Genomic DNA, 144,179 nt, shown 5'->3' with positions numbered 1-144,179 from the left:
AAGGTGCTAAACAGAGGTAGGGGAGAGTAGAAGAGAGAACAAGGAACTGGGATAAGAAGGCTGCCTAGTTGGATTCTGAGCCTGAGTCAGAGATCTGTTAAATCAAAGGGTTTCATAAAGGATCTGTAGCTTCTCATCCAAGTCCATTGATCTTGTATTCCAAGTCAATATCAAAACATTACCAACCACATTTGGGGTTAGAGACTATAAAGAAGGGACAAGAGTAAGGAAACACCTGTTTTCATTAGATTAAGGCCATAGCTTTAGGTCATCTCAGCAATTTCTCTTTGTGACTAGTAGAAATTCCTAAGGGAGGTCCATTAGCACCCCTAACAAACTTCAGTTTTAGGTAGGAGTTTTAATATAGTTCAGGTTATAGCTCCATTTATATCCCAAAGATGCCATGAACTTTATCTAGTTCATATATTTATAGTCAGTATTCAAATTATAGAATGTATCTTGGCTTTTAAAATATTCCAGCAGCAACACTTCTAGAATTTGCTGTTTTGCAGTAGTTCCAGAGGCAGATTGTGTTGTGTAGATAATGTGTTTATTTTCTTGATTTACGGACCCCTTATTTCCCAAGTAAGGACACAGTTAAATAAGTAAAACATGAAATAAATCTTAAAAATTAGATCATGTAAGAAAACTTGGGAGACTAAATGTAAATCTCATTTGATTCTTATGTATATATACTTCAACAATTCATAGCAGTAATTAAAGTAATCTACCTCTTCCTGGCACTATCACGTGCCATTAATTTTTACATTAGAACCATTGCCCAGTGAACTGAGACAGATATACTTGAACACTGATGATGTATGTTTAAGTTCAGCCCTTGAAAAATTAGAGTTCAAAGCGAGGAAAGAATACAAATCAGAAGGAAAGTTAAAAACAATTAATAACTAGTGATTAGGGCCAAAATCAAATTAAAGAAGTTACCTTGGAACTGTATTTAGATCTTAAAAAGAAAAAAAAAAGCTTCTGGGGCGTTCTGTTTTTGCTGTTTTTCTAATTTGATTCTTTACTGCTTGAAATAAGTAAGGCATATGTGTTCTTATTCATGAATAAATTGTCACTAAAGGTCAAAAGTAGGAAGAGGTCAAGCCAAGGTTGGATTTAATTCTCTTAGCGTGCTAACTTTGGAATTTTTCATGGTAATAGTGAATTCACGCCCACATTAATGGGAGTGAGATGTGAGAAGTGATTCCTTTACAGAGGCATACAGCTACGTTCATTTGAATGCTTCAAGAAACAATATCATCAGCTCTGTGGGGAAACCAAGTTAGGAATTTAGGCAACTAAGTGATATAAATCATTGTCTCTTAATAATTCAGCAATAAAATTAAGTTTTTCTTTCCAAAATTCTTTGATATGATGGTTAGGAAGCCGAAGTTCCACTGACAGTAATTAGATGTCTTCTCTTTCTGATCATTGATCTAATGTACAGGGGGTTTGGTGACTAAACCTCAAGGGGGCAGAGGAGTCAGTGTGCCCCACTCTGCAGTCAGTAGACCTGGCCATAACTCTAGTTCAGCCACTCACCAATGGTGCAACCATAAGCAACTTATTTAACTCATTAAGCTTCGGTTTTTTCCTTTGTAAAATAAAGATCATAATAATCTATTTTGCAGAGTTATTGTGAAAACAAGAAGTAATGAATGTGAAACACTGATCTTAAATTATCTTGCTCATTTTGAGTTTTATGGACATGTATTTCCTCTTGACCTATGACCACCAAAAGCAAAATCAGCTGTAAAATCTAAAACAAAAAAACTTCTTTTGTTTAAATGGAAGTATTCCACACCCTTAGCCCCTCTTCCACCCCCCACCCCCCACAACCAGGTCAAAGGAATCATATGGAATGAGAATAAAGGGTGAAACAAACTGACCATAACTTATGTTGCATCATCTTCCCTTAAGCAAGTTGACTGAACAAGGACTCACATTTGCAATATTCTAAGGAAGGATAGAGAGGAGTCAAGTGAAGAGAGCAGAACAAACAGAAAGGAAGCGGATGAGATATATTGGAGATCCTAGGGAACCCAGTTTGAAAAAAAGCAATTTGTGAATGTGCATTCAATTCGTGTATGTAGCAAGCTACTTAGAGAGGACTTTTGCAGTATAAACTGGCAAAGCAGAGATATTGTTCTTTTGACATCCAGTCATACTTCTTAAAAGTATTCAGTATTCAACATATATTTTGCAAAGTAAGAATAGTTTTATATAAACTTGCCCCATAATTCAGTATACCACATTTCTTCAAGGATCTCTGTCTCTCTCTCTCTGTCTCTCTCTATATATAATATTCTCAATATATTATATATATTCTTTTGAAAGAAGCAGCTTAAATATCATCTGCTCAAGTCTCTTAATTTTAAAGAAAAAAGAAATCTAAGCCCAGGTTAACTATCATTTCCAAGTTCACAGAGCTAGTCAGAAAAAGGAGAAAACAAGTCCTCAGGTGTCCTGATTCTCCAGTGGAAAAGACCACACAGCAGCGAGCATGCCCTTATGGTCAGTCATAGTAGGAGCTTTGGTCCCACTCTCTCCAAACTCCTGATCCGTGGCCATAAAGCCATCAGGCAGGTCTCTTTTTATCTAGTTCCCTCCACATTTTTAAAATCTGATCATTCAAAATTTCCCCACATGTCCAGTTTCCTAAATTCTCTTCAAGATTCTTTAATAAAATAATTTGCTTAAAGTTTTCTAGTTAATGAAAAAACTCCACTCCAACCTCTAACAACTAGACTCCAGCCAAGATGAGTCATCAGATGAGACTGAGAAGCAAGAAAGGAACTTGTTAAGTCCCCAGTTGATCATTTCCTGAGGAGGGCAGTGGATCAGACGCCTTCGCTGGAAGAAGAGTGCCACACACTGGAAAAAGAGAATATTGTCTCTGAAACGCTTCTAAAATGGTATTTAAAGGAAAGTTTTCAAACTGATAACATGCAAATTTAATTCTCTCTCTTTCTTTTATTTTCATTTATTTTGCTGATATCAAGTGCAGAGAATTGGATTTTGGATTAGTTGTAATCCTAGTTCATGACATAGTCATCACTATCGCATTTAAGACGAGGGCTGCTTTTAATTAGTTAGCTCTTGAATTAATAATTTTTAATAACGTAATGAGCCTGGTGGACCCATCAACTCAAACAAAAAAAACAAAGCTCTTGACAATAACCTCCATGCAGCCATGTGGCCCATGCCACCCCATCTCCTTGCCTGCCCCCACCCGGAATAACCAAGCTCATGTGGTTCTGGACCAGATTTGAGACACTGTTGTCACAGGCAAGAACACTTCTGGATTTTTTGTTATATTGAACTAAGAATTATTTTTCTAAGTGTCACCACTGACCAATATCATGATTTTCATACAATCATTTAATCAAATTTCAGATTTAAAATCGGAGAAGCAGTAGAACAGTTTGGTTAACAGCTCAAATTCTGGAGTCAGACTGACCTTGGCTTAAGTTCAAGAGCCACCACTTATTACCATCACTTGATTTTACCCTGGGCAAGTTGCATAACTTCTCTAAGCTTCAATTTCCTCATAGCCAAGGACAACACTAGCTAGTGCTGTGAGAAAGTGATGATATAATCATGAAAACTATTTAGCAAAGTGCCTGGCAGAGAGAAAATGCTCGATATATGCAAGCTATTATCGTTTCTATCTATTATTCTCTGGGCAGTATTTTTTTAAGTATTATATTTAAAAATGTGTAGTTATAACATGCCATAAAACAAATTTCATGTCATTGTGACTCTTTAATTCCAAGGAGATGATTACTATTACTACATGTTAGAAATACAGAAGTGTAGAATTACTATGTGTAATAGTAATGATATACCATGTTTCATAAAATTACATGATTTTTAGAACACATTTACCTCATCTGATACATAAAAGAGTTCTATGAGGTATGTTTGAGCAGGCAACATTATTTCAAATTTATACAATTGAGAGTCAGTGCAACTAAGTAACTGGTAAAATGCATGACATTCATATGCCTGAAGTAATCTGACATTTGATAAATTATGCCTGTCTTCAATCTCTCCATTCTGCTCTGAGAATGTGGGCAGTGTTTTAAGGAGTCTCTCCTTTATGCTACCTGGTCATATTTTGTTAAACAGGACAAGGTAGACATCTTTTTCCCAGACAGAGAAATTTATCACTTAGTTTCCTATCATTAATGGCTTCTTTTGAAAATCAAACACACACCAAATCCTTTTTCTTAATTTCTTTTCGTTACTATTACCATTTATTACATCGTATTTGTTAGAGGAAAATATTTTCATTTCCTTGGAAGCTGACACATGTCCTTCGCCATTCCTCTTGCATTAATCAAGTCTTCCAAAGCATTTGAATGGCATTCAAATTCAGAAATAGCTTTGTAAACCTTTCTGAGCTAGAAGATATGTGGTCTAAACTGGCCTGCACTTCCGGACACATTTTAATTTCTAGGTTAATAAAGCCCCTTGTCTACTAAGAGTTATGAGTTTCATTATTTTATTTACATTATTTTATTTTTAAACTGAATTAACATGAGAAAACACCACTTTGTGAACAGGTCAATCTTCCTTTAGCTTGGCTAATATGAACAGACTTATTTTATAACAGTACTTCAAAAATGTCTAATTTTACATTTAAGCATTCCAGTCATTTATATTCCATTTTTCATATGACTATCAGAATTACCTTTTATAATATAAAGTGTCAGTCATCTACTAAAAACATTCTAATAGCTTTCATTGTTCTTAGAATAAAATTCAAATTCCTTTCCATGGGGTTCAAGGTTCTGTGTATTCTGGTTTTCCTCTACTTTTCTAACTTCCTTCCTACCATTATCCCCTCCCTCACTGCTCCACAGCCACCCTGATCTGTTTTCTATTCCTCCAAACCTTCAAGATCTTTCCTTCCGTAGAGCCTGTGCACTGGAAGTTCCAGATGGTGGGATACTTCTTGCCATTCAATTCTCTGCTTAAATAATACCTACTCACAAAGGCTGTCTACGTTATCTAGAGCACTCAATCTATATTTTCACCCTTCCAAATAACTCCCTGTTTTATTCTTTGCATACATTATCTAAAATCATCTTGTCATTGATGAGTGTATTTTTTCCTTTTCTGCGTACCTCCATCAGAACATAACCTCTGTGAGAGTAGTAAATTCACATATCTTGTTCACCATGGGCCCCCTGGCATCTCTAAGAGTTCCTGGAGTATAAGAAGTGCTCAATCAATACTTAGTGAAAAAACAAATGTTGGGATGAATTGATAGAATTTATGGACAATAGACAAATCCAAGTCTATCTCTCTCTAAACCCACTCTCTCTCCACTTGATCTTCCATTGCCTTTATGTTCCGGAAATTGCACAATAAGTTGTGGGTTGTTTCAGTCTATATTGGGTGACCCTTCTAGCATTCGAGAAAGCCAAGTCTTCTCTGTTGTGAATTATATAGTCACATCTCTCTTGCTTAACTGGCTTTCCCTATCAGGATAAATTGACAATGGAAGCGTGGAGGAAAATAAAATTGAAGGGATGGTGGAAGAAAGGTCTGTGAAAGAGGCTAAGAAATCATGGAGGATGATTAGGAAGAGATGTTTCAGGGGATTTATATTTATATAAATTTATTAATGATATTTATGTGGCTGAAGGAAAACTGCAATGGGTTAAACAGCAAAATGAAGCAACTAAAAAAAACCCTACCATATGGAAACTAAAATAAATAAAGAAAAAGTACATAAGTAAATAAGTAGAAAAACAAATACTTAGTAATCCGTGTGTAAAGGAGAAAGAAGTAAAGCAAATCAGAAAATACTTACAGATGAATGACGATGAACAGGTAATTTCAAAATTTCGAAATTGCAGCTTAGCAGTATTTCTACATGACAAATAGCTATAGTCATATCAGAAAACAAGAAAGACTGAAAACATATGAGTCAAGAATTCAAATCAAGAAATGAAAAAAAAAGAGCATCTGCCTTACTAAAAGAAGAACATTTCAAAAGGAAAGAATCAAGGATGTTTATTTTGCATTGTTGACCATTTTATCACTACATCCCAGACACTGACACATAGTGAATGCTCAATAAATATTTATTGAATGAATGAAGAGCAGTCAGTTTGCGATATCAATAGGAATGGAAAGCAGGATGCTGAGCCACATGAGGCAAATGGCCTCCCACTACAAGTTCTTGTGGAACTAAAGCAGCAAGGAATTGAGAGCATCTTCAGGAAAACAACACCAACATGTGCATATCAAAAATGAGGCCCATTAGAACTAGGAAAAACTAGTGGACAAGAAATCTCACAGAACCAATGGAAGAGAAGAGCTTGACCTTTTCCTTTGAAACCCTACAGCTGAGTGAATACCAACACAAGGAGAATGCAAGGGCCTTTCCGTAACACATTTTAATCCGGATCTAACCCAACCTTGTGGAGATCAGGAAACAAGCTGCAACTGAGATACATACTGGAGTGAACCACAATCTCCTCTCCCTCCTGCCTTCACCCTCAGTGAAAGGGCTGACTTCTGAGAAGTCCCCTGATCTATGAATAACTTAGAAATGTGCCAGACGTACCAGGGCTATCCAAATCAGAACAGACGTAGGGACTTTCCCAAGTCTAAATGAGCGTACATTTCTAAAGTAAAGCCAAAACTGACTCTTTTCTGAGGGAAAGTGGATGTTTCAGTTAGAATTCTGCTCTAAGGCAAGAAAATCTAAAATAATGACGTTCTTTCAAATCTACACATTGATTTCTCTCTCACTGAAAAGAAGCCTTGAACTTCACAAAATCATCATTGACCCAGGTTCCTTCCATCTTGCAACTCTGTCATCCTCAGGGCTTTCTCCTCATAGTCCAATACAGCTGCTGGAACTCCAGCCATCACGTCTGCATTTTAGCTAATAGGAAGAAGGGAATAAGAAGAGCACACCACCTCCCTTCCAGAACATTTCCCTAAAATTATACACAACACTTCTGTTTATATTTCATTAGCCAAACCTTAGTCACAAAGCCATAACCAGCTGCAAAAGGCTAAAATGAATATTTAATCTAGGCAGCCATGATTGCAGCTACAAATGAGAAGTTCTGGTGAAGGGCCGGTGCCATGGCTTAGCGGTTAAATGTGCGCACTCTGCTGCTGGCGGCCGAGTTCGGATCCTAGGCGCGCACCAACGCACCGCTTCTCCGGCCATGCTGAGGCCGCGTCCCACATACAGCAACTAGAAGGATGTGCAGCTATGACATACAACTATCCACTGGGGCTTTGGGGGAAAAAATAAATAAATAATTAAAAAAAAAAAAAAGAAGTTCTGGTGAAAATGAAGAAAGAGAACGTGGATATTTGGTCTAAACTAGGAGCTTCTGCCCACAGAGAGCAAAAATCGTCTTCTGGGATTTTGTGTCCACGGTACTGAGTCTTCTACTTGCCCCATTTAGGAATCTCAAAAAGAGAGCTGAACGGGAAGCCTTTGCAGCATGCTCTTTGGAGTAAAGCTGCTACAAGTCATTCTGCATCCAGCCACGGTTGTCAATGCTGGCTATTATGAATCTAGGTTTTACTTTATGAGAGCACATAGGACAACATCAATTATTAAAAATCTTTTCTAAAAACTTAATTTATCTGATGTCATTTTGTTATCACTGCACCTGGAATAGGAAACTGAGGCACAAGCCTTTAACAGACACAGAAGAGATTCCCTCTTGCTTATCTTTCCTTCCATCTCTGTATTCCCTTCCTTGATGAGTAAGCAGTGTTGGGGGTTCAGGAATCACCAAATACAGGGGTCGGCAAACTATGGTCTGCTGGCCAAATTTGGCCCACTGCTTGTTTTTATAAATAAAGTTTTATTAGAACATAGACAAATCCATTCATTTACATATTGTCCAAAGCTGCTTTCATGCTAGAATGGCAAAACTGAGTTGTTGTGACAGAGATTGTTTGGCCTAAAATACTTACTATGTGGCCTTTACAGAAAAAGCATGCCGACCTAGAATCCTGGAGCAGGAAACACTTTAGAGATGACCCAGTACGTGGCTCCCATCTTTGACCATTCAAAAAACACAGTACTTCTTTTTTCCCCCTAATGCCTTTTGCCTTAAAAGATTGTATCTACCAAATTATATTTATTAATCAAATAATTTAATGCACATAATGCCTTTTTATCAGAATAGCTACTCAGCACAAGACAACTTGTGAGGGCGCATTGAGCTGCTATTATTGCCATAAAAAGTAAAGCAGGTTTTATTCAGACCATGTGCCCTAATTGAGGAGGACATAATTGACTTCAGTTAAGCTTTATTTAAAATACAATAGTTTTCAGATTCCCCTGACATGCTAATAGATCTAGAGAGGTTTTGGGACCCCAGGTTGATAATGAGAATAGGTGAGGAAATCAGCCTAGAGAGGTTCTTGCTCAATGTCACCAAGTAAGATGTAACAGTGAGTAAGTCCCAGGTATTCAGACTCACCTTTCCATTTATTGCCTTGCCAACAGCGAGAGTGAATGAGAAAGCAGGAAATAAGTGAGCCTCCTACTGCCTTACTGAATATACACCAATAAACAACAAGGATTCCTTGGAAAGCTGGGGCTCTCACTGAAAGATTGGGTTAGGTCTGAACCTTGGAAACCAATAAATCTCTTGGAAGGGAATTTCAAAAAAAAAAACAAAGACAGGAACAATATAATGTTTTTAAATGTTAATGAATATTCAATCTGTTTCAACACCTGACTTTCTAAGGCACAACAAATTATAGCACTCTTAATCATTACCAAAGAGTAAAACAATTGCGGAGCCTTCTGCATTCTTTGAAGGAATTGAAGCAAATCTTTGAGATTGCTTTTTCTCCTTGTCAACATCGTGTTTTCTTTTTAACTTTACCCACTTGGCAAGAAGGGCATTCCTGTCACTGTGGTCTCCTTTCCCTCATAGGGTGAAAATTTGCAGAGTAGTTTGTTCAAGCTACCAGGAGTGATTCCAGAACTGTATGCTCCCCATTCACTCTCAACTTTGGAAGTGTTTTGCCTCGAAACAGGATTAAACTTTGTACAAGTTAGACTGAGAAAAGGCCACACAAAATCCTTGGCAAAGAAGTCTCAGAATCAAACTGTTCTATTTCTCATGTTAAATGTATTATGGATTTGTTGTTATCATTATTTTGTTGTTCATTTGTTTCATTCAGAAACAGTGTCATCAAGGTGACAATCAGCATCATTGAAGTGTCTTTTATCTATCCATATGTTGAAGTAAGCCCTATTTTAGTGTACCAGACATACGAATAGGAAATAAAAGCCAACAAAGAAAGAGATTTTTCCCCTTTAAATGATCTGAGAATTGTAATACTAAGAAAATCTGGTAATCACCTAATTCAACCTATTAGAGAAGGAGACATCCAGCTAGTGTAGTCAGGGACTTGGCCAAGATGTGGAAGGAAGAGCTCTGAGGAGGAAGCAAGGAGATCCAGGAATTAGTAGCTCTGGGATTGTGGATAAGTGAGGGCTACTTTCCTCATCCATAAAATGACAAAGAGAAGAATACCTTGGAAAACATCTCCATCTATGCAACTCCATGACTCACTTTGGCGGGATCCTAGGCCATTCTTGGACCCTAAGTCTCCTGATTCTTAGTGCAGTGATATTTCTGCTAAGCATACTATTATCTTCTCAGATTTGATCAAAGGAATAAAACTTAACTGACAACTGTCTCCATAATACATCCACATGTCTTCTTTGATAATACAATGGTATAATTATTTAATACTTATAATTTTTAATAATTTACACATCTAGTACCTCAATTCATCTCATTTGTGTATTAAACAATTAGACCAATTGTTTTTGAGTAACTGCCAGGGCCCAGTACTATAAAGTTGCTAGGAAAAAATTCTTGAAGGTGACAAGGTCCCTGCCCTCAAGGAATTTGTAATCTAAATGTAAGCGGGAGGATATTATTCTCTCCCTCTGATAGATGAGGTAACAGAAACACGGGGAGGTCAAATTATTTGCCACAGCCACACAAGGAGAATGAGGCAAACTTTAAACTAGAACTTAGAGGTCCTGGCTGCCATTCACATGTTTTCATCACCAAATTCAATTAGGTTTGCCAGATACATTTTTTTATAGCTTCCCTCCACCCACTATCACATGTAATGCAAAATAAAAACAATTTTTAACTCTAAAACAAAACTTTCACATATGCTGACATTAAAACTGCTTCAACACAGTACAACAATTCTGAGCTCAGGCTGGAATAGAACTGGAACAAAAAGGAGTGATGTGAAAACACATCACATGATCATAACTAAATTTGTTAACTGATACAAGTATGTGCTCTTCAGATTAAAAGAAAAGAACATTTTTCAGTTCAATACCACCATCTCATACCTATTTGTCCTAAACCAGTCCCAGGAAAAATGACTTAAAATCTAATTGAGTCTAGTGACGAATTTGGAAATTTTGCTTATTTGAAACTTTTCATTTAACTCTTCTATTTTTGATAGTTTTCTAAATCATTGTGTGAGCCCAGTGCTTCAGGAGCATTTAACTGTCTGAATTTCAAGAGCTTCTACAAACCCCTTATATCTGTGAAGTGCTGTTATCTAAAGGAAACCCCTTAAATCATTTAGTTTGTGGAGAAGAGGAAATATAACTTTATGCTTAAAGATTATCTCAGCATTTCAAAATATTGAAATAATTAGCTAAACATTTTATCTGTATACTGTCAAATATCTAGATATTGAAAACCTCCATAGTTTCTGAGTTATTCCATTTATTTTTTCATGTAACTTTTGTACGAAGTTATAGGTCTGCCTGATGTTAAATAGTCAAAGTCTTAATAAGGGAATACTTGCTACAACAATCAATTATGCTATAGCAGCAATGTGGGTTCTTTATAGACTTACTGACAATTCAAAAGAGAAACATACAAAGTACACTTATCATCATTAAATGACATCAATTTTTTCTAATTTGTTTCAGCTGCTTATGAAATCTAAAAAAAGAACAAAACCAGAAAACACCATTGAACTATTTTGTATGAGATGTATTCTCTAATAGTCTTAAACTAGAATTTAAAAACCCCACCCACACAGTAATAATTGGCTGAAAAACCCAATTATATTGATGTATTTCTGGCATCTTAGCCTGTTTCACATACCCTTAACAACAGCAAACATGTTTTTATGACTTTACTTTCATTACCACGTGTTTTAAAGTTCTATTCAAAATGCAAATGCTTCTGGTATTACAGAATTGAGGAAATACTGATTCAAAGACAAAAGTTTTCCATTTAAAGTTGTCCTTTAGCCATTGTCCTACAATCATTTTATGTGTGATTAAAAAAAAATACAAAAAAAGAAAGACCAAAAACATCTGTGTGCCTGTGAGACATTTTTGCCTATAATTTGTTGATGTCCCATGGAAACACTGCTTTCTATAGACTTTATTTCGACGAAAGCTACATTTTGGATACTTTTAGATTTTTGTGCTTTGAAGTTTGTGTAAGTAGACATATTTACATTTCTTTCTATACCCTTGGTGAAAAGAAAAATAAGATATTGTCCCTATCTAGGCCTATAGCTTTGAGGCATCATTCATATCAAAATCCAGTTCAGTCACTCAAAGTGGCAGTAAATTCCCCCTCCTCTTTCCTGTTTTCCTCCCCTTCCTACATTTTGGCTTCTCCCAAAGGAAGCCCACTTTATAACTTTAATTCAGCTAATCCAAAACGCTGCATTATCCCAGTGTTTCACTTAGAGTAAGTACTCCACAAACCTATGTATTTCCAGGAGATTTGAGCCTTCAAGGTAACCACTGTGGTACGTATTCAGGTAAAGGGAGAAGTAGCCATAAGATTTTCTTTTCAAACCATCCAATAGTGTTAAGCTTGATTCTCAGAGGATGCCTAGGGGTAAGTGGCACACACAAAAAGAGATTTTACAGACTATAACGAACAAACTCTATGTTTACACTATATGTATACATATTTCTCCGATTTTAAGATGAACTTCCATTCTCAAAATAAAAGAGACATGATTATTTATCAAGCTTTGTAGTATGAATTCTGCACAAATTACTTTGGAATTAGGTTCAGTGGTTCTCAATTCTCCCTCTTCATCTTCACCCCAAAGCTTCTAAAACCAGCAAAAGTCCTGGTTTCATCCTAAGATTCATTCTATTTGGTTTGGGTTGCAGTCTGGGTATCAATATTTTTTAAAAGTTCAGGGGATGAGTATAATATGCAGCCAGGCTTAAGAACCAATGAACTAGGATAAAAATAATTTTATTACATAGCATTTAATTCACCTCTTGAATCTCACCTAACCTCTATATATGTTGTCTTTGTCTCACTCGGCCAAATATTTTCTGTTGGAAAATTGATATCTCTACAAAATATTAAAGCATCCTTAAAAGCTCAACATTGCTTGTGAAATTATTTCATAATAATAATTCTTCCATTATTTCAGTGGAAGATCATGAGTCCCTCTGAAACCAGAAATATGATCCTCAGAGATAAGTGGGAACTGATTAAGTATGCACAAACATGCAAAGAAATACTGTGTGGTGATTAAAATTATGATATAGACCTATGTTTATTGATATCCATGAAATAATATTAACTGAAATACAGAGATAAAGATTAAAGAGTATTACACCAAAATGCTAATAATGTTTTTAATAATTAATGATATTTTTGGTTATATATATCTAGATTCCATAGTGTTTGATCTTTAAAGTTAGTATACATACTTTTAACAAGACGATAAACAAGAAAACTCACAATTTGGAAGGAAAGAGAAAGAAATAAGAACAAGAAAAAGAGATAAAGTGGGCAAAAAGTTGCTTGGATTACTTTGGAGCATCAAAATTACAGCAGGTCTTGAAAGATGAGTTTGTAAAAGCGTTGAGGTAAAATCAATTTCAATTTCCTCAGTGTGTTTGTATCAAGCTGTACAATTTCCTCGTCAACAATAATGCTGATAAAACCTTTTGAGGGTACCGGAACTCTTAAAAGAAATGTGTATTGTTTTGAGACATCTACAGTTTTATAGTTTCATCATTTACAACAGGAGATTCATGAGTGATGGATTGTTTACACAGTCTAGTCCTCCAACGAAAAGGGATGAAAAAATCTTTCTTCCTTAAGAATGTGAGAATTTACCACACTTGGAAAAAACCTAGACCATTCTTTCTAATATTTTTACCACATTCTTTCACTCATAGAACAAGTATTTATTGAGTATCAGCTAACTAATCATCTAGAAGTAAATTACAATGTATGTTTTTATCATTCCCCCACTTGATCCCGTAGAAACAAAAGGATACAACTTTGCAACCATTTTTCTTCCAAAGCTATAACATGTGATTCTTTAATCAAATCACTTTTAAATTATATTTTAGTTTCTATAAAGTTTTACGCTAGATACAAAGGGGATACAAAAGTGTGATGAGCAAGTCTCCAGGAGCTTGGAATGCAGTATAGAAAAGACACCACACACACACACACACACACACAAAAAAAATCTAATGTGAAGAAGATATAAACGGCACTGACAAGCAGGACTTTCAGGCTCAGATGATCAGGATTCTTGGAAGAGATCTGAACTGGGCCTTGAAGATTCTGCCAACTTTAATAGTCAGAGATTGCAGAGGAGAGGGAGAACATTCTAGTAGCAGGACCATGAAAAGTAACTTGGAGTCTGAGGAACAGACTAGTTGGGCTGATGTGAACAACTCAGGGAAGGGGGCTATAAAAGATCAAGTTGGAAGATGTCAAAGAAAATAGCCAGTGGGGAGTCTTGGTTACCAAATTAAAGGGTTTGAATTTATTCGTTAAAATAAGAAAAACAAGTTTGAACAACTTGGGGTGGGGGGGTTCTAATGACCTAGCCGTTTTGTATCTTCTCTGACCTTATCTCCTACCAATCATCACCTAACTTGCTCTGTTACAGCCACACTGATCTTCTTGCTCTTTGTCAAATACATCAAGATTATTCCTGCCTCAGGGCCTTTTCACTTACTGCTTAGTGCACTATTACTGCCGTACATTTCCCTCAGAAATTTGGTTAGCTGAGTCCCTCTCTTCATTGTTGTACCTGCTCAGCATGTTCCCCAAAGAGGGATAGATCAAAAATAGCACTTCCCACACCGTCATTCTATACTTTTATACTTAGCTTTGATTTTCTTCGTAGCATTATATAACATATATCTTTCTCACACAGAAGCACATACATTTTTTGGTTGTTTATTTGCCATGTGTCTCCTCCACAAGAAGGTGAAAAATAAACTTCATGCCGCATGGGAAGCACAACTCCAGAGCCTAGAACCTATGTAGAACAACAGGAATGTTCAGCAAGTATTTATTAAGTAAATTAATAGCATCTTAACTAAGTAATTAACTAACAAATAAGAAGAATTTTAGGAAGATTGGCATACCATATGGGAATCTAGACAATAATCTAGACAAGAGGTAATAGATTGACCTAGAATGATCACCAAGGGGATAAAAAGAAACAAAGAAATGGTTGTAAAAGCTGGAGTTCCCTCGCTGGGCTCAGGGTCCTTATCTGTAAAACAAGGATTGTTGAACTAGAATTACGATCTCTTATACTTTTCCAAAATGTGACTACAAAATATATGATTCTAAGTAGTATCAGGAAATGTTGATATCAGAATTGAAGGATAGGAAAAAGCCAAAGATGCCTCAGAATTCCACCACGGTGGCTTGGAAAATGTTGGTGTTGTCCACAGCTAGGGGGCAGAAAGGGGAAGAGAAAAAAGCCAGGGAGAAATGGAGAAGGTTCAGAGAGAAGGAGGCAAAGAAACCATATTGTGGATCATTTATACGAAAAAAGCCATTTCAAGAAGAGAGAAAGATAGTGAATAGAGTCACACTGGGGAGGATGAGGCCTGAGACGGTGCCAGAGAAGATTCCCTTTAAGAGGTCCTGGATGCCTTTGGGAAGAGACATTTCATTAGGGCCAGTGGGGAAAGCAAATGCCAGACCACAAAAGAAGTGAAGGTCGTGCCACCCAGTCTTACTCTGGAAAGGAAATGAGCCCAACATGCAAGGAGGGAAAACTGGTCAAGAGAATTCCCGGGTGCTGTGTGCTTTCTCTTTCATTTCTTATTATTTTCGTTTTCTTCAAGGAAAGAATTTGCATGTCTGAGGTCAGAAGGAAGAAACCATTTGAGAGATATAGACCCCAAATTCTTGATATTAGAAAACATATTTGTCTTCTAAGATGTTGCTTCAATCAGAGAAATGAATCCCAAATATGCTCAGCTTTGAAAATCCACCTCATTCTACACTCTTTCAGTTCCCCCAAAGCTGTCCTCCTTTTTAGCCTATTGCCCATTCCTTAGAAGTTATCACATAATTAAATCCTTCGCTAGAATTATTGCAGTATTCTAACTTTCCATGACTTCTGTTCTTGCCCCTCTCCAATGCATTCTCTAGAAAACAGCCGGAGATCTTTTTAAATTTTTCGTTGAATCATATTGTATCAACTGCTCAGAACACAGCTGTGGTTTCCCACTCAGTTGTAAAATAAAGGAGACTGCAGACTTCTACCTGCCTGACCTTGCCTCTCTCTCTAATGTGTCTTGTTCCATTCTCCCCCACTCTCATGTCCCCTACTTCCTATCCCCCCATTCTTTGAGCTCTAGCAACACTGTTCTATTTTATTTGCTGCATACAAAATTGCCAAAAATATATAGGCTTAAAACCACACATATGTATATTACCTCAAAATTTCTGTAGGCTGGGACTCCAAGCATGCCTTAGCTGGACCGTCTGCTCTAGGGTCTCACCAGGCTGCAGTTGAGGGGTCAGCTGGGCTGCATTTTCATCTACAGGACCAATTGTGCAAGAATCAATTTCCAACCTCGTTCACGTTGTTGGCAGAATTTATTTCCTTCCATCTGTGGCAAGGTCCCTGTTTTCTTGCTGGCTTTTCCTAAGAAGGACTCATAGTTCTTAGAGGCCACCTCCAGTTCCTAGCCACATGGCCCTCTCCAGAGGCCTCCTCACACCATGCCAGTTGCTTCTTCAAAGACAGCAATGGAGAGAAAATCTTTCTCTTCAGAGAGGGCCCAGTCCCTCTGTTATGAGTTTTCATTTAATTATGTCAGGCTCACTCAGAATAATCTCATTTTGATTAACTGAAATTAAGTGACCTGGTACTTTAATCACATCTGGAAAATCTCTTCACTTTTGCCGTTTCTATTGGCTGGAAGTAAACTGCAGGTCTCCCCTACACTCAAGAGGAGGCAATTATACAGGACACAAGTGTCAGGATGGAGATTATGGTGCCATCACGCATTCTGCCTACCTCAGTCTTTAAAACAAAAATATCTTTCCTACATCAGGCTTTGTCTACATTGTTGGCTCAATCTGTTAGCCTCTTCCTTTCCCTCTTCGCCTAGCTAATTCCTAAATATGTTTCAGAACTCAGATTACGTACTACTTCTTCACATTCTCCTTTTCTGACTATCCTATAAAAAGTACATGCTGTTATTTTTTTCTCATAGCATATTTTTTTTTTTTTTTTTTTTAAAGATTTTATTTATTTATTTTTCCCCCAAAGCCCCAGTACATAGTTGTCTGTCATAGCTGCACATCCTTCCAGTTGCTGTATGTGGGACGCGGCCTCAGCATGGCTGGAGGAGTGGTGCCTCAGTGCGCACCCGGGATCCGAACCCGGGCCGCCGGCAGCGGAGCGCACGCACTTAACCGCTAAGCCACGGGGCCGGCCCTATCTCATAGCATATTTTAATAGCTTTATTGAGATATAATTCACATATCATACAACTTACCTATTTAAAGTGTACAGTTACGTAGATTTTACTATTTTCACAGAGTTGTACAACCATTACCAAAATCTCATTTTAGAACATTTCATCAGCCCAAAAAGAAATCCTGTACCTGTTAGCATTCATTACCCATGCCTCAACCCTAGTCAAACACTAATCTACTTTCTGTCTCCATGTATTTGCCTATTCTGGACACTTCATATAAGGAGAATCAGACAATATGTCGTCTTTTGTGACTGGTTTCTTTAGTTGAGCATAATGTTTTTAAGGTTCATTCTTTTAGCATGTGTCAATACTTAATTTCTATTTATTGCTAAATACCATTCAATTGTATATGTATACCACATTTTGTTGATCCATTCATCAGTTGTAGACTTTTGGGTTGTTTCCAGTTTGAGGTTATTATGAATAATACTGTTGTGAACATTCATTCACAAGATTTTGTGTGGACATATGTTTTCAGTTCTCTTGGGAATGTCCCAAGGAGTGGAATTACTGAGTCATACGGCAATTTTATGTTTAACAGTTAGAGAAACTGCCAAACCATTTACCGAAGTGGCTGAACCATTTCGCACTGCCACCAGCCATGGATGAGGGTTTCGATTTCTCCACATCCTTGTCAACACTTCTAACTGTCCATCTTTTTTTTTTTCTTTTTGGCTTTATAGGTGAATTTTACCAAACATTTAAAAATTTTTAAAAAAAATCAATTTGACACAAACTTTCAGAAAATTGGGGAAGGAACACTTCCCAAGACATTTATGAGGCCAGTATTACCCTGATATGATACCAAAACAACAATGCATTACAAAAAAAGAAAATTATAGAACAATATCCCTCATGAAAATAGATGCAAAATTCTTAACAAATTATCAAATCAAATCCCACAATATATAAAAAGATGATGCATTACGACTAAATGGGGTTTATTGCAGGAATATGACATTGGTTTAACATTTTTATGAAAACTGATGTAACTTACCTCACTAACAATTAAAATAGAAAAATGATATCATCTCTAGAGATGCAGATAAAAACATCTGACAAAATGGAAGCCCCATTCATGGTAAAACTCTCAACAAAATAAGAATAGAAAGAAACTCTTCTACCTAGTAAAGGACAGTATGAAAAATATTTACAGTAATGTTATACTTAAGAGTAAGAGCCTGAACTCGATCCTGGTAAGACTGAGAACAAGGTAAGCATGTCCTTTCTCACCACTTTTATTCAAGATTGTACTGGAGGTTCTAGGCAGTGCACTTAGAAAAGAAAAATAAATAAGACACATAAATATCAAAAAGGAAGAAGGAAAAGCATCTTTATTCATAGGCAACATGATTGTGTAAATACAAAGAAAGTCCCCCCCACCTAAACTACTAGAGCTAATAAGTGAATTTAGCAAGGTCACCAGATACTGCCAGGAGATGTTCTTCCTGGGTCTCTCATGCTTCTGACTATCTTGCAAGCAGGGGCACTGACTGCCTGTGTTCTACGCTATCTTGTCAAGGAGGGATATGTATATGTATATGTGTATAGTGAACAGCCTTGGATGACAGTGATAGTTTCGCGCACCAGAGCAAAGGGTGGATTTATTTACTACTCACTATAATAAAGATGATGCCTCCCTCAGGGTCAAAGTTCAGGCAGGCTTATGGCTTGTTATAAAAATATCAGGTTCTTTAAGTTTAGGTTTCCCCTCCTGCAACACACCACTCTGCATGTGCAGGCATCACTTGGTCCTTCACTTAGCCCTGTAGGAATCGGGACTCGGGAAACCAAAGCAAAAGTGATGCTCTGATTACTGCTGTTGCTGTGAGTAATAAGCTATCCTTTGTCTCTGACCCAGGATTCTCATGCCTTCTGCGAGCATCCCTGAAACCTGTGAGTTTACAAGTAGGATAAAATCTCAGAGCCTTCAACATTCTTGATTGACAGAAGATACAATATGCAATATACAAACATCAGTTGTTTCAATATACTAGCAACAATTACAAAATAAATTAATAAACAATACCTTTAAAATAACATGAAAAGCATGATATAATGATAAATTTAACAAAATGTGTGTCAGATCTTTACACTGAAAACTGTAAAAACTATAAAAACAAAACTATAAAAACATTTTTTCTATTAAAAAAGTACAAAAACTAAAAACACTATAAAAGAGAAATTAAAGACCTAAATAAATGGAGGGAGATCCCATGCTCGTCGACAGGAAAATGTTAATTTTCTCCACTCTACCATTCGAATCTTGAACATAACAGAAGACAGAAACAGCCTATCCCTTCCATGGAAGGTACTATCCCTTCCATCCCAGGGACAGTGCCCTGACAAGACTGTCTGTTAGCTCCCATTGCAGAGATCCCAAGAGCATCTCTGGTCCCCTAAGCTCCCTTATCCTTCCAGTGAATTCCCTTTCTATTAGCTCTTGTCGATTTCTAAAGAAATTTGTCTGGTACAAAAAACATCGAAGAATCAGGATTTGTTGGTATGCTGCTTTTTGTTGATTTTTTTTAAAGGAAAATTATCCTGAAGAACAAGAACCACCAAACCTAGACCCAAGAGAGGGAGGATGGTCACAAACCCAAGTGACTGACCAAAGCCACCAAGTGGTGGTAAAAGCCCTTTCATCATCTAGAAAATAACTATAGTCCCTGCTCTGCCCATTGCACAGCATCAGTGCTCAGACTAAAGCTTAGATATGCAAGGGCTTTGCAAAGAAAGTCACAGGCGGTATGATTTGAACAGCTGAAAACACTAAAGATGAAAATGGAAGACCCCAAGCCTGTCACCAGAGATTCATTTTAAAAGCCTTTTGAAAAGAGGAGCGTGGAAAGAATTCATATTTGGAAGCAGGACCATCTGGAGTTATACCCCCACCCTGCCATTCAGCCACTCATGGGTAAGGTGGGTGTGATCTTGTCAGGGTCCTGTGTGACACTGCATCCAATGCCTAGAAAGTGCTCCATCAGTTAGGAATCACCTATTTCGTTCCTTTCTGTCTTGCCCCAGACAATATTCTTCACATGCAACCTGCCTTAGAATTTTAAAAAGGGCAAAAAATCATCTAGCTCCCAAAGGTGATTACGAAAAATGTGAACTAGAAATAGAACAGGACCAGAATTTAATAGAATACGGAATTTATTAGATATCTAATACAAAAATAAACCCATCTAAATAGTGACCCAGAGAGCCCTCTTTATTCCTCTAGGCTTCTCCACTGCCCATAAAAACATTTTACACACACACACAATGGCTAGCGAAGACTAAAAAGATGCAAAACTTCCAAAAATGACAGATGCTCAGCTTTTAAGGAGGTTGATGACTAGGTCAGATGAGCCCATTCCTGGAGGGAGTGCCAAAGCAGAAGCCAGAGATGCCAAAATCCTTACTGGTGCTCCAGATCACATGGGTCTTGGGGTCAGCAACCTTTCAGCTTAGAACACTGTGGAATATGACAAACTCATCAAACACAGATAGCATGTAAATCTCATCTATCGTCATATGTAGGTTATACCTTTTGGCAAATTCCAGGTATTCCTTCAGTGAGTCTTGGAAGTAGATGTCACCCAGAGGATTGAGGGTGAAGTAGCACGAGGTCTCTGACAGTTTTCCCCCTAAGCCTAGCCTTAAGCAGGATTAGCTCATGAGTTGGACAGGACAGGTGTTCAGATCAGTGGTCTCACTGTCCAGATGGGCAAGAGTCAGATCAGCTTTCACATGCAGGAGAGAGCTGAAGACCAAGCCGCCACAAAAGGGCCTGAGGACCAGAAAGGCCTCATCTGGATCATGCAGAAGCATGGCCAGCACAGAGAAGACAGAGCAGCAGCCATTTAGAACAATCAAGTTTTCTGGGTCAAGGTGGGAGGGTGCCGTGCTGTAATAGGTCAGGAACTGGGACACTTCTCCCCCCAGGAATGATTGCTCTCTCTAATCGAGATATTGCAGCACGACCTCCTCAGTGCAGTTCATGTCACTCCAACTCAACTGGAAATCATCAGATCAATGCAGAGCTTATTCTCACTGGCACCAAGGTTAATGAAGCCCAAGGTATTCTTATCCTCTTATTATCTTATCTAGGCATTTGTCTCCTTGGTAGGTCTTGTAGTCCTAGAAGCTGGAGTGGTATAAGGCAGAGATGTCAATGCCATGATTGGACAGGTCATTGTTGACAAATGCAGTTTCAAAATCACTCAGTTGGGGAACTAGCTGGTCGGGCTGCCTGGATGATGATTGAACCCACTGCCCACCACTGACATCACCCCTAGAGTCCTGGGAAGGGCAAAGCAGTTGGAGCCCCAGGCCACCTATGGCCCCAGACTGTAGGAGGTTGACCATCTGGCACATTAAGTGACCCAGAAATGCTTCCTGCTCCTGGGTGGCCTGACTGTGCCTCTGCCCTTCCAGCACCAGGTCCTCCTGCAGGAGCCTGGTCATCAGCTGTGTGATGTGCTCCTCTATGATCTGCTGCAAGTACAGCATCATCTCCATCAGCTGGGTACGAATGCTCTGGTTTCTGAGGCCCTGGCCCCTCATCTGGCCACAGGGCATGCAGAGGGTACCTGATTGGTGAATCATACTCTGGGTATTTGTATTGGCATCAACAGGCTGGCTGGAAATTTTGACTCTGTTTCCATTCATATCTCTCAGATCTAAAATCCTATGTCCAATGAAATCATCCTTGACCAGCAGGGCTCAGAGACCTTCCACCACCCTTCTCTGCTCACTAAGCTTGCTTACCCATGTTTTTGATTATAGTCATTCTAGTGAGTGTGAAGTGGTATCTCATTGTAGTTTTGGTTGGCATTTCCCTACTGACTAATGATGTTGAGCATCTTTTCATGTGTCCATTGGCCATTTGTATATCTTAGGATAAAAGTCTATTCAAATATTTGCCTACTTTTTAATTGGGCTCTTTGTCCTTATATTATTGAATTGTCAGAGTTCTTTACATATTCTGGATACAAGTCTCTTATTAGAAATATGATTTGCAAATATCTTCTCCCATTGTGTGGAATGTCTTGTCATTTTCTTGATGGTATCATTTGAAGTACAAAAATTTTTAGTTTTGATAAAATCCAATTTATCTATTTCTTTCTTTTTTCTCTTGTGCCTTTGGTGTGATATCAGAGGAACCATTGTCTAACTCAAAGTCACTAAGGTTTACTCCTATGTTTCCTTCTAAGAGTATTCTAGATGTAGCTCTTACGTTTAGGTCTATGATTCATTTTGAGAACATTTTTGTGTATGGTATGAGGTAGAGGTCCAATTTCACTCTTTTGTATGTGGATATTCCATTCTCCTAGTGCCATTTGTTTAAAAAAAGACCATTCTTTCTCCCATTGAATAGTCTCAGCATCTTTGTTGAAAATAAATTTCCATTAATGTAAGAGTTTATTTCTGGACTTTCAATTCTATTCCGTTGATCTATATGTCTTTCCTTATGCCAGTACCACACCATCTTGACTACTGTAGCTTTGTAATAAGTTTTAAAACCAGGAAGAATGAGTCCTTCAATTTTTTTCTTCTTTTTCAAGATTGTTTTTGCTATTATCAGTCCATCTCCATTACTTTAAGCCGTTGAGAACACATCCTCCCAGCTTGCATGGTTCCAGACTGAAATGTCTTTTTTTAGTTCTTCCTCAAATGCCAGACCATTCATCCCGTTTGTTTGGAAACACGTTGCATGCCTACTCAAATTATCACTGACGGTAATCAACAGTGAGCACACAGAGCAGCTGGAAACCAAGGACAGGATGGAAAACAGGGGCTGTTAAGAGAAAAATGACAGATTTAGGTCACCAGAAAGTCTTTGAATAGGATGTTGTGGGAACAAAGTGACTATCACAGTGAAAAATTAGATCATAAATCTTAGAATAAATTCCTGAAACAGTTCCCTTGTGTTTTTTTTTTCCTCATGTGGACTGAGTAGGTTGTGTTGACTAAGTTAGTTCATTTTCTCAGACTCCTTCAAAATGAAATAAAGCTGTGCTTTTTCTCATGTTCTTATTACAGATCCTGTTTTTTGGACTTTTGTGTCTAGTGTTCATGAGATTTTTCATACCTGTTAGAGATTAAGCACTTCATGCTTTAATTATGCTCAAAGGAAAAAAGTTATCATTTGGTGATGCACCTATATTCAGAGAGTTACAGTAAAGGTATCCATTTATGAGGGTTTTTGAGATCACATGTCCATGTGTTAACTCTTTATATAGTCACATCAGACCCTGTCAGCTGGCCAGAGAAAGTTATTGCTCTCATTTTACAGAAGCATAAACTGAAGTTCCAAGAGGTACATTGACTTGCTTAGATAGTTGAGAAGAGCAGGGACAGAGCCAGTATCAAAACGCAGTTCATCAGCCCCCTTGGGACACTGTTGTGGGTTGAATTGTGTCCTCCAAGAGGATGTGTTAAAGTCCTAACCCCTGGTACGTATGAATGTGACCTTATTTAGAAATAGGGTCTTTGTAGATGTAGTCAATTTAAGTTGAGATCATTAGAATGGGTCCTAATCAAATATGGCTGATGTCATTATGAGAAGAGGAACTCCATGTAACAACAGAGGCAAAGATTAGAGCGATGCAGCTGCAAGCCAAGGAATGGCAAGGGTTGATGTCAATCATCGGAAGCTATGAAAAGGCAAGGAAAAATTCTCCCCTGTAGGTTTCAGAGGGAACGTGGCCCTGCAAACACCTTGATTTTGGATATCTAGCCTCTAGAACTGTGAGACAATAAATTTCTGTTGTTCGATACCACCTAGTTTGTGGTACTTTGTTATGGCATACCCAGGAAATTAATATAGACACCATGCATTCCTTAGCACAACACTTTATAACAGGAAATTAGCCTTCTTAGAGCACCAAATGGTGCTTCGCAATTTAAAAACCATTCCCAGCTATTCACACTCCATTCCACAGCACTAGGACAAATTCATTCTTGGACAGTGGCTATGGTATAAATATTCTTCCCCTGCTTGAATATGGTTCATGAGGAAAAGCTTCCTAGGTCATGATTCAGAGAACTCCCCCTTTTGCACAACTCTGGCTGTTCAAAGTTTCTTCCTCGTAAACTATTTTGCCTTCCTCTCACATCCATCCTTTTGTACTAGTTTTTTTTCTTTTTTTTTTTTTGTGAGGAGGATCAGCCCTGAGCTAACATCTATTGCCAATCCTCCTCCTTTTCTTTTTTTTTCCCCCCAAAGCCCCAGTAGACAGTTGTATGTCGTAGTTGCACATCCCTCTAGTTGCTGTGTGTGGGACATGGCCTCAGCATGGCCGGAGAAGCGGTGTGGCGGTGCGCACCCTGGATCCTAACCCCGGGCCGCCAGTAGCAGAGCGCGCATACTTAACCGCTTAGCCACATACCGGCCCTAGTTTTGTTTTTTTGAGGGCACTCAGAATGAGTCTAATTCCTCTCTCATATGACAGGCGTTTAAACATTTAAAATCTGATAGATGACCCCCACATCCTTGTTCTGAAAATTTCAACTGTTCCATGTGGGTTATGCTTCAAATACCATTCACCTTCTTTATTGGACAGATATCAGTGAATCAGTGTCCCTCTAAGTGTAGCATCAAGAACTGATGCCAAATTCCCAATATCAACTCCTTAGAATAGATGAAAGCAGAGCCAGCTCTTTGCTGTCATAGACACTTCTTCTGCAACAGAAAAATACTACCCAGACTGCCTTTCAGTGAGATAAATCTTGAGAAATGGAAGAACCCTTTATTGTAATTAGCATCTTGATAGATTTGGGGTGGGGTAAATTTTGGAGTCCATCACTTTTTTCATGTGAAGACAGAGAGTCCTCAAAAAGTGTAGGGGCGTGGGATGTCAATACAACTATGTAAGTATCTACTCCACAGAATAAGAGCCCAAAGTATTGCCGCAAGTTAGCAAGATGCGCCAAATAAAACATCACATTGAATGTGGATAAATAAGAAATTCAGCACCTGGGATTTTAAAATACATGCCTGCTATGGTCTGACTTTTGCCCCCCCAAATTCGTATGCTGAATCTCTACCCCTCAGTATGATTGTATTCTGAGATAGGGCTTTTAGGAGATAATTAAGGTTAAATGAAGTCATAAGGATGGGATCCTAATAGGATAGGACTCTCGTGGCCTTGTAAAAAGGAAAAGAGTGCCCCCTCTCTATCTCTATCTCTTTATCTCTCTAGCTGTCTCTCTCTCTCTTCCCATTTGCACACATGGAGGAAAGGCCATGTGATAATACAGCAAGAAGGTGGCCTTCTGTAAAGCAGGAAGAGCGTTCTCACCAGGAACCAAATCAGCCGGGACCTTAATCTTGGAATTCTCAGCCTCCAGAACTTAGAAATAAATTTCTGTTGTTTAAGCCACCCAGACTATGATATTTTGTTATGGGGGCCCGATTTAACTAACACAATACTAATACAGGATGAAGAGATAAGATAAAAAGCAAAGGCTGACAAAGATTCAAGAGTTTCTCATCAAAAACTCTATATGAATTGCAAACATTTTAAAGCTATTCTAAAGGTAATCTGACCAAAGGCTGTCCTAATACAGGTGTGACCCAAAGGTCAGCTGGGACCTCTCTCTTCATCAGATTTAGAGGAATTTGCCATTTTCTAAACTGCTTACCTCTAAATGCTTCCCTGGATTTTTGTGCATCCCTGAAGCTCACGAGCTCATGTTCTATGACCCCCTCAGCCTCCCAGCTCCTGCATTCACACTTCAGTCTCTGCTTTGCTTTGAGACAACCAACTGTCTCCAGCCTGTTAGTGCCACATCTCAAAGATCATAAGCAGGGCTGGCTTCATGGGTGTGCAACCAGCACAGCCCTACAGGGTCCTGCACTCAGAAGGGCCTGAGTGTAGTGCCCTGTTGTAACAGTCTTGAAATTCTTAATCATTCTATCTTTGAATTTGTGTTTCTTAAGTGAAGTCTGTTGGCACAATGGAGAATGCACCTTCTAAATATCTCATCAGACGCACCCAGATTAATTGAGCTCCTGTAGCTACAATGATAACCAATTTGATTTCTTTTTTTATATATAATTTTTATTTAATTAACTTTCGAGGTAACATTGGTTTACAACATTATATAAATTTCAGGTGTACATCATTATATTTCGACTTTTGTGTAGACTACATTGTGTTCATTACCCACTCTAATTGCCGTCTGTCACCATACCCATGTACCCTATTACCCCTTTTACCCTCCCCCTTCCCCCCTTTGCCTCTGGTAACCACCAATCTATTCTCTGTTATTATGTGTTTGTTTGTTTTTGTTGTTCTTTTTCTTCCACAATGAGTAAAGTCATACAGTATTTGACTTTCTCCATCTGACTTATTTCTCTTAGCATAATGCCCTCAAGGTCCATCCATTTGCTGTCACAAATGGCAAGATTTTGTCTTCTTTATGGCTGAGTAGTATTCCATTGTGTGTTTGTGTGTGTGTGTGTGTATATATATATATATATATATATCACACCTTCTTTATCCATTCATCCATTGATGGGCACTTAGGTTGTTTCCAAGTCTTGGCTGTTGTGAATAATGCTGCAATGAACATAGGGGTACATATATCTTTTCAAATTAGTGTTTTCATGTTCTTTGGATAAGTACCCAGATGTAGAATAGCTGGATCATATGGTAGTTCTATTTTCAATTTTTTGAGGAATCTAGAAGACAACATGAGCAGTACACACCTTGACATCAGTCTTAGCAGTATCTTTTTGGGGGTTTTTTTGTTTTTTTTTAATTTCTTATTTATTGCAGCAACATTGGTTTATAACATTGTATAAATTTCAAGTGTACATCATTATACTTCTATTTCTGCATAGATTACATCATGTTCACCACCCAAATACTAATTACAACCCATCACCACACACATGTGCTGAATTATCCCTTTTGCCCTCCCTCCTGCCCCCTTCCCCTCTGGTAACCACCAATCCAATCTCTGTCTCTATGTGTTTGTTTATTGTTGTTATTATCTACTACTTAAAGAAGGAAATCATACGGTATTTGACCTTCTCCCTCTGACTTATTTCACTTTGCATAATACCCTCAATGTCCATCCATGTTGTCACAAATGGCTGGATTTCATCGTTTCTTATGGCTGAGTAGTATTCCATTGTGTATATATACCACATCTTCTTTATCCATTCATCCCTTGACAGCCATTTAGGTTGCTTCCAAGTCTTGGCTATTGTGAATAATAGCCAAGGGGTGCATGTATCTTTATGCATTGGTGTTTTCAAGTTCTTTGGATAAATACCCTGCAGTGGAATAGCTGGATCATATGGTGGTTCTATCCTTAATTTTTTGAGGAATCTCCATACTGTTTTCCATAGTGGCTGCACCAGTTTGCACTCCCACCAGCAGTGTATGAGAGTTCCCTTCTCTCCATATCCTCTCCAACACTTATTGTTTCCTGTCTTGTTAATTATAGCCATTCTGACGGGTGTGAGGTGATATCTCACTGTAGTTTTGATTTGCATTTCCCTGATAGTTAATGATTTTGAACATCTTTTCATGTGTCTGTTGACCATCTGTATATCTTCTTTGGAGAAATGTCTGTTCACGTCTTTTGCCCATTTTTTAATTGGGTTGTTGGTTTTTTTTGTTGTTGAGATGCATAAGTACTTCATATATTTTGGAGATTAACCCCTTATCCGATGTATGGTTTGCAAATATCTTCTCCCAGTTGTTAGGTTGTCTTTTCGTTTTGTTGATGGTTTCCTTTGCCGTGCAGAAGCTTTTTAGTTTGATGTAGTCCCATTTGTTTATTTTTTCTATTGTTTCTCTTGCCCCGTCAGACATGGTGCTTGAAAATATGTTGCTAAGACCGACTTCAAAGAGCGTACTGCCTATGTTTTCTTCTAGAAGTTTCACAGTTTCAGGTCTTACATTCAAGTCTTTAATCCATTTGGAGTTAATTTTTGTGTATTTTTGTGTAAAGTAAGGGTCTACTTTCATTTTTTTGCATGTGGCTATCCAGTTTTCCCAACACCATTTGTTGAAGAGATTTTCTTTTCTCCATTGTATGTTCTTGGCTCCTTTGTCAAAGATTAGCTGTCCATAGATGTGTGGGTTTATTTCTGGGCTTTCAAATCTATTCCATTGATCTGTGTGTCTGTTTTTGTGCCAGTACCATGTTGTTTTTGTTACTATAGCTTTGTAGTATATTTTGAAATCAGGGAGTGTGATACCTCCAGCTTTGTTCTTTTTTCTCAGGATTCCTTTAGCTATTCGGGGTCTTTTGTTGTTCCATATAAATTTTATGATTCTTTGCTCTATTTCTGTGAAAAATGTTGTTGGAACTTTGGTAGGGATTGCATTAAATCTATAGATTGCTTTAGGAAGTATGGGCATCTTAACTATGTTAATTCTTCCAATCCAAGAGCATGGAATATCTTTCCATATCTTTGTGTCTTCATTTTCTTTCAGCAATGTTTTATAGTTTTCTGTGTACAGCTCTTTCACCTCTTTGGTTAAGTTTATTCCTAGGTATTTTATTCTTTTTGTTGCAATTGTAAATGGGATGGTATTCTTAATTTCTCTTTCTGCTACTTCATTGTTAGTGTGTAGAAATGCAACTCATTTTTGTATGTTGATTTTGTATCCTGCAACTTTACCATATTCGTTTATTACTTCTAAAAGATTTCTGGTGGATTCTTTAGGGTTTTCTATATATAAAATCATGTCATCTGCAAATAGTGACAGTTTCACTTCTTCCTTTCCAATTTGGATCCCTTTTATTTCTTTCTCTTGCCTGATTGCTCTGGCTAGGACTTCCAGTACTATGTTAAATAGGACTGGTGACAGTGGGCATCCTTGTCTGGTTCCTGTTCTTAGAGCGATAGTTTTCAGTTTTTCACCATTGAGGATGATATTAGCTGTGGGTTTCTCATATATCGTCTTTATTATGTTGAGGTACTTTCCTTCTATACCCATTTTATTCAGAGTTTTTATCATAAATGGATGCTGTATCTTGTCAAATGCTTTCTCTGCATCTATTGAGATGATCATGTGATTTTTATTCTTCATTTTATTAATGTGGTGTATCACGTTGATTGATTTGCGAATGTTAAAGCATCCCTGCATACCTAGAATAAATCCCACTTGATCATGGTGTATAATCTTTTTAACGTATTGTTGTATGCGATTTGCTAGTATTTTGTTGAGGATTTTTGCATCAATGTTCATCAGTGATATTGGCCTGTAGTTTTCTTTTTTTGTGTTGTCCTTGTCTGGTTTTGGTATCAGGGTAACGTCGGCTTCGTAGAATGAGTCAGGGAGCTTACCCCCCTCCTCAATTTTTTGGAAGAGTTTGAGAAGGATAGGTATTAAGTCTTCTTTGAATGTTTGGTAGAATTCACCAGGGAAGCCGTCTGGTCCTGGACTTTTAGTTTTGGGGAGGTTTTTGATTACTGTTTCGATCTCCTTATTGGTGACTGGTCTATTCAAATTCTCTACTTCTTCTTGATCCAGTTTTGGAAGGTTGTATGATTCTAAGAATTTATCCATTTCTTCCAGATTGTCGAATTTGTTGGCATATAGCTTTTCATAGTATTCTCTTAGAATCTTTTGTATTTCTGAGGTGTCTGTTGTAATTTCTCCTCTTTCATTTCTGATTTCACTTATTTGTGCCTTCTCTCTTTTTTTCTTGGTGAGTCTAGCTAAAGGTTTGTCAATTTTGCTGATCTTTTCAAAGAACCAGCTCTTGGTTTTATTAGTTTTTTCTATTGTTTTTTTGGTCTCTATTTCATTTATTTCTGCTCTGATCTTTATTATTTCCCTTCGTCGACTGATTTTGGGCTTTGTTTGCTCTTCCTAGTCCAGATCCTTTAGGTGCATTGTTAGATTGTTTATTTGAGATTTTTCTTGTTTGTTGAGATAGGCCTGTATTGCTGTAAAGTTCCCACTTAGAACCGCTTTTGCTGTATCCCATGAATTCTGGCATGTCGTATTTTCATTTTCATTTGTCTCCAGGTATTTTTTTATTTCTTCTTTGATTTCTTCATTGACCCAGTCATTGTTCAGTAGCATTTTGTTTAGTTTCCACATATTTGTGGCTTTTCTGATTTTCTTCCTATAGTTGATTTCTAGTTTCATACCATTGTGGTCAGAAAAGATGCTTGGTATTATTTCAATCTTCTTAAATTTATGGAGACTTGTTTTGTGGCCTAATATGTGATCAGTCCTGTAGAATGTTCCATGTGCATTTGAAAACAACGTGTATTCTTCGGTTTTTGGATGGAACGCTCTGTATATATCTACTAGGTCCATCTGTTCTAGTGTGTCATTTAAGGCCAATGTTTCCTTATTAATCTTCTGTTTGGATGATCTATCCATTGATGTAAGTGGAGTGTTAAAGTCCCCTACTATTATTGTGTTACTGTCTATTTCTGTTTTTATGTCTGCTAATAATTGCTTTATATATTTAGGTGCACCTACATTGGGTGCGTAGATATTTACGAGTGTCATATCCTCTTGTTGGATTGTTCCCTTGATCATTATGTAATGCCCTTCTTTGCCTCTTTTTACAGTTTTTGTTTTAAAGTCTATTTTGTCTGATATGAGTACTGCTACCCCAGCTTTCTTTTCATGGCCATTTGCGTGGAGTATCTTTTTCCATCCCTTCACTTTCAGTTTGCGAGTGTCTTTAGGTCTGAAGTGTGTCTCTTGTATGCAGCATATATATGGGTCTTGTTGTTTTATCCAATCAGCCACCCTATGCCTTTTACTTGGATCATTTAGTCCATTGACGTTTAAAGTATCTATTGATAAGTATGTACTTACTGCCATTTTTTAACTTTTTTTTTCCTCAGTGTTTTGGTAGTCCTTCTCTGTTCCTTTCTTCTTCTATACAGAATTGATGGTCTCTTTAGTTTGACATCTGTCTGAAAGCTCTACTCTTTAATTCACCTCCTCCCTCCTTTTATGTTTTTGATAATCTATCTAACCTCTTTTTTGTGCATTTATATCCATTACGTTCTTATCATGGAAATAGGTAATTTTTCCTATTTGTGGTCTTCTCTTTTCCCCTTAAATCAGTCCCTTTAACATTTCTTGTAGCACTGGTTTCTTGTTGACGAACTCCTTTAATTTTTGCTTGTCTGGGAAATTTTTGATCTCTCCTTCCATTTTGAATGATAACCTTGCTGAGTAGAGTATTCTTGGCTGTAAGTTTTTTCCTTTTAGCACTTAAAATATATCGTGACACTCTCTTCTAGCCTGTAAGGTTTCTGCTGAGAAGTCAGCTGATAACCTTATGGGGTTTCCTTTGCATGTAACTTGTCTTTCTCTTGCGGCTTTTAGGATTCTCTCTTTATCTTTAATTCTGGACATTTTGATTATGATGTGTCTTGGTGTGGGCCTCTTTGGGTTTATCTTGTTTGCAGCTCTCTGTGCTTCCTGTACCTGGATGTCTGTTTCCTTCCTTAGGTTAGGGAAGTTTTCATCTATTATTTCTTGAAATAGATTCTCTGCCCCTTTGTCTCTCTCTTCTCCTTCTGGGACACCTATAACACGGATGTTAGTGTGCTTCATGTTGTCCCAGAGGTCCCTTAGACTGTCCTCACTCTTTTTAATTCTTTTCTCTTTTACCTGTTCAGCTTGGGTAATTTCTTCTAGTCTTTCATCCAGCTCACAGATCTGTTCTTCTGTATCCTCTACTCTGCTTTTGAGTCCCTCTAGTGAATTTTTCATTTCCAGTATTGTATTATTCATTTCTGATTGGTTCTTTTTTATATCTTCCATTTCTTTGTTGACATTCTCACTGAGTTCATCTATTCTTCTCCCCAGATCAGTGAGCATCCTGAACACTCTTTGTTTGAACTCTCTGTCAGGTAGGTTGCTCATTTCTGTTTCACTTAGTTCCTTTTCTGGGGTTTTGTCCTGTTCCCTTACTTGGAATGTATTCCTTTGCCTCCTCATTTTGCCTCTTTCCCTTGCTTGTGTCTACGTATTAGGTAGCTCAGCTACGTCTCCTGCTCTTGGAGAGGTGACCTTGTGTAAGTGACGGCTTAGGAGGACTGCAGTGTGCTTCCCTCAGTTCTCAATGTTCCAGGGGTCATCCTTATGTGGGCTACGTGTGTCCTTCTGTTGTGGCCTGTTTGCTCTCCCTGTAGGTGCCCAGGGAGGCCGAGTTATGCTCCTGGCCAGCTGTTGTAATGCTCAGCTGCTTGTAGTTGTTGTGGGCCCTTTAGTCTCTTTATTAGGTGTGGGGAGCCCCAGCACAGTTGGCTGCGAGTTCTAATAACACATTTGTGTTGCAGCATTTCTTTTAAGTGAGTAGGCCCCCAGGGTGGCAGGTTGTTAGGCTCAGGGCCTTACAATTGCTATAAGCCTCCAGCCTTTAGGTCTCTTGTCAGCTCTCTGAGGATTGCAGCTGGGTGGGGCTGGCCTCAGGCACAGGAGCACCCAATTGTTTCAGGCTTTGGAAGGTGGGGCAAACCCCCTATGTGGGTCTTTGAGATGCACAAGTCTTCTGCAGCTGACAAGCCCTGCCGCCCACAGGTCCACACACACAGTCAACACAGTCCTGCCCCATGTGCGCGCCCCAACCTCCCAAAGCAGACCCAGTCTCTCCACGGCGGGAGCCCCACACACTCCACCCCCCCCCACTCTCTCCACCCGCTCCTTGTGCATGCCCTGCCCCGCTGAAGCCAGCTCAGTTGCCAGGCTGCAGAGAATCCAGTCACCAATCTATGCAGGCCCACAAGTTGCCTGAGGGCTTGTTGTTGGGTGGGGCCAGTCTCTAGGGTGGGCTGCCTGCCCTGGCTGAGCTGGATTAAATCGGTGCTCTAGCGGGTGGGGCAGACCCTGGGCTAGCAGGCCCCAGGGAGAACTCCAATGGTGTCTGTGTCAGCACGCCCACACCAGGCCACAACAATGGCCGCCGCCAATGTCCCAGTCCCTGGAGAGGTCTCACCTCTCACCGAGATGCACTCAGGGCCTATTAGGTGAGTCTCTTTTCACCAAAGCACTGTGCACCTTTCTTTCTGGTGATTTTAGGATGCTTTCTGAAACGGGTGAGTTTGTACATGGGCCCTTTAAGAGCCGGTTTTAATTTCTTTGTGCACCAGCTTTTCTGGGGGTGCTCTCCAATGTTTTAGTAGCAGGCAAAGTCAGATATTATGCCGCTCGTCTCGATTGTGCTGGGTCCACAAAATGCCCCCAGCGGGGGCGCTCCCCGGCTCAGGGCCCCGCGCCTCCAGGGAGGGCTGTGGACCTGTGGGCTGCTCCCGGGCGGCCGTGAAGCTGGCGGCTTGTGAAGGCGGCGTTTTTCCTCTCCAGAAGGGAGTTTCGGCCTCTTCCACCTCAGTTAGGATTGTCCATTGTTGCAGGAGTTCCTCTTATCCAGTTTTCATTTCTGTCTCAGGGGTAATTTTTCCACAAGTAGTTGTAAATTGGCTGTGTCTGCGGGAGGAGGTGAGTTCAGAGTCTGCCTACGCCGCCATCTTGACTTCCCTCGCAGCAGTATGTTTTTGAATATCATGTCCCCTGAGGCAAGGGAAACAAAAAAATAAATAAATAAATGGGACTACATCAAACTAAAAAGCTTCTGCACAGCAAAGGAAACCATCAACGAAATGAAAAGACAACCTAACAATTGGGAGAATATATCTGCAAATCATATATCTGATAAGGGATTAATATCCAAAATATATAAAGAACTCATACAACTCCACAGCAAAAAAACAAATAACTCAATTATAAAATACGCAGAGGATCTGAGCAGAAATTTTTCCAAAGAAGATATATGGATGGCCAACAGGCACATGATAACTGAATTGATAAATTATTCCTATCATTCCTTTCCCTCTTTCCAGGTTACACTCCCTCAGTCCCCATTCCTGTTACCTACAGTTAGTTCCCAAATAAATTACCTACACACAAGCCCCTGTTTCAAGCTTTATTTTCCAAGGATGGGGAAACCAAGGCTAAGGCAGTTATGACATTAGACACTAGGGCTTAGTGTCCCTAAAATACAGAACCTCAGAAAGTAATAATAAAGTGAGGCCACTTGTGTGGCTTTCATGAGTTCCTGTCCAAGTACCCTTTCAAACAGTTAACATGGCTCATATATTTATTGATATATATTCAACAACATTACAGAATATGGTCTATTTATGCCGCGATAAAATGTGCAGATGGCAATGTAATTGATGCACCCATGAGCTTGTCAAATGTATATGTAAAGCCTGAATAACTGTAAACCATGACCTTAATGTATATGATTAATTATCATGGTAAGACTAAGAAAAAGAGAAAGGAAGAAAATTATATTTTTAAGAAAAATCAAATATTAAGAAATCTGTGAATAAAAAACAAAAAGTGGACCGAGAAGAGATATACTCCGAGTGAAAGAAGCAGATTTGTTAGAAGGAAAGAATCCATAAGTTAAACAGAACATTTATTTAATTACAGAATTAATAGAAGTTAGATAGTGTGTAGCAATGAAACAGTTTGAGGTTCAAATAGATTCCTTTTAAAATGTTAACTAGCAAAAAGGTTACTTCCGCTATGCATACCACTGCAGCAAGTCCAGAGCAAATCAACTAATTTCCTTTTTCTTGGATCTTTCTGGTCAAAACAGACAGATAGGGCTTTAAAATAGAGCAGTACACAACTACAAAACAGAAATGATCTCAGATTTGTGCAGGCCTTCCTGCAGTTTGGTAGCTTTACTTGAATCATTTTTATCAGATTAGGTCTGAGTTCATCTGATGGATAGGAAATTTGCAGAAATATAGTGCAATGAAAATGATTTTTAAAAGAAGGTTTTTCATGGATCCAAAAGAATATTTGACATTTGTTAGTCATTTGTTGTTGAATAATGAATCACCACAAAACTCAGTGACTTAAAACAACAGCAATAGTTTATTTAGCTTTCATACCTTCAATTTTGACAGGGGTCTGTGTGGAAGACTCACCTCTGCTCCACGTGGCATTAGCTCAGGTGGGGACTGCAGGATCACTTCCAAGATGATTCACTCAAGCGGCTGGCAAGTTGGTTCTGGCTGTTGGCCAAGAGTTCAGTCATGCACAGCTGATGACTGGAGCCTTGGATTCTCTCATACGGACCTCTAAGCAAGCTGCTTGGGCTTCCTAACAGTATGGTGACTGGACTGAGTGAGAGTCCCAAGACAACGAGGCAAAAAAATCGCCTTTTACGATTTAGCATTCGACGTCACAAAACGTCGCCACCACTGCCAACCAGATTCAAGTGGAGAGAACAAAGATCCCATTCTTCGATGGGAGCAGTGTGAATGTTAAGTTGTCAGAAGAGCATGTGGAACAGAACATACTTTTATAGCCATCACTATTACAAGAGTGAATAAGGGAAAGACTTTCTGTGGAGCTGGTTTCATGTGAAAATCCTTTTGACAACAATATTTGGCACATTATTCTGTAGGCCTAAATATACCAATAAAATAAAACAAATTACAGTCTCTGAATTCATGGGTTCTGCAAAAATCAGAAAAAATCAACTTAAGCAGTAGGTGAAAGGAGCACCAGCACTTACTAATTTGACCTTGGCCTAGCTTCTGAACATCTATAAACCCTAACTTCCTCATCTCTAAATTGAAATTAATAATATTATGACAGTTGGGAGAATAGGATAAAATATTTTATGTAATACACAAACCTAGCAAATGCATTCAAATAACATTATTTACCTTCTCCCTTAAGTACTGCATTTCATTGGCTGTTATCACCAACATTTGAGATCCACAATGTGATAAATTAAGTAACAAATATGAAAGGTGATCATTTCTGGAATTATATTTCATTGAGAAAATTCTAGATCCCAGCTTGTGGAGCGATGTATTATAAATTGAGTGATGTATTACAAATTGTCTTCATTACCCATTAACCAAATATTTCATCTTAAAAAAACCCATTGAACAAGTCAAGAACTATGTTGGTATATTTTAGTCATGGCTTAAATATTCAGAGGCAAGATGTCGCCTACCCAAGAAAAACACAATTAAGAAAGCCTTCGGGAAAAGTAAAATTAAAAAACAAAAATAGAAAACACCCTGCTTTGTTTCCAGCAAAAGCAGGAAATGGGTTGCGTAAAGGAAATCACCAACATGTGAGCATGGAAGACACTTAAAGTACTTCTACCAAATTAGAACTCACTAAATTAATGTGATCAGGATCAACATACATCCATTGAACCTTGCAAGCAGTAAAAATATTCAAAATATTTGTCTATAATTTTACTATTTAATCACAATCAAAGAAGTACAAATACGTTAAAAGCAAAAAGTTTAAGAAAAGAGCAAGAGAAATGATTGAAGTTTTGGAAAATGGTACGTAGGAGGGAAAGTCTGACGTGAAACTTATGCAATTTGATCAAAAGGAAAAGATAGCCAAGGACTTATTAATAATTGTGTACAAATATGCAAGAAATATCTAAAAGAATTCCTGCCTTTCTTTTACTTTCCCCAAAATGTTAAAAAAGGGACTTAATTAGTGACAAAGTTGTAAGTGCAATGGTTTTTAAGCACCTGAGACAAGCTATAGAATCAGATTTACAGTCTTTCTAAGAAGGAGCAACCATTTCGCTTCTTAGCTTTGATGTTTTTCTAACTAAAATCATGAACTTGATTCATAATGACTACCAGTAAACTTTATTCTAGAAACCAGAATCCTATGGGAAAAAATTTATCAGTCTAAGAAAAAATTACATATGGCCTGATCGTTTATGTAACAAAATGGATAAAATACGTTGTCTTAGCTGTCTCTGTGAGAATTCCTTTCATGGAGGGACACACATTTGTTAAAAGTCATTGGTAATCTTGGCTGTGGAAGAGAAAGGGGGATGGTGAGGGACACGGGGGTGAGTGAGGTGACAAGGGGCAGGAGGGATTTGTTTGCTGCTTCTGAGAGGAAGGAGAAAGAAGGATGGGGGTGGGGAGGGTCAGTCATGACACCAACAAGAGAATAAACTGTGTGAGCCTGCACTTAACACACCACATCATCAGTACATTTTTTAAAACTTGACAATGGGATATTATTCAGCCTTTAAAAAGAAGGATATCCTGTCATTTGCAATGACATGGATAAACCTGGAGGGCACTATGCTAAGTGAAATAAGCCAGACAGAGAAAGACAAATACCTCACGGTAACACTTATCTGTGGAATCTAAAAAATATGTCAAACTCATAGAAACAGAAACTAGAAAAGTGGTTGCCAGTGGCTGGGGGGTGGGAGAAACAGAGAGAGGTTGGTAAAAGGGTACAAACTTTCAGCTGTAAAACGAATAAGGTCTGAGGACCTAATGTATAGCATGGTGACTATGGTTGATAAAACTGTTGTTGTATAACTGAAATTTGCTAAGAGAGTAGGACTTAGATGTTCTCACGCTCCTCCAAAAAGGTAAATATGTGAGATAATGGATGTGTTAATTAACTAGATGGGGAGAATCCTTTCATAATGTATATGCATATTAAATTATCACATTATACACTTTAAATATCTTACAGTTTTATTTGTCACTTATACCTCAGTAAAGCTGGGTGGAAAAAACAGCTTTACAAAATGCTTGCTTGGATTGGAGTAAACGGATTTCTTATGAAAACGCTGAGATTTGGATCTAAGCTTAGATCCAAAGCTGAGATTTGGATCTAAGGTGCTGTGGGGACTGATGTTCCATGTGAAGGACTAAGCGCAGAGCCGAAGAGAAGTGGCTGCTGTGGGTGCACTCAATAAGGGGAGGAGGGATTGTCTGTAGGAGGCTTAAAGACGTTAATAAAACCGACTCAATGCCTGTCTGCTTTGGCTAGCAATTTTAAACGGGTGATACAATACTCCTCCTGGATAAAACCTTTTTTTGTTGTTGATCTAAGTTCTAAATCTAAACAATTGCCCTTATTACCACGAAAACTTAATAATATATAAGCTACAAACTGGCACGTTTTTATTACTTATCTTTGAATAAGCATTGTGTTCTACATGGAAGTGAATTTTGAGAAGTTCTGGTTAAACCATCAGCCTCCGACACACATAGACTCGGTGTCATGCATTCGTTTTAAGACTAAGGACTCAATTTCTATTTCTTTAATTTTAGAGTCCCTGTGGTATCATTGTTCATTTCAAATCGACTGTTTAAAAGAAGGAATATGTAATATCAAAAGTGATCTCAAACTTTTCCAAACCATATATAGAAATTATGATCATTTTTTTTTTGGTAAATATATCATTTGAAAGCCACTAGAATTGATTCATACAGACATGACAGTTTTGCAATTTCCTGAATGTATTGTGAAATGGGAATTTTATGGGATCTCTTACTAACATTCTTATGTCTACAATTTTTCCTAATTAGTAGAAAAAGCACATTAGGTAAAAAACTAAGGAAATTTGAAAAAAGTATGGGCGTCAGTTAATAACAATGTATAAATATCAGTTTATTAATTGTAACAAATGCACTGCTCAAATGTAAGGTATTAATAGAGGAAATTGGGTGTGGGTATATGGTAACTTTCTGTATTCATAATTTTTCTGTAAATCTAAAACTGTTCTAAAAAGTAAAGTTTAAAAACTCCTTTAAAAATTCCTAACAATTTATATAACAACTATTGCTGCATGTGGAAGAAATTTTTTGAAATTGAAATTAATAAAAATTGTTCCTTGATCAATTATGAGCAAAGATCAATGAAAAAATTTGACTATGTTGTCTATTGAACATGAATACACAAGAAAAATAATTTCTATAAAGTCATTTCAATTTTTCAGAAGTTAGGGGTTGAAAACAGACACTGTAATGTTATTATTCATTATCGTGACAGACCAATATGTGGTTATAAGTTTTTATTTCTTTTGTTTCAAAAAATATATCAATGTCATTAAAAATATTAGCCCATTATTTTCCCTTTTTGTACTATTATATTTATTTTTTGATTTTTACCGGTGTATTTATATGTATTTAACATATATATGAAGTGCAATAACCAAGAATTTTCATTACCTTTCTTTTCTGACCACTAGTATTATTTGCGTAGTTTCGTGATTAGTATTAAAGATATTTTGTGGTGTAGAAGGAGAGTTTTGCTAAAAAAAATTATCTACTCCAAATTGTACCAGTGGACAGAACTAAACAGCATTAGGATGGAATAAACTCAGAATGAGTAAAAATCTTGTCAAGGGTCATATTATGCTCCCGGGGCCAGGAGAATCCAACGGTTACTTGAGTTACACACTCAAAAAAAAAGAAATAAAGATGTACGTATATGTATAGAAACTGGATATTTAACAGAGACACTAGAATGACCAAAGTGTCATATCTAAAGAGGTAATTTTTTCTTACTGGTTTGCCTCCAGCTACTATTCTTCTCAAATACATTCTCTTTTCACATAGGACACTGGTTATCAGGATTTCTTTTTTCCATCCCAAACACACAGCCTTATTATTGCTTTAATGTGGGGGACAGGGGAGAAGACGGACAGAAAATTCAAAACTCAACCTGAAGTATATATTAGAACTTCTGAAGTGCAGTGTGTAGTGTCAAATGATCGCTTAAATGATTAATGATTCTAAATAACTCTACCCGCAGAGGTCATGGCCCCATCCTCTTGCAATCCCAATAAAGAATCTTTGATATAAAGGATCTTTCATTCGCTGGACAAACATTAATGGATACTGACCATATATGTACCAAGGCGGGGCGTTGCATTCTTACCATTAGTTGATCACGTTACCGCTGTCATAGTCTATCTCCAAGGCTGGCTAATCTTCTGGCCATGCTGGATGCTCTTGCCATCTCAGCTCAAAAGCTTTACTAACAGCATGCAAGATCCCCAAGTTCCAGAATGTCACTGTTTCATACAACATACTACCTGGCTTTACTTTTAGGATCCAGCCTCATCACCCCCTGATGATTTACAACATTTGAGAAGGAGGAAGAGTGTGGGAGATTTATTCCCAAAGCTTAAGAGAAGAATCTACAACTAGTCATCATTTAAAGTTCTTGTTTTTTGTAACCACGATTTTGTGTCATTCTTAGCTTTTAGTTCACTTATATCACATTCTCATTTTCCAAGCTTAGGAAATAAATACGAAGTTAGTCCATAAATTTAATAGTCATCTGGTTCTCAGATTTTCAAGGATAGTAAAAATTATTTTCTATTTTGCCCTTTAAGAATATTCACATTTAGCTGATTGTGTCTTAATTTTTTATACAAAAAGTAACATTGTTTTATCTATATATCTACCTGTACAACATTCTTTCAAATTCAATAAGAATATTTTGAAGTTCCTTCATAGCATAGTATACTTAATAGATAAATTATTTGGATCCTTCCTCATGAAGCCAGTCTTCCAAAGTTTCTACTATTTTCATAACTCTCCTTGTGAGTGAATATTATTGTCTCAACAATAAAACAACCAGCTTAGAGAAAAAAAAATCATCACCACATTCAGTCAAAGCATCCAGGAGCTCTCTCAGACCCAACCCAACCCAAATGGGCCCCATGTTTATTTTAGCATTTGGAGTAGCAGAGTGACCCAGCTCTGTCAAGTATGGACACAATATGTTCTCTTCCAAAGCCTGTATGTGTCATTCTCACTTAGTGTGTTCCTACCTTTAATGAATTGTGTTCCAGAAGTCCATTCATTGAGCCTGTTTGGATTTGTAATGCATTTTCCCAGAGAAATGTGATGAGTGTGTTCCCAGGCTGACCCACAAACTCTATTTATTCATAGAATGTTAGAGCTGGGAGGACTTTTAAAAGGCATCTAATTCAATCATTTTAAAACCATAATGTTGCTGAAATTGTAATAATAGTTGCCCCCAGAGAGCCTTTCAAGACCTTCATGAGTTTGTCGAGGCTCCTCTCTGTCCTGACAGGGCCAGTTTGTTGGAGGTTGTAGAAGACAACATCCAGGCAGCTGTACGGGCAACTGGCTTATCCTGAGAAAGTAAGTCTATGCAGCACAAAGAACATTCTCTAGGTTTGGAGATCCACTGGGGAAGGGGCACTAGCAGCGAAACAGCAGTGAAATCACTCCTAGAGTAGAAGTGTCTCACCAGGAAGCAGGAGCTCTCAGTCTAGAATTTTTCTACATAAACCAGATTTATCTATTTTATCAATAGTTTTCCATGACTGACTTGACTTTACACTGTGGTTCTCTTGAGCAAATGATGAGAGGAAGTGTCACCTCAACAGGCATCAAGGCACCGTGCTCGGCTCAGGGAACTTGGAGTGGCAGGGATGTCCAAACACAGATTGTTTGGACAGTCTCGCATTTATCTCCCAAATGCCAGGGCTGAGGATTATCTACCCTCCACAGACTCTGTACAACAGCAGGGAGAAGTCAGCCTTCACTCCTAAACAATAGAGTCCCAGTGGGGCAAAATTACTCTTGTAAATAGCTTCTTCCTAAGAAAGATTCCAGAATAAGACTGTTCCACTTTTTGTCTTTTTTTAAAGGCGTGTCCCTTTTGGTTAATCATCTCAAGAAAATTTCATCTCCTTCAGCCCCATTAAAGTCACTTACTTCCCCCTAGGGTGACATGGACTATCATAAAGAATGACCATCATGGGACCAACTATGATTTCTTCTGTAGAGAAATGCTGAAAATAAACATGGGGCCCAAAACAAAATAAAAACCCATGGTATCCTGTTTGGTTGTCTATGGAGTATTATGATCACATAACTAGAGACACACTGCTGAAAAAGGTGTTCCAGCTAAATATTCAGGTATTTAACACAAACTCTGGAGTCAGAATCAAACCTTTGTTCCACTAACTTAATAGCTTGTAAACTTGGGAAAGTTCCCAGATCATGCCAAGCTTTAGTTTTCACCACTGAAGTGGTGATAATAACAGCATCGAACTCATAGGGCAGTTTTAAGAGTTAAAAGGATAATGTATAAATGGCCAGCACAGTGACTGGCACCAGAGCAAATATTCAGGGAATGTGCAGCTTTTACTGTCATTGTTGTTTCTGTCATTCGTTTTGTTTTAAATCTGACCTAATTCTTTAGATCATTTGGCTTCCTATCCGATTTGCCATAATCATGTAAATTTTAGCCATATTTACATAAAACAATCTCTCCTAATTTACTCCAAGTACTATTTACTTTTAGATAAATTTTCTTATCTTTAAATATTATTTCGGCAGTATTCACTTATGTCTCCAATTTGTTCAAATAATTCTAAAATCTAAATTCTAAAATCTCTAAAGGGCAAGCTTCCTCCTCCTCCTTTCCCTATTCCCTGTTCAGTGTGATATTGTTGTGAACACAGTTATGATCAACATCAAACATATAAATTGTTAATATCAATTCCTGGAACTTTTCACGACCCAGCAAATTAGCAAATTCGTGGGGGGCAAGGACCATACTTTGTAACTGTATTTCCTTTCCTTTCCATTCCCCCATCCATAAAATGCAAATCAACTTCCCACCTAATAGATGATCATTCAATGCACTGAACAAAGTAATTTAGAATCTTTCACCATTAACTACTGCCAATGCAAAATAATCAATAACCATTCTATAGATAAGAGAGACAAGGTGAGTTTTACTTGAGCCAGGGTCAGGATTATAACCTGGGAATGCAGTTTCCACCAAGGAAGAAAGCCTTCCAGAGAAGCATGGTTTTCAGTAGTCTTATACCTTAGAACAAAGAACATACATCAAACAGGGCCAGGATATATAGTCACCAAAGTTTCAAAGAGATATTCAGTTGCAAATTAGCAGGTCAACATGACCCTGCTGTTGGGAAAGGGACTAATACAGGAGTTACCAATGGGGCGTAGGAGGGGAAGTATGCATTCTTATCTTAAGAGTCTGCGTTCTTTAATGGGTAAAGCAGATGTACACTGTAAGTCAGGCTTCTTTAGTTCAAACCGAATCCGTTTTGAACCAGAAGTTACCCCATATACCTCAATATGTGAAAATCTCTTATCAATATCATCAACGTCGTGGTCAATATAATTGTCCACTTATTATTGGGATCTATTGCCCTCCCTCTCCCACTAATTGGTGAGAATGTTAAGCATATTGAATTTAAAGTGAAGATGTATTACCTCTGTCACTTGAAATTTGCCATTCCATTGCAGAGTTATTTTCCCTTCAAGTCAAATATCACAGAACATAAGGAAACACAAGCTAGCCTGGAATTTAATTTTCTGAGACTGCTGACACGGGGCTGTGACTACCTTCCAAATAGTACATTTTGTACTGTCTGCTGGAGCACAGCAAGCCTGAAATTTAAAAGGCTAAACAATTTCACTAAACACACTACTGTCTTAAGTAATTGGTGCTATCTTTCCTAGCATAGTCTCAAAAAATGCCTGGAAAAGATCTGACAAGGCACATGAGTTGGCAATCACACAGTGTTTCTTGATTTTGTGAAGTAAACTGAAAATAAAATCTGGTGGAGAGATTTTAACAAAATTTACAGGAACTAGGGATCTTCGATGCTTTTTAGACTTCTGAGTTGTCTGCGATTTTTATGACTTTTCCTATTTTTCACTATCAAATACACATTTTTAATAATAACAAGGCAGTACAACTAATCGGCTTCCATTTAAAGAACATTAGAACATTACTCATCAGTTGAGAATGAAAATGAATAACACATTTCCAATATTAAAGTTTATACACTTTTTAAATTTATGGGTTTCATTCCCTTGAGGAAATTTTGTGCTGGCCAATTAAGAGAGCAACATTGCGGTAACTTTTTCTATTTATATTTGCTATGTCAAAAATGCTGTTTTTAGCATTTCTTTTATGAAAATCGGATAGGAAGACCACTTCCCGGAATTTCTAGTACTCATTTTTATTAAAAAGCTCTGTGTGTTATCATTGGTTTATCTATTTGTTTGTTCTCTGCCCTTGTCATGTTTCCTGGCCTCCATCGACTTCGGGCTTCATCCTTTGACGTGCTCTGAGATATGAGCAGATGTGACATTTGCCACTGCTGAAGATAAACAAAGCCAGACACTAGTTAAAGTGGTGAGGGTAGATTTTATTCAGTAATAAACTCTTGCAATAAGGAAAAGGGTCCAGCGTGAACTCAACTCAACTTTGCTTTGTGCAGAGGTGACTGGGTGTTTTAAAGTGAGAGAGAGGGCACAGGGTGGGGGGACGGCAGAGACTTGAGCAGAGTCAAGGGAATGGAAATATACAAAAAGCGGGAAGGGGGGTTAGTTAATGCGACTAGGCCATCTGTGTCTGTTAATTGGTGCTTATCTGAAGGAGACATAAATTTCTTTACCTTTACGACAGCAGGTAGTGCTGCTAGAAGGTTCAGCTCTTATCCACTCACAGGAAACAGGAGCCAGAGTTATCTCCCTGAATGTTTGCATTTCAAAGAGATGGCTCGGCTCGTAGGGTCCTAGAGGAGATAGTTCTGGTTGGTGGAAGATTTACATCTCTAAAGGGCAGAGAAAGGATTTATAATTGCAAGCTTTCTCAAGTAATTGCTCAAGAGGGAGTTCAGAAGCCTAACTGCCTGTCAACCTGGTTTTGGCTGGAATATACAGTAAATTTTCCTAGCAGCATTGGGCTTTCTCAGGCAGACATTTTAAGAGGGGCTGGGTCATCCTAGTAGTGAGGCCTTGAGCTGTTAGGAACAGTGTTTGTTCAAGTCTTTTAGTGTATGTGGAGGGGGGAGGTGGACAAAATCATTTATACTGAGAGTCTGATGTTTCCTAGGCCAAGGTTGAAGCCTAGTCAAGAAAAGGGCTCAGAGGAGGCTGACTAGAGTTTGGTCAAAGAGAGAGTCTTTGTCACCACATTGACCAGAAGAAGCTTTAAAGACCACGGTATGACTAGGCTGCTGCCCTCTTGCTCTGGCCTTCCATCATAACAGTATATCCCCAAAAGTAGCTACCAAAAGATATACGGAGCTGAATCTAGCCGAGCAGAACCCAATAGAGCTCAGAGAAACCTACTAATAGAGCTAGGTAGAGTCCAACAGAGCTTAAAAGGGCCTGAAGAAACCCAACAGAGCCCAGTAGAGACCAGGAGAGCTGCAGATAAGCACAGCGAAAAATAGATGTTGTTTCCCATAAGCCACTGGTATTGGAGTTGTTTACTGCTGTAGCAAAGCTGACTGATATACCATGGAGTTGTTGTCCTGAAAAATGCTTTCTCATTTAATCCACCTTCCTGTTTCATTCAGACATGGGAGATGAACTACATCCACCCATTTCCAAATGGATTCAGTAAAACAAAAAAAATACAACTGTAATTAGGTCAGGAGTAACTGCCCCCAAAGAATGTATAAGGTCCAAAAAGAAAGGGGGGGAGGCAGGAGATCTATCTCATCTGTTTTATGGAGAATATTTCCTTTCACACAAAAAAATTAAAAGCTTTTGAATCCCTAGGCTTAGAAAGCTATTATCAGCAAGAGCTATTAATCAGAATATATCCAAACTTATTGTAATAACATGTAAGATCCTTCATAAGCGGGCTTAAACCTATATTTTCTCTCTCTGCTCTACCAGCGTAGAACTACTCACCATTCCTTGAATATTTTTTCCTGACTATGAACTTTGCAACTACTGTTCCGTCTGCCAAGCATACCTACCGTTACATCTCTCTATACAGAGAATTTCTATTCTTCTGAGAACCAGGTCAAATGTACCCTCCGTTATGAAGTCTTCCTTGATTTAGCTGTTCCTCAATGTCCTAATCACACCCCCATATTTGTCAAATTCTACCTCGACCTCAAGGTATATCACAATTCCAAGTGTCTCCAATGTCTATGTGGTTGACTCATCTGACAGCCTAGTTTCACACTTCTTTAACTTCCTGAACGCCAATGGTCTTCACATCTATCCCACCCACATTTGTGCACCCACATTGAAGGCATCAACAGGAATTGTTTCACCTCCAAAAATGATAATTTCTGTTAAATTCTGATATCCTTTTCCTGGTTACGACTTCTTCCTTTAACTCTTTCTCCTGTGGGAGATCAAGATTTGGTCACCCTGAAATATATCTCTTTACCTTGATTGTTTTCTCTGAGGGACATTTGACCTCCCCCACTAACTGCCTAAAGAATTTGACATGGTGGCTCCTTCCTGGAACAGATCTTCTATCATGATGGCTATAAAGATAATGTAGGATAGAGGTTACAATAGCAAAGGCACCAAGCCTCTTTTATCAAAAAACTCTGTCTCTCCCTGACCACATTATCTATGGATGACCCCAAAAAGAATTGTCCTCCTGCCCTCTGAAGTCCCAGGCCACTACCCACCCCCCACACGCTCCTCGCCTTTAGCTGCAATACTTAAGCGAGCAGCTTAGACAGAGGGACGAGTTGCTCATTTCTGAGTTTCTCTCATGTATACATGTTATTACACTTGGTATTATTTTCTCCTGCTAACCTGTCTTGTTGATTATTTGGCCAGCCATAAGAACCTTAAGGAAAAGGGCAGAGGGAGATTCTTCCTCTTCCCCCGACACTCCCAATGTGACAACTTTTTAACCTCATCAAATATTGACCTACTGTTTTTGGTCATTCCATCAATACTATCCTGGCTATTGTCATAGCCCTATCCAGCCTCAACTTCCTGGTGCAGCTCTTTAGGGAAACACTTGCCTAAACCTTTAACTGCTTTCGTTCTGACACACTCACCCTATAAAACTCCAACCAGTAATTCTGTAATTTGCCTCATTTTATCTTAATCTAATGTTCTGTGGATTTTAAGAGAAATACCACAGAACCGTTTTCTTTTACTTAGGATACTCTTAGCTGCAAGTAATGGAAAAACTTAATGAAAATGCTTTAAACAATAAAGATGTTCATTATCTCACTAACAAAAAATCCAAAGGAATGGTGCTTCTAAGGTTGATTCATCAGGTTGTTATCTGGGCTTGGTCTTTGGGCTTATGCCTTCAAGATTGCAAAATGGCTGCAGCAGTTCCATGCATCACACATAGAACAATATTCAGACCAAGAATATGGAAGTTTCCTCCTATTCATCAGTTAGAATGAGGTGAAAGTCTCTCCTCAAATCTTCTCAATGTATTTTCCCTAAGGTTTTGTGGCCAGATTTGGATCATAAGCCATTGATACAAATTCAACAGAGGCTGACAAAGCAAGGATCTGACATTTTAGTAGGATTTTGGATTTGTCACCAAGCATGGAGCAGCAAACTCTTGATAAGCAACAATCAGAGTTTGCTAAACATTTCCGTTTCAGCTGGCCCTTCAATGCTGCTTGACAATGCTGCTTGTCCCAATGCTTCTCAAACTTTAATGTATAAACCAATCACCTGAGGATATTTAAGAATGCAGATTTGATTCAATAGGTGGGGGATTTGAGATCCGCATTTCTATCAAGCTACTAGGGGATGCCAACGCTGCTTGACTGATGGCCACATTGACTTACCAGGCTCTATCTCCTTCTCCTATTTCAAATACTCATCATCCCTCTCCACTAGGGTAACATCATCCCCATCACTCTCAGGAAATGAACTCATTCCCTATTTCACAGAGAAAATAGATGCCCCCCTAAGGTGGGGAACGCTCAACTTAAGTTGAGATAATATTGTATGAGTGTTAGGAGAATGGCCTTTAGCATTAAACAGCTGAGGTTTCCAACACCAGGTACACTATTTACCCCTGTGATATTTTGCAATATCTTTAACCTGAGCCCCAGTTTCTTAACATACAAACGTGGAAATAATAATGCCCAACTGTTGGTGTTTTTGAGGATTAAGTGAGATTATGTGGCTATATCCTGTTTAAGTTTCTTGATTATAAGAAACATAAACAATTTAACTTAGAAAAAGAATTGAAAGGCCATTAAGTAGTGTATTATTTGGGATTAGTTTTGACTGTAAAAGAAGAACCCCAAATAGCAGTGGCTTTAAACAAGTTAGCAACTCATTACTGAGTCATATTCAAAGATCTGGACATATCCTGTTCAAGTTGGTGTGGCATTCCACAGTGGCAGAAACTCAGGCTGAGATTCTTCTAGTTGCTATGAATATATATTTCAAATGTATACTTGGAAATGAAGATGGAATTAGTATTCTACTGGTCTGAATGTGAGATGGAATCAGGTTAAAACTATATTTATCAGCTCACTTCACAAGGTTCCACTCTTCCTGATTGGCCATGGTGTTTGGGGTTTCAGGAGTTAGAGTTGATTCATAGTCTGTGAAACCAGGTTTCGCAGACTGGTTCTGGTTATTTTCCTCTTCCTAGTGCATGTTTACTCTGACAAATAATGCAGATACGTTAGAGAAATATAAAAAGAAAATTTACAAAAAGTGCTCGTGACGTAATTGATCTATCCTGCCTCAGGGCTACCCAGATTCTTTTTAATTCAAGGGATGCTAGATCTGGATTTTGGGGTGAGAGATTTTGACTTTATATGATGATGATCAAATCAGGCCTCTTGTAGCCAGACCTAGAGTCCTTTCAGCTATGCAAATCAAGTGTAACACTAGTGGGTTACACATATATTTTGGCCCTGTGTTCAGATCTTTCTGATTATTACTAGACATTTCCTGTTCACTTTGATAAGCATTGCCTATCTGCTCTCTGGGAGATTAGAACTGCCATTTGTCTTTGCCAACTTGAAATTCTTTCATTTCCACTGAAATATGGGAACTGATTTCAATAACACTCTCTCTTACCAGTGCCTATAAACAACAGAAAACAGTTAATAAAATGCTTTTCAAAGCTGCAAATGTTCCACTAACCTATATCACAAACACACACACACACACAAGTATGTATATATATATATGTATATGTATATTGTATGGGTAACCGTTCAAATAAATAAGAGGTATATATGAGACAAATGTATCAATCTACAACAAATTGAAAAATAAAAGAGTCCTTAACAATAGACAGTTCAAGAGACACTGCTAACGCATCTATGCATCCCATACGGGTCCATGAAATCCAGGTTATAAAACATTGGGAAGAAAATCAAACATTGACAAACGTGAAATATAAACATATTTTATATTTCTTTATTTGGACTGTAGTGTTCTCTCACCATTTGTGTATTTAGCATTCCATATTTCAGCTATTTATAAGCAACCCAGAAAGTTCTTGGCATGCAGTGCTTTGTCGTTTTGCAGAGGCAACCGTTTGAATTTTCCTTTGAGGCTGGTGTGTCCAAGTGAGTCACTGGTTAATAAGTAGGCTTTGTCTGACCACCCAACATCCATCACAGTGTGATTCTGTTACATTTGAATCCTTGTCACCCAGACAATTTATAGTGAAAATTTTATATTGCCATTATATTGAGTATCTGAACTTCTCAGAATGTTCCTTCAAATTCCTCTAAAAATCAACATTAATTAATTATTATAGTCAACATTAAGTAAACAATCACTATAATGGGAAGAGAAAGATATTTAAATAATGTCAGATATAAAATATAACAAGGAAGATAAAAATATATACACACTCAAGAGAGTGAGAAAAGTAAAATACTGGGGGGAAATATTTGCAAAAGACACATCTTATAAAGGACTATTATCCAAAATACACAAAGAACTCTTAAAACTCAACAACAAAAAACCAAACAACTTGATTTAAAAATGGGCAAAGATCTGGACACCTCACCAAAGAAGATATACAAATGACAAATAAGCATATGAAAACACGCTCAACATGGTACATCATTAGGGAATTGCAAATTAAAATAACAATGAAACACCACCACACATCTAATAAAATGGCAAAAATCCAAAACACTGAAAATGCCAAGTGTTGGTGAGGAAGTGCAGCAACAGGAACTCTCCTTCACTGCTGGTGGGAATGCAAAATGGCACAGCCACTTTGGAAGACAGTTTGGCAGTTTCTCATAAAACTAAACATACTCTTACCATGTGATCCAGCAATTGCTCTCCTTGGTATTTATACAAATGAGTTGAAACCTTATGTCCACACAAAAACCTGCACATAGATATTTATAGCAGCTTTATTCATACTGCCAACAGTTGGAAGCAAACAAGACATCCTTCAGTAGGTGAATGGATAAATATACTGAGGTACATCTAGATGATGGAATGTTATTCAGCACTAAAAAGAAATGAGTCATCAAGCTATGAAATGACATGAAAGAAACTTAAATGCATATTACTAAGTGAAAAAAGCCAATCTGAGAAAGCTACATATTGTATGATTCCAACTATATGACACTCTGGAAAAGGCAAAACTATGAAGGCAGTAAAAAGATCAGGGCTTGCTAGGGGTTGGGAAGTGGTAGGGAAAGAAAGTATGAATTGCCAAAGCACAGTGGATTTTTAGGACGGCGAAACAATTTGTATGATATTATAATGGTGAATATGTGTCATCATACATTTGTCAAAACCCATAGAATGTACAATACCAAGAGTGAGTTCTGATGTTAGCTACCGACTTTGGGTGATAATAATGTTACAATATAGGTTCATAGATTGTAGCAAATGTGCCATTCTTTTGTGGGATGTTGGGCGAGACTGTGCCTGTGTGGGGGCAGAGGTTATACAGGAACTCTGTGTTCTGTTCTATTTTGCTGTGAACCTGAAAAATAAAGTCTAAGAGAAAAAAAAATTAATTTACAAGCACATCAAACAATAATTTCATAGTTTAGAATAGGAATTACAAAGAAGCCATAAAATGGCAATTTATTTATTTAGGGTGTGGCCATAGGAATAGATGCATCATCCATTTCTTTGTAAAAATCATGCTTCATATAACCAATTAATTGGCAACACACTCTCTAGAAATGGGTTTGATCAATTCAACATGGAGCATTTATCCAATAATATGTTCCCTTGGCAAAGTCAGATGTTTATTTACCAAAGATTAAAGACTACATTCCAATGCCAAATGTTTTGTTTCAATTAAAATGGTTTAATGCTAGTAATTCCATAACTTGCTCAGAAGATAGACAACTAGGAAAAATGATGTTTATTAAGTACAAGTGGTGTCTTTACTGGAAGGAAGATTAACTTTCAGAGATAACTCTCAAATTTTAATGTCCTACACATTTTAGAATTAGCATGAAGATTCTGATGTAAATATCTTTTAGCCCTTCTGGCTTGTTTTCTGATCATGAGTGTTATTTTTTTTAGCTCCTTATCATTTAATATCTGACAGAGTTTAGTGAGTGTTATTTTGTCCTTTCTTTCTTATATTCCACATGTGAATTCAAACAGCCTACTCTCAGTTAAAATAATTATGTGATATAAACATTCTAGCAGAAAATAAATTAGTATATAGGAATTTGGTAGTACATAGGAATTTTCCTGTAGCAACCAAGTTATATTCTTCAATATTTTTTACCTCTTTTTTCCAACTTTAAAGAAATTTTGCTGATAAAAACACCTAAAATTAGATTCAATAAATCAAATAATTACCATATTTTTGTCATTAGTAACTTTAGAAGAGTTCAGTGTATGGAGAAAAGATGAGGAACTTAGTATATGATAAAAGTATCATCTCAATTAAATTTGAGAATTCTTAATTTTTAAATAATTTATATTTGCATTTTAAAATAATATGGGCAGTTATTTGGAAAGAAACAAGTCAGATTCTTACTTCATGCTGCTAAAAAAAAGAAATGAAATAAATGTTTGCATGTGTGGTAGGCTGAATAGCAGCCCCAAATATATCCAGGTCCTAATCTTTGGAACCCGTGAAAGTTACCTTATATTGCAAAAGGGATTTTGCGGATATGATTAAGTTAGGGATCTTGAGAGGGAGAGATTATCCTGGAATATCTGGGTACACCTTAAATATAATCACGTGTCCTTATGAGACAGGGAAAGGCAGAGAGAGTTAGGACTACAGAAGAAAAGTGACAATGCAGGAAATAGGTTGGAGTAATGTGAGAAAGAGATCACAAGCCAAAGAACATAGGCAGTGCAGAAGCTGAGAAAAGGCTTGGAAATAGAATCTCCCCTAGAGCCTCCAGAAGGAACTAGCCCCGCCACTGCCTTTGGCACAGTGGAACAGATTTCACACTTTTGGCCTCCAGAACTGTAAGAGAATAAATGTGTTGTTTTAAGCCACCCAGTTTGTGGTAATTTGTTTCAGCAGCCATAGGAAACAAAAACCATATGTAAAAGTAAAGAGACAAAATATATATCCAACACATATGGTATGCATACTGAAGTATTTGGGAGAAGGAATTTATGTCTGTAGATTACTTTGAAATTCATAAAAACAGATTGATGTGATGGATACAGTGATGGAAAGATGGATAGTTATATAAAAAAGTAAGTACAGTACAATGTTAATGGTAGAATCTAGATGGTAGGAACATAGATTTTCACTACAAAATTTTTTTCAGGTTTTCTAAGTTTGAAATGTTTCATAATAAAATATTAGGGACAGATCATAGATGAAAAGACAGGTTATCATGAGATAGGAAACAATCTTTTTTTCCATGACACTAAGGGTAAAAGCTGGAAATGAAAGGATTATTGGATTTGCATGAGTAAAAATGAAAAGCTTTGAGGAAGAAAATGAAAAAATGAACAAAGTTAAAAGAAAAACAATGAACTGAGAAATACGTGTATTGTAACGCATGTCGAAAGATATGTATCCATAATATGATAACAGAATACTGTCACTAGGAGTGTTTAATAGTCTCCTAATAATGCTGACTACATAAAACTGTTGTGTTTAGGATTCAGGTTAATAGTCTGTACCTGTAGTTAAACTCTTTTTCTTTCTCAACTATATTGTTATTTTTGTTATTATTTTGGGAAAGTTATATGCAAAGGGTATGGAAGAAGAATGGCGGTCTAGTGGTTAAGATTCAGTGTTCTCACCGCCACAGCTCCGGTTCATCTCCTGGTCAGGGAACCACAACACCCATCTGTCCATTGTCATACTATGGTGGCTGTGTGTTGCTGTGATGCTGAAAGCTATGCCACTGGTATTTCAAATTCCAGCAGGGTCACCCATGGGGGACAGGTTTCAGGGGAGCTTCCAGACTAAGACTAGGGAGAAGGACCTGCACACCTACTTCTGAAAAAATTGGCAATGAAAACTCTATGAATAGCAACGGAGCATTGTCTGATATGGCACCGGAAGGTGAGAGGATGGTGCAAAGACTAGGCAGGGTTCCTCTCTGCTGCACACAGGGTCGCTAGGAGTCAGAATCGACTGGCCAGCACTAACAACAACAAATAGAAGAAGAAACACAATTAGAAGTTGTGAAAATAAGACAAGATTTGTAAGATGATGCTAGTTAGTAATAGAGATGATATTCTGGAACTTTCACCAGCAGAGCATGCTCATTGACTGATAACTCAGTGGTAAAGATGCCTTTAAAATGATCCACCCGCAGTCTTTCCTTGATCCCTCTTCCAAGGCACAAAGCTGTTTCTCAAGAAAATAGCACGCCTCAAATTACCTCAAGCATTATCGACCAAATATGAAATATAAAACGTTCCTTAATTGTTATTTACTATAATGAAGATCATTATAAAAAATGAGATACCATCTCAAGAGTATTCATTGGAAAAGGAATGGGTAAGTGCATTACGGTGTGTCCAATCAATGGAAGAGTATGTCACCGGCGCGTATTGTTTTCAGAGAATTTTTAGCGATCAGAGGAAATGTTCATAAAGGATGTTGTAGGAAATAGCAGCACATAAAGCTGTTCATATAGTATGATCTTAGTATTTTAACAAAATTTTCTAAGTAGAAATAAATACAAAAAATAAAGATCAGAAGGAAGAACATCAAATTGTCAGCAGTCATTTTCTAGATTGTGGGAAATGGTCTTTGTTTCCATGTTTCAATTTTCTCCTGTGTTTTTCTCCTTTTTTGCATTAAACATAAATTGCTTACATAATAAAATAACACTATATATACGTGTGTATATATATATATAAAACACACAAAAGGTACATTTATTGTGTGTGTGATTCCATTAAATTTCCCCAAGAGACTCTAATGCGCAGGCAGATTTGAGAATTATGCAGCTAAGCAATGGTTCTCAAACTTCAGTGTACATAAAAATCACGTGGTGTTTGGTAAAAAATACAAATCTTGGATTCTCACCTTTCAGTCTCAGGTAAAGCCCAAGCAGAAATCTACTTTTTTAGCAAGAACCCAACTGTTCTGATACACACTTTCAATAGGAAACACATTAAAACTTGAGCAGTTATGCTTTAAAATATTTATGGAAGTTGACAGAAAGTACCTTATGAGAGCAATTTTTACCCTTTCTCTAAATTTACACTGCAAAATATGCATGTGCATATTTTTTAAAAAATATTTCACTTCTTTCAATTTAATTATCAGTTTCCGTTTGTAGTTTACCTTATAAATATAAAAGTATCAACTAGGGGTCAAAATAGGTAACTGCAAGTTTATTCAAATTTATTAAATTATTTAGTTGTACTTATTCCATTTCTAAGAACTTCTTTCCCAAACATTAGAGAAGCAAGACAGTTTTGTGATTTGAAGAGTTCTGAAGTCTTCTGATCTTTGACTCCTTGCTTTGCCACTCACTACCTATAGGATCCTCTGAGACTCAATTCCCTCATCTGATAAATGGGACTATCTGTAGTGCTTACCCCACAGGGTTAAGTACCAATGCCATGAAAGTACTTAGCACAGCACCTAGTGTATGCCACAAGCTCAGTGAAAGGTTACGTTTTCTTGTACCAAGATCCACTCACTAAATTTAATCCATATTTAAGTTGAACAATATGACTCCAGTGGCACATATTATTCCTGATCATTGCAAGAGTGCTGCTAACATCTAAAATCTGGAATAAAAGTTTTATCTACAGTCACACTGATGCAAATCACTTTTCTTGTTATGATTATTAACCCTACTAATGATCTCTTCAAAACTAAAAATCAGTTGTGAACTCAAATTAGTTCACTTTGCTAAGGATTTATTGAGATCTTTCTATGATCCAAACTCTATACAACACACTCCAAGGCATACGAAGTAGGAGGCATTCCCTGTTTTCCATGGATGGCAATTGTCTTTCCTGGGTCCTATAATATATGCTGGAGAATACAGACAGCCTATGGCACATGGGCCAAGAGTAGCCTGTGGGTGATTGTCATCTACCTCTGGTCTACTGGTCACTTAGTAAAAGATCTATTCTCCATCACTTTCCAGAGTCACTGTTGCCAGCTGTCTATGATTCTGTGGTGGGAAGCTGCTCCCCAACACTACCCTGCATACAGGGTCAACAAATTTGCCTCTTCCTATACATGAAAGGATGCATACCATGTTTCAAAGATGGCTGGTCCCAGGTTCATTGTTCATTAGCTCAGTTGCTTAGAACATGGTGTTCATAGTAGTAATGCCAAAGATATGACAGTATTTGCCTGAATGGGATCCGTAGATTACCTGGTCCCAAACAGATATCTCTCTTCTCTCTCTGACTCTTTTTCTTCCTTCCATCATTCCTCCCTCCTTCTCTCTTTATATGATATTAAATATTATGTTGTAGCAAATGAAAATGTATGTAAAGCTTTTAGTACAGTGGCTGGTACATACAGAATACTTACTATGTGCCAGCGAGTATGCAGAGAGCTTTACATACCTTCTCATTTAATCCTCATAACACCTTAAGAAGTGGATTATATTACCATCCTCATTTTAGAAATGTTATTGCAGGATTAGAGAAGTTAAGTAATTTATCCAAGGGCACACAGCTAGGAAGTGATAGAGCCTGAATTCAATACTCAATCTCAGGATTTCTAAGTTCAAATCATACATACATATGATATCATATATATTTTCATATATAAAATTTGAATTTACATATGTTACATATATATATAGTATTTCAATGGACAAATATATATATACACATATATATATTTAAGCTACTATATATATAAAATTTAAGCTACTGATTCACCATTAGTAGAACATATGTTTTGAGTTATTTTCCCAGTTTGCGAATGAATTTAGGTCACACTTCTACTGTGTTCTTTTTTGTTCACTGAAGATCTATATATGTAAATCACACAAATATTTATATGTATATATCACACATACATATGTAACACATTGTTGTTAGTACCATGGAGTCGATTCTGACTCCTAGTGACCCTGTGTACAGCAGAGCAGAACCCTGCCAGGTCTTTTTGCACCATCCGCTCACTTTCCAGCACTCTATCATGCTCCATTGCTATTCATCAAGTTTCCATGGGCAATTTTTTCGGAAGTGGGTGCCTAGGTCCTTCTTCCTAGTCTGTCTTAGTTTGGAAGCTCTGCTATAATCTGTCCACCATGGCTGACCCTGCTGGTATTTGAAATACTGGTGGCATAGCTTTCAACATCACAGCAACATGTAGCCACCACAGTATGACAACTGACAGATGGGTGGTGTGGTTCCCCGACTGGGAAACAAACCTGGGAGGCAGTGGTGAAAGCGCCAGATCTTAACCACTAGACCACCAGGGCTGGCTTGCGTAACAAATACATATAACACATATCTAAAATCATATTTATAACATACATATATATAAACATATTTATAAACATACATATATTCTTCAATGAACAGAAAAGAATCCAGTAAAGGTGTGACCTAAATTCATTCTCCAACTGAGAAAATAACTCAAAACATGTGTTTTACTAACAGTGGATCTGTAGCTTAAATTTTACAGAACATGCCAATTGCATGAGTTTTATGCAACTCTTGGTTGTAAAATACAAATTTTTTATTTGTTTTTTGGTCCTCAAAGAATAGGAGGAAAGATGCAACAGCTTTAAGAGATCATTTGGGTTCAGAGCAGATACATGCATGGTTGGTGTTAATCCTTGTTCAGAACTGGGCAGAATCCAGAGGCATCAGAGTTCTCTCCAAACATTCTTTCAGCGTTATCTTTGGAAAATCAAGTTACTTTGTATTAACACACAAATGAAAATCTTGATGCTTTGGCCAGATGAATGGATTTGTCAGACTTTATTTAACCTGTTTCTTCTTTCTATTCATTTCAGAATATTTTCTTCTTTAATTGTCCTTTATGTGGCTGCTCATTATCTATCCTGATTATTAGCCAGATTACTTTTTAAAGCCAACTAGAATCTGTTTTCAATTTTTGTTTTAGAATGGCCAACCACAGCATTCCAGCATTTGGCCTGAAGTTTTCAATTAGTTTGCAATGACTTTTTAAATCGAAAATATTGTTGTTCTTTCTGGCTGTATACTTAACAGGAAAGGAAAAACAACTTTCTCTTTACTTTGATAGTCTTCCACCAAATAATAAAAACCTGACCCAACACACGAAAGTAAGTAAGTTCAATGAAACTGGTGGGAAGTAAGACACATAATGAAAATGAAGTGGCACTGAATATTTTGACCATAAGTTAATTTTGCATGGTTTATTTTTTTTTAATAAATCTAACATGATCAAAGCAAACTGAAACTCTGAGTTGTGGTATTTAAAAATAACATTTGTTTTTATCTTTAGAGTTTGATTATTATAGAAAATGTTCTTGACTTTGACTTTTGTAGTGTTTTCATTCAAAAGAACTCCAATTTTACATCCGTCTAATTTTCAATTTCTATTTAAAGATAGTTTAACAAAGGCATGAGGAAAATCATTTTTTATGGGGTAAATCTTAACAGAAAAAGACATTGATTCATGAGCTTCCCACAGGACTACTTTATTTCTAATACTGAAGCTATGGAGGTTTATTTTCCTTGATTTTCCACATCCTATCATTTGAATCACTGGGTGGTATTGGAATAGATTTATTGAGTAGGATTTGAGCAAACAGTATTCTGTTTAGCTAGCATTATCACTATGAACAAACGTTCTTCAAAGAAAGTCCTGACATACGTAATGAATGCTTAGGGTTTTATTCAGCCTTTGAGTGAAAACTAAGGCTACATTAAGGAGAACACATTTGCCAACATACTTAGAATACCACCAATATTCAGGGAGAAAAATAAAAGTGCAAGGTGAAAATAACAATAACAACAACAGCAGCATAAAAATTACTAGTGCGTATGTTGTAGGTACTCAATTGCCAATAACTATAAAGAGATACCACATTCCAATCATTTCCTTGTTATTGGCATTTTTTTTCCTCATGATTTTTTAATGAAGATACTACTAATCTATCTAATCATTGATTTGGAGATAAAATACCAATTATTTTTTTCCATCATATGTATTATTATATATCATAAATATATAATGTATTTTAACACATCTTATATAAGCACAAGAACAGCAATCACTTATTGTTAACTATGTGCCAAGCACTCTTTATGTGAATTTTTCACATAAATTCCCATTAATGTTAAATTTATGCTTTATGTGAATTTTTTTCCATTTAATCCTCATAACAACCTTAAAAGACAAGCATTATGTTTATCTCCATTGATAGATGAAGAACCTAAGGTTCCATGAGCTCAAGTGACTTGTCTAAGGTCCTGCTGTCAATAAGCATCTATTGATTGTCTTGTGTTATTAGTGTTATCACCTCTAATTCAATTCTCCTGAGCAACCACATCTCCCACCTTAGTAGGGAAAATAGAGATGACTTCCTTTCTTCCTTATTTCTGGATATCGAATAATGGCCAGACTTGCAGCCACCTGTTCCCTGGAAGAAAAGCCAAATACCAAACAATAGAAGTCAAACCCATAGAGTCACAGATCAATTACAAATATAAATTGTACCTAGCTGATTACAAATGTAATTATAAATTTGGACAAGCACTTTCCTTTTTCAGTCCAAACAGAATCAATTTAACCATTCAAAATATACCAAATCTGATAATAGAATCCTTAGCTAACGTAAAATATCTGAAGTAAAGTTTCTCGATATGGAAAAACTGGAACTAACAAGCTTTGTTGTTAGACAGCCAAAATGATTTATTATCTGAGAGCAAATGAATGTAAATATCATCTTTGCCAGGCAGATATGTTCTCAACAACTACCTTGTCCCTTCCCTATACAAAGACATTGTGATCAACACCTCATCTAAGAACATTAAGAGCCTTGCTGGAAAATGTTGCCTCCTTTGAGTAAGTTTCCTGGCCCCACTTCAGCACAGAATTCTGTAAAAACTGGAGCCAAAGTCAATGGCCCTGGGGTGTGTTTTAGGACCTGGCCCTAAAGATGATTCTCAGCAGTAAAAATCATTCCTCCTCAAATACATGCAAGACTGTTCGTTGCCATAGATTTACTAGTATACATTTTTCTTCTCCTCTTTCCCATCTTCCACTAACTACAACCCTTCTACAACATTTTGTGGTGAATGTGGCAGAGTAAACATAATAATATGTTAATTTCTCCAAAGTTCATAGGCTCACCTCTAACAGGCATCCCTTTGGCCTCACAACTCTGAACCTTTGTGAAAAGAATAAACTAGAAATATATATATATATCAAAATAAAAAGTGAAAACTGAGACTACTTGTAGCAACATGACTTAGTTGTTCAATAAAACTTTGCCCAGGAAAGATAAGATTGTAAGCCGACAAATATTTTCTTCAAGGTATTCATGCAAATTAATTTATTTAAGACAATAGTTTGATTACTTGGGCAAAGAGTTGTCTTGTCAAATAGTTATCCACCAAATCTTCTCTTGGAAGACTCACCTTACTCAGTTAACCAATCCTAAACTATTATGTCACAAATTTGCCCGATCTCCATCATCTCTCCATTTTGAAATTCTTGCCCAGAACCCAACACCCTAGAAACATCCATTCAGACTTCCCTCTTGGGAGATACTGCTGAGATTTGTCTAGGTGGCATTCTATCTCACTGCAGTGACTTTTAATCTATTCAGCTTTGCTTTATTAAATGGTTGTTTTGTAATATTTTGGGGAATTCAATAAAAGAAAGTCAATATGGTACAGAGATCTGGAATCTTCTGAGTCTAATCATCAAGAACTCAAGCTGTTTTTAATTTAACCCATTTTACAAGCGTCTTTGCTTTTCAAGACTTCAGGGAACAGAATTAGATGGTTCCATCACAACCAACAAATATAGAAATTTCACAGAGAGAATATCAAGTTATCTAACATAGTCATAGATTGTGACTACAGATAACTGTAGATATTCACTCAGATTGCGAATGTAGATCAAAAACACTTTTCAGTGGTTGGTTTTAAAGTGTTGGCAATTTTTTAAAGTGCAAAAGGAGTGCAGAAAACAGAATTTTGTACTTTTCAATTTGTGTGTGCCATTCTCACAAATTAAATCCAGACTTGTTTCCTAAAGCAACATTTGGAAGATATTTTTTAAATAGGCCAATGACTAATTATTTGCCCACTTAAACAAATAAGTAGTTTAGAGAAGGTAATTCCTTTTAACTTGTAATTTTAAAAATCAACTCCAAAACTAAAAAAAGGAAAAACTGACTTAAATTCATAAAAGTAAAAAGCTTAAGAGAATTAAGCTCTAGGGCTCTAAATAAACATTTGTTAAAAGCTTCAATTCCAATGATCTCTATTTTCATGAAGTATTGTCAACTTTATCATTTAGAAAGAAATCTTTAAGCCAGCTGTAAAATAAAACAGTTGTGATAATAATTGTTTGAATACATGGTATAAATACCCTTTCACTGCAAATGAATTAATATCTATGATAACTATACATATCATCTACATTAATTGATGCTGTGCTGACATACTGTTTGGTTAAACACTTTTCAGTATTGGTCCCTTTTTCACTTTCAGTAGGAAGTGTTAATGTGGGGACTCTTATCTGGGTCCATGGACAAATAGGTAGCCTTTTACAAAGGCTTCCTTCCAAAAGGTAGGAAGAACTACTGACATGAAGATATTTCTATTTTTCCTTGGAAAAATCCTCAGGATAAGGAACTATAAAGACCTACCTCGCTGGACCAAGCAGAAGGGGGAAAAAAAACTGAAGAAAATAAAATGCACAAATGAAGGTCTCGATGACTTAGCCTGTCACAAAGCCATCCTGTGGAAGATTGGAAAGTAATAGAGAACTTCTCTTCAGCTATTCCCTTTTCAGACAGGAGAGGAAACTAAAGGCTCATTAAGAATAAAAAGCTTAATAAACGCAAGGAAATTTTAACCTTAAAATAAATAAGTTTTATGCTAACGAAACACATGCTTTATCATCAGAAGCTATGAAACCATCCTATGAAGAAATATCGATATGCCAATTAGAGAGAATAACCACTGAAATTTTCAACAGGGGTATGAGGTAATTAGTAACCCCGCTGTGGAGGTTACTGAAAATAGTGATTTCAATTTTTTTTTCCATTATTTAGACATATGGAGAAGAATAACAATGTAGATCATTCAAAGTTACAATTAATTTATATTTGGTTTAATGAAATCTTTTAGAAGTCATATTTTGATATAGAATTTCAGGTATAATGGCTATGGTTGCCATGTGGAACCTCTTCATAAAGCAATAATAATAGATGGGAGAGTAGAGAGCCTCTAAGTCTCTGGAGGCAAAGTTGTGTGTCTTAGTTATCTTTGCAGTCTTGGTGCTCAGCTCAGCATCTGACACTTAGGAGGCACTCATCTTTTAATGTGTGAAGGGAATATTCTTGAGGAGTTGAAGGACCTGGGTCCTTCAATTACAGATGTCAACACTACACAATTATTTTACTTAATAACTTATCTTAGAGACGTAACTAGGAGCATATGCTATCATTTCTTCAGCAGCAGGGCTGGAATGGTTACAGAATCAGGGGGCTCCAGTTCAAATTCCATGGCCAGTGCTCACTTGCTGTGTGACTCTGGGCTGGTTCCAACCTTCCTTGGAGTGGCTCTCCTTGCTGGGAAATGGAGATAAGATGAGCAGCTGCCTCAGAGGACTGTTGTGAGGATTAATGAGGTAATCCACGCAGAGTGGTTAATGTGGTTGCCTGGTCCATAGAAGGCATTTAATAAATATTACTTATCACTATTACTCATACCCCAAAATAAAATCATAAAATCTTTTGATAGCTCACTGTATTAATGTTCGTAGTTGGTGTAATAAATTACCACAAACTTGGCAGCTTAAAACAAGAGAAACATAATCTCTCACAGTTTTGGAGGCCAGAAGTCCAAAATCTGTATCACTGGGCTGGAATTAAGGTGTTGGTAGGTCTGCGGTCCCTCAGAGGCTCTGGTGGAGAATCCTGTCCATTCCCTGCCTCTTTCAGCTTCTGGAGGATGCCAGTACTCCTTGGCTTGTGGCTGCATTGGTCCAGTCTCTGCCTCTGTGGTCACTTTGTCTCCTGCTCTTGTGTGTGTTCGTGTCAATATCCCTCTGCCTCCCTCTTATAAGGATACATGTGATTGCATTTAAGGCCCATTCTGATAATCATCTCATTTTCAAGAATGTTAAATTTAATCACATTTGCAAAGTTTTTGGGGTTTTTTTGTTGTTGTTGTTTTGCCATATAAGGTCACCTTCCAAAGCTCTGGAGATTAAAACCTGGATATCTTTGGGGGAACCATTATGTATCCTACCACATTGATACTTAGTATTTCAAAAATCAGATGATTTGCTTCTCCAGTTGTGTATTATGGGAGTATTCTCTCTCTCTCCCTCTCACACACGCTCGCTCTCTCTCTCTCTCTTCCTTTCTCCCCTTCCTCCAACCCTTGTCACATTTACTTGACTATATACAGGTCAAGTGGCTTGACCAAATTGATTTTTTCTTATTTACCTAGAAGACTGGGGTACGCAGCTGCCAGTTCTTGTTGAGGGGCTCACTCAAGTCAGGACCTGCCTTTCTGTGAGGCTCTGTGATTCTTTTGGATTTTCTACCATGATTATTGCCTCATGGTTCACAAAATGGCTGTCCCAGACCCAGACCCAGGCATTCAAGGTAGGAAGAAGAGAGAATGTTTCCAACTGCTGCTCTCTGATTATCAGTAAACCAAAACTTCCCTTGAAAATTCTCAGGAGATGTCTTTTTATGTCCTCTTGGCCAGAAGTGTGTCTTCCATCACTAGATGCAAAGGAGGCTGGGAAAAGAAAAATATAGCTTTGCTAGCATGGATAGCAGAAGGCATACAGATAGGAGATCCAGGATGACTGTTGTATAAGCCAACAAACAGGGCCTACAAGACAGGGAGGGTGGATTGAGCAGAGGAGGAAAAGGAAGCAGAGAGGCAGGACTCTTACTGAATAATTTCTACGAGTCAGCCAGTGAGCCTGATAGTTCCATACAGTTTGTCATTTCACCTTCACAATAGTCCTTTGAGGTTAGTATTAGTATTCCCATTTTGTAGAGAAGAAAATTGAGGTTCAGAAAAATTTTAAAACACACTCTAGTACATAGAGTTAATAAACGATGAAGACAAGGAATAAAACTTAACTGTGTCTAAATCCAGACAACATGCTCTTTCATTTTGGAATTATCAGACCAATTAGATCATCTGCAGTTGACTTTTTTCTCTAGCGGTGACTCTTCTTCAAAAGCTATTTTATTTTAACAGTGTTGACCAAAACTCAGAGCACTTCACCGAAATCATAAATCACTCCAGGGCTGTGGTTATGGAGGCAGCTGAAACGCTCCAGTTCCATCGTAAACATGTCATGAGATGCAGGGCTGGTCAACACATTGCAATAGGCAGTTGAAATAGAATGTGGCTCAATAAGCCCGAGACCTTATCCTCACCATGGAGAGTGGGATTTCTGAGCTTCCTGTGGCACACGTGATGCTCTTCACCAGGAATCATTGGTTAAATTGTATTTGTTGGTGACAAGCGCTAACAGGAATGCAGCTCGAGTATTGCTGCTAACATTTGGAGTTAAATCAGCCTCATGTCTCCAAATCTGCCCTTACAGATATAAGTTTCCAAATACATTGCTGAGAGATTTTTAAGAGAAGAAATTCCACTGGGGGAGGTCAGCTTACCATTGAAGAAAGGCAAATCCTTTGTTAAAAGTTTCTACAAATGTAGGAAAATTTAGAGAAGAAGAAAAAATATAATTCAAAAATCTGCCCCCAAACTAAAACAGCTATATTTTTGATCATGTGAATTGCATCTCCCTCTACCTCATCTCCTTCCCCTTGAACTAATCTAGTGCTTTCTGTCCCTGTTGGGTTTATATCATTTAAACTCATCTGTTTATGTGTGTTTTATGAAAGCAATGGAGAAAATCAAAATTTCAGCCTACCCAACAAAACACACTGTACAAGACAAAACAAGTTTCAGATTTACCTCTTGTTCCGATAAAGTGTAATGATTACGGTAACAAAAGTCAGTTGATATCAAGAAGATCTCAAATTCTAAAAATATATTCTCCTGCAGTTAAAGAATGTTCCATACAGTGAAGATACAAAATAATATTTCATAATTTGTGTATTCTTGGGGTGGATAGGAATTACTGACTTTGTTCACCCATGAAAATAAACACTGGCCCATCTGCCCATGGCACTGGAGGAACAGCTAAGCACTGGTGAAGCAGGAATGAAGATACCAACCCCTGGAAGAAACCCAACCCTTTCAAAATGAGGAAAACTGAAGAAAAAGAAAGAAACCTGTTTTCCAGCTTGTTTGTAACACTGACTGGGTTTGGAACCAGTTTCTGCATCATTCAGAGCCAATGACTCTGGCTTGCCAGACCCCCATGCCCACACTTGGTTACTTGCTTTGATTCCTGGCCAGTAAGAGTGGCGTCAGAGACAGGCACCAAATGCCAGCAGAGCCAACACCACAGACCCCATGTGTGACACCAATTGTCAGGAAGAGAAAGTTAAACCTAAGCTGACCTTATTGGATTTGTGGAGGCTCTGGAGAGGCTGTGTAATGCAACCTGGAAATGCAACCTGGAAATGCAAGGGATTCATTCCCATAGGAGGTGAACCTGGACCAATGCAACACAGATGCGGGAAAGCCAGCAGATAAATTGCTCACCCTTCTTCTTCCTCTAGGGACAGTTCTGGTGCACAGTAGGTCTATGCAACTTTTCTAAACATGTTTTGCAAAATGAGCAACCAGTTGTGTGTATTACAAAGCTATGGCCAACTTTGTAACGGACCCACTTTCCTGGGACTACACTCCCAATAAAGTATTATCTGCAAGTTTTTGCCTCAGGCTTCAGTTAAGACAGAGTGATATCAATCATACCTGATCCCAGAAATAGTTTGCAAGGTGCTGGTGGCAGGGCTTTGGTGCTAGGCATTGGTGAAGTTTAAAGAGCAAGGAAATGGGCCTAGCAGGATCCAAGAAGGCTCACTAGGTCTAAGTCGAGCCAGTATGAAGTAGAGAAGCTAAATTCCTCCTGTGGAAATGGAAATGGTAATGGAAATGGAAATCACACTTTCCATGCCCAGCTAAGATAGAAGATCAGAGAGAGAAGGGCAGGAGTTCTCCTGTGAGGCTGTACTCTATCTAACCTCTCAGATCACAGTGAGGTTCTCTGAACAGGGGCACTTCCTTAGAAATAAGAGCAGACTGAGTTTTCAATACAAATCAGTGGAAGGTAGAAATAAGACAGGAAGAATGTGAAAAAGGATTTCCTTCCAAATCTTTATGTCTGGGCACCCTAACAACAGGCTCCCCCAGGGTGTTAGGAAGAGTCCAGGCTTTAGCAAACATGAAAGTTCATGAGAAACTGCCTGAAGAATAGAGGAAATTCCCCCAATATGGCGGCATACTCATTTCAGCATACCTATACCGGTTCTTACCCTGCACAAGTGCGACAATAAAGTGTGTTACAAAGAGCATGTGAGTGGTCATCCAAAGTTGTGATTTCAGTGTTAGGTCTGCTACCTACTAGTTTTGTGATGTTCCGCACCTCAGTTAAACATTCTGAGTCTCGGTGTCTTCTGTGGACTCCAGGTAACATGAGCCTCACAAGACTTAGCAGAATTAAATGAGATAATGTGAGAGGTCTTTTCAAATTGCTGCCTCAGATAGAATGTTTTTGGCTACAAGGTACAAAATATCCAACTAAATGTGGCTAAAATTATGAAGGCAATTATTACCTCTCAAGACCAGAAGCGCAGAAGTAACTGCCAGCATTGGTGAATTCAGCAAGTAACATCAGTGTTCTGTTTCAACTTTCTTCACATCTCTTGGATTCTCCTTGAGTTTGCCACAGCTATAAACATCACATCCTCACATAACCGTACTGAAAATAGGAAAGGGGGAAGGGCTGCTTCTCCTGTGTCTCCCTCGTGGTATCAGGAAGAGAAAAATCTCCCATAAGTCCCAAAAGACATCTCCTCAGATCTCATTGGTCAGAACTGGCTTATGCCCCACTCCAAACTAATCATAAGTGAGAAGATAGGATTTCTCAAATTGGTTTAAACCAATCACCATTCATCTCTTGGGCTGGGAGGACCTCCCCTCCTTTCCTAGAGCCCATCACCACCAGATAGGTGAATGGAATCGGAATTTTGTTGGCACAGAAGTGGGAAACCGCTGTTAACTGGGAAACCAAAAATGACTGCCAAAATTTAAAAGTGTAAAACAGATAGTATATATTAAATACATTGTATGACAAACTTTAGGGGTTAAAAAAAATAGGAACAAGTTTATCCTTAAGGATCTTCAAATCCAACCTATGGGAACTATGAAGCAAACAAGCTTTATTGAAAGAAGAAGGATTTATTCTGCACATCTGTTTTCCCTGTGAATTTGGATTCCCACTCTTTCCAAAGCAATGGTCAGGATAACAGATGTATAATGTGTTTACCACCTAGTCAATTGATTCTGCAAAAATATAAAAAGGAGCAAATGAGTGTCATGCCCTCCTCATTAAAAATAAATTCCAGTTTATGAAACTCAAAGTTAATACTGCATTCCTGATTGTTACAGATCTAAGAAAAAGTCTATTTCTTCACTTTCTCTGTGTTTAGGTTCAGTGTGCGTGAAAATCTGTGTTGTTCGGCTCTCCCTGGGGAACCCATCATCTACCAGGCCACGGCTTTTACAGCCCTCTGAACACGTCAACATGTTGGATGGGACACCTAGCAGTAGGGAATAATTTTATCTTACACTTGATGGGACTGTTGACAGAAATGGTACCAGATTTCAAAGAATTAAAAGTGTCGACAGACGTTTAGGAATTTACAAACAAACCGTGCTGTAAAAAACAGATAAGGAGTTCCTGGAGGATTCTCACCACCCCTTTCTTCTTCCTTTCTTTATTCCACTTTCCATTGCCTCTGTGTTTGAAAATTCTATCTTGCTATTAGTTTTTAATGAAACCAGCATGTTTATCATGTTTGATGGCAGACTTGGTTGTTTGCGACTCAAAGTTATGTTATTTTTTTCCTCAGACAGATTCAACTGGCAGCCTCGGCAGATTCCTTTACACAAAACTGACACTACAACACCAAAGTTCTAGTGGCAAGAAGCAAATTCTACACCTCAGCAATTCTGCCAGCAAGATAAAGCATTGCCAACTGATTTTTCTTTTCCTTTAGGAAAAAACCAGAAAGGATAGAATGAAAAACCTCGACAAGAAAACATGCTCACATATCACAGCAGAGTTACAGGCTTTAGAGCTTTCTATGATTCTAAATGCTTGGTTGACACTAAGCAGCCTCCTCAGAGCTATCATTTGCCACAATGGCAGAAGATCTTGGACACTGGGAGAAGACTTGATTAGCATGACTAACTCTGATGGTCCCAAAGCTTCAGACATCAGCAACAGAGAGGAGCCAAGCAGACACTGGATAAATAATAAATAATGAGAAACATGTTGCAACATTCACTTTTTAATCATATTCCAATTTTTTCTTACATCCACAAATTTCTAGTAAAATAAAGTTATGCAGTTTCATTAAATTATCTAGATGTCTTCAAGAAAAAAGGAAAACAACTTTAGTATAATTTCAAATGTCTCCTTCACAGCAGACAGAAACATGCTGAAGTCTGTCTGTTGCATAAAGATTTCTCCTTGTTCCTGCTGTCCAGTCAACCTATGGTACCATTTCTTCCCTTCCCTTTCCTGGTAAACTTCTCAAAAATAGTTTTTCATATTCTCTCTACTCCTTTCTCATAATAATATTTCTGCCTCCACAAATTTGTTTAACCGTTTCCCAAAGTCCAACGGCCTCTTTTCAAATGATCTCCTCAAACTTTTTGAAATATCTCTGACTCTTGTTCCATTCATCCTTGCTCATAGGCTCCTAAGACTGCACACTCACCTGAAAATCCCACTAAACTTAATCATATCATTGGTTTCTCCTAAATGCAAGCATTTTCCAGAAAGTTCCTAGGACTTCTGCCTTTTTCTCTCTCAGACTGCCTCATCCACTCCTGTGGCTACCAATACCCGCCATTTCTGCATCTATCTCTTAAAATGTACTTATTTAAAAAGCAGACCCACTTGTCATTCTGCTAAGTTAAATCAGCGTACAGATGCACCATGGCACTTCAAAAAACTCTCTTTTGTCCAAACCAGTTCCTTCTCCTAGTTAGCTTCCTCCAAAATCTGGATTAACACACAAGAGTTACCATTGGGTCTTCCTTCTTTGGAACTTCTAACATCCAACCAATTGTTCAGTTCTCTCACTTCTACGTCTACACTTATTTCTTCATCTAAGCCATAGTTTTTACTGCCATGCTCAAGATCAAGTTCCCATTACCTCTGTTCTAGACCATTCTAGCAGACATTTATCCAGTCCTTCCATATCCTTCCTCTCTTCCTTTCCCTGTCGGTTATCTTCCTAATGTACAATTCCAACCCTGTCACTCCTGACTCAGAAGATCTACTCTTTCTCCATTTTCTACAGAATAAAGATCAGTGTCTAGTTTAGCATTTAAGGTCCTTCATAATTAGGGTGTTACAAGGCTTTATAACCTTAAAAAAATCTTGTGTAGAATGCATTGTTTTAGCAACTTAAAAGGACTCACCACATAAAAGGACCAAAAAAAAAAAGAAGCAAAAACAAAACAAAAAATAAAACAGAACAAGTTGTTTTTATTTGTCTTCTTTTTTAAGTTGGTGAAACAATTTTTTAACAATGATTGTATTGCCATCTACTGGAATGATTAAGCACAACATTTGAAGCCATTTTTTTTTCCCCAAGTGTGAAAACTTTGGCTTCAATTTACAAAATTCTCTCGAAATACAGCTTTTAACATCTAATCTAATAGCAGATGTTAGAGTTTCGTGTAAGAATTATTTTTGATTTAAAAGAACACAAAATTACAATTAACAGATTGGCATGACGTTTGCTTATGTGAGCATTCACCCTTACTACTGAGACTATCCCAGTGAGCCCAAGAAGGAAACAACTGGCTTTATGGAAAAGTAAAGTGTCATGTCAGGTGACTTTCAGAAAATCACATTTTCTGATGCCACTCAACAATTCAAATCTTTCTGAACCTTTGAGACTCAGAAGGAAAATTATCTTTTCCAAGGAAGGCTTCCCAAGCGAAGTCTCACCCTCTCTGAATTTATAGAACTTACTATTTGCATATATCTTTCATTTGGACTAAGCATGTTGCATTGTATTGACATGTAATATTTCCTGTATTTGCCTCTCAGTGTGTGGTGGTAGTAGTTAAAAATCTGGTCTCTAATGTCAAACTGCCTATTTCAAAATGTGAATTTGCCACTTACTAGCTGTTAATTCATATTTTTGTGATCAGCTTCTTTTTCTGTCAAATGGAGATAATATTTCCTTCATTGTTAGGAAGGTTGTTAGGAAGATTAAATTAGCAAAAACTGTAAAATTGCTAAACCAGTGCCTGCCATGTAGTAAACACTTAACAATTATTAGCTAGTAACAAGATTGTTACAGATGTGATTATTGTGTAACAATAATCCCAAGAGGCAGCAGTGAGTCCCACATACAGTAAGCTTACGAGTATTACTAAATGACAGATTTTTATAAGCTATTTTTAAATTAACTATATTTTTTGAAGGATAATTTACATACTGTAAAATTCATCAGTTTTAATGGTTCGGTTTGATGAGCTGTAACAAAAGTTGAATGACCATAACCACAGTTAAGATAAAGAAAATTTCCATCACCCTAGTATGTCCTATGCCCTTTTTCATATGTCTCTTGTTCCTACCCCCAACCCCTAGGGATCCCCAAGCCCTAGCAATCACTGATCTATTATATGTCACTATAGCATTATGTTTCTAGAATTTTATATGAATGGAATCATACCATATGTTGTCTTCTGTGTCTAGATTCTGTCACTTAGTGTAATGATTTTGAGATCCATTCATGTTTTTTGTATAGCAATAGTTCATCCCTTTTTATTGGATATTAGTATTTCAGAGATACTTGAACTGTTTCTAGGTTTTGGCTACTATGACTAAAGCTGCTGTGAAAATTTGCATACAAGACTTTGTGCAGACATATGTTTTCATTTCCCTTGGATTAATAGCTAGATAGAGAGTTGCTAGGTTGTCTAGTAGGTGGATGTTTAAACATAAAAGAACTGCCAAGTGGTTGTATCATTGAATCTCCAACCAACAAGGATGAGTGCCAGCTATCCTACATCCTTGCAAATACCTGATGTATTCAATTTCATTGATTTTAGCTATTCTAACAACTAACGATGTTGAACATTTTTTCCTTTGCATATTTGCTATTTATATATCTTCCTTGCCATCCATATATCTTTTGCTTATTTTATAATTTCAGTTATCTTCTTTCTATTGAGTTGTTGAATACAAGTTCTTTACCAGACATGTGCTTTGCAAAAGTTTCCTTCCAATCTTGCCCTTTCATTTTCCTAATAGTTTCTTTCGATGAGCAAAGTTTTTTAGTTTTGGTGAAGTCCAATTTATGGTTTTTTTCTTTTGTTTCCTAAGAAACCTTTGTGGTGAAAGAAATCAATTTGAGGAGAACTGAAAGCATAACAATATTCTGTTTTCTGATTCTTTAAATGATATTTCTATATATTTATTTAGGTTTTCTTTCATTTCTGTCAGCAATATTTTGTAGCTTTTTTGTCCACATCTGGTACATTTTTTGTTAAATTTATTTCCTAGTATCCCTTATTTTTTTATGTTGTGGTGAATGGTATTTTTTTATTTCTATTTTCAATTGTTTATTTGTAATATATAGAACTACAACTAATTTTTGCGTATTTGTCTTATAACCTGCAACATTGCTGAAAAAATTTAGTTCTAGTAGGTTTTTGTAGACTCCTTAGAATTTTCTATGTACATGGTCATGTTTTCTGCAAACAGTCTTATTTCTTTCTTTCCAATTGTATGGCTTTCATTTTGTTTTCTTGCCTTATTGTTCTGGTTAGCAACTCCAGTACAACACGGAATAGAAATGGTGAGACAGACATTCTTGCCTCAATCTTAGGTGAAAGGTATTGAACCATTCACTACTAAGTATGTTAACTATACGATTTTTGTAGATAAACTTGTAACAATTTGATGACATTCCATTCTATTCCTAGTTTGTTGAGAATTATTATTTTTTTTGTGTGTGTGAGGAAGACCAGCCCTGAGCTAACATCTGATGCCAATCCTCCTCTTTTTTGCTGAGGAAGACTGGCCCTGGGCAAACATCCATGCCCATCTTCTTCCACTTTATATGAGATGCCGCCACAGCATGGCTTACCAAGCGGTGCATTGGTGCGCTCCCGGCACCCGAACCAGCGAACCCCGGGCCGCCACAGTGGAGCATGTGCACTTAACTGCTTACACCACGAGGCCGGCCACATTGAGAATTTTTATCATAAGGTAAGTTGAATTTTGCTTAATGCTTTTTCTACATCTATTGATCATATAGTTTTTGAATTTTTAGTAAGTCAGTATAGGGAATTACACAGATTCAATTCAATTGTTACACCACATTGTGTTGCTGTCATGAGCTTCACTTAGTCATGATGCATATTATTTTTTCCCTCCCACTGGATTCAATTTGTTAAAATTTTGTTAAGTGCTTTTGACTCTCTGTTCATGAGGGATATTACTCTGGAGTTTCCTTTTTTAGAAATACATTAACTCATAAAATGAGTTGGGAAATAGTCTTAAATTTTCTGGAAGAGCTTCTGTGTACTTTTATAATTTCCTTCCATAAATGTTTGATTGAATTTACAAGTGAAGCCGTCTGGTTCTGGAGTTTCCTGTGTAAGAATTTGTTGAATTTACTGGCATAAAGTTTTTGAAAACATTCCCTTATCGTTTTAATGTTGATAGGACCTATAGTGATGTGTCCTTTTTTTATTACTCATATTGGTAATTTGCATCTTCTCCTTCTCTAGCTCAAAGTTTCTAAATTTTATTCTGTTTAAAGAGTCATCTTTGGGTTTATTAATTTTCTCTATTATTTACCTATTTTCTATTTCATTGATTTTTCCCTTCATTCCTGATGGATATTTTCACTGAACATAGAATTCTAGATTGCTAGCTATTTTCTTTGAGCACTTTTAAAATGTTGTGCTACTTACTTTTGGCCTCCACAGTTCCTGATGAGAAATCCACAGTCATTTGAATCATTTTTCCCCTATAGGTAATGTGCTATTCTTTTTCGGGCTACTTGCAAGTTTTTTCTTTGTCTTTAGTTTTCAGCAGTTTGATTATTATGTGTTTGGAGTTTGATTTATTTGTGTTTATTTTGTTTGGGTTTTACTTAGCTTCTTAAATTTGTGGGTTTATATTTTTTATCATATTCGGGAAGTTTTTAGTCATTATTTTTTCAAATTTTTTTTTCAGCACCATACTCTTTCTCTTTACCTTCTGAGACTCCAATAACATGAATATTAGACCTTTTGTGTAGCACAAATGGTCCCTGAGGTGCTGTTCTTTTTTTTTTTCAAACTTTTTTCTCTCTATTGTTCAGATTGGATAATTTCTATTTATCTATATTCAAATTTATTGACTTTTTCTTCTATCATCTCTATTCTACTATTGAGTCTATTCAGTGAGCTTTTCTTTTTAATTTTGGATACTATATTTTACAGTTCTAAAATTTTCATTTGGTTCTTCTTTATGCTTTCTATTTCTTTCCTGTTACTCTCTATTTTAATATTTGTTTCAAGAGTGTTCACAATTGCTCATTTAAGCATTTTTATCATAGGTGCTTTAAAGTCTTTGTCAGATAATTCCAAGCAGGGGACGGAAAGAAGTTTTAACTTAGAATAGAATTCAGAAGTTTGACTCTTACATGGGATTGACGTTTTAATTACTGAATGAAACTATTCTGGTAAAAAATAAAAGTGACTAGAGAATATTGTTATCATCTGAGAATAACCAATATGGGAGCTGTCCTAGATTTCATTTAGAGGTAAGAGTGTTTTCCTATGTGCCCTATAGATTTTTGGTAATTTTACATATCAATTACACACACATGATTCATCACTCATCTTTCTCCCTGGTGTATTTTATCCCTTGTGAACTTACAATCAATACTCTTATTCAATTTTTGTTGAAATCTTTATTTCCAAAGAGGGTATATGGATAGTTTACTTATTAACTCCCTGTATGTCTAAAAATGCCACACACACACCTCAATTCATAAATAATATCTTGAGAACAAGATTCTATGATCACAGCACTTTTCACTCAAAAGTACACAATGTTGTTTCACTGTCTTCTATCTTACTGTGTTATAGATAAGACTAATAATGTTATCAATCTTTCTTTGTAACCCAGTTTCTCTGTCTGGATGCTTAATAAGGATTACTCTTAAACCTACAGGTTAGTTAATTACCTTTGGGTGTGGCCAGGATTGTTTCTTTTTTCATTAAATTCTTCCAGTACTCAGATGGTCTTTATCATCTAAAAACTCAAGTCTTCATCCAACTCATGGAGATTTCTTTCATTAATTCTTTGATCTTTTTTATTTCTCTTTTTCTTTCTCGCCTTCTGAAGTCTAATTATTTGGAATAATTCACTTTATGAGTTGATCTTGCATGTCTCTCTTTATTCTTAATTTCCATTTCTTTTCTTTTTCTTCTGTATTCTAGTATAATTCCTTAAGCTAGCATTCCGGTTCACTGCTAACTCAGTATTCAACAGTGTCTAAGCTGTTTTTCACAATCTTCATTGTTTTAATTATACTTATTTTTGTTTAAATTTATCCTTTTTTTTCCTTATTTTTAGTTTTCTCCATTTCTGCCAGAATCCAGAATCCAGATTGATGAACGCTACCTGTCCTAATTGTTTAGATGGATGGCTCTCTTTCAATCTACCAATACTTATTAAACATACAGCAGCCCATCAACACCAATAAAGATGAAATAAGCTATGTGAAGCTTTAGCATCAGAAGAAAATGACTATTTTACTGAAATGCAGTCAAAAGAAAAAAATAGTTAAGGAGAAAAAAGATAGAACGAGAGAGAAAACCAGATTATTAAAAGAGAAGAAAGAAAAATAGAGACAAAACGTTGTGGCTGAAAAGCTACACAACAATTCAAGGAGTGCTGTGAGAAGCTCCACGTTGAGTTGCTTTGAATTCATCAGAAGGTGTGTGAGGAATAGAAGGCACAGAGAGAATTTAGAGAGTAACTGAAGAGGCAGAAACTGGTGAAACAGGAGACATTCTCCGAACTTTGGGAGGAAGGTTGATCAGCCAAGGAGAAGCGAGAAGCCCGAGAGGCAAGGAGACAGAAAGCGCTGGTGGAGAACACACACCTGGGTTTGGATGTCTAGCTCACCAGCATCAAAGCTCAAAGGCAGATGGTGCAATGGCTGAGGAAAGAGGAGGCTCACCTTGTGGCAAACCACAATACAAGGTTAGACTTGAGAATGAACAGGATAAGCTAAAGAAACAGAAGACAGAGCCAGCCCTGGTGGTCTAGTGGTTAAGATTCAGCACTCTCACCATCACGGCCCGGGTTCGTTTCCCAGTTGTGGAACCACACCACCCATCTGTCAGTTGTCATACCATGGCGGTGACTCACATGGAGAACTAAAAACTAACAACTAGGATACACAATCATGAACTGAAGCTTTAAATAATAAACAAATAAATAAGAAACAGAAGACAGAGCAAGAAATTAGAACCTTTTTGCAAAAGGCCCTCCAAGAGAAGGAGGCACATATTCAGCAGGAATTCAGAACAGAGCAAGACTTGAACACGAAGCTCGTGCAAAGAGCCTTTCAAGGCTTATAGGATGAGCCTGATAAAAGAAGGAGCAAAAAAGAGAAGAAGTGGGAAGAAAATAGAAGATATTTCATAAGCATGTGACACAGCAACACGAGGAAGAGAAAGCTCAGGGGAAAGAATTGGACAACATGATAGAGGAAGAGAAGGAAAAGAAGCTGGCTGAGAGAGAAAAGGAGAGGAGACTCGACAAGGAGGCAAGGAAACAACTCTCATGAATGAGGTCAAGTATAGAAGAAAAGTTCCAGTTCAAGAAAGATTGCAAAGGAAACCAAAAGAACAAGAAGAACGTGCCACGAAACAGGATCGCATACATGAAGGTCTTAAAGAACTTGACAGTGAAGAAGAGAATTTTGTAAGATGCTGCCTTTAGCCCAGGAGTACAGGAGACAATTGCGATGCAAATATGCTACCAGCAGCGGGCCTGGGAAGCAGAGAAGGAAGGAGAGCACTGAGGGTTTGAAGCAGAGATAGCAACAAACTAGATATGCCAGAAAATGGTCCAGGAGATCTGGACCACCCAGCAGGTGTCATCCAGAAACGTGCCTCGTACATGGAGATCATGTCCTAATAAGCTTCCAGCATAGTTTCATAAACCTCAATACATTTTTTTCTCAGTCTTTTAATATGTTTGACTACAATATACATATATGTTCCTTAAAAAAATATACAGTATTATACATAGCCTCTTCAATTTTATCACCCCCCTCTTGCAGACACACAAGCAGTCCAGCATATTATTATTATTAGGAGGGACATCTCTTAGAACAGGCAGATCCATCTCCTGGAGAATTATAAGTTGGCAGACAGAGAAAGAAAATATACTTCACTATCCTAGGAGGTTGGTGACAATAGGCCAACCAGCTGTGGTCCTGGAATTCATGGGCAGGGAGAGAAGCCACCAGATTCCTGGGCTTCTCCCAGATCTCAAGGCAAAGAAAGTTAGCATCTGAGAGGAACAGTTTGGCTCAACAAGTCAGGCCTCTTCTGGACAACTGTAGATCATGGCAGCCCCTCTTAAGGCCTCTGAGGAGACAGGCCTGGACAGTTAGTTGGCTGACCTCCTCAAGCATCTGGGGTATCTTAGATTTTGCCTCAGCCTCCTCCAGATGTGCTAGTGTCTTCTCAGGTCGAGGTCATTTCAGCTCCCCTGGCACAGGGCCTTACAAGGAAAATCACTTGGCTGCTCCCATGCTGTCCCGAGGAGCACTTGGTCTTTGCTTTGCAGGTGGGACCTCCTCCCCATCCTGACTCTACAGTTGGCTAACATTTCGCTCCTTCCTCCTGCCCCAAACTTGTACAAACTGACTCTTCAAGGGCTCAGTGGGGACCTTGGGAGGAGAAAGGGTCAAGCATCCATACTTAGCTTACCGTCTTCTCAGAATCCTTGGAAAACTATTTATTATATTTTTGTTGTAATTGTTAAGTAGTTTTTCTTCTTTTTCATACATTATAAGTTATTTGAGAATAGAAACTTTATCTTTTAATTCTTTCTTATCTCTACTTTCCTTATCACAGTGTTCGGTTTAAATTTGAAATTCTGGAAGTATCTTCTGCTCCCAGAATCCCCTTTAGATCACCTTTGCGGACAATTCCAAGTCATGCCTCTAGATGGGGCACGTGATGTATTTCTCCCTCCTGAGAAAAGCAAGCAAGGATTCCATCAGGTGGCTCTGAGATTTTCATACCTGAATTTTGATTGTTTTTCAAGTTTAGGAACGATCTACCTCATTTGAAAGAGGTGGGTAAAAGAATATCACTTAAGCCTTAAGAAGTTGTTTCTGTGAGTGAGAAAGAGAATGAGTAACTTCCCAGCCCCACACCTCACAGCTTTAGCAAAGTGAAATGTTTATTTCAGAAAGTGAAAAGAACAGATGTCAGGGAAAAAAATTGTACTAAAAAAAGATAAGTTCTTCTGCCAAGAGTTTATCGTCTGGGGTTTTTATTTAAAATTGCACTCAGACACTATTTGTTTAATGCCATTAAAAAAAAAAGTCAGCCCCCATGCCGCCTCCTCGAAGGGCTGGAAAACTTACTTGCAATGCTTCATTGACCTTGGCTGGCCATCTTGTTCCACTGAAATGAGTGGGTTATTTTCTCTAAAAGTAAATGACTGAAACTCTTTTTATAGATGCTAATAGATGAGATGAAACTGCTCTCTGTGACCACTATTTAAGGGTTAAAGGTCAAAGTTCACATTCACTTTGTTAAAGTATAATCTGATACCTTGCTCAATCCGGCATGATGTTGGTTCATCTTTAATGCTGCTCTTGGAGGAGGGTAGAAGGATGAATCCAAGGGGAATTCTTCTTAATCAGTTTTAAAATTTGCCTTCATCTGACACTGAAGAAAAACCCAGAGAACTTAAATGCCTCTTTCATTTTGGAGGAAAAAGATATAATGACTCAATTTAAAGAAAGTATGCTTTGGGTCATCTAACCAAATAAATGCATTTGATTTTGTAAAAGAAGCAACTTGTGAGACACACACTAACCTATAGGCAGAAGTGATTCCCACCTGCTGTATTTCTGATTAACCAGCCGTTACTAGCAGAAAGATTGGCCATGGACTTTTTCACAGTGGTCTATGCCCTGGACTTATCCAGAACATGGAATCACATTCACTGGTAACGACACTAGTTAGGAAGCCACAACAATATGGCTGGTTTAAATGAGCATTTTTGGCTGGCTGGGCAAGGAGGAGACACTGCTGCCTCCAGAGCCCCCACTGTGTGGTGGCCCAGTGACATGTCTTTTCTTGGGAAGCAGAAGAGGGACTGGTGGCCATATTTGAGATCCTTAGATTATAGAAGGAGTGCTGGAACCTGCCAGAACTATGTTTCATTTATTCATCCCAAAGAAGATTCTTGGACAGGGTCAGATTCTTGGCATGGAATTTGGGGCTGTCTGTGTCCCCAGATCAGCAGTGTTGTACACTGACCATCTGATTGGAGCCATTGGAAGAGTCCGGAAACAGCAAGACACTTTGACATCCTATGACAAAGTGACTGGCAAGGAAGGTGGTTCTGTTCCCTAGTCAGCTTTGAGAAGAAGCTGCTGTGCACAAGCAAGAGAGGAAAATAGAGCAGGTGCCATTCAGCAACCTGAAAATGGCCTAATTTATGCTCTGGGTATAACTTTGGCCAATTCCTGACAATAAGCATCCTTCTTCCCTCAGTTAAAAGACAAAATAATACATTTTTTGTTGAGAACATACCTGCAACAATCGCTTGGCATGGATTATCTCAATTAATCTTCACAGTAATCCCATGGAGTGTTAATATTACTATTCCCATTTTATAGATGAGGAAACTGAGGCTTGGAGAAGATAAATACCCAAGATCACACAGGTAACATGAGGTAGAGTTAGGATTTAAACCCAAGCAGTTTGATCCCATAGTCTATGGCTGTATGCACTATAACTGACTATTTCTGAAAGCAAATCCCCCCATTTATATAAATGGGTACCGGATGGAAGTGTTATCCTTACTATCTATCTCAGACAGAAAAAAAAATTTACATGTTACAGAAGCAAAGGTATAAGTAGCACAGGGAACGAGGTGATTAATTCTGGGTTTAGGCACCTCATCAAGGAGATACCTGCAGGAGATTAAGAAATGAATGAGATGTTTGTTAGACAAATAGAACTGGGAAAAAGAGTCCAGGCAGGGACACATGTGCAAAGGCTGGACAGAACTGCATAGCATGATGTGTCAGTGTAACAAGAAGCAAATTGGCTTAGCTGGAGTGTAAACCACAGGCAAGGAACCCATGCTGGCCAGGAAGCCAAGAGTCAGATCTGATCAGATGGGGTCTTTGGTAGAACGTGTTCTCCGGGGTTTGGAGGTTTGGAGGTTTTATCCTATGGATGATATCAAGTTACTAAAAGATTCTAGGTAAGCGATGTGTGTGTTAGGATGGTGGTGACATAATTAAGTTGTCGTAGTAAGTGTAAGAAACTGGAGATATATACCTCCTGTATTATTTTCCACAGTAGGGTCACTCCAGTTCATTTTGACATTAAACGGTTAAGGCCAGCTCAGAGGAATTCATGCAGCCAGGGGGCATTAAATGGAATGCAGAAGTTCCGTTGAAAGCCTCACACATTTCCCTCCAAGGTACTAAACGTAGAAATGGATGCTTTGTTCTTACTGTCCTACTACCACATGCTTTCCTCCACCTGATTTCCAGTAATTTAGAACATCTCTGTTGTCTCTTTTTCTCAGACTGCTTGTCCGTGGTGTAATCAAAATACAGTTCTCAGTATTTGTATGTGCAATTCAAGATTTCAATAGAGAGTTGACTTTCTCAGTGCAAGTGAGTTGACAACCTTGGAAAGCCTCACACTGATTCTAAACAGGGAGCTGGTCTCTTTCCCACTAATAGGTCAATTTTGTTTGTTTCACACTAACAAATATATATGTACACATATGCAAACGTATGTGTATACATAGATATATATGTATCTATATGAACATATATACATGCACAGACATATACACGCATATATATTCATTTCAGTTTTAACTTTTATTTTTGCGAGTTCAAGGAAACTATTATCCTAATGTTTTGATTCTGTATTTACATGTTAGCAATACCGAATTGATAAAATTGTTATAAGGTTTAAATGGCATAACATATAAGGTACTTAACACAACCTGACCTAAGGCCAGCCCTTGCTCATAGCTCTACCTCTCTCACCTTTAGCAGATTAGAAAGGGATATAAGGAACTCCATACTGCATTTGTCTGGACAGTGTCAGGCAAAAGACAGAAGTCGACCTCAATCTATCTTGAATGAAAAGGGAATTTTTGGCTTTTGTAATAAGGAAGTTCAGGAATGGCTGGATCCAGGGCCTCAGTTGGATGAGCTGTATTACATTTCTCCTTCTCCTTCCCCACCTCCTCCTCTTTCCTCTCTTCATTGCTTACTTAATGTTGGCTCAATACTCAGGAGGCTTCTCCCCAGAAGTGACAAGGATAGCTGCCAGCAGCTCTATACTTAAACTTTACCAGTTGAGCAGTCTTGAAAGGGGAGAACACTTCTTTCCAATAGCTTCAGCAAGAATGTCCCAAAAGGCTGGCAGGACCTAAAAGCCATGGAAAGCCTAAGAATCATTAGAAAATTATTTTCACAGCCTCTTTGTGTCAAACAGGTGCCTTATGACTAGAACACTGCATGGAATTCTGGTAAATTTAAATAAGGAAAAAGAAATAAGCTGACAAATGTTCAAACAAGGCAGGTACCCTGACTAAAGGTGTGAAGAGGACTCCGTATTGGGTCATAAAATAAAGATCAGATTCCGGCCTAGAAAAATGAGGGCTTTGACCTTGCAAATCGCAAGCCTTTCTGTAGGAGAATAAGTTAGAAAATCCAATGACCAGTGTCCTTATAAAGAGAGAGACACAGACACACACGCAGAGGGAAGAAACTCACGCGAAGACAGGCAGAAGTTGGAGCAATGCAGCCACAAGCCAAGGAACTCCAAGAATTGCTGGCAGCCACCAGAAGCTAGGAAAGAGGAGCGGAGCAGATTGTCCCTCAGAGCCTCAGAACCACGAGAGAAAAAATCGCTGTTGTTTAAGCAGCCCAATTTGTAGTGATTTGTTACAGGAACCCCAGGAAACTAATACAGATGGCAACACAATGCCATGGAAGGAAAATTTCACTTCTAGGCAAAAGACTTTAGTTTGTTCACCATTGTTTTACGACCCATAAAGAAGGCCAGTTATCAGGCAGAAAGCTTTGTTCATCTTATCTGTAAAATGGGGATAGTAATATTTCTCCCACCAACTTAGAGTCTATAAAAATGAAACCAAATCTTTTTAAACTATACTGGGTATTCCAAAGTGTGTTCAGTGGAACTTGAAGGTCTATAAAGATGGGTTCTATGGTGAGGTAAGTTTGGAAAAGCCTACATGTATGACTTTTCTCCAGAAGACTCACAATACAAATTATTATATAAAAAACAAAAAGAAAACTTGTAATCTGGAATCTATATAGTCTTAGTTAACTCAGTCTTCTCCAAATTTATTTGACCATAAACTACTTCCTTTGAGGAACTCCAATTAATACCTTGTAGATGCTTGCATTCCTTTAGAGCACAGTTTGGGAAACACTGCACTATGCCATGGTAAGATCCTCTGTCTTTGCAGGGTATACCCTTAGGAATTATTTATGTAGGATAAAATGGAGAGCACTTGGGCAGTCTGCAGAAATCACTCATATGTCCTGGTGGCAGTGTTCCTGCTTTTGCATATTGCCCACGCGGCTTCTGTTGAATGGAATTGGAAGAGCTGTGTGAATAGAGTAACAGGTTTTATAAAATGCGTACTCCATCCCCAAGTCCAGAAGCAACAGAAGTTCCTCTGCCTCCAGAAGGATGGCAGGAAGGAAACACACAGCTGCTAAGATTCCTCCATTTTCTGGGCCTCATGACAGCCAATTTCACAAATGTGACCTCATTTCATTGAAATCCTTGTGGGACTTAATATTTGTATCTTAAAACTTACATGTGAAAGACATATTTAAGTATGAACATATATTTCCTTTAATACCAAAAGCAACTTAAAATTACATTATTTATTAGCACTTTTTTTGGCAATAGAACCTAAAATAAGTAAGTATTTAATAGTCTAGCACAGAATCCCAGATCAAATACATTTTATGTTAAAAGACCTTTTCGGGACTTTTCATCTCACTGGACCATCAACTGGTAACTATTCTAACAACTCTAAGAGACGGAGCTAATTCACTCATTGTCCTGTGGGAATATAGCAATGAATGTAACGGACATAGTCCCCGACCTCCTGGCGCTTGTATTCTAGAGGAAGGAGACTAACCACAAACAAAGAAATGAGTATAAATATACATTGGGAGATGACAGTACTATGGAGAAAAATTAAACAGAGAAGTAGAACCACGAGTGAGGTGAATGTGTTATTTCATATGCACAGTGAAGTAAGGCTTCACTGAGCAAGCGACTTTGAGCAGAACCTGATGGAAATGTAGCACTAGTTGGGGTACTGCGGAGAGAGAAGAGAGTACCGGGTAGAGGAGACAGAAAATGCAAACAACCTGCCTGTGATGGGAGAACCTTAACCTATTCTTGGAATAGCAAAGAAGCCCAAAGTGGCTGGAATGGAACAATTAAAGGGTGGAGAAATAAGAGATGCAGTCAGATAGTCGAGAGTGTGAGTGAGGACACAGATCATGCAGGGACTTCACAGGACATGATAAGACCTAGACTTTTCCTTGGAGTGAGTTGAGAAGCCATTTAGAGTTTGAGCAGAGAAGTGGTGTGATATGACTTACTTTTACAAATATCATGTGTGTGGAGTAAATGACTATGGTGCGGTAGAGGAGAAAACTGTGGAAGTAGGAAGACCAGTTAGAGACCGTTAATCCAAATTATTCTGAAAGATGATGGTGGCTCAGCCCAGGGCTACAGATGTAGAGGTAGTGAGAAGTGTGAATGCATTTTGAAGACAGAGCTGATGAGATTAGCTGATGGATGGGATATAAGGTATGAGAGAAAGAGAGGAGTCAAGGAAGAATGTGAACTTTAAACCTAAGGATCTAGAAAGATGAAGGTCCATTAGATGAGATGGAAAGATAGGGTAGGAATATGGAAATTTCTTTCCATTTTTCTTCAGTGACTGGGGGTAGGCAGGTGGAGAAGAGAGAATTAAGAGTGCAGTTTGAGACAAATTAAGTTTAAGAAGCCTTTTAACATCCAAATGGAGATGGTAAATGGTGTGGTGTTCAGGGTAGAGTCTGGGCTTGGTGTCATCTCCTTATAAATGATACTTAAATCCATGAGACTAGATGAGATCACTCAACAATTGAGATTGGACGGAGAAGAGCAAAAGGTGGGAGACTGAGTCTTGGGGTACATCAATGTTTAGACCATTTTCATACATGAGGTTCAAAGACGTATAGTACCTTGGCTCAGGTAGCTGGGCTGGAAAGTGAACAAGCCAGGGTAATTTATCACAGCCAGTGAAGTTCTTCATCATGTAGCATGTTTATACTCCTCTAATGAGATAAACAGTTCATCAGGGGATCTGGAAACACTCCTCCTGCCTCCTAAGAATGGGGTACAAAAGAAAGAACTCTAATGAACCCTGGTGCATTGGCAAGAATCAATAATTTAATCACATTGATTCCGCTAGGCATGTAAAACCAAATATTCTTCATTCTTGGGATCCAGAAAACAAAACCTATAGTTTCAAGATCAGAAACACCATATGCAATCATTTATTGAGTGCTACTGTACCAGGCACTTTGCTAATCATTTCTATGCTGGACACTTTCCATGCCTCTTCATATCCGCTCTCCATCCTGCCCACACCCCTGCTCTGCGCCCAGAGATACTGATCAGTATGGACCACATCAGGTGGCTCCCTTATCCTCTGTTCCACACAATTGTCCTTCCAGATTCCAGTCCTCGCCCTCTCCACTCATCCCTTCCAGGCTTAGAGGGGTGGGGTGGGGAGGGGAGTGTAGCACTCTATTGCTAGCCTAAGGGCACAGTACTAGTCATGATGCTGTTTCCCCTACAGCCTACTCACAACTTTGTAAATTGTCCCTTTCTTAAACCCTCTTCAAATTTCCCCATTTGAGTGTGTCACCTTTTTCCTTTGGGAACCCTGAGTAACACAGCTTTAGAATGTTGTCTTATTAGCCCTCCCCACTTCGCCATGTCACTATGACATAGCTATAGTCCCCATTCTGCAAACAAGAAAAGAGAGGTCATTTGCCTGAATTCACACAAAAAGGGGAAGAGTCAGGATTTAAACCTGGGTATGTCTGACTCCAATGTCTGTACTCTCAACCATTTCACTCTATTGCAATGTAAAAGCCATTCTAATCAATAGTAATTACAAAATCATAAGCAGTTATGAAGTTATAAATAAATCAATTCACAATGTATTAAAAATGATTTAAAAAATAATTGCTTGTATATGCCAGCATATAAGCATTAGCTCATTTGATGCTTACTCTAACTGCGTTATTATCACCATTTCAGAGATAAGAAAGTAAGGCTTATCCTCTGATACTCAAAGGGAAGAACTTTCACAGAAAGCCTCAGTGAGCAATCTGGCTTTTATTAAAGACATGAGGCTGACACACAGGGAGAGAGATGCTGACATAGCCTATGGCAAACAAAGTAATAACTTCCTAGTAATTTGTTTTTTCAAAATTCTTTCTGGTCTACTCTACCTGTGAGAGCTCTCAGCTCTTCCTCCTCCACCTGTGCTGTGCTCCACTCTGATCATCCTGCTCTCCTCTCTCCCAAGTCCCCTTCTTGCCCCAACATTTTCTATGCTTCTCCCATTTTTATAAATATCGGTGTTTTAATCCCAAGAATGTAACACAACCTGCACACCTAAACCCACCCTGGTTTGGACTGTGGGCGAGTCTTCTCTTTAGCATAATCTAACCTCTTAAGAGAGTAGTTAGAACTACTGCTCTATCTACCATCTATCTATCTGCCATTCTTTGTCTAGATATGTATGTGTGCGTATCTATGGATGTGTTTTGAATTATATCAATGGGGTTAGTCTCTGGAACAGTGCAGAGTGTGAGATTTAACTTCCAAGCTAACAAGTTATCCTGCAACAGTTCTATGGGTGCTGTCTGAAAACAAGAGGGAAAAAGAAAGATAGAGAGACTTGGGTTTAAATAATTCCTCAATGTCACAACCAATAAGTGGCAGAGCTGGGAGGTGAATGCTCCAAAGTCTGTGTTAACATTTATGTTACATTGCAGTGAGAATATAGTAGGCACAAAAATGTTTTTTTCTCATTGACAAGGAAGGAAAAATTAGTCATATTTAATATACAAGTTAGGTTTAAACATTTCGAACAGATTATACTTCTTTGCTAGGAATGCAATAAAACTGACAACAACTTCCTAAATGTCCATGCTAATTTGCTTCTGTGGTCAATATCGTCAATAAGCAGAAACCGACCAAAGCTTAAGGGTCCGGCTCTTCAATGCATTTGATGATCATTTGTGACTTGCCAATCACTAATCAACAAAACAAGACTTTCTGAGGACCTGTCCTGTGCCCAGCACTAAGCTAGGAAACTTTGTGTGGGACATTAGAAACGTAACACATGTTCTCATTCTCTGCCTTTAAGAAATACATAGTTAGGGGCCGGCCCGGTGGTGTAGTGGTTAAGTTCATGTGCTCCGCTTCAGCGGCCCGGGGTTCACAGGTTCAGATCCCAGGCAAGAACCTACACACCCCTTATCAAGCCATGCTGTGGCAGGCGTCCCACATATGAAGTAGAGGAAGATGGGCACAGATGTTAGCCCAGGGTCAATCTTCCTCAGCAAAAAGAGGAGAATTGGCAACAGATGTTAGCTCAGGGCTAATCTTCCACACCAAAAAAAAAAAAAAAAGAAAGAAAAAGAAATACACAGCTGGGGAGTCAAAGTGGAAGATATAAAGTAGTCATTCACTGTGTAAGATCATACATACTTGTGTGCCAAATTGCATGAGTGAACTACAAATATCTAAAGAGAGAAAAGGGCCAGAGTGGACTGGGGATGTTCGTGGAGGATGTAGGTTGACATCCTTGTTCATATAGCTTTGATTCCTCCCTTTCTGGCTTCGGGATGTTAATTACTGGATGTTAATCATTAGATACCAATTCTTCAGTCCAACATTCTTTAGAAATAAGTTTCAAGTAAAAATGGTTACTTTCTAAAGGGAGTAACTGTTTGAAACAATTTATTCCAATTAGTAGAGAGGATTCTTGCCGCTTCAGATGTCCAAAGGAGGTTAATCAGGGCAGGTTCTTCCTGCGAGCTTCTTCACAGCTGGAGTCAATCATTTGTTCTTAGAATCTCACGTCTCTTTAGACTGCTCAACAATCAAGGATCCCCAGGCTTTAAGGAAAACACAACAGATTTCCCCACAAATCTCCTCCTTGTCCCCTCACTCAGCTGTAAGTGTTGTTTCTCCCAGCAATAAAAAGCAAGCAATGCAAAATAATCAGTCCAAAATTTTTGTGCGTCCAGGACTTTCAGACTAATCATGTCTAGTGTGTGGCCTGTAGGATCATGCCTGCATGTTTTATCCACTACAGCAGAGTCCTTAGAGTCCTACATAGCAAACACAAGCCCTTACAGGGTCACCAACGGGGAAACGATTGTGGCAGAAAAAAGAGACTATTGTCTTTTTCTAGTGTCACTTCTGAATCTTTTTCCCTCTACTTTTCATAAATCCTTTTGCTCATCCAAAAAGAAGTGGAATCATCCTTCTAATTCCTCCCGAAGTAGCTACCACTTGATTTACTCGCATGTCTGACCAGGAAATACAAATGTGTATGAGAACGTTTAAACACCCACTTGGCTAGGGGATGGGACAGTTAAAGAGTAGGGTCTATTCCTCTAGATCAGCCAGATGATGTCAATATCACGGAACGTTAGTATGTTTATAGGAAAAAAATCGATGTGGAAAGGGTAAAAGGGAAATTTTGGCTTTCTTTTTGAAAATTCAAAGCAATAACGTAGTGGCTAACAGTCAAGGTTCAAAAGGCCAGAAGCATAATTTGTCTGTTCAAGTCTCAGCAGTTCATATGGTTTAGAGATTTAAGGAATGGCATTAAAATGCCATAAACATCCTAATCCACAGAATAAATTTTTTAGAGCTGACTGTTTTTGTTTTTGTTTTCTGTTTTTAAAGAAAAGAGGCCCTTGCCTTTATGAGTTGCTTCATAGGAATTCCATTTCAGAAGCTTGGGTTTTAGAGAAATAAATAAACCAAATTCCAGGACGGATTGAGGTCTCATCAAGAGGTGGCATTTAGAAGCTGATCGTGCCAGAAGGAAGCAGGGAATCAGAGCCGGGCCATCAGTATCACTAGTTTTCATATAGAGGAAGCAGCAGCCCGGATGGTGTGACTTCTGAAGGATTGTGAGGCAGACATCCTTGCCTCAAATCAACCCTCCTAGTTTTGCTCCCATTTTAAAAGTCACTTTTGGTTTTAAAATAGAGATTTTCAAAGTGTGTTTCTCGAAGCCCCAGGATTGTTTATCAGTGCCTATAAGGCTGTGGAGGAAGCCAGATGGGTGGTCTCCAGGACCCCACTCCAGCTTTATCCCCATTTTTTCATTTTCTATTTGTTTGAAACAGCTACTAAGAAATTGAAATATATTTAGTTTGTAAAAAGGGTTATGCTAAAAGTAAAAACAAGAAGAAAAGCAACAACAAATTGTCTGCAAATTTAGAAAACCTCTGAGTCAAAGTGTCACTTTCAATTGACAGTATTAAAACGCCCCAGTACAGCGGGGAATAGGAACACGACAGCAATGCATTTGCGGGAGTCACTATAGCTCCCTTAGTGAAGAATAGGGCTCTAAGGATGGAAGCCCAGAATCTAAATTATGATGCAGGAGAGGACGGGGAAGAGGACTGGGACATGGTAGATGTAAAAAGGAATGGGGAGGATGAAGGAAGGCTAAGTCCCAGAGAGGTGACACATTTTAGGTACTTAGTAGAATACGCAGTATAAGAACATGGAAATTTCCAAAGAAGGTGCAGAGAACATTGAAAGGAGATGACACATAATACTAAACGGAAGACTCAACTGAAATGCCATATACAAAAAGTCAGGTATCAAGTGAGTGGAGAGGCCTACAATCAAGATGCAAATATCAAAGGAAATCACTTGGAACCAGCTATATGACTTTGGTCCTCTTACCCATTTCAAGGATATATGGATTTCCCAAATAAGAAATTAAAAGGAAGATTTAAGAAAGAGATTTAGCTAGAGAAAGCTATGCTGTGAGTTCTACTCTCCACCCCAAGAGGAGGGGTGAGGGCGAGACCTGGCTCCTCACTTTGAGTCTAGTGAGAAGGATTTCAAAGGAGACCACTCAGAGAACCTGCTTATGTTGCCTGAGTGTGGGAAGTTCCTCTGACACATGCCAAAGACCCTCTGGTGTTCTGTGGGAGCAGAGGGAGCTGCAGCTAGGAAATAACTTGGCTCTCCTCTGACTTTGAGTCAAGCTATGTGATGCCACGGGCCAGGTGAAGACTCCACGGAAGGAACGCCTGCCCAGGGCCCTGTATATGGGCTTCTAAAGATGTACCTGAAAGCACTTCTGCCAGAAGTCAAGGGGGTCTGGACCAAGAGGATCTGTGTAAAACAAAGCACCAGAAATTTGGAGGCTACAGGGTGATCAGAACAATAGGCCAAAGATGAGGAGAAATGTCTCATACTGTTCAAGGGGCCAAGCAGGTTGGAAGTCCCGGAGGATTATCTGTGAGGCTCTGAGAGCAGGAAGCCAGCTTACAGGCATGACAATTAGGTAGGATTTTTCTTTCTCCTTAACTGTCTTCCCTCTCCCTTTTTCATCCCTAAAGTCAGAAAGGACAGCTATTGCGTGGCAGGAAAGGTTGACAGGGAAGCAAGAAGCCCATCACACCCCTTTCACCAGAGACAGATTGTCCAGTGCCAGCTCTGGAAAAAGGAGGACAGGTCTTATTTTTTAACACAAATTGTAGTGTTAATTAATGTATTATGACTGAAGATCCTAATTTCTGAAATAAGACTCTGCTTTGTAACTTAAGAGATCTGGGTTCTCTTTTGTCTTAAAATAAGTATGACCAGAAATGTCATGGTGCATGATAGTTCTCGTCCAAAGGCAGAAAAAAATCTTCCCCAGTGAATTAATCATAAAGTGGCAGTGGAGAAAAAAATGCCTTTTAATTATAGGTCCATTAACCAGGCTTGTTGACTGTACCAGTTAAAAGTGCTTATAGGATAGTTGACTCCACCCCTACTGTGTTGTCCAGGGCGGGTCTTGACCCTGAGCTGAAAGTAAAATCCCACACACTGTGGTCAGGGGAATAGTGATAAGGGGAAGGAACCAGGGAGGATTTGGGAGGTTGATCGTATGGTTGATGGTTTGGTGTTTCTTGGTTTTTCCTTGCAGAAGATTCTCACAGGTAACATTCAGCCTAGAAAGTCTTTTGATCTAACCACATGTCAGCATTCTACGTAATTCCATCCACTGCAGTAGAAGTCTATCTTGAGTATTCATACTATATCTGTACATATACTATAGACATATATACTATAGATAGATAGATAGATATACATATATATGTGTGTATGTTTTTTGTTTTTCTTTTTGTTTTTTTAAAGTGGACCCAAAGAGAAAAGTAAGAGAAAGGTGCTTGCTGTATAGGGAAATAGGAAGCAATGGTTTACTTACCCTAACCTTAAAAGTTCTATTTTCTTTTCTTTATTTGTTTTTGGGAGTGAGGGGGTGTAGTTTAAGTCTCTTTTCAAAATATCAACTGTTTGTCTGAGTCTGTCCAAATTTGCTTTTCTCAGCAAGACCGTTCACAGCTTCTCACTAATGGGAAACATAGTCACAGAACAAGAAAGAAAGAAAGAGATTAATTTCTTAGGAGGAAAATAGGTATGTATTCACTAGATGGAAAGAATAAGCATAATGTAACAACACATTGCCTATTAGACTCAGCAGGAAACAGAATTGGAATGATGGCTCAAGAATTACAGGAAAAAGCATATGAGAGTGTTTCCCTGGGGTTTTAGGAAGCATCTCTAATGAGCTGTTTTATTCATAAAATATTTCAGAATATTTTATCAGGACAGTAAATAGCAGTCTTCTGAAAAAAAAAAACATCCAGTTCTATTCCTTGACCCACAGACGGGGGAAGAGCTTGTGTGTCATGAAAACTAGAGGGAGATTGTGTATTTCTGGGTGCAACGAAAACAGAGTGTCATCGATTATTGCCATCTCAGATTTTCACATTCTCCAAGGCAACACCAAGGTGCATTTACTCATTCACACACTTAATAAACGCCAGGAGTTAAAGTCACATGATAGTTTAGAGGACAAGACCAGGTTCCATCCCATTACTAGCTGAGTGATGGTAACAAAGTCATTTAATCTCTCTAGGCCTCAGTTTCCTTACTTTAAAACAGGAGTGATAATAGTCCTGACCTCATAGGATTTTTGTGAAGATACCTTGTGCTAATGTTGGTGTGATGGCCATGATAAATAACTGCTCCAATTTCATGCTGTGGGACCATGACTGATTAACTGCCCTAGCTACTGTCCTTTCTCATCCACTACCATGGATTCCCACAAGTCTGCTCCCAGCCAATGATCAAGCACGAGGAGGGTACCAATGCAGGCCGTTCCTCTGAGATACTCAACCCCTCAAAAGATGACTGGCTTGAAGACTCACATTGGCTTGGCAGAACATTTCTTGGAATTGTGCTGCAGCTTGAGCCTCTTCCTACTCTATCCTCCTTCCTCCCTCTCACCTCCCACAGGTGTCAAATCATCATTGTGTTATGAAGGCTCCTGCCACTTTCTGTTACTCCTTCCCCTTTTGTCCTTCACAGGCTTTTCACTCACAATAAGCCCTTTTAATTTTATCCCATCATACACCTCAAACCAAGACATTCAGAAAGATTTCGAGCTAGCTGGAAGAATCTCTCTAAAGTAAGGTTTTTTGAAGACTGGGGACAGGCAATTTGATCCAGGAGAATAATAAAAGCAGAAACACAGAGACTGGGGAATGGAGATGCTTCTAGATTGGCTGGAGTGTAGGGTGCATGTGGAGTTGTACTGCCATATAAGTCTAGAAAAGTAGGCTGGGGCTAAATTGTGGAGAGGAATTTATATTTGTCACTTTTGCTGTTGTACCAAGCAAACCCCAAATCTCAGTGGCTCACAACAACAGACATTTGTTTCTCATTTGTGTTATGTTTTGGTGGCTACGGATCAGCTGCTGGGGCTCTATTTCATGTGTTTTGTCATCTTATTCAGGGATTCAGGCTGAGTGAGCAGACACTATTGGGGAAACATGGTTTCCCAAGGGAAAGGACTGGCAGAAACATACGAAGGCTTTTGAAGCTTCTGCTGGAGACAAGACTTATATCATGTCTGCTCATATTCCATTGGCCAGAACAAGTCATATGGCCAAGCCTGACATCAATAGGGCAAAGAATACCCCCCCAGCACAGGAGGCACTAAAAGTCACATTGCAATGGATGCAGATGTATAATCTTCTCATAGTAAGCAGAGTTAAATTGTTGGTAACAATAAGTAAGTCTACCACAGGTAAGAAATTTTCCAGTTGACCAAATATAAACATTAAATATTTTTTGTGGGCCAGTGACCCCATCCATATTGCCTTTGGGTTTGGAGATGAACCTGGAAGTGGGGAGTGGAGAGAAGAATAACACTGCATAGGTCCAGGCAGGAGATGATGACGGGCATGCTAAAGGGGTGACAGCTGAAATTAACTGTGCCCTCTACTCCAGGACCCAACTCTCTAGTCTTTATTCTGAGACCTACACAAGCAGACAGAGAAGAATATCACTTGTTAGGATGGGAAACAATCAAATCACTTCATAAGTATCTGGAATTTGGGGAAGGCAGGGCCAATTCTCAGGTTAGGCCTCAGAAGACTATCAAAGAGAAGTTGAATTTGTCTTCAGAGCCCACTCTCCTCCTTGTACCTGTCTCCTCCTAGGACCCCACAATTTCCATCCCATTGACCAAGCCCCAGTGCACATTGCTCTCATTTGTCCCCAAGTTGCCCTGGTCTCTCTACCTGTGAGCCTGCACAGGCCCTCCCAGACCCTCCCAGGCAACACCCACTGCCTCTGGCCTGACTCTTCTGCTTCAACTCACCTTCCTCAAAGGACCACACTCCCAATCACTAATGTGATCCCCATCCTCACGGCCTGGCTAGGTAACTGGCTAGCCGTTCTCTCTAAAAATGCATTCACCGTAAAATGTTACTTTACTCTCCTGTCCTGAAATATTTAGATTTTACATGAATGTCTTAGAGAATATCTTAACCTCCAAAAAGCAGTCTCTCATATAAGTCAGTTGAAGGAGATATTCTTAAGCAAGGAAACCCATTAGGAGCAGATCTTAAACCAGATCACACAGGCAAGTGCTCAGTGTGTTAGCATCCCAGCTCAGCCACTCCCTAGCAGAGTATGTGGAGTGTGTCACATGCATAGTCTATAGACATAGACTGACTATATGATTGACTATATAATACCAAACCCTATAATCTTATAAATGCATTTTAATGTGGGTAATAGGTTCGGAGCCAGAGACCAATGCCTGAACATCCAAGGGTCTATTAAGATCACTCTGTACCCTACAAAACCTCTCACAGTGTCAGTTCACTTGCTTTAGTTCTCTCACATCCACTGACAAACTGTTTCTAAGTCATTGTTTTTGATGGGAACGGAAAGGAAGGTCATGACAGAGAAAGGGGTGATCCCAAACCAGCACTGATTTGGCAAGTATGTCTGGCCTCATCTTGAGATGCAAGATATCTTTCACCCATCAGAGCATCAGTGCCCTGGTGGAGACAATTCTATTTATTGTTTTTAACTCAATGGTTCCAATGACATCTGCCCTTTTGGTGAATGACTTGACGCTTTCCTACCAGTGACATCAGGTCGTATAATAGTCATCACACCATCTACCCCGGGCGCAGAGAGACAAGGCCTCCTCCCACAGCTTCCAGGTTTTCTGCTCTAAATAAGTAGTGCATCCAGTTGGACCTGAAAATATATTGCCTGGAGTCAATTGCTCCTGAACCACTTTTGATAGCAACAGCTCTCCGGCAGGGTTGAAAGACGAAGTCACCTGGAGGCCTGGTTACTCCGTGACTTGGAAGCCCCACCACCACGTCGCTGCCACAGTGCCTGGGACTCTGCGGGACTTTTGGCACCAGATTCCTTCCCCTGGGGGAGAGAGAGAGAGAGGCATCCATTGATCGCACTGCAGGTAAGTTAAAAGGAGTCTGTTTTACAAAGTTTGAGTGGAGTAAGGCGACAGAACAGGGCAAGACAGAGAAACCTGAGCTGCGAGAGGCAGGGAGACTTGGGCTGACTTGGCAGATGACAGGTTTTGTTACAGATTTTTAAAATAATGTTGCTTTAAGAACAGAAAGAAAGCCAAGTCAAGAAACATCAACAGTGAGTTTTCCTCCTTTTTTCCCCTAAGATATGCTGAAGCCAGGTTTAATTTTATGTCAGGAAAGAATTCCCTCCTGAGACTTTCCTGGCCACGGTTCAGTTGAGGATAATGTTTTCCAGCCATGTTTCCAGAGTCCCTCAAAAGTTGAAAGGAAAACGGCAAACAATCATGGAGCCTTCACTTTGAAGCAGCAGGGGGAGCTGTTATGATAAAGAAACTGTGTGCTTCTTATACCTGTGTGATTTCTGAAATCCAGTCAACATTCTTTTCTTGTCATTTTTTGGGATCAGGGAGCACCTAAAGGAAGAAATATTTACAGATGCCAGCAGTTTTATACCTCTGATTTTAATGCAAAGCCTTCCTGTCATATTCTAAATCAAAAGGAAAAAAAAGTCTTAGATATTTGTACAAGTTGCCAGCAGCCTGCAAAGCGTAACAGTATTCCATGATTCCTTCCATCACCGTGTAATGAAGCGTCTCTCATGCTGTGTATTGCAATCCCAAGTCTCCAATTGAAGTGGATATTTAAAAACGGGACTTCCAGGGCCTAAAAAAGAACGATTATAACAACCTCACTAAAATTTACCTATCCGTACCACAGAAGGTATATTGATGCTGCCCGGATTACTTATTTGTTCAGTAATTCTGGTTTTCAAGTCACTTGAGCCTATTAAAAATTGAGGGGCAAGAGGATAGGGAGGCCAAACTCACTGCTTTTCATTTGAAACAGTCTCTGCTCCGCTTTCTGTTGGGTTGTTTTGAAGTCATACATTAAAACACACAATGTTAAATTAAGGATTAAATGACTATTAACATTTTAGGTAATTCTCATGCTCGTCTACCTCTGATTACTTGGTTTCTTCTAGCATCAGCAGAACCCTTGTGTGTAGAACCTTCTGGAGCTAAAATTTGACAATTATTGGTGTCTCTTGTATACATTTCTGTGACTATTGCTTATACATTACTGTCAAGGATGCCCCCAGGAGTAGTAAATGCAGGCTTCCAGGGAGAGTCAGATAAAAGGCATTGCTGAAGTTCAGGGAAACTGAGTCCAGAAGAAGAGGAGGTAACGGAGAATTGGCTGGAACATAGGGGATTCAAAATGAGAAGAGGCATCTTCCAAAGAGGAACTTGAAAATGAAAGGTCTCTCTGATCCAGTGTACGAACAGCACGATCACCCTAGAGTCTAATATTATATGGTCCAAGGAATTCCATTACAGTGGAGTCCTCAGACTTTCAGAAAGATTATGAGAAAAGGATCTAGAAAACAAGAAATTGTCCAGAAAATAGTAGAAAATATATTTTCTAGAAAAATATGAAACTAATACAGGTCTGGCAGGAACAAACAAATAATTGACAAACGAGCAATATAATATGGAATATATATGTATGCAGTGGAGGTGGAATAATTGAGAGAACAGAGAGAATTAGGCACAAGTAGTTCAAGAATGGCCTAGTCTTCCCTCAGAAAAATTTTGGAAGAAATTACTGTTAATATCCTAAAATATCATGAAATACTTTGCATTTTTGCCTTTGAGAGAAGAAAAAACATATCAGCTATTTCCAAACATGGTTGACTTACGGTAATATACTCCTGATATATTGATCGGCAGGGTTCTCAATGGTTCCAGAAAGTTCCAGATCATCCAGCAACTGGTTAGGTACTCATTCTAAACTGTGATCTGAGTAGGAGCTGCCATTTGTCTTTGCTTCATCCTTATACTGTGAACCAGAACTGTACTTTGGATGAGAGCAAGACTGTGCATTCCTGAGCGTCCTCCATGGGGATCTCTGCCCATGCTCTGATCTCCAGAGGGTTCACTAGGGATATAGCAATGAGGTTACCTATTGGATTCAGGGGTAAATCAGTAATGGAAGGTGTGCTTTGACAGTGGTTTAGGATTGAAATTTGTTCTTTCCCTGCAGAGTGCCTGTGAATTTAAATTAGTTTAGGTAATAGGTTTACATATGTACCTAATTTGTTAAGCGGTGTTAACTCGATAAGAAATATAAAGCTTTTATGAGCTTCTATATTTCTAAATCATTCTTTCCAAGTGTACCATACCAAGTATTAATTCTTTACTGGGTAGTAGATCTCTTCAGGGCATCTGAAGCAGCTCCACAATTTTCCAGTTGTTTTCAGATATTAAGCCTCAGTCCAGTCAGTCATCAAACATGAGTTTATCCTCATCTGCCCTCCTGCACTTTACCCAGCACAAGCATGAACTGGTACCCTCCTGATTGAAGGTCTATCTCAGGGTCACCACCACCTTGTACTCCCTTCTAGGTTATTCTTCCAGGGTTTTGAGCTGACATGTGAAAGAGAGAAAGGGAAGAGTGTCATGCTAACAGGCCTCTGTCATAACCTCTCTCTCTTGGTGAGGGCTGCTTCTCTGGCCACAGCCTGGCTGTCGATGCCTTTTGTGAGGCAGGCCTCCAAACTCTGTCTCTCTCTGGGGACTAGAGGTCTGAGTTCTTCACTACAATGATTTGGGAAATCCATCTCCACCTCTTCAAGCCCCTCAGCTCCTGTTACTGGCCATATATACCACAGCCTCTTGCAGCTGGAATGCATGGGGAAATTGTCCTGGGATGGGGATTGAACAAGCTCGACTCCCTTCTAAGTAGCATCCACTGGACCCACAGGAACCTCCTATCTTGCCCATTAAACTGGGTGAGTTCACACTGCCCCCCTCTAGCCCCTTTCTCTCCAAGACTGATCTCCCCTTCTCTTACGTTGTACAGATAAATTCACAAGCCCTTTTCCTCAGCAAATACCCAACTAGGGAACCAAATTATGAACAGTCTTATGAATGATTCTCTTAGAACCCCCAGAGAGGTTTTAGGGAGAAACACTGAGCACTCCCATCTCCATTGCCCATGGGAAGGGGAGGGAATTGCTTCTCATCTCATACACACTGCATTGTAATAACCCTTGGATGTGCCGCCTCTCTGTCTCATTCCCAGTCTTATAATGTGGAGGATGGAGGCTGGCTGCAGCGGCCACATCTGTCACTTCTTAGAAACGTTGGCTCTGACCCCAATGGCCTCAGGACAGGTATTGAATTCTCCTTTCTCTGTCCTTGCCTTGGGCTCTAGTTACCAATCCCAGGAGTCCCACTAATAGCTTGTCAGATTGAAAGTAAATGATGTTCTTTGGAGGAAAAAAAAATGTAGAGTAAACATATAAACATTTAGGACAGGTATTTTGATCAGTTGGGCCATTCCTAAGATTTTTCATTATCACCCATTAATTCAATTTATTTAGCAAATAAATAAGAACCAAATGTCTACCACAAACCAGACGTGATAGACTTTTATAATGCAAAGAAGGGGATATATCCCCTTCTCTTTAAAAGTCCTTTACTGTTTACAACTAATGTTTACAACTCAGGACCGTGGATGTATAAAGATGTAAAGTATGAAGGTAAGGGGCTAGGGGCAGGCAGAACAGAGAGAGAACGTGCGTCTGGAGAAGTCAGGGTAGACTTCAAAGAAGAGATGGTATTTGAATTAGCTCTTGAAAAATGAATGGCATCAATCATTAGGCAGGGAAAAGAAAATAGGGAAAACATTTCAGGTAGAGATAATAATGGCATGCACAAGGACAAAAAGATATAAAGATTATGATGAATTTAGCACAGATGCCTCTGGGGTGGGGTGGTGAGAGTATGGTGAAAGATGGGCCTTGCAGAGTCAGTTGAATCTAAACTGCAAACAGCTTTATAATATCTGTTGAGGACTTTGGGATTTTTCTGTATATGAAATGGGGAACTATCAAAGGCTTTAAAGCAAAAGAATGATATATGGAATGTCATTTTAATAAGTCTCTGACATCAACGTAGAAAAGACAGGAAACTAGGGAGTTAGGAAACAGTTGTGATAATCTGGAGGAGAGTTGGTGAGTACATGAACCACGTCTGTGACAATGAGGAAGGAAGAGGAGGAACAGATATGAGAAATCTTCGATAGTAGAAGTAAACTGAGAATGACTCAGTGATTTTAAGCTTGAGTGTCTGGGTGTATGAAAATACTCTTGCTGAGATAGTGAGCACAGGAAGAGCTGGCTGAGAAGAAGATAATGGGCGCAGTTTGGGACATGTTAGGTTTGAGGTGACTGGGGGAGGAGGAGCTGCCCAGGAGGCATTTGGGTGTGGAGTTCAGGAAGGAACTGTAGGCTAAATGTGGGAATAATCAGTGAGTCGATGAGGCTGGAAGCTAGGAGAGTGGATGTGAGAATGTCCAGTTAGAATATGTAAAAAGAAAGCAGGATGGTAAGGATTGGACATGTAAAGGACTGAAGGAGATGGGAGAGGAGCTAGTGAAGAAGGGTAAGAAAAAGTTATCAAGATGCACCAGTGTCTCAGAAGCCAGCCAGGGGGAATGTCAAACAAGACAGAAGTAGTTCCAGTGTTAAATGTTGGAGAAAAGTTATGTAGAATAAAAACAGAAAAAAGGTCGGAAGAAAAAGAAATCGAGAAGCACTTGGGTGATGCTGGCTTTAACCAGACCATGTTCTTCTTATGTTTAGATACTTGAAATGAATGTCTTAAAATAGATGTTTTAGAGAACTTTTAGCTGTCTCTTAGATCAGAAATCTCTGCAAATGCTGAGTTTTCCACAGAACATGAAATGTGCTTATATCCTTACATTTTTCTTTAGGATAAACAATTTTTGAGCAAATAAGCAAAAAGGAAGAGACAGTCACTTTTTTTTTTAAAGAAAGCGTATACTATACATGAAAAGGGCCATTACTGAAGGGGTTGGAAGTGATAACAGCAATTTTTCTCTGTAGGAAAGGAAATAACTTAGATTCAGGAAAAGTAGCTTGCTGACAAGGCAGTCAGTCACATGGCTCCCCAAAGGAAGTTAGAAGATTGGTTTTTTAAGGTCATTTTTCAATGGAAAGTGAAGTTGATGTTCACTTGAATAAAGCTTTCTTCAGTTATACTGAGTGGACTGTCAAAATAACCAGCAGAAACACAATAGGATGGAGTGGTAAGGCCCCCATCTGTGCTCCAAACTTCTAAATGTCAAGTCAGATTATTTTCTGAAAGAGCAAACATCTTGACATATGATGAGAAAGTTCATAGAGGATATTTCTTTATTCAACATCCTAGTCCCATTCTATGCAAGTAAAAGCATATTTTTGTGAACAAATCATCAAGATTAAAAGATTTTCAAAAGTATGGCATTCTCTTTTTGTGAAGAATTGGATCAACGGCTCACCATATAAATACACAGTATTTTTTCTTATATCCATAGATGACACATTATCAAATAAAAATGATTTCTACTCAAGAAATAACAGAATACCAAAATAACAGAATTCAAGAAAGTCTCAGAATATGTGGACTCAGAGAGAAGGAAGGATAAAGGAGATAAAGTTAATTAAGTGCCTACCCTGCTTCAGGCACATGTTGAGAATTGTGGTGATATTAATGACATGGTCTATGAGTTATGTCCAGTGCTTAAAGAGCTAAAGTGTCCTCGACATTTGGAGAGGTCTTCCAGGCTCCCTAAGCCCCACTTGATGTTGAGCCCATCGTAAATGATCTTAGACCCATTCTCATTCTGAATCAAGGATACCTTGGATCTCAGAATAAATGAGGATGAATAAAGTGAAAGATTATCATGGGCACCTCCCTATGGATTGCTTCCTCTCTTTCTCAAGGTTCCATCTCTCGGCTCTCCTGGAGCCGCTAAACTATAATAAAAGCATAGGATGTTACCTAGATAACTTGCATTTCACTAGTATTGTGTATTCCTCCATAACCTCAGAGATGTATCTACTCCTACATTCTACCTGATGTGGGACTCTCTCCTACACAGTGGGGCATCCATGTCAAGTATCTACACTTGTACATTGCACAGACCTGAGTTCCAATACCAGCAGTGTCACTTACAAGTTGTGTACTGAGGCAAGTTGCTTAACCACAAGTAAAATGGGGATAATCGAAATGCCTTCTTTGTGGAACTATTATAAAGACTAAATATAATACTATACATTACACACTTGGTATAGTGCTTAGAGTTTAAATGATAGTTGGGAGGAAAAAAAATGACTTGGATATTTTCAGTTATCTGGACCTCATTATTTTTTGAGATCTCAAAGTGTTATCATGTCTTTCCTTTGATTAAGCCAAAATCTATCTTCTTCTTAATTTTGTCCATTAATTCTCATTCTGTCCTCTGGAACACCCCAAAGTCCAGTTTTTTAAGTATTTCCATTCCATTCAATTCTGAATTGTCCATTGCTGGGAAACAAAAATGTACAAGACATAATTTCAGGCTGAAATAATCTGAGGTAGTAGAGGAGAGAAGATATGTATACAAATATGTATCTGCATAGGACACATATTTAAAGTGCTTAGGGGTCCAGAGGTGTAAGTTGTGCATTCAATTATCACATAAACAGAATATGGGTAGTTCAAAGTACAAAAACAAACAATTATTGGAACACAAAGGAAGAAGTGAAGTCTGTGATTGAAAAGAATTTGTGGAGAAGGAGTTGTACTATGCCCTGAAGGATGCGTAAGACAAAAGAGTGTCCTGGAGGAAACAGAATGTACAAAAGCACCCAGGTCTATTCAGAAAACAAGGGCTTATGCAATTTTACTAAAGCAGGTTTTCCAAACTGTAGGCTGTAGGCATGAATCTTTTGAGTTTCAAGGAATATGGTAGTCTACATATGTACCAAATATTAGGTATAGGCTGAACAACAAAAATGACTCTCATATAACTGTACGTTTTATTAAATGTAACTTTACTGCTGCTGTCGTTAGTAATACAGTCATGATTCTGTGTTTTCCTCATCAGCAAATACTCAAAGTACAATTGCTAACATGGGGAGTCCTTGAAAATCAAAAAGAGATCCATACATGAAAAGTTTGGGAACAACCAGGTCAGAGTACTGAGTAATGAGTAGAAGCAGGCTGTGCTCTCCACTTGGCATAGCTCCCTTCCCCTCTGGTCTATTCAAGGGCATCATCCTGGCGATTGGCCCATTTTAACTTTCTCCCTACAGTACAGCTTTCTCATGACCATACAAATATGCTGTGATTTCTCCCAGTCTGGAAAACCGCTCGTCTCAGCGCTGCGTTCACCTCCAACCAGCTACTTTTTACAGAAAGAAAATCCTAGGAGAAAAGATTGTGTGTATGCAGTTTTTAATTCCTATTCTAGTATTCTCTCTGTGGGCTTTGTCTTCAAAATATGCCTGCTATCTGACTTCTTATCTCCACGTGTACTACTAGATCTTGGCCCAAGCCACTGTCATCTCCCTCTTGGATCCTAGGAGCCTCTGAACTGGTCTTCCTGCTTTTTCCTCCACCTCCCCATACTTTATTTCCAGCATAGCATCTGGATGTGATCCTGTTCAAACATAGGTCAGATTATATCATTCCTCTGCTCAAAATCCTCTAAAGTTTTTCCCGTCTCATTCAGAGTGGAATCTTAATCCATAAAATAATCTCTCAGGACCTGTGCTCTCTACCATGCTAATTCTCTCTGTCACCCCCTCTCCTACAGCTGTCCTCTTCTCTCACTCTGCTTCAACCATGCAGGCTTCCTTACTCTTCCTCAAGCTTCCCTGGAGACTTGGCTCATTTCAAGTGATTATGTGACATATGCCTAATTACCTACTAGCAAGTTTTCTCTTTTCAGTATGGTTTCTAATGCTTGCAATAGTTGGGCTTGTCTACAGTGAAAACTTAGCTTTGTCTGTGACTTGAGAACATTGTCTAGAAACTCCTTCAATGAAATGCATTTATTTTTCTTTTTAATGTATCCCCAATGACTTACTATATATTTTTTTTATCATGTGGCTCCTTTTTAGTTTTCATCCTCTTAAATTCTTGTTATTACCAGACATGATTGACAGCTCCCTTCTACTTGAAAGTCTCTTCTGCTTTGTCTTCAAAGACACTTGTCCTTCTAAATGTCTCCTTTTTCCATGAATGCTACATGGCCTCCTTCACTGGCTCTTCCTTCTCAGCTCCCAGCCCTTTGGCAATTCACAGAATTCTATCTTTGATCCATGGCTCTTCCTACATATTCAGCCCTGGGAAAGCTCATCCATCACTGACTCAAATCTCCATTTATACAACTCCATACTCCCAAATTTGGCCCAAACTTCACTCCTGAGCTCTTTTCCCGATTGCCTACCAGCCAGCTCCATCGATATGTTCCAATGTTACTTCAAATTTAATGTGTCTCAAATTGGACTCATTAAATTCTTTTGCAGTCAGTTTTTCAAGCAAATCATATCCTCAGTGAATCACTACCTTCCACCCAGACACGATCCTAGAAATCTCCAAGTCCTCACACACCGGCCATGTTTATTTCCTTGCAGAGATCCTGAGGAGAGGATGTCTTTCCCAAGACTACACTCTGCATTTTGAATAGAGGAGTGTGGATGGCTTATTGCAAATTTATCCTTAAAATTGGAAACCATATTCTGTGTCCAACAGAGCACCTTAAAATGAAAGATGTGGATTCTGAATACCAAAAAACCCGGGTTTATATGCTGGCTCTGCCTTTCATGGTCTTTGGAAAGTTAGTAAGCTTTCTTGAATCTGTTTTCTCATCTGCCAAATGGGGATAATAATAAATACTTCACACATTCTTTGGAAAGATTAAATAAAATAAATGATATGCTAGCCCCTACTGCATTCTGATACTTTTAAGGGTCACTCAAAACATTTAATTTCCCTCGTTCTTTCCTATCAAATGAGACAATCAAACTTGTTTAAAAATTCCTCTGCTCAAATATGTTTGAAATGTACCCCCCTCCCTTTAAGAACAGGTCATAAAAGTGATCCAGCTGTGATTTAATATTGATAAAGCCAAGGGAGGTAGCTGGAGGGTATAACTCACCTGGCTTACAAGCCACCTGACTTATCGTCTGGAATGTACTAGCGACCTTTTTAGTGAAATCTTATTACCAGATGGTGTATTATCTTTGCTTTTTTGTTCTGTGGAGTGATGGGAGTTTGTTCTTGACACTCTTATACTAAGATCATTGAAACTTTGCTGCAGAACTAGTTAATAGAATTAAAGGAGTCAACTGATAGTGATTCAAATCCTGGGCTCTGGAGTAGAACTGCCTCATTTACTAGTTGTGTGGCCTGGGGCCAATTATTTAATTTTTCTAGCCTCAATTATAACGTAGGTGTGCTGTGAGGATTAAATAACATAATAAATGTGAAGGATATAGGAAGGAGCATTTATTTAACACACCACTAAAGAGCCGTTGGACATAAAGTTTTCTCAGGGAGTGAGCATAGTCTGGAGATTTCTAATCCATAAGAAAAGAGTAGGATGACATGGTTTAAGGAAAATAGCAGAATTATGTTAAGCAGTAATTACGACAATTGAAAGAAGACATTTAAGAGTTTTTAAATCTTGGTTTTAAATATTGTTTTCTATATTCTCATTCTTTAGATTCTGAAGTAAAGTCATGTTTCTTGTTTAGTGCGTAATTTAGAGCACTAAATTAGGGACCTTTTAGAGCAAGGCTATTTTGTGTTAAAAGCCCAAGTGCTATTCTTATTATTTAGTCCCATTCCTCTCCATTATTCACACAGGGGAACAATCTTGTCCTCGGACCTATGCTTCCATTGACAGACACCACTACCCACTTCATTACAGCTGTCATTAAAATACGTAGGATCCTAACAAGAAATACGTAACTCATACGTATAGGGCTTGAATTTCCAGTTTGCATTTTCAAACCTATGAAATAATAGCAAATATCACAAGCAAGCAATGAGACGACTTCTATGTTTCAAGAATGATTTCGGCTGGATAATGAGAACCAGCTACACTGGAATCAGTATGATCCTTTCACCATGGGCTTAATATACAAGACTTCACTGTTCCCTCTCAAACTCCCTTTCTCACAACAAACTTTCCTACTGACTTCCTAATACCTCACCGCTAGATTCTCTTTTGGATACTGTATTCTCCCTAAAGTAAAGGAATTACACCTCTCTGGAGTATCTGCATTATATGTTCTTTAAGGCCCTGATGTTCTTGGACAAAGTTGGGACATGGAATTTTAGCATCTAATAAATATTCCACTTCCTGACATCACCAAGCATTTTGGGGACTCCAGAAATCAAACTAACTAAATTTGGAAAATCAATTCTATCCTCTATCTAATCAAGCAATCCTTGAAACCAAGTATATTCTTATCTTGTATATCACTATCATTTTGTTAGTCTTAGGACATATGCTTAGGAGTGATGAAAAGACTGAAGGAGAAAGCAGATTCTGGAAGGAACTAGAAAATATGATTCAGTACAAGAAATGGGGAAATTGGTTTTAAAAATTGAGACAAAGAAAGAGAGATAAAAATGCCTTACATTTTATTGCACAGTATACTTCTAGAGCATTTAGCAAAAGCTGTCTTTCTTCATTCCTACTTCCAAAACTAGCCTTTCAAATTAGCCTGTGTTCTCTCTTTACTGGAAAATGACTTGAATCTAGATATAGATGACCTCAAAGATCCCACTGACCTCAGGTCATGCATCCGGGCACTCCGGAGGGGATTGCTGAAAACTGGGGCCTGAAAGCATCATAAGGAGATTTCTCTTGCAGTAGAGGAGAGTAACCCAGATGCAAAATCCTGGACACATAAATGTAGAAAGTACATAATGATGCAAAGAAGCAAGTGATAAGCAATGCAAAATCTGTAAGGATCAAGTGACCTAAGAGAGTTCCAGAGGTGGATCTCAGACGTGGCCTTGAAAGTAGGGCAAACTCAGGGAGGAGTTCTGCATTCCGGGAGGGGGAACAACATAAACAAAAGCTGAGGTGGAAACACACCAGTGTGTTTGCAGGACAGGGAATGGGGGCAAATACAATTGATAAGATTGGTTGGGACCCACAAAGTTTCTTACCTACCAGCAGAAGGAGATGGGACTTTTTACTATCCTAACATGTGGACTGACTAGAGGATTTTGAACACAAGAAAAGCATTATGAAAGAAGCATTTTAGAAAATTTATTTTGATGGTAATGTGCAGGAGGGCAGAAGAGAGGACCAGAATGCAGGACTCTATTTCCATAGCCCATATATCAGATGATGGGTTGAAACAAAGTGGTAGACTAAATTGTTGGACTGAGTGTAGAAGTGGTGGATCAAGAGATATACAAAGAAAAATGACTGGTTATTGGGTTGGAGGAGAATGACGAGACTCAATGACTATTCAAATGCTAGTCCTTCTCTCCTTATTTAGGTTTTTATTTGAAAGACTTTCTTGGCACTTGAGCGTAGTTGCTGAAAGATACTTTAATTCTTAGGAATGCTTATCTTATCTCCGCTGACTTAGAGATCTTCTCTCATATCAATCACCAATCTTATCAAAAAACACTGATGTTTAATGACTTCTAGGCAATTTCTCAATTTCTCTATGAAACTCATGTAATTCAATGAGAGAAATATCTGCAACATATATTTCAATGAATTCTGTAATTGCTATCAACCAAACTTCTAGAAAACACCTTAATTATAGGAAGATGTCTCTGAGTTCACCCTCAGTACTAAGAAAGAATGAGGAATTTAAATGCTATATGTAGAAGACCACAGATCATCTGAAAACCAACATTTTTAAAACTTTGATTTGAGTCAATGCAGGTGATAAGGCTTCTATCTGAATTCCTTCTTTAAAAAAAAGTCTTGAAAAGTCAGTGCCACACAGTTTTCTGTGGACAAAATGAAGGCAAAATATTTGAGCTTCAAATTCTCCCTCCATCCCTGATATAAAGGGGGAAGTGGAAGGGAGACAGAACAGAGTCAAAGGCGCACTTGAACACCAAGGATTATAATCGACCTATCCATAGGGGACATGTCGTGGACTATCTGAACTTGACTCGATTCTAACTGATATCACTTGGAGGTCTACAGTCCTCCCAACAGACTTCATCTGTCCAGAAGGAACTCATATTCATGATCAATCTCCCCACTTCCCCCAAACATGGAGCTCCTCCAAGAATTCCTCTTGCAGTGCATCCAGTTACGGGAGCTAGAATCTTGAGAATTGTTCTCGAAATCCTCCCCATCCTAACTTCCCATATCACATCAGTGCAATTCAAATCAGGTCCCCAATTACTTTTAAACCTACTCTGAAATATGCTTTGAATTCATCCACTCCTCTCCATCTCTACTGCCTACGGCCTCTTCCAAAGCAGCATTATGTCTCATCTTCGCTGAGGCAATGGGGTCCTTGTTTCCTTCACATCCAATTTTCCCTTCTCTAATGTATTCTCCACACAGAATCTAGAGGACTCCTTTTTCTTTAGTGTATTTTATTGTATTGTATTACTATCCTCATCAAAATTGATCAGTGGTTTCCCATTGCACTTAGAATAAAGCCAATTCTTCCAAAGGCCCACAAGACCTGCCTAGGCTGGCTATTGCCCACCTCGCCAAACTCCTCCCCCTATAAACCTTGCTCCAGTGACTCTGGCCTTCTCTCCATTCCTTGAACACGCCCTTGCACGTGCTGTGCCCTCCAAATTTACCCTCAATCTGCTCTTCCTTAGAGAGACGGTTCCAGACCTCACCAAACTACATCAGTTCTCCTGATTATTTTCTCCCTTTTAGAGTGCATCCTGCTACATAGCACAAATGGTCATCTGGTCTGTAATTTTATGAATATTTATATGTTTATTTGCCTAATGTCTTCTTCCCCGACAGATGAGAGTTAACTCTAATTTCCACACGCTTGAGATCTTTTTGAGTCCTGGGTCGGTCATCCAGAGCATTAACTCTGTGTCTCAGTTTTATGTCATCCAACACCCCAAAATGTTGACTATATCTTTATTCTTAAAACTCTCCTCCCTTACGTTCTAAGAAATCACTCTTCTAGTTCTCTATCATCTTTCTAACTGTTCCTTGTTGGTCCCCTCTTAGGCTTTCCTCTGTTTACTCATTCACTTTATTCGTTTGGTAAGTCATGAAATAAATGTTGATTGAACATCTCCTTTGTGCCGGGGACTGGGTTAGTGTCCTGGCTGGAAAAACAAAGATGAATAAGTCACAGCCTTTGTCTTTAAGCCCATTTCTCAAAAGTCCCTTGACTTTCACTGATCATTGGGCAATTTTACCTATAATCATTGTTAAAAATGTAGACTCTGCTAAATCCTAAACCAATGTAATCTCTTCTGAACTCTAGATACTTATTTTCAATGGTTTACTAGACTTCACTTAATTATCCCACAAAAACCCTCATACTCAACATGGCCAAAACTTAACTCATTATTTATCTTCACGACACTTCCTATATTCCTGATCTTGATTGATGGTACCATCATTTGACCAAACATCTAAATTAGCAAACTGGGTGTCATTCCAGATTTTCTATTATTTACCTTTCACTCAAAATGGGTCACCAGGTCCTATCAATTAAATCTCATAAATATCTCAAATACGTCTCTTCCTCCACATCCCTATTGTTACTGTTTTAGTTATCTTCTAGCAAATGGATTATTCTTATATTATTATAAAGGATTTCCATACTTCTAATCCCATTCTCTCCAAATCCATCCTCTACTCTACTATCAGGGGGCCAAAAGGAATTAAGGATGTTTACAAAACATGTGTTCCATATAGTAGTGAGACTTCAATGAATAAAAGAAGTAATAAAACATGAGGCAAAGAAAAAATAATCTAGGAAAATAAGATGGAGCCAGGAATAATATCTAATACTTTTTCATTCTTACTAGGACCCTGACACTGCTCTAAGTCTTTTGCATGTCTTACCCCCCTCAATCATAGACACCCCTATAAGGACTGATAAGGAAACTGAAAGGTTAACATGTTCAAGGTCACTTGGCTAGTGAACTAATAGATCTGAATCCAAGCTGTCTGTCGCCAGAGCTCATGCTCTCAGTCACTCACTATGCTGCCTCCTAAGAATGAAACAGAAGTACAAAAGTTATGCCATAAAATTTTATATATTTGCTACAGGTGGTCGATAGATTTAAGTCTTAACACTCAAACAGCCAATACAAAGAAGAAAGAAAACAGTTACAAGATTCACAGTGTCGGAAAGTAAAAACAAACCAGTTGCCCATGGAAAATACTGTAACGCTTAATGCTAAGACCAATTAAAAAAATGAGGGCAAACTGACATAAGCCAATTTGACTGCTCAAAACTGTCAAGTTGTTTATAGCCTATGATGGTCACGTTACTGAGCAATGGGCTCACTCTGCTCACAGCAATCTGATCCAGTTAATCACAATGAGTTAGGATAGAGAAACGAAGTTTTAATTCGATTAGCCAGCATAATAGGGAAGATGGCAGATTAATGTCTCAAAAAATCATCCTCAAAGATTACAGAATCTTGAGGCAGTTACATAGGGAAAATGGGCAGTAAGGAGGGGGTCCAGGGCTGTTGGTCTCCAGGTGGGACAGGCTCCAGGCATCACATTGTTCCATTCTTCTGTCAGCTGTGATGGATACCTTATAGGTGTGTTTCCCGCCTGTGGTCAGCCTGTTCCTAGAGAGAAACTCATACAACAAAGTTTTAAATTTATCAAGATATTAGGGAGTGCATACATAAGTGGAGGCCATAAATCAGGAGAGCATGTGAATTTTTTAGAGTATGTGCAGAGCAGCAAATAGTCACACAGAGGAGGGGCTGGGGCCATTTAGCCTAACAAGATGGCCTCACCTGTGCTCACTTACAGTCAGAGGTAGATAAGAGCTATAGGTCTCTCCCTCAATAGCCACCACACATGCCACATTAGTATGCTGTGATGAAACAGGCCTCAGTCTAAATTCTGACATTCTTCAACATTTAGTAACAACCAGGAAGAAAAACACAGTCACCCGGCCTTAGAAATTTGGTGAAGTCTCAGCTTCTGCCTCCAGTACTCTGGCAAGCACCTCGCGGGAATGGTTTACTCAAGGAAGATGTAGCCATATTCTACCAGCCAAATTGGCCTGCCATCTAGGCCGATCAGGTTCAGAATCCTCTGTGGAGTGGCAGGACATCTGCACCCTTGTTAGGCCACTTCCCATTCACGGAAAGACAATGGTACTTTACAACATCTTCAGCTCATCTACCAACCTTGAATGCCAGTCAAACACCAGTGAAAACTTATTTCTATTGTCCCTTGCCCAGGGGTTCTGAAACTTTTTGTGCCATAGACCTGTTTGGCGGTTTGAAGCCTGTGGACTATTTCTCGGAATAATGTTTTTAAATACATGAAAAAAAAAAACAAACATGATATTTCAGAGAAAGCCAATTATATTGGAATGCAGTTATCAAAAATAAAGTAATGAAAATACATGCTTCTCTTTTAAAGTACTGAATAATAAGACCTAAAACCTACCATAGCTCTGAAGTAATGATAAGCCTAAGTTTTATTGTAAGATATCTGCAATAACTGTAATGCTGCATGAAAACTGATCAGATTGTTGGTGAACCCCAAACCGAGAGAAAGGATGCTCTTTAAATGACGTCAATATTTCACAGCATCAGATGGTGACGGCTTAATGTATCCATCTCCAAATTAGACATATTCCTGATGCAGGGACCAAAAAGAAAACGAGTCCATAGACCTGGGAAAATGTTTTCTAGGCCAGAAAGAAGAAGAGCAAGCAACGTTGTTGTAACTTAAATGACAGTATTAACACATGAAAAGAATATAGCAACTGATAGGAATACAAAATCTATAGGAAACACAGAATAAGTGAAGGTAGAAAGAGCTAGCCTTGCTTTTCCAGCACTATCCAGAGGAGGAATCCAGAATCTTGTTTTTATGAAACATTCAGTCGTAAAAGTGCTTTTGACTGTACCTATTCTTACTTATTGTGTATTGACTCTTAGTTTAACTCTCAAAATATGGTGAGGAGGCAGGGAGGCTGCCTTTGCTGGTATCCTTATACTACAGGAAACTTCCACATCAGAGGCACTTAATTGAGGTTCTTGGACCTCTAGACATCTAGGGACAGTCATCAAGGAGTCTCTGATCCTTCTGAACATGGGTACAAACTATAGCATAAGCAGATAATCTATAGCTCACCAGATTCTCAAAGGGATCTCGACACCCCCAAAATAAGAAACATTTTCCTATACTACTTTTTTTCCTTCTATGGCACATCTGTTGGTCTCTATGGCAATAGTTTTGCATTGCTTTCCTGAGTATATTTTCTTTTCTTCACAAATTTCAATTTAAATCTTTCTTGACCTTGTCAAGAAATCTCCTCCCCAAAATTTCATCATATCCTTGTGAAAGGCACTAAATGCCTTTCCAGAAAAGTCCTAGTGTGTGAGCACCAGTCATGTCAAGTTCCTCTCTCTGGCCCCACCACCACCTACATGATTTTAGGGTGGGTGCTCACTGAGTTTGGAGTCAACACAGAAAATGTATAAAAAGCAAAAACCTTCTCCCTCCCAGGTTTTCCTCCTTCTAAACTAAGCTTCATGCTTGGGAGCCTGAGAATCTGGATGAAGAAATAGGAAAGGCCATGACGAAATCGTTCTAAATATGTAGCTATTCAGAAGCATGTAAAGAACTATGAAGAAACCCATGAAACTAGAAGCAAACTACAAATACTTAGAAGGGGATTCAATTCGTCACTCATGTACAAATTGTGGTTCAGTTTCTATTGTCACAGTGGCTCCAACCAGGGAATGTGTCTCCTTGTTGACGTAATGTGGTCCTGGAACAAAGAAAGTTGATGACATAAACATATCCTTTTTCCCAGCACTTGAGTGTGTGTGATTTAACCTTTAACTCTTGCTTGTTGATGTAGGTGAGATGTCAAATACTTTCTACTGAGCTGTTGGCAACTCTTTAAAGTGTTTTCATCACCCTTCCACCAAGGCAAAGGCAGGCTCGGGCTAACCCGTCACTGTAATAGAGTTGGCCCCCCCACCTTCTCTCTTCTCTCTCTGCCACTTCCTCCAGACTGAAACAGGAAAGCAGCCACAAAGAGCAGGGATCAGCCTGGTAGTCATTGTAAATCTGCAATTACTTACAGTGTCGCTTCCTGTTTTTTGAAAGAATACGCTCCTAGCGTGGAATAGAGACTGAGGTCTTGTGACCGACTGTGAACAAATAATTTAAATTGTAACACAAACAATAAGAAGTCCAGTATCAGATACTGTAATCCCATTTTCATGCTCGTCTAATTCTTTAGACTCAGAAATAAAGCCTCTTACTTCCTCTAGATCAAACCGCTGTCATGAAAATGACAAAACAGCACCTTCTACTCACTTCTTACTTAGAGGAACCCCATTCCAACTTTTCCCAAGGCTAAACCCAAACCCATCTGTCCACTCACTCAGGGCGAAAATTTTAAGTGGATATATTTCTCTTTAACGTTTAAGCCAAGGCATAAATTTCTTGCTACTTTTGCCTTTGCAAGACAAAGGTCCTTCCACTACCAAAAGGGGGAAAAAAGCATAAAAATTTTCAGCTGTATAATTTCATACATATTTTTTTCTTAATGGTCAGTCTTGGTCCTTTAGAGATAGGAGACAATTCTGCTGAAAGAATTAACTCTTCGGCTACCCGCAAAATCATAGCACATATGTAACACACACCTGGAAAAGTCAACTTGGGTAAACTAGACACCACCCATTAGCATTTTCATTTTTTCAGTCTGGAGCTTGGCCTGACTCCTTGGAAAGGAAATCTGTTTCATTAAAAAAAACTGGTTATGCCAAATGCACAAAAATAACAGTGGGAGGTGTCAGGGTAGGGAGAGGGTGGAGGAAGGTCATGCATGACTCAGAGACGCTTCGCTTCTATAATTAATATTTTTAAGCCTTCTTACTTCATATTTAAAATAGAATTATATGATCAGAGAAAAAAAACTAACACATAGCTAAAGTAGGGTGTGTGAAAACTTTATGTATATATAGTGTCTTTTATGTGTTTATTGGATGTAGATTTTTAAATCATTCATGCATAATATAAAATTATCTCATAATATAAATATTATAAATATTTTTATAATATAAAATAATTATAAAATATAAAATAATATAAATATATTATAATATATATTATATAATATATAATATAATGTAATATAAATAAAATATAATATAAAATTATCTCAGCTGAACTGTCTACTGGACAACTTATTAAAATCTTTCTGCAAGAACATTTAAAATAGCCATAAGCTTAATCTCATTTCATCATCATTTAAAGCAGTCATATCCATTACTACATCTTGAAAGGAAGAAGTGGAAAATCAGGCACTTTTGGAACCATGCCTGTCTCAGATACCATCTTAGTACTCCATGTACTAAATAATTCAGTGGCCCAATGGCTTTAAGGAGTTCACGTACAAGTCAGAAATAGCCTAAGGATTACCACCTAAACGTATCTCCTGACATAAAAAATTCCATCTGTAGAAAATAAATCTTAGAGAATTGATAGAGTATGGTGCACACTTGTTAAACATTAGCCTCAAATTCAGATTTAAGGCATGTCAAATCTCTAAATGACCAGTGAGAGAATATGAAAGTTTGCATGGTTCAATCTGACACAGCAGTGATGACCCAGGGGAGGCAAATACTTCGTGGGGTTCATATTTTATCTCACAGGTAGACAGGAAAGGGCAAGAACAAAGGGCAGAGGTAAATAAGGCTCTGCACCCTACCAGAGCAACACCTTGAAGTGACACAATTGAGTCAAAAGCCAATAATACTTGACTGAATTTAACAGTTTTTAAAAAACAAAATTTCATCAAATTATTTTTGATACGCAGGCAAAGCCTGCAACTCCTCAAATTGTATTTTGTTTTTAAAAAGTATTTCATTAAAGTTATGTGGTAAAATATATCTTTTGTGGCATTTATGAGCATCAATGTGTTAAGACAGCAGCACGTGCTTAAAAGAAAAAAAGGACAGAAAGACTAATCGGGGCACTGGTAGAAGTACCTCACTGGAGAAGACCACCATTAGGAGCTTGCGCGTCAAAGGAACAGCAAGGGGAACATGACCTATTTGCTCATGGAGAGTTTGAATCTGCCTCATATCAAAGTGTTCACTGCTGCAGAGTTTTGGCAGGCACGTGTCTTGACCCCTCCCTTGCCTTTCCACTTCTAATCATTCTGCGGATCCCTCTCCCCTATTGATTCTCTTACATCTCTCCCTTTTGTTCTTTTTTCTCCTCTAGTCTCCATGCTGTTGACAAAACCTATAATTCATTCAAAAATTGAAAATGATATTTTTTTATGCCCACAAATCCAAACGTATACATCTAGAAACACACACATGTACAATTTGCTCACTATTGTAAATCAAATAAATAAAGAATTTTTTGGCTATTTATAACAGCATACTTATTCAATGAGTGAATTAACGATTCCAACATTACATTCTACCCAGCACATCATTTGGTGCGTTATGAAATAAGGAACATACCAGACCCAATTCCATCAGAGACATTTGGGGAGAGAGGAGAAATCTAAGGATGGTTCGTTCTCTTTCCCTGTGGCCTGCACGGCACCGCATAGTTGCTCATGGGCACTTCTCCAGACTCCTCACCTTCCAACTTTCCCCTTTCAGTCCTGCTAGCCATCATTCAGTTGTTGGCATGCTTCTTCTCGCAACATGATATTTTCATATTATTTTCAATTTGTTTATACCATATCGACTTTTATGCTCTCACTGTTACAAAGCCCTACTAATATTGCTCACAATTCCTTGCTCACTCAGGTATGCGGTAATGTTCATTTGGGCTGAAATGTCCCTAAGACAAAGCACACAGTAGTTGTGTTTGTGATGAAGTATGTCAACAAATTAAAACAATTCAGCTGGAATAAAGAATCAATTTACTCTAGTGGAGTGAAGAAATTCAACTGATTATTTTGGCCTCCCACCCCCGAAACAATGAGTTGATCGACTGCCTTATTCTTCCCTCCTCCCCCAACAGTTTAGTTTGTTTTATGTTTTCGAAACCTAGGGTCTCTTTAAGGTATCTTTCTCTACACCTGAATAAGGCATATTAAAAAGGAAAAAGGCAATTAAGAACATGCTTATTTTAAAGTTAACAAAAAAGAGCTTTCGTCTTTAAGCAAGAATAAAAAAAAGAAAAAAAAAGAGGAATACAATCTTAACTATAAAATTTGCTTGAATTTACTTTTATTTAATTTACTTAAAAGATAATATGGAATGTTGGCAGTGGTGCTATAAAATGATATTCTTATTGGAGCAATTATACATTAACACATCCTTTTTGGAAAATAACTGCCAATATTTTGGCAAATTTTGAACATAAGTTGGCAATTTGTTTAAAATTTTGCACTTGTAATTCTACCACTCTAAATGTAGTCTAAAATATAAATCTAAAATATACACCAAGATTTATGTAGAAGTCTATTATTCTTTACAGCAGTGTTCTAAACAGCAAAAGATTGGCAGCAACCTAAATTCTGACAATAGAAGTATATTTCAATTTTGGTAAATCTAGAATTTAATATTATGCGGACATTGAAAACCAGATTTTCAAAGAGTACTACATGACATAAAAATGTATATAATGTTCAAAAAGAAAATGCAAGATATTAAATTGTATATGTAGCAATTCCCAATGTATAAATGTATGTAAATAAATACATATGAATAAAACATAAAGATGATAGATCATAGGTAGGTAGGTAGGTAGGTAGGTAGATAGATAGATAGAAAAAAAAAAAGAAAGAAATTGGAATGAAATATACCAAAATAGTAGACATATTTGGATAGTAGGATTGTAGGTGATGTTGATATTAATCTTTCTACTTTTCTGTGTTTTCCAAATTTTTATTACCATGTTAAAATTTTTTTAAGTCTAAGCAACATTTTTTCATCTACCTCTGCAATCTCCACCAACCTCATTAAATTCTTTTAAGTAACTTGACTAGCACTGATGTTTTCTTCTTTCTTACATTCTCGTCTTAAAATTTTTTCCCTTAGATACCTCTGCTGACTTATAATCTCCCATCTGCCACCTTGGCCTTACTGTATAAACTCTGATCAAGGGGCCCTCCTCACACTTTAGACTCCTGCATATTAGCTCTTTGTAGCCCCATGATTCAGATATCACTGTTGATATTCATAGTGTCTTGGGTAAGAGGCCCCCTAAAAACAAAGACTAAGAAAGGGCTTCAGATATATGTAATTTCATAAGGGAGTTATCTTTAGGAAAAACCTGAAAGGAAGTAGATTAAACAGGAATTAGGGGAAAGAGCCAAGGAAGGATGGAGACTCAGGTAAAGTGTAGCCTTGGTTGCTGCATGGGAGACAGGAGCATAAATTACACCACAGCCTTGTCTTACCTTGAGGATATGTGCCCAGGCTTTTGTATCCCTAAACCTGTCAATCATTGGCCACTCAGGAGGTGTGTGGGGGGGGATTGGTGACACTGTCACCTCCCCAGCAGGTGGCTCCCATTAGCTTATAGCAATTCTCCAGGAAGAACTCAAAACACCTGAGGGGCCCGATGGATGCACCAGCTAGAAAAGGAAATCTAGGTAGGGCACTAATAGAATCTACTATCCATGGTGATGATGGAAAAGAGGGGGAGAAGGAAGTGGGGGGAAGAGGACAGAATTTCAAACAAACCCAGGTAGTGTCAAAAGGACACACTTTTTAAGTGATGCTCCCATCTCAGCTTGGAAGAATGCTGATTCAGGGTGATGTAACTGCAACAGTCCAGTATTATAGGAGACCACCAGTACATTGCAATAATATGAAGGTATTTAAAACTTCCAAAAAGTTTTTAACATAGGAGCTGAAAGAGATTCCTTTTTAGAGGAATGCTCTATTTGCTCTGAACTCCTGGGAAAGTTTGAACAGCAGGTATACTTAATTTCCTCTATCACTAATACTTTTTCCATACAATGGTAAGCCTTAAAAACAGCTGCTAGTTTTCCCCTAGAGATGGCTTAATTTTGGAATCAGATGAAAGGACTCCTTGGTCCAGTGGTGCAAATTACTGAGACACTGAGATAAGAGGATCTATAAACTATGCTATAAAAACCTCCACCATTCCTGGCTTTGATGTCTTGGTGTCACCAGTAAATATGATATACTTTCCAAATGTTCCTCATCATTCAGTCGTGCTATATGGGCTCAGTTGTAAGGAATAGTTGAGGCATCCCCCTGGGAGCAGAACAATTTACGTCTTGTGAGAATTACTTCAGATCTTTTCAAGGCCTGGGTCTACAGGTTCAAAATCTGCTGTCCCTTGAATGAAGAAGTCAATCAAATCCACTCCTGGAGGTTAGGTAGGTCCCAAAGCTCCTTACTCTTCAACATGTTATGATCATATGGTGTAGACCCCAAAAAGAGCGTGTTTTTCTCTCTAATTCCCTCATTCTTCAAAGACGAGAAGGCTCAAAGCAGACAGTGAAAATATTGACAAATATTAACATGGTGTGTACAGATGTAGGGAAGAAACTCTTCGAAATGCTAGGAGAAAAAAGAAAGAAAGATGTGGAAAAGAAAGGAAACATTTGAAAAACATCTTTCTCTTTACTAAGCAATTTGTTTCCTAAGTTTTTTGCAGCTCCAGTGATAGTCCTCAGGAAACTGGGTGATGTCATTTCCTTTCAATTGGCCAGTTACATAAATGTTGGAAAAGAGCCAAGTAAAACAGCCCGCAAACAGATGGCCATGTGTGTAAATGCCAGCAAGTGAGAAGAGCCATTTGCAGTTATTTTATTCTTTTTCACCCCACACATGGTATAATGTTTATATTACAACCTCTCTTATGGACTTATGTGGATCATTCTTGTCATTTTTTTAGAGGAAAAAAATCCCAAAGGAAGCAGTTATAAAATACAAAAGACAAATCATGAGATAGTGAAAAATAAAGTAAGGAACAGAAGTGAGCATTGCGTTAAGAGAATATAAACTAGCAAAGACTGGTCCTCGCAGGGCTATTCGGGTGATCAAACGTGCTAGGAAAGGAATATCTCTAACCATCAGGAAACTTCAAGTGAGGGAGATTTTACAACAAGGCAAATGAATTCACCTTATGATCTTCAAGCAGTTAGAAATGAAATGCCTGCATGGCTTTTACAAAAAATGCACACTTTCTAGACTGACTTTAATTCCTTCAAAGCAAATCTGAATTTGCTACAGAGTTCCTTCCCCATGAGTGGTCTTCGTATGCCTGTTCCAAGTACATATTGATACAATCAAGAGGAGTTTACTCTCTTGTAACTGTGAAGAATTTCAGTTATGCATAATAAAATACAGCAAGGAGTTTGAGGCTTTTTAGCTTCAAAAACTAAATTCTGTTCTTGTTGTCTGCAATGACTGATAATAGCATTTTCTGACCTTGCTACTAATGAAAAGGAAACATGAATGTTCTTTTAATATCTAGTACAGTACACGTTATGCAGGTTCAAAGAAAAGTCAGTTAATCCTTCAAAAGTTCTATGAATTAGCTTCCTTTGATATTTCAATATTTCAATTAAATAAGGACTTGTAAATTAAAAAAAAACTACCCTCTTAAATCCAGGTGACATTAATATCAGCAGGGAGGGAAAAAATAAGAGTAATCTAGTCATGGTCGCGCTTTTGACTGTTTCTTCTTTGTTAAAATGTTTTATTTCCATGGAGATTAAAGAATTTGCTTTCTCTTTTATCCACCAAATTTCCACAAGTATGTGGCTTTGCATTTTAATCTCTACTTGAATATATAGCAGTAAAATGTCAGATTTATATGTTCACAAGTGTTTACTAAACAACAATTATGGACCAACGATTGTGCTAGAAATGGATAATGAAGAGATACCAACTGAGGGATCGATCATTACCAAAACAGGTCAAATATTTTACAGACTCTTATTGAAGAAACATTACGTTCTTGGTCTTTTCAAAGCTGCTACCCACTTGTGTGCTATTCTAACACTTGGATCTCAGGAAAATATTTGGAACTCCTCTATTTCCTGTGAGAGTTCTATACCTCTTAGGTCGGAGAAGGACAGTTTTAGAGACTCAGTTACCTTAAGGTAGGATTGCATCCTCAAAAGGTTTTTATGCTTATTTTGGACCCTGCTGCCTGAACTCCACCAAGCAGAGTAATAAGTTCCATATGCCCATTTTTTTGAAGAACACATTTTCAAAGCAGCAAATGTTTTGATGGATTGGCTCTCGGAGAGCCTGAATACTGTTATACACATCGTTTAGCATTTCACAAGGCCCCTACTGTTAAATTCTGGGAATGGGGCCAGGGTAACCTACCTACTGGCACTCTAAGTAACATTAAAATATTGAGAATTCTTAACCATCATGCTTTGCTAAGACATATTTGGAATGTGAAGATTTCTTTGCTGCCATGGAACTGTGTGAATGCATGTGTGTGTGTGTGTGTGTGTGTTTGTGAATGCGCGCGTGCGCGTGTGTGTACCTTATAAGAAAAAGAAAGGAACAGGCCCTTAGAGTCAATAAATGAACAAAATTTTGATAATGGGAATTTTGAATGTTTCAACTTTTAAATTTTTCATCTAAAGTAGTTATTGAATTGTGATCTTAAATATATATATATATATATATATGAGAAGCAATCGAAAGTGATAAAAATACAATAGTGGGTATACAATAGTTTTTTCTTTTTTATAATTTTATTTTATTTTTTTTCCCCCAAAGCCCCAGCAGATAGTTGTATGTCATAGCTGCACATCCTTCCAGTTGCTCTACAATAGGTTTTAATGTTGCTTTCTCCAAGTATAGAATTTCATCAAGTGGTCTGCTTGCCTAATGTTATCATTCTGTGCATCCCTTATTACTTACACGAATAAGCATTCTTGGCCCAGTCTTCCCAAATTTGCTTAAATATACTCTTCTTCTGGGACATCTCTTCCTTCCTTCCTTCCTTCCTCCTCCTACCACCCTGGGATTCTGATTCAGCAGATCTGGGGTTCAGCCTTGGAATTTCTATCTTCAAGAATTACCTCAAATCTTTCTCAGGACCCAGTATGAAACCGTTAGGAAATTTTAGGAAACACTTCAAAAGCCAAAAATGAAGACTTTGTGTACAGTCACTAAATCTACTATTCTTAGTTTTTTTCTTTTAACTTATTGGTTTCTTGGCTACTTTCACACAATCTATCTTTTTGTTAAAATCTTGTTAATATTTCTGCATCTGGTCTTTCTCATTGTTCCAACATCTGTCTTGTCTTATTCCATGTATGACAAAAATACTGTGGACTGGGTAGCTTTTACATAACAGAAATTTATTTTTTAAGGTTCTGGAGGCTGGGAAGCCCAAGATCAAGGTACCAGCAGATTCAGTGTCTGGCGAGGCCTCACTTTCTGGTTCATAGATGATGCCTTCAAGCTGTATCCTCCATGGCAGAAGGGACAATGGAGCTCTCTGGGGTCTCTTTTATAAGACACTAATGCCATTCATGAGGGTTCCATTCTCATGACCTAATCACCTTTCAAAGTCCCCACCTCCAAATACCATCATATTGAGGTAATAGATGTCGACATATGAATTTTGGAGGGACACAAATATTCAATCTATAGCATGTCTGTTTGAAGGAAATATTATACACAATCATCTGAGTGTTCAAAGTGAAATGCATAAGGAAGCAATATAGTAAGGAATGCAGTCGGATGCCTGAGTTAGAATCCCAGTTACACCCTTAAGAACATTGAGATCTTGAGCCTATCTTTTCTAACCTCTTAGAAGCCTCTTGATCCTCATCTGTTAAAGACACACCTCATAAAGCTAATTTGAAATTTAGGAAAATAATCTATACAAAGTCTCACGTGTGGTAGATGCCCATAAATTTTTAGGTGTCATTATTATTAATATTATTATTATTATTGAAATATTAATTGATGGCCTGCTATTGGCCAGGCATGTACATGTATGGTCCAACTCCCCTGTTCTATGGAGAGCCTAGTGGAGTGGACAGAAAATAAACAAGTACTGAATGTAAATGAAACAGAATTTCAGATATCACTAAATACTAGGAAGAAAACAAAACAGAGTAATGTGCTGGGAGTAACTAGGAGGAGTGGACATTAGCCGAGATGGACAAGAGAGCCTATTGAAGGAGGTGGCGTGATGCTCTCTGAAGAGTGAATGATGAATAGGAATCTGTTGTTCAAGAATGCAAAGAGAGCATTCCAGGGATAGGTGGAAATAAGACCCGTGTGGATGGACAGTAGAGTGAGGGTGAGGTGGGGTGAGATGGAATAGGAAGTAGGCAGGGATCAGATGCATGCTTTCCCATTTGATTGTTTCTTTTTAAACTGGAGACCAACACATTTGTGTTTTAAGTGATTAAAAAGAAATTATTCTCATTTGAGGATGGGGCAGGGAAAATATCTTTAAGTTGTATTTTCTTTGGTTTGGTTTAGTTTTTTAAGGCTTGTATCCAGCCTATTCTTTGTGGTGGGAGTTTATTCTGAGTGGTGGGAGCCCACGCCATACATATTGTTGCATATTTTGAATATCACAGCTTGTATCTAATCTTTCATTTTTGACTAAGAAAAATACAAATGGATTTTTTTTTTAAACTCAGAACAATGCATGTGCCCAATGAATTGTCAGTGAGGAAAGAAGTCATAAAATACTTCTTCAGTTAACATTCCCCCCTTTTCACAAGTAATTAAGTTGGGTCATTGATGGTTGTTCAGTTTTCTAGCAGATTTTCCCAGGCTTTTAATTCATGGCCCACTCGGTTATGAGGATGTTGCAATCTACTATAAAGAATGTGCTTTCTAATGTAATGAACAGTGATATACATATTCTTCAGAATAATTTCTATACATTTCTATAAAGGAGGAACATCAGATAGCAAAATTAGCGATTGCACCATCTTAGATTAAAAAATAAGGATTTTTCACAAAATTATAAAATTTCAGTGTTGGAGATTGCCATTGAACTTTAATAGTCCAAATCTTCATATAAAGATGAAGAAAATTAAACCCAAAGCAGTAAGTCACTTTCACACATACACTTAATCAAAAAACTAAGGTTCTAAGTAAAATTCAAATTACTTAATTCCCTGGCTTGTACTCTTTCTATACATAAACACACAGGGACAGATATGTTTGCTGTGTATGAGCAAAATTGGATTCTTATAGAGACTTAAGGGAAAAATCAATTAAAGCTTTCATTCAATCATTATTATATGAGTGCATTTTATTGAGTATTCATCTAAAACCAAATAATCCTCGTTGATCCAAGCTTCCAACAGAACGGGCTTCAATACATTTCATGTTCTAGTAGTTCTAAAATATGAAAAGTGAAAGACCACATAGCAGGTAAATTGTGTGCCCTACTTTGCAAAGATTTAAAGGGATTTGGGGTAAACATCAGAACAGGTCTTGGTTCTCAGACTGCGATTGGACTCCTAGATTTATATGTTTTTAAAACTGCAAGAGACTATGGCAATTACATGCTAACCTCTCCCATGAAGTGATAGCTAGAGGGCATGATATCTACTTAAATAGCAGCATGGGAATTTCGAAACTGAGACTCTCAATTTTTTTTTTTTTTTTTGCCAAACTGAGAAATATACCTTCAAAAATTCAACAGAGATTTCCACTGTCTCAGCTGGTGAGTGGTAGAATCAAAGATCACCAACCCCCCAATGCCACCATTGCCATGTCAACATGTCCTGGCCACCAGAGAATGGTATACAGGAGTCATTTAGCTTTTAAACCCACTAATGCAAATTGGTAATAGACAAGGAATGCTGATGATGTCATTCTCCAGGGTAGCTGGATCTAGGGCCTATGGTACCTAATGCTCAGTAGTGACCTGAATGACATGGAAACTAGGGATGCCCAGGATCAATCATGAACATCTACAGGTTGACATTAGACTTTGTCTATGTCTCAAAGGTGGAGCAGACGGCAGACAGCAATGTCAGGAACAAGCAAACACACATTAAGGTGCAAAGCACAGGGAAAGAGAGGAAGAAAATGAATATTTATTAAATACTTGCTGTGAGCTGAGCTCTGTGGGAGTCACTTTGAACATTATATCATTTAATTTTCCCAATATCCTTTGAAGAAGGGATTATAGCTATTTCATAAAGAAGGAAAATGAGGATCAGAGAGGTTAAATAAGTTCCTCAAAATTACATGGTTACTCAGTGGAGCAGCAGAATTTGAACCAATTCCAAGCCAAAGCTCCTCCCACTAAACTGAGGCTTTAGTGTATGATCTGGTTTTACGTCCAACGACGGCATCCAGGTATGAGAAGCAAGACAGCATTTGTGGTTTAGTCAAGTAATTCCAAAGAACTACTGTTTTGTTTTTCAAATTCCAAGGAATTGCTGTTTTAGTTTTTTGAGACAAGCGGCAAACCAAAGGGCTTGCCAAGTTTCAGGCAGAACGATAGTGTTTCTTATATCTGGGATTAAATTTTTTTGCTCCACTGTCTTGCATCATCAGAAATGAAGCTGGGTTCCAGAAACAATGTCTTGTCTATAAACTGTGGATTGAAATATAAATGGGTACTTATCCCAACTGCTGACGACCATCACTGCCTCAAAGCTCTCAAATCTAAAAATTTCCTGCATCTTCCATGAACCACCAGAGATTGCTATTCCTTACCATTAGTTTGATAATTTTTCACTTCTCAAATCCAAATTTTCAGCTCCTATAACAAAACAGGTCAAATCAGCTAATGCATAGAAAATGATAAGCTTCGGGGACAGCCCATTGGCCCGATGATGGTTATCTTTTATAGACAAAAATAATCAAACTCTACTCATGCTCCAGTGAGTAAGGATAGAGACGGCTTATGGTTCAAGGGTTTACATGATAGAGCAGGGAATTAAGGTTTCTTTCTTTTTTTGTGTGTGAGGAAGATTAGCCCTAAGCTAACATCTGTTGCCAATCCTCCTCTTTTTTTGCTGGGGAAGATTGGCCCTGGGCTCACATCCATGCCCATCTTCCTCTACTTTATATGTGTGACGCCTGCCACAGTATGGCTTGATAAGTGGTGCATAGGTCCATGCCTGGGATCCGAACCTGCAAACCCCGGGCCGCTGAAGCAGAGCACACGAACTTAACCACTATGCCACCAGGCCAGCGCTGGGAATTAAAGTTGGCTCCTCACTTCGTGGTCAGGTATAAGCAAGATCTGGCAATAAAGGTCTGAAAGCATTATCACATTTTGAGAACCAGGACATCCAAGATACAGTCAATCCAGTGGCTTTCTTTTCTTAATGAATTTCAAGCAGAAGGGGTCCTGTTGTTACACCAACAGGATAATTAGAACACCAGCTAGTATTTCTTGAGCACTTAACATGGACTAGGCCTGTACAGGCACCTTATATCTGATTCTCAAATGAGTCTATGAGGTAGGCATTGCTTTTCTTGTTGGCAGTAAGAACACTGAAGTTCAAAGACATTATATAACTTCTCCATGTTCATAGAGAGTAAGTGGCAGCACAGGCCATGAAGTTCAAAGACCTTATATAACTTCCCCAAGTTTACAGAGTAAGTGGCAGCACGGGCCATGAAGTTGAGCCTTGGGCGCAACTGCACAGTGGGTCCAATTTTCTCTGCTTGAGTCAGATATTCAGACGTTTGCAACATGCCTACTGTTGCAGGGAACTCAGAATAGGGAAGTAGATTGTATAGCAAATTGTAAAAGACTAATATTTTATGGTAGACATAAATTTTAAGAGTTACCTAATGAGTCACACCTATTTCCCATCCAACCTGGTGATATGCTTCTGCCTCAAACATTCTAATTCACCTTGAAAACAGCAGTGCCTATGAATACTTCAACCATGAGTTTACCTGAAACTTTCTTCAACTTATTTGTGTTTTCAATCTCACTACCTCTTGGAAGATTACTTCACTGATACACAATACAAAAGCCAATAATAATAAAAGCAGTTAATGCTTAGTTAGTGCTTATTCTGTGCCCATAATTATCTCAACTAATCCTTACAACAGCCATGTGAGGAAGATACTACTGTTAATCTCTATTGAGATGAGAAATGTGAGGCTTATCACCACGGATACACAATCAGTAAATGGTAAAGCAAGGTCTCCATCCACCTCTCAGTCCACAAGGGATACTCTTAAACCCTGATATTCAAACTATGGTCCCAGGGCCAGCAGCAGTATTAGCATCACCTGAAAGCTTGTTAGAGATGCGGAATCTTAGGCACCACCATGGACTTACTAAATACAAATCTGCATTTTAACAAGATTTGCAGGTGTTAGGCATACACATTGAAGTCTGAGAAGCCTTGCTTTAAATGACACACTTGACTGCAGGTAGGATGACCAATTGTCCTGGTTCACTCAGGACTGAGGGCTGCTTGGGACATGGGATTTTCAGTGCTAAAACCAGGCAAGTGTCAGGCAGACTGGGACAAGTTGGTCACTCCAACCATAGGACTAGTGCATTGGGCTGCTCTGCAGAGAGGTCATGAGTATTTTCCACTTTTGTGAGCCTGGAGGACATCCTATGCTGGCTTTCAACCTTCTCTGTGGTTCCAGGAGCTTGTTGAGTGTGTCTTCAGATAGTGCCGATAATACCCTCAGTATGGAAGGAGAATGCCATTGAGGAAAGATGGACCTGAAGCCCTCAAATCACTAGGAGTTATCACTGTCCACATCTGGTTCCTGAAACTTGGCATTTGACCTAGGCCATGACAGGAAGGATATTTTTCCCTTTCATTAATCTCCCTCACTCCTTTATAGTCTCAAATCAACACATTGTAATTGCAAACAAGAACATTCCCATTCACTGTCTTATGGGTTCATTCATTCAATTCTTGAATCTGTTTTACTGAAACTTCAGCAAAATCCAGATATGTGAAAAACCCTCATGATTTTAATATTAATGATTTTCATAAGGGAAAATTCAATCCATGTGTTTATGATTCATTCAAACATCATCACGTTATTGCTTTGTAGAAACTACTAAGCCTTAAGCCATTGCTGCAGATTTCCCCTCATGAAGGAGAAGTTATAGATTTTGTAAGCCAAATCATGGTCCAAACGAGAGAGCTCATTTTCAGCAAAGACAGTATATAAATTCTACATGTGAGTTCTAGAATGGTTCTTTGTCCCAAGGGGGAAAAACATTTTTTTTATTTTACACAATCATATTTATACACAGAAAATATAGCAATTTTTGGTATATGGAGCAAAATGATTCCCCTATTTGGTTTTAGTTTACTTTTTGGGTAATGAAAAGATCTTGGCATTATTCTCAACTGTTAATATCCTGTGAGAGACCACTAAAATTTTCAGTGGTCAAGACTAAATCTCCCTGTCAATTTCATTACTTATTTTTCCTCTGAAATTTTGAACCAGTTGCTCAGACCCCTAGGTACTAACACTACCTGTGATTTCATTGCTATTTATTTTTAGGCCTTTCTCTTGCCTCTCAACCACACTGAGAAACTTTTTTTTATTTTTTGTGAGGAAGATTAGCCCTGAGTTAACATCAGTTGCCAATCCTCCTCCTTTTGCTGAGGAAGATTGGCCCTGGGCTAACATTCATGCCCATCTTCCTCTACTTTATTTGTGGGATGCCTTGATAAGTGGTGCGTAGGTCGGTGCCTGGGATCTGAACCCACAAACCCTGGGCCACTGAAGCAAGTGTGCAAACTTAACCACCATACCACCAGGCCAGTCCTCACACTGAAAAATTTTAATACAATCACTACCATTCATTAATTTATTCAGCAAACATTTATTAAGCACCAACTATGTGTTAGATCTTTCATAGAATATAATTAAAATGTCATCACATCAACTGATGAATGGATAAAGAAGATGTGGTATCTGTATACAATGGAATACTACTCAGCCATAAAAGAAAACAAAAGTGTCCCATTTGCAACAACATAGATGGACCTTGAGGGTATTATGTTAAATGAAATAAGCCAGACAGAGAAAGACAAACACCACATGATCTCACTCATATGTGGAAGATAAACAAACACATGGACAAAGAGAATAGATTAGTGGTTACCAGAGAGGAAGGGAGTTGAGGGGTGGGCAAAAGAGGTAAAGAGGTACATACATACGGTGTTGGATGAAAATTAGACTATTGGCGGTGAGCACTATGTAGTATATACAGAAACTGATAAATAATAATGTACACTTGAAATTTCACAATGTTATAAACCATTATGACCTCAATTTTAAAAAGTGTCATCAGTACCTTAAGTAGCTATTAATTCAGTCTCTGAGCTAAAACTCAGAAAAATAACTATAATACAGTATAGAACTTTTTAATGGGTGCTACAGATGTACATAAAAAGAATTTAGAAATTCAAAAGTCTAGGAGATTTCTTCTTACTGGTAGGATCAAGGAGAAAATCATATTTTGAATTGGGATCCTTGTGAGATTTATAGAGAAGGAAACCACATACATAAAAGTCCTGGGGCAGGAAAGAATGGGGCATGCTCTGGGAATAAAACATGTCTGATCCAGCTGGAGTGTATGAAGAGGAGCTAGGAGAGACGAGGTTTTAAAGGAATTTTGAAACTGATCGTGTGGTTTGGGACGTAACTCAGTAAAGAACAGGAAGTCATTGAAGGTCTCTGAGCAAGGATTGTCATAATCTGGCAGAAGACCATTCATCCAGCAGGAATGTATAGGAAGGACTGGACCAGGAGGGCAGACTGGTCCTGCAGAACTTATTAGAAGGCCATTAAAATAGACCCAGGGGAAGTAATAAAACCCACATTTGAATCTCCTTCTCTTGCCCTTAGCCATTGGCCTCTCTGTTCCTCGGATACACTTACCTATGATTCATCCATCTGGCTCCCAGCATCTTTGAAGGAAGAGTTTTGATTTTTGTGTTTTTTTTCACCGAAGAGTCTTCAAATGATTCTTAGTTAAGTACACAGGAGGGTAGGTTTAACAGAATACACAGAGTAACTACTGTTTTTAACAAAAAAACAGTAATAACTCTCACTTATTAAGGACATATTATGTCACATATAATGTATTGAGTGCTCTACGTATAGCTTATTTAATTCTCAAAAGAGCCTCATGGGGAAAGTATTATTATTTGCATTTTAAAGATGGTGAGATGGTGGCTTTGGTAGGCTAATTCATTACATTGTCTAAGCGTATTGGGTTAGTGTTGCTTTCCACAGGAAGAATCTGGAATTCTCTCACTCTGGCTTTCAGTGAGAACAAAATCATAATCATCATTCATTAATCCTGGGGGAACCCACCAGAGAGGCCATGAGGGAATAACAGGAGGCAGGGAACTGCTGGCAGTCCTTTGGACACAAGGTTCCAGGGGATACTGGTGGAAATCGGGCAGAAAAATTAGAATGGTGATGACATTGTTAGTTTTTAATATAAATAACTCCTTGTAATATAATTGTACATGTTCTAGGGACATAGGAGAAACTGAATCTGAGGCCTTTTAAGCAAGTATTCTCAATTGGATAAAATTCATTTGACTAAATGGACAAAATTAAGGTAAAGTTCAATATTCTCAGGGTATACAAATAATCTTTGAGCTTCTGTTGTCACCTCTTTCTGCTGTCAAGTACCCCTTAGAATGGCCGCCACTGTGGATCTAATACCCAGAAGGCTTCCCTCCTAACTGCACGTAAAATTGAGGAAACATGTTTCATCTTTTTGAATTGACTGTAGCCATGGAGTGTCTAGTGAAACCAGATCAGTTTGAATAAGGAAAGCATGAAATTGCTCCCCATTTTTCACAGGAAAGGCTAGAATATTTAATAGAAACCAGGCAATAACTAGGATCCATGAACCCATTTTATCAAAATGTCCCCTTGGCTAGAATTCTCATGGAAATAATTGTGGATTCTTCCTCTTGGCACATCTGAATATTCCCATTTTATCCTCAAAAATAAAGGAAGGCTAACCTGCTGTCCAGCCACAAAGCTCAATGACCAGACAGTGAGGTAAAAGAGCCCATTTTTCCTTTTTCTTCTGTCTAGACACTTTTCTTGGGGTCTTTGTCTTTCTGCAGTCTCTAACTCACACTCACTATAATCGGTTGTATGTCTGAAAATGATGCCATGTTTCTAAAAGTCACAGTTTTTGGAGGAGGACTAATTGCATAACATGGTGCAATGAACTGTGATACGCATCATGGTTTTCCACTTCACAAAGGTGGAAGCTAAATCTCAGAGGAAAGGCTTCCTCAAGTTTTTATAGGGTGGAAATTTTTGACTGTGGAGAAAATCAGACTAAAATATTTATTCAGTATCCCTTCATCCATCTATTCCACAAATAGTTATTATCTACATGGCACTCTGCCAGGTGCTATGGGGAAACTTTTGAAAAGTAATTATGTACAGTTACCAGTTATACTCACATGACACATTCAAATGGTTGTGCACAAGGCTTCTGGAGATTAACACAGATATGACCTAAACTGTGAGAATACAGCCCCAGACTGGGTTTAATTAAATATGTGTTCATAAGATGACGACGATAACCCTCACAGCATATGCTCATGGTTTTTCATCAGTGTGTTGTAGCCATGTCATTTCCAAGTGTTGGATGTGGAATAAAAAATGTCTTTTACTTCTAAGATATTATGTCTCAGATGTAATTATTTTAAAATATTTTATGCATGTAGAAATTGGTATATGATTTATTATATCATTATAATAATATATAGTATATAGTATATAAAATCACATTTAATTTACATGAATGTATGTGTGATTGGTAAGTAGAAAGAAAGAAAAGAGAGAGGGAGGGAGGGAAGTGGGAAGGAAAGAAGGGAAGAGAGCTTGTGCCTTTCCAGATTCTTCCATTCCTCCTTCCTCTGTAAAGTGAATGCAGTTTTCCACAAATTAAGGCACAAATGTCAAACTACTTTTTCTTTAAAAAAATCTAATTTCACTGTCTCATTCAGAAAAGTTGATGAGAAGTTTAATATCGGTTGTTCTTAGGGTCTGAAGGCTCACAGATGTCCAGAAAAGAGGACTTTCCATCGCCATCCATCCTTCTGTGTCTTCTCCTTCCAAGACCCTGGAGCTAGTCAGACGTGGTCCTTTTCCATGGGTCTCACATCATGGTCACTTGCCCAGTCCACACTTGGACGGCAGAAGGCGAGGGTCCATGGGAATCATAAGAATGCCTGCTCTTAATGCCAAGCCTTTTAGTACAGATCACCCCACCTGAGAGTCTGCCACATTTGAGACAAAGAGGGTTGCATCTTTCTCTTTCTCTAGTCCCCATCGTCCAACTGCCTTCTCGAGGTGAGACCACTCCCCTTTAAGCTCTCAGGAACTCTCTCAATGTTAGACAAGGCAGTTTAAATACTTCTACAGGTTAAAACTTGAAAAAATAAAAAATAATATTTTCCTTGAATTAAAAGAAATTCAGACTAAAGAATTCAAAGGCTTGTCTCTCCCCTTGAAAGGAAGATGCAAATATATATCTCTTTTTTTTCTATATCATAGATAATTATTTATATTTATAGATATTATCAATATCTACTTATCTGTATCTATATATACACCTATATATCTATTATCTCTCTCTATATATATATCTACATCTCTATTATCTATCTCTACCTATGTCACAGATTATTTCTTAAGGGATCATTTACCATGTCGTGTTGTCAGTAAATCATCTTGAGGCACTTATTATCTCTGTAGCCACACCATTCCCTTGGAAATATTGCAAAATCAAAAGAAGTGTAGGGTGAAAAGATTTCAGAGTTGACTTATTTGGTATTTCCTAAACTTCAAATACTCCAGCACCACATTTACAATTTTTGTTATACTTGCATGCCATGGTCTATTATTTTCTTAATATATTTCTTTAATTCAACTCATTTATTTTACTAAAATACATTATTTTAAAGGTAAGTCTTATTAGCATAAATAGAGAAAAACTTTCAAAAACATTGCTTGAAAATAAATAAAGTGAAAACAAAACATTATCCAATCCTAGCTTCTGCAGTAGGCAAAGACTCTGAGCTTGAGACTGCTCCTTGCCCCATTTCTTTGTCATGAAAAAGAGAATTTCAAAGGAAATAAATTTCTCATCATGCGATTTAATCTCATGTAATTCTGAGCCTATATGTTACCTAAAACATTGTGTTTCATACTTTGAGATACACTGTTGGAGTTTATGCCCTTCAGTTTGTTCACAAATTGAGCCCCAGGGAAAATGGGTTCATAACTTGCTCCTGAGAAAGCTAAGACTAGTCTTTGGGTTTCTTGACCTCGAGCTCCATGCACTTACCCATATCATCCACCTTCTCTGCCTTTGGGTTATAATAGGACCATTCATTTACCTGTGCCCTGCCACTCTAACTGGATGGAAGGCTCACCGAGGTGAGGAGCCATGACAATGTTCTTTGTATACTCTTCTGCACATGGTGTCTTTCACTCTACAGACACTCTAGTAAGAAACAAATTTTGATTTGATGTGAACTGCCAGTGGTGTCACCAGGAAATGTTTGTGAGGAAACCAGAATTGCCCCTCTGTCACCCCGAGATTAGGGTAAATAGCCATCCCTGCCAGGCATTGTACAAGAGGCTTGGGTGAGTAAGACACAGCCTCTGCCACCAGGAAAGTCCAGGTGGTGGCAGGGAGGATGAAAGACGGGCAGGAAACAAGTTGCATCAATATATCTCTCCTAAAGGCAAGAAAGGCAGTAATAGTGCTGGGTATGAAGAACTTAAGGAACACAGAGGAAAGAAGCATTAAGAGAGCAGAAACAGATGAGAGTTAAAGTGGAACATGAGAGAAAGTGAAGAGGAAGAAGATGAAGAATCAGAGAAAGAGGAAGCTATATTGCTTCAGAAGACTAGAGCTCTTGATGAAGCTGAGGGAGGACTAGCTCAGCTCAAATTAAAACACTAGAGGAAGCTCAGCTGTAGAGTTTGGACTAAGAGTAGAGCACAATACTCAGAGCTACCCAGAATAAGGTAATTCAGTAGGGGAGACTTCCAAAATCTATGTCTAGCCTATGGAGCTGAGTTGGCCACATTGGTTCACAGTCACTGTCTCTCGCCTACTTAACATGGCTGGGCTGAGATCATGTTGGTGGCCTAATGATTTGCTACAGAACATACTCTGTAGTGCCATATAGGAAGCTTGTAGCTAGGGACCACCTAAGCCTTCAGGTAATGGAGCAAATGTTGAGGAGCAGTCCACCCAGGCAGCTGAGGTAGATCCCACTGTACAGCCAGACCCAATAGAAAATTGCCCTGTGTCCCATATAAGAACTTTTCTCTTTTCCTTGTTTCTTAACTTGCCTTAAGACTAGTTTATTTGCATGAACTTATGCTTCCGAGAAAACTTGTTCCATGGGTAATAGCCATCTAAATTTCCCTTCATTGCCATTTTACCATAAACAGGAGAGAGCTCAGGGCAGCTATGTTGGCAGAATCTATTACTACTGTGTTTTTAGGAAAATCTAGCAGCTTCTCATTTCTCCTTATTTTAGCCCCCTCTTACAGCTTCCCACCCTCACACCCCTGCCCCCTATCCCCACCCCTGCTCCTTCTCTGGACTCTTGTTATTTTTCTTGGAGATGTTCTTTTACACATCAACCCAACACAGGAATTGGCCCTGATGTGCTAGAACTTTACCAGGACCCTGGAGAGAATTCACAGTTATGTCAGAAGGAGGAGATTGTCCGAGTTCACTCCAAGAGAACTAATTAACCTCTAATTACAAACCATCTCCAGAGAATGTGACAGTCTTGGTGTTTGAACAAAAGTCACAGGCCAGGGGGCCAGCCCTGTGGCACAAGCAGTTAAGTGCGTGCGCTCTGCTGTGGTGGCCCAGGGTTCACCGGTTCGGATCCCGGGCGGCCCAGGGTTCGCCGGTTCGGATCCCGGGCGCGCACTGACACACCGCTTGGCAAGCTGTGCTGTGGTGGCATCCCATATAAAGTGGAGGAAGATGGGCACGGATGTTAGCCCAGGGCCAGTCTTCCTCAGCAAAAAAAGAGGAGGATTGGCAGATGTTAGCACAGGGCTCATCTTTCTCACAAAAAAAAAAAGTCATAGGCCAAACTCCCCACCTCTGACTCTCATTTCACTCCTAGATATAAGGAATCAATCTTTTCACACTGTTCTTACGGACTTGACAGGTCTGGTAACTTTTATCATCTAGTCAAATTCTTTGTCCTTTGAATAATCCTGTGAAAGGGGAGGTGGGGCAGGGGTGTTGGTGACCTCCACATCAGAAACTACCTCTCACTCATCTTTGTACTCTCAAAATCTTCTAGTAGTAGTGCAGAGCGAATGCTCAAAACAGAAGGTTTGCCAAGTGTATGATGCATGAGAATTCAGGAAGATTCCAGTGAGTTAAATGCAAAAATAAAATAGATAGATATCTGGTAACTTTCTGATAATTCAACCCATTGTTGAAGTTACATTACCTGTAGATTTCGTATAGATTACTCATGGTTGAAGTACCTATAGCCCGTATGTAACTTCTTGCTATTGTACTTTGTGAATTCTAAAACACAAAATGGTTACTTTAACCTATATGATTTATTAATTTAATTAATAATGCATTTAGCCTGTGGAAGCACTATTAATGCTTAGAGAGGTCAGCTATGAGGCTTCCAAGATATTGCCTGCACAGAGCTGTTTGGCGAGAAATATATGGATAAGTAGAGAAGGCATTGAGAAACAGAGGAAGGTGCAGAGTGCTAGCCCGTCTATAGGACAGGCCTCAAAACAGGGGAGAGAAAACAAGTCAAAGTACAGATTCCAAGTTTCCAGGCACACCCCATCTTTTCCTGGGTCAGCATTGCTATCCAAGGGGTTCTGATCTGGTAGACGGAGCATGGCCTCAGGATTCTAGGCTGGGGTGTTTTGTGAAGTCAGATGACCAGCAATCAGTATCGTGATTCCAAGTGGTCTATCTGGTCTAAAGCTCAAGTCCTGTCAATAGCTAGGGATGCAGGTAGGAAGATGCAGTCATAAGAAAAATAGGTTGGTAAAAACTAGGCAAAAACCCTGTTATGGGTTGAATTGTGCCCCCCTCCATTCATATATTGACGCCCTACCCTCAGTATCTGACAGTGTGGCCTTATTTTGAAATAAGGTCATTGCTGATGTAATTGCAAAGTTAAAATGAGCACTACTGGAGTAGAGTGGACCCCTAATCCAATATGACTGATCTCCTTATGAAAAGGGGAAACTTGGACACAGATACACGCACACAGGGACAATGCTATGTGAAGACAAAGGCAGAGATTGGAGTAATGAAGCAGAAGCCAAGGAACACCCAAGATTGCCAGCACACCCCCAGAAGCTAGCAGAGAGGCATGGAACAGATTTTTCTCTCATAGTCCACAGAAAGAAACAACCCTACTGACACTTTGATCTCAGACTTCCAGCATGCAGAACAGTAAGACACCCAATTTCCATTGTTGAAGCCACTAGTTTTGTGCTACATTGTTAGGTAGGTATTACCTACCTAATTACCTACCTAATTAATTACCTTAGGTAATTAATATAAACCCCTAATCAAGTCAAGTGGCAAAGCTCCAGGGAATTGAGGTAAAAACCAGGCACCAAGACAGAAGGGCAGTCATGGGGACTAGGCAGATCCAGCAGAAGTAAGGAGGGGAAGGCTGCAACTCATCCAAGCCAGCTCAGTCCCCACCCCACAAACCCCAGACACTGGAAATAGAGCAAGCCTGATCTCACACACTACCCACTGGTGGGCCCTATTACACTGAATGCTTTGGCTGGACTAGTCCAAGGCCTGAGTGGGCTAAGAATATAGGCTGAACTCCCCTTTGCCTGTAGGGAAAGGTAGCAAGCACAGTTGGTGTCTTAGGGGGAAGGCTGAATCAGAGGTCACTGCCAGCCAACTCTGAGTTTGCATTTCTTTTCCTAATACTCTCTTGCAACCACCCCTCAAATTTTGTTTGTGATATCTAACATCCCTTTGGTTCTTAAACGGGCTTGGCTTTTGGGGTTTCAATCTGAGCGTACCTACCAGTGGCCTAGACTCGCCAAACATGTCTCTTATAAACACCACCCCCAATATTTGTTTAAATACTTGAAGTTCTTTTGGTTCTTAAATGGTGTTTGCTCTCTGGATTTAGACCTGTCTATACCTCCTCTAGCCTAGACTACCCAAATGTTCACTCCATCATCCCATTTGTCATTTGGTCTTTGCCCTCCCGTCTCTGGGTAGTATATCCTTCTCTCTGACCTCCTGTGGCTAACTAGCCACACCCCCAGACACTATTTCTGCTGAGTTTTGTCCTGTGGGACGGGGACACCTCCCAAACAGGCGGCCAACAGACAGATTGGGAAATCATATGAGTCCAAACAGCTGCTGTGGGATAGTCTGATAATCCAACATAGCAAAGTACAGACATTTATTAGCTGTCTAGAAGCACAGAATTTTAGAGTAGGAAAGAATTTTAGAAATGTATGTATTATATAGATAGGGAAACAGATCAGCAATTTCATCATCGTCGCTGAGCTGGCAATTTGAAGAGCCAGCAGATGGGCACAGCAGTTAGCGCTTTACCTGGTAGGACTTTTCTGGACTTGGGTGGCAGCAGGTTCTACAGAGAGAGGAACCTGCAGCAGAGGCTTCGACAGCAATGGGAATCAGCGATAGGAGAGTAAATGAGTGCTCTGGCACAGGTATGAGTACAGATACCAGCCATAGAATGTGTTTACAACAGAGGCCTCAACAAGATATGTCCAAAGGGAGCTGAGGGAAGCAGGAGAAACACCACGGAGCCACAGGATAGCTAAGATGACTGCGCTCACAAAATAGCTGGTGGCAGAGGGTAGAGTGAGAGGAGAAAGGGCTTTAAAAGAGAAGTGAAAGTCTTATTGTATTGGGTAGAGACCACATTAGAGAATTAATATGTCGATTGTTCTCAGACTTTGGTGTAGAAGATACAGATATCCACTCCTAAACATCCTGATTTAGGGCTTTGGGAGTAGGGACCTAGAAGTCTATATTTTTAACAACACCTACCTCATCCCATGATTCTGATATACACCAAAATGTGAGATTCGTTACCCATGGGAGCATAATAAAGACCCAGGTTATATCCCAGGCTTTTGTAGCCAGGGAGAGGATATGTATTTGTGCTGGAGTCAGGATATAGGGGAAAGGGAGTACATAATTTTAAAAATAAAACCTTAAACTTGTAAAATTTAAAGGAAAAAAATTCAACGGATTCTTATTTATAATAACTGCATTAAGTATTTGCTAAAACATTAGCATATAGAATTAATACTGAATCAGAGTTTGAAGAAGGGGCTTGGACTGCCAGTGACAGGGAGACCAGGAAGGACAGTGACTTACGTTCGTTTCCTTGCTACACGTTGTGGAGCGAAAGCAGCTCTGTAATTTGATGGATTTCCTGTAATCCCAGATACTGCCAGCGCCCAGCTTGTCAGCACCTGAGCCCTTTAAACCGCTTTATCAGCAGAGCTTCCAAGCAGAATAAAAAGGCAAATTGTCCATGGCTGCCTGGAAATGAAACTGGAGCTGTGCAGACCTAGGCCAAGAGCAAACCTGATCGAGCCCGAGACACACATGGGCGCGCGCGCACACACACTTACGTGAAAAGGGAACTCACGTTGTTTTTTCTTAACTATCAAAGTGTAGGAGTCACATGGGTAATACCTTTGCACACAGTGAGCACTTAGTCATTTTCACAGCTGATGGATTGTGTTTCCTTTAGCCATTTGGACTATATTAAAAAAAAAAAAAAGAGCAACCACAGGGTCTGCATTGAAACCACCAAAGACAACTGGAATCATCCACGTTCTCCCTTTGCCTTCTTTTGCCCTGTGTGTAGAAATACGTATGTTTTTCAAAACAAGGAAGAGTTTGAGATCCTGTGAAAATTTTATAAATTGTTCCTGTGAATCACCCTCCAGTCATCCAAAGGGAGGCCTCTCCATCCCATTCCAGGAAATGTTATTCCAGTTCATGACTGTGCTAGCTGGCTGCTGCAAGATCCCCAGGAACGATTTGGACTTGGCAGGACAGGCCCTCGGGGTAATGGCCCTCTCTGACTGCTGGAAAGAATCATTTTTAAGTTCAAGAGAAAATATCATCTTTTGCATTTCAGTTGTTGGTTTTTACTAACCAACTGTATCTGCTGAAGACATCTTGACCTAAATACTAAAATGTCCATTTGAATCTGTTTCTATATCCTAGTAATCAATTTTTTCATATATTCATCCACAAGCAGATATTGAACACCTACCTTGTGCTCTGCACTGCACAAACCTTATCTGGAAATACGCATTCTGTAGGATACATAAGACCTATACACAGCCAACAATTCTTGGTTCGTGTAAGATTAGTTATATGAATAACTGTCAAAATTAGGTAGACATTCAAATTACAAATGATCGTCCCATTTTTATAGTGTATTAGACATAGTCACTATGTCAGAACCACCCAAAGTGGGGATGTTAAGCCCAGCTGTAAAACTAAGCTTTGGTTCACACGCCCAAGACTTCAGATGATACTGGATTCTGTGAAGGGAAATTAGGCAATAAGCTTAACACGTTAAGTAATTCTGTTCCCACTTTTTTTAACCCACAGTGGATGGATTTTCATTTAAATCTGAAATTGTAGGGGTGCTATACATGCATTTGTTGCTTCCCAATGTATATTCAGATCAATAGTTTTCTCATTTTGTATCTATTGAGTGGCCTTCGTATGATAATGGAGAGAGGATGTTTCTAAGAAAAAAGGTTGTCTTTAAGTACACTTGAGTGACACTAATGATAATTTTGATATGATGAAAATGTATTTACTTATTCATTTTTAAAAAACAAATTGCAGGGCTGGATTTACACAGGTTAAATTTGAACTGTCCTTAGAGTAGACATTTCCATGTCTCTCTGTGGCTTAGCCACTATATATCTTCGTGTGATTTCAGGATTGTTTAGAAGCAGATGCCAAGACAGAATTAGATGTGCAAGAGATTTACTGGGGGAGGAAGGAGGAAAAGGCAAGGAGATGGGGATGCGGGTGTGCTACTAGTGGAAAGAGAGAGGAAAAGAAGGAAGTTTGGGTAGAAGAGTTGCAGATGGCAATGCAATTCCAAGAAAGGTTTGGCCCCGCCGATAGGAACTCCCCGGGCCTGGTGGAAAGTCCTGTACGTCACAGCAACTGGCCTGTATTAGTTTCCTCCATCCCCACCCATACCTTGTGCTCGGTCATTGTCTAGGAGCAGCTCTTGGGAAGCATGACCTCAGCACGAACACAGCGATGGATCCAGAGGGACAGCACCTGAGACCGAGTCAGTTGTGCTCCCTTCAGCAGGTGACATGAGCAACACATTTTAAAGTCCACCACTCTCTGTCAATATAAGCGTCATCATAACCAAAGTTTGTGGAAAGCATTTGTTCATTCATTTATTGAACAAATATTTATTGAGCCTTTACCATGTGTCAGGCACCATGTCCAGTATTGTAGGCTCTACAGGAAACAAGCAAGGTCTCCACCCTCATAGATTATATGTATAGCACATTAATTCCCTTGAAAGTACTGCCTGAGAATTGAGCTTCTCCCAGGCTAAAGACATGTTGCCCATGTCTAATGGTTAAGAAAGTGACTATTTGCGGAACTTAATTCAAAGTATCTATTTTGGAGTTAAGTGTGTTGTCATTTACTTATTAGAATCTGCACAGAAATTCATCGCAACTGTATAAAATGATCCTGCCTGTGCTTTACATTAGTCCTTTAATTTTAATACATTGGAATGAACAATTACATGTCAGAGTTTCTTAAATATATTTGTCCACACACCATTCCAAACTCTGCACATTTGTAAATTTTCCCTCCAATAGTTGAATGTGACATCTAGAATAGGGAATAACAGAGGCATGTAGAGATGGGGGAATATAGTAGGGATGAAAAGAAACCATCCTAGTTTTTTTCCCCAGCTCATATCCTGTTCCTACCTCAATGCATGCTCATTCCCATGAACTAAAAACTCTGACATTTCATCATTAAATATTAATCCCTTTGAGATAAGATTAGCTTCCCCAGGGATTTTTCTTTTTTTCCCAAATTGAAAATCTTTTGAGAGAGATAATATACGCGTCACTAACAACTTTTGTGGGTGAGGCTATCAGCCCACTTTTCCTGGATGAGGGGAAAGAATGCCATGTTGGGATCACTAGATGTCTGGAAGTGAGAGGGATCAGAACTGATAAACTCTAAGTTTGTCTGTGGTCAAGAGAGAGAAAGTCAAAAAACACAAGTTGCAACATCGTCAGTGAGATGGATGGTGATGGTAAACTTGGTCAGCAAGAACCCAGAAATGCTGAACATATTCTGGCATTTTTCTCATGTTGTCATTGCAAAGGTATGCAAAGAAACACACACTTTAAGCCAATCGTGATTTTGCAGAGCAGTAGAAAACTAGATAATACCAACTGGTCAAGTTGAGTAACTACGGCAGTTTTCACTGATATTCACCACCTTCAGGGTTACCCTAAGGAATATTGTTAAAGAGATGACAATGGGTTTGGGTTGCCCTTATCTCTGCTTTTGACACCCATCAATTCCCGTTTGTCCACCCACTTGAAGATCCTCTATCCTGAGCTCTACTCGGGCCTCCCTGACCAGTGTATCATGCTCAGGACCATTTGTAACTGCCTACATAATAATAATAATAGCCAGTACCTATCGAGTGTTTCATCAGTGCCAGATGTTTTACATGCTTTATCACATTTAACACCCACAACCCTATTAGGTGTCCAGATTCTTTTATTATCCCCATTTAATGGATGAGTACATTGAGGCTCAGGATGGTTAGGTAACTTGCACAGGTAAAAGAGATAGAATGTACAAGAGCTAGGTTTCAAATCCAGACTTGTCTGGCATTAAAGCCCATACACTTACTTCATATTTGATCAATTTTCACTACCAGTTGAGGGGTGGCCACCAGGCACATTCCAAAATCTATCCTACAGAGAGATTCCTCCCCACATAGTACACTGAATACTTTGTGTGCATCTATGTGTGAATACACGCATTTGTGCACAAGCTGAAGACATGACTTGCCCTTACTGGGCTGGGCTTCATAAATCTTGACACAGGGTCGGTTCCATACCAGTTAACCCTGGGTCATGCATTCTCATGGCAGAATTGGGAATCTATTTGGGTTTTCTGTAATAGCTCAGGATCACGCCCACAAACTTTTCTACTCCCATCTCCACCAGGTTTCCAAGTAAAATTTGCGATTTATTATTCTCTTTCTGAGGGAGAGAGCATCACAACTGTTAAACAATATCTATCAGGATCCCCTAGTTTCACTTCCAAGCAGATGTAATCAGGCCACAGGAATGGCCTGTCCTGCATTTTAAAATCCAGATAAGGATGGCCACGTCAAGCCATATGACTAAGTAAGTGACAAGTAGTTACTCTTCGTGGTGTATTAGTCATTCAACACATATTCAATGAATATCTGCACTGTGCCAGGCACCGTGCTAGGTTCTGGGGATACAATCAGCAAGGGAGATGTGTTTCTTGGCACACAGAACCTACAGTTTATAATCGCAATGCTCGACGTGCACTAATAATAACCATATTCTTTGAGTACTTATGTACTTGGTGCTTTACATAAATTAGCTCTAATCTTTACAATTGTGTGAAGTAAGGAGACGACAATAGCCCCATTTTACAGATAGCTAAACTGAGGCTCAGAAAGGTTAAGTAATTTGTTCAGTGTGTGTGGCTAGTAAGGACAAGAGCTGGAATTCAAACCAGCTGTGTTTGACTTTAGAAAGTCCATTCTTTCCATCATGTTATTACCGGTAAAATAAGAGTGAGGGAACCTCAACTCCAGTCACAACCGTCCCTCCCTCCCCCCTCTCCTTCTCTCCCTTTCTCTCTCTCTCTCTCTTTATTACAAGGTAGCTGTTTTAGGGCCTAAGGAAACCCCTTGACTTCTTCATGTTTCGTCTATCTTAAATGTAAAATGGGAATGATAATTGCACTTTTACAGGAATGCTTAAATGATCAAAAATCTTTTAAATACTATGAAAACATTTATAAATACTAAATATCATTATTTATTTAATAAAGTGCTCCGATTTTATAATTCCCCCAAATTTCTGGTTAGGGTGAATTAGTATTGCTCTTGTAACCTAAGTATGTGTGCAGAGAAGGCTCATACAGCCTCCTCCTACTCTAAGTGATGTTTTAAGCAAAAATTGGAGTTGCCCTTGGCTTCTCATAAGGCAAACCTCAGCTTTCTGGAAAACTATGCCAACGAGGATGATTCAGTTGAAAATCAATTTGACTAAAACTGGTGACGAAATACAAGTTCTGCCTATTTCAAGAAAACATTTAAGTGTATGTAAAATTAACACTGCATCTGGCGCATTGGATTTGCTGACTAAGTTGGATATTCATATGGTCCCGATTTTTCTGGCGCAGATCCAGTTTATGCTACAATGAGAAGAGTTTTCACTTTTAATTAATAATAGAATTATTAATTAACTAGCAGAGTTGCCAAACCAGAAGAAACCGATCTGGAGTATGATAATTTTGCTGAATTATAAATCAGAACTAGATAGATTTTGCTTTGAAGACCAAAAAACTGTCTATACGATCAGAAGCCTAATGATATGATTTAGGAGCATCTGCCTCTAATCAATACGCTATCCCTGGGGGCCATGGACAATTCCAGTAAAGACTGGCACGGGGTTAGAGGCCACTAGTTTTGGAATGTTAGAATCATGAAATCTTAAAGCACTGTGCCTACATTTAAGCCCAGAGTCTCCACTCCCCCTAGTTAATCCAGCAGTGTCAAAGAAAGGTCAGAGAAGTTGTTTACACTGAAATCATCAGCACCCCTGTAAAAGAGAATCTGCATCTCAGCACTGATGAATCACTTTGCATCAGCACCCAGACATGTTCTTTTAGAAAAACAGCAGCCACGTATACCATTCTCCACTTTTCTTAGAATAATCAGATTCAGAGACTGTGTCACTAATATTTGTGTTCCTTAATATTTGAGAGCCAGGAGGATAACTTTTAGTAAGATGAAGCATCTAGTTATTAATTGGGACCCTAATAGCCTAAAGAGTTAATACAAAGGTTCTCAAAGTGTGGTGCCCAGAATCAAAGCAGCATCACCTAAAAACTTGCTGGAAATGCAAATTTTCAGGCTCTCTCCCAGACTCACTGAATCAGTAGCTCTGTGGTTGGGCCCAGCAATCTGCATTTTAACAGACCCTCCAGACAAGTCTGACGTAAGCCAAAGTCTGAGAACCACTGAGTTAATGCAAGTCCCCATCATTTCTGATTTATTCTCAGGATATAAAACTTGCAGCTGAGCTCAGGTGCCATGAAGAAGAAAGATCAGCAACTAACAGACAAAGTCGAGTTTGATAGCAGATTGACTTGCTTGATGGAATCTCTGTAGGAAGTTTCAAAATATGGAAAATTGAACTCTGAAGTGTTATGATGTTGGTATTGGCAACCAGTCCTGCTGAATTGCAGAGAAATACAGGATCCTCCTGCTGTTTCCTTTCTGCTGAATTCCTTTCTGTCCTCTTGGAAAGGTTCCCTTGAGGCATTTCTGAAAATATAAACCTCCCCATGTAAATGAGTTGTTTACCCTCCTGATCATTTGTTAGAAAGCATTGAATTTTGCTGAATCAGGAGTAATTGCTTTTGACAAGCACACACATAACACAGTAAGTGATACTGAAAACACTTGGTGCAAATCTCAAAACTTGGAGCGTTCTAGACTTTCAACAATGGGTCACGCCATTTGGCACATCTTTTCATGTAATTTTAAACGAAGTCAGGCCAACCAACAGAATAATGAAAAGTGAGTACTAAGAGTTGAGCACAAATGAGATGTTATCCTTGTAGAGAGACAGAATATGAGACACATAAGAGACATCAACATGGGGGGCTTTTAAATATGAGAAGTTTAAACTAGTCTGTCTCAATGCTGCCTAACCAGGAAGAAAGAGATCTATAGAGACAAAAACTGGGTTCAAGGAAGTGGGCAATTTTTGAGCACTTCAGGAACAGAAAGAGAAAAAAACTAAAATTGTTTTAAAAAGCACACAACACTAGTTTTGAAAAAATGTATCTTTCAAATGTAGCCGCAGTTTTGTCCTTCAGTTATTTTAATATATGTATAATTAACCACACATTGTTTTATTTTTTAATTATGAAAGTATAGTGTTAAATGCCAGTATTAAATTCAAATATAGAAGAGGAGAGAGTAAAAGAAAAATTTGCCCCCCTCATTCATTTCTGTTTTTTTTTATCCATAATCCAAGAGGCAGCCACTGAAAATGACTCGGTATAGATATTTCCAGGCTATTATAGATGCATATCTATAAATTTGAATCATATTTCTGCCTATTAATCTGTTATCATATCCCATGAAATGGGCTGGGTGAATATTCTCCAGATTTGGAGTATAAATTTGAAGACATCTTAGATAGAATAAGCAAAGAGGAGCTTCAGATATGTGCCCCAAATCAAGCAAGAATAGGGCAAATATTTGAATTCCATGTATTTTTGTTTAGGATTAAGCTGCTTCTCATGTGAGGACTGATCTATAGGTTGGGTCAAGATAAGTTGCAGCAGGTACTTATTTAATTAATAATATTTTGGCATCTCTTGAGAAATAATGGACACCATAGCTTTGTTTCATGTTTATTATAAAATGAAGCATTGTACATATTGACATGTGTCATGGATTTTTTCACTTATCTTGATTCATTTAAACAACTTTGCATGCCAGTTGATACAAATTTACTTCATTTCTATGGAAATAGGAAAACAGTCATCCTATAAATGATGACTGTACCATGATTTATTAAGTCTCTCCTCTATGGACAGGCTTTGGGTTGTTTCCATTTATTTGCTGTCTTAAATGATCCTTCATTAGGCATCCTTGGACATTAATCTTTGTGTATTTTTGTGAGCATTTTAGTAGTATAAATTCATAGGAGTAGACTTTCTGAATAAAAAGGAAGTAACATTTAGAGTTTTGATAGGTACTGCCAAACCACTCTGTTAAAAGGCAACAAAGAATGAGAGCACTTATATCCCCACACCGTCATCAAATCTGAATTGTATCACTGTTGAAATACTTTCATTCTGGTTGGAAAGGGGTGTTTTGCTTCAAGAGTCATTTCTTTGTGAGAGGATTTGAAAAACCAATCTGTGGTTGGCCTTTTCACTTTCTTGATGGGGAAGCACATCAAGCAGGGAAGTTTTTAATTCTGCAGAAGTCTAATTTATCTTTTTTCTTTTGTCGCTTGTGATGTTGGTATTATATCTGAGAAACTGTTTCTTAATCCAAGGTCAGAAAGATTTATCGCTATTCAAGAAGTTTATAGTTTTAGCTCTTACATTTAGGCCGTTGATCCATTTTGTATATGGTGTGAGGTGGGAGTCCAACTTCATTCTTTTACAAGTGGATATCCAGTTGTCCCAACTCCATTTTTGAAAAGACTATTCTTTCCTCCATTGAATTGTCTGGCACCTTTGTCGAAAATCAGTTGACTATAAATGTGAATGTTTATTTCTGGAATATCAACCTGGAGTTCTATTCCATTGATCTATATGTCGATATTTTTGGCAGTACCACACAGTCTTGGTTGCTGTAGTTTTATGGTGAGTTATGAAGTTGGGAACTGTGAGTCCCTTAACTTTGTTCCTTTTCAAGATTATTTTAGCTATCTAGCTCTCTTGCATTTCAATATAAATTTTATGACCACTTTGTCAGTTTCTGCAAAAGCTATCTGGGATTTTGATAGGGATTTCATTGAATATGTAAATAAATTTGAGGAGTAGTACAATCTGCAAACCTCAATTTTTTAAAAATGTATTTGCCTAATGACATGTTGACCAACTTGAATTTATGAAACTTTATAGTTTCATTCATTCATTTAACACACTTTTAGCAAACTCTATGTTCAAGGCACTATGCAAGGAATTCCAGGATGAACAGGATACAGTGATTCCCTCCAGAAATTCATGTACATGTATTTTTGTAGTTGACATATTCACAAGTAATTGGAATACAAGGCAATATAAAATGTCACATATAATATCCATCAACTATGACAAGGAGAGCTTCTCTGAAGAGAAGAGTCCCCTACAGAGAGTGAGGAATGGTAGCCATAAATCCTTCCTAACATAAGATTATAAAAATTATTTTTCCCAATCTACTTTAGAGGGTCATTCAATTCTTACACATCCATTTCATCATGTTGAAGGAAAAGAAAGAGTGATAGAATGAGCTTCGGTGACTGTACGTAGGTTCAAGGTTGCTGCCTCATCTGAGGCTTGGAGGCAGTGGGGCTTCAGCAGATGGGAAGGCCAGCACAGACTTCCTTCTGGCTGAGGGCCCAAGTACAAGCTCCAAATTCCACCATTCCTCCTTCATCTGCTAAGAGTGATTTGCATATCACTGTGGGTCTTGTCACTAAGTTTGATCCTAAACCTTTTGGTCTGAGTGGATATTTGGAATAGATGTTAATTTAGGAGCACACATATGAGTTCCAGTGCTAAGATATGAACTAAAGCTGAACCTGGACTGAAGAATAAACTGCCCACCCAGAAAGCCATATAAGCCAAGCTCGAATTTAACAGGAGAAGAAAAATAAACCCCTGCCAGTTACTTTGAACAGGGCAGTAGAAAGAATGTGGAAGACTGTTGAATCATTTATTCACTTCTCAGCTTGAAATGTAGTTTTTTACTAATCATATTCCTCTCATCCTCCCTCATCTTTGCTGAGGGAAGGAGATGGAGCGAATGCCCAGAGGAATCACAACTGTTTTAGGTTGGGAGTGGGTGGGAGAATGGCTTCTTCTCTCTGCCCTGGCAGCTGACCTGCTGGGCTATGGCAGCGTGCCACCCATATATTATCTAAATGGCCTGCGGCACTGCCAGCAACCACGCATGGGGGCGGGCGGAGCGACCCCCAGAAGAGCTCACTGTACTCTCTGGAGAGGAACATTGCTCCACCCACGCTCAATGGCCAACATCTACATATCAGGGACTGGAAAAGTGTGGCCAAGGGCAGTTTCTTCTTTTTGAATAAATGTTTATCCTCTTGGGTTAGCATCCACTTAAACATCAACCCCAGTCTCTCAGACACGAAGGCCATTGTTCATTCCAAACAAATCTGTTTAAATTGCTTTGAAGGCAGAGGAAACTAGGGGCCCCCTCCTCCTCCTCCTAAATTCTAGGCTTTGAAAGAGACTGGTTGGTAACTGGGCAGTGGCTCTGTTTAACCAGAGATAAAAAAAAAAGTGCTGAGGTGCGTAGGCCAGTAATCAATGTGAAAACCCCATTCCCTCTCACTCAGTCAGAAGTGTTTTCCTGACCTCTGCACACGTTCTCCTAGATCTCTCCCCGCCTAACTTTATCCTCCCAGCAAGACAGACCTCGTATTCATTGTAATCTGATTTCTGTTCCATAAAATGATGTTTTGATCTTGTCTTGATTTGAAATGCTGATACAATGATTCCCTCCTGATTTTGT

The 144,179-nt window shown here is 38.5% G+C and overlaps 2 pseudogenes; one reads left to right on the top strand and one right to left on the bottom strand.

Annotated features, from left to right (window-relative positions):
• Positions 1-20,152: 20,152 nt before the first annotated feature.
• Positions 20,153-21,463, bottom strand: LOC101387438 (putative inactive 1-aminocyclopropane-1-carboxylate synthase-like protein 2; annotated as a pseudogene).
• A 1,938-nt stretch (positions 21,464-23,401) lies between these two features.
• LOC101387191 (cilia- and flagella-associated protein 53 pseudogene) lies at positions 23,402-75,187 on the top strand (annotated as a pseudogene).
• The last annotated feature ends 68,992 nt before the right edge of the window (positions 75,188-144,179 follow it).

Source organism: Ceratotherium simum, chromosome 18 (assembly GCF_057802395.1).
Source record: "Ceratotherium simum simum isolate JZ-2026a chromosome 18, ASM5780239v1, whole genome shotgun sequence".
In the NCBI taxonomy this organism is placed as follows: domain Eukaryota; kingdom Metazoa; phylum Chordata; class Mammalia; order Perissodactyla; family Rhinocerotidae; genus Ceratotherium; species Ceratotherium simum.
Note: the sequence above shows the minus strand (reverse complement) of the source record. Positions and strands in the feature narration are given on the sequence as shown.